General features: G+C 42.9%; 3 protein-coding genes across 3 annotated transcripts; all 3 read right to left on the bottom strand.

Moving 5' to 3' along the window:
• Positions 1 to 2683: 2683 nt before the first annotated feature.
• Positions 2684 to 105770, bottom strand: hlcs (holocarboxylase synthetase (biotin-(proprionyl-CoA-carboxylase (ATP-hydrolysing)) ligase)). The gene is made up of 15 exons (XM_080748903.1): positions 105442 to 105770; positions 94811 to 94942; positions 93474 to 93636; positions 88398 to 88614; positions 83346 to 83604; positions 82202 to 82435; positions 78992 to 79153; positions 78072 to 78245; positions 77059 to 77238; positions 66443 to 66741; positions 28247 to 28314; positions 18530 to 18690; positions 11944 to 12058; positions 7277 to 7490; positions 2684 to 5078 (listed from the first exon to the last, which is right to left on the bottom strand). Exons 1-15 carry the CDS (start codon positions 105691 to 105693, stop codon positions 4901 to 4903), a joined length of 2808 nt encoding a protein of 935 aa, XP_080605029.1. The 5' UTR covers positions 105694 to 105770; the 3' UTR covers positions 2684 to 4900.
• Positions 102940 to 103266, bottom strand: LOC308304109 (thioredoxin-like; the record flags this gene model as incomplete). Its single annotated transcript, XM_080748668.1, has 1 exon — positions 102940 to 103266. One exon carries the CDS (start codon positions 103264 to 103266, stop codon positions 102940 to 102942), a length of 327 nt encoding a protein of 108 aa, XP_080604794.1.
• A 2219-nt stretch (positions 105771 to 107989) lies between the features above and the next one.
• ccnb2 (cyclin B2) lies at positions 107990 to 111823 on the bottom strand (the record flags this gene model as incomplete). The annotated part of the gene is made up of 8 exons (XM_080749548.1): positions 107990 to 108100; positions 108797 to 108907; positions 109155 to 109295; positions 109571 to 109807; positions 109886 to 110044; positions 110520 to 110813; positions 111085 to 111198; positions 111794 to 111823. The coding sequence occupies 8 exons, from the start codon at positions 111821 to 111823 to the stop codon at positions 107990 to 107992; spliced, it is 1197 nt and encodes a 398-aa protein (XP_080605674.1).
• Positions 111824 to 113968: the final 2145 nt, after the last annotated feature.

The raw sequence follows: 113968 nt of genomic DNA, 5'->3' as shown, positions 1-113968 counted from the left end.
AGCAATCATTAGAGTGTCAGTTCAGTAACAGGGATCTCCCCGCTCTTTAGTAAACCGGAAATGCCATTTTCAGGACCAGATTACAATTTCATCCAAGCCCGAGAGATGACTCCCACACAGGATACAGGAAGAACAAGTGAAAATGGAAGTGATGAAAGAAAAACAAAAATGAGCAAAAAAATAAAATTGGAAGTGGAACACTGAAACTGAAGCTGATAAATGGGATCTCTCTCTCTCTCTCTCTCTCTCTCTCTCTCCTGATGGGATGGAATTGGTAATCCTTGTGGAAATGTATTTTCTGTGGACTGGAGAGATTGGGACTGAGAGGCCCGTTACTGAACACACTATAGCAATGATTATCACAACAGATGTCATTAACTTCAGTTTTGTTTGCCTTAACCAAACATCAGTTACAGTTAAGCCCTTTGCACACAGGCGCGCTTATCCGCACGGATAAAACAGACAATTTCATTTTTTTTAAAGAAAACAATTTTTCTCTATGACCTCATGCACACCGGATCCGAATTAGCCGTGCGACGAGTGGCTGCGGCCGTGCGTTTTTCTCTCGATCGAAACCAGTTCGATTCGTGCGTCTTGTCGCATGCGGTAAAAAACTCATCACTCCTTTTATGACTCCTTTTGGGATCCGCAGCGCAGATTCCACACAGCATTGCACACCAAATCCAATGCGTTTTATTCATACAGCAAACGGAAGAAACGCAACTGTCCTGTGTGCAGAGGGCTTTACACTATGTTTAACTCCTCAGGTCCTCACTACGGCATGTACTGTACTTATGTACAAAACACTTTCAAAATAAATAAAAATGTTTTGTGAACTGACTGACCTGGCATAGAGACAAGGAACACATGCAAACGAATGTTATTAAAATAATACTTTATTTATACATGTGAAATGGATTGCTGTTAGCGGCCTATTATAATCCAACAGCTCAGTGGAAAAAAAAACGACCAACATCATCAACATCCAAAGCTGACGTGGAAGTGATCCGCGATGTCACATGTTACACTGAAGTCATACCAGCACAGACACACACACACACACACACACACACACACACACACACACACACACACACACACACACACACACACACACACAGACCCACTAATACACACGTGTTCAGTGTGGTCTTACACTTTCCAACACATTCTCACTCTCGTCTCTTGGGTTTGAGAATGCCACTTCTGCACTTAACTTCAGAGTGGGAAGGATTTTTGGGACATTGTAAAATGACACGACGGCAGCCCCGTTAACTCATTTGCTGCCATTTAACAATACCTTCGTACTCTCATTATGCCCCTGTCTCCATAGACTTCCATGTAATTCATAGTGCACGGATCATGCACACCCATGCCTAGATAATGCACCACGTGTGTCCACATTGCTCACAGCTTTCAAACAAAAAAATCCGAATGGAAATCCGTTCAGGCATTCATGAGATAGAAGCCATTATGTTTTCCTAAAATGTAAACAAAGATGGCTGCCATGTTTGAAAGATGGGGTTGCTATGGGGGTTAAACATGCAATTTCACGATTGCTATCATGCCTACTACATTTTTTGGGGTCAAAACATGTTTTTTATTTTTATTTATTTATTTATTTTTAAACGGGAAAATTCCGGGTTCTAAGGGCATGGCAGGGCGGTACAACGGGATTTTTTCGGGATTTTCGGCCATAGCAGCAAATGAGTTAAGTCAAACGTTTGCATTTTGGTCACTTCTTGTCCCATGCCGGATGGGACAAGACATATAGGATGGCAGAATTATGTTTGAGAGTAAGAATATGTTGTACTTTACTTTAAGCCCCATTTATACTGGGCTGCGTGCCAGTGTCGCACACCGGAAGCAGCCAGTGAACAAGCCCACGTGTCGCACTGCTGCAGCGCCTCGCGAGCTTGCATAAATTCAGATAAAACACAAAGGAATCTCTCCAACACAACTACATACATACATGCATAATTAAAGGTCCCAAATTACAGTTAAAACTGGTATACCCTGTCAACACATTAGATTATACGGTAGAAATGTGAGAAGGTTCCTGGAATACAGGCTCTGGAAGCAACACGGCTGTTTTTAGCTGCCCTTAACCCATTTAGGCCTAGAATTATTGAATGCTTTAACCAGTGAAAAATAGCAGATATACAAGCTCACAGCGCGGCACCGAGTGCCGCGCTGCGAGCTTGTAGATCTGCTATTTTTGAAAAAAGTCGTGAAAATGTGTGCAAATCTTTGAATATATGTATTTTCAAAGCGAATGTTTGTAACTCAAATTTTGCTTCTGGGTGGTCCCTGGAACTAGATATTTTGAAATGGGGGTCCGTGGCCAAATAAATATCATTTTGGGGGTCCTTCACATGAAAAGGTTTGAGAACCACCACTGACATAGTAGTCTCTCAAGAACAGACTAACTGAGCTCCAGTTACAGTAAGTGAAAAGGACCTTTTCTTTGACGATGGCTGGCCAGATTGCTGACATAGAAACATAGGTTTTTTTTCCAAAAATCTTAGAAGGATTCAAAAGACACTTCGGGGTCAAAATTCAAATTTTCAAGATTTTTCAAAAATAGCAGATCTACAAGCTCGCAGCGCGGCACTCGGTGCCGCGCTGTGAGCTTGTATATCTGCTATTTTTTTATATTTAAAGCATAACATATTGCGTCATAATGTGTTCAGGCCTAAATGGGTTGAAACCAAACAGCCATTGTACGCACTAGATGTTGGAACAGGGAAACGAGAAAGAATTGGAATAGCATTTATGGGGGAGAGAAGAAAAAGCAACAGAATACCGTAGTTATAGAGTTTTAGCCAAAACAATTTATGGTCACTGTCGATACAGCAAACTTGTATCTTCTCCATATTTCCTCTTGCCGTGTGACATTATCGCACAAAAGCAGCGGAAATAGCCAATCTACAGGCTCACAAAGCGTCACGGTGGGCCACGTTGTGAGCTTGTAGCCTGAAAATAGGGAGGCTCAGGTTGAAGTGTGTGTGTTTTTTTTTATTCACATTGAACCGATGAACAGTATTTAAACAGGCGGTTGTGATGAGACAACTACTGTATACTGCTGCAGAATACTGCTGAAGTCCCCCCCAGTCTGACAAACGGAGTCTTCTCTGGGGGAGCTTCAACTTGGTCTCGGTCTCTGCTTGGCAGCTGGAGTCCATGTACAAATGTCCCTGTACACAAATGAGGAACTCCCTACCACCATTTGCTAAACTTTGAGAATAGCCATCCTCTTTCAAAACCATCCTAAGAGAGAACCTTGTCACAAAGTGCAACTGCTTGCTGATGGTACAGAGAGTAACGTCAGCAAGTTGAAGGTGTTCTGTGAATATCCCTCTTATTGCTCCTGGTATTGCTGATGATTTGTATCTTATGCCTTGTATGTCCTGATTATGAATTAAATACATGGACCACAATGGAAACAACCCTCTGGGCATATTTTGTTATCATATTAGCATTGCTTGCATAAATGCACTTGTTCTACGATTTGCAATTTGTTCAAACGAATAAAAAAACTGCTTATTTCCCCCCCCAATTTCCTGAACGGTAACGGTTTTAGACATGCAAGGTTTTCACGCGACAGCAACACCATCAATTAAATATATAAGTAGCATTGAGGGCAAAGGATGCTCACTGGCATAGAAGTCAATCATTTAGCGGTCAAAAATAATTTAATACATTTACGCAAAGTTGGTTGAATTGATCGACTCGGCTCTAACATCAGCTCCGTCTCCAGACACGTCATTACTTCATCTGCAGTGTTGGAGAGGCTGGTCCTCAGAGCTCTGAGAACGTTCTCAGAGGACCACTTAAACCACGTTCAATGTCATCTTCGTAGAACTTCTCCTCGCTAACGCTCATCACGAGACGCCACCATTTCTGTCTACTCAGTCTGTTTCTCAGAGGAGGGCCGTGAACAGTTCAGAAACCTGCCTACCAGTGACATCATCAGTATTTTGGTAACCTTTTTTTTTAAAGAGAAAGTCTTGGAATCCCCATTGATTATGCCATTGGTGGGCAGGTTTCTGAACAGTCCACAGCCCACCAATGAGACGCAGAGTGAGTAGAGGGAAATGGGGCCATGGACCAATGAAAATGGCCGGAAGTTCCCCCCCTTCCCTACACCAAATGCCTTCGCCACAAATAGATCTACAAGCAGATCTATAAGAGCAGTTAGCAGATCTGTGAGTCTCGCAACGGGTCGCGTTGCAGCGCACCGTGGGCTTGTAGATCTGCGATGTTATTGGCTAATGTTCCCCTACGTAAATTGGGGTTGTAAGTAAGTTTAAGTTTATTTGATCATCACAGCATAAATAAAAAATGGTTCAAATTGTTACTGGTTATAATGTGAGGAGGTCCAGTCATGTGGTCCTGGGGGTCTAGTAAGAAGGTTAGGTGGTGGTGCAGTGGTCAGGTGGTCCTGGGCAGAGGCGTCAATAAAGTAATCATCATGCCTGTTGTTAAGGTATGGCATCATGACTGGTGTCTTGCACGCGCGCAAGACACCAGTCATGTTGCCATACCTTAGCTTTTGCTGAACTGACGCCACTGGTCCTGGGGGTCTGTGAGAAGGTTGTGGTGGTGGTACAGTGGTCAGGTGGTCCTGGGGGCCTAGTAAGAGGGTCAGGTGGTGGTGCAGTGGTCAGGTGGTCCTAGGGGTCTGTGAGAAGGTCAAGGTGGTGGTGCAGTGGTCAGAAGGTGGTGCAGTAGTCAGGTGGTGGTGCAGTGGTCAGGTGGTCCTGGGGGTCTGGTAAGAGGATCAGGAGGTGGTGCAGTAGTCAGGTGGTGGTGCAGTGGTCAAGTTGTCCTAGGGGTCTCGTAAGAGGGTCAGGAGGTGGTGCAGAGGTCAGGTGGTGGTGCAGTGGTCGTGCAGTGGTCAGGCGGTCCTCTTGCTGACCAGCAGGTTCATCAGCATGTCGAAGGAGTTCCCGTCGGGCTCCACAGACACCACCTCCCGCTGCTCCCTGCAGTAGACCTGCAGGAAGCCGCTGTCGTCCAGGCCCACCACCTCCGCCTCCGGCCCGTCCTCGCTCCACAGGCGCACCCGAGTCCCACTGGAGAGAGCACACACACACACACACACACACACACACACACACACACACACACACACACACACACACACACACACACACACACACACACACACACACACACACACAACACAACCAGGAGTTGACTACTTAAATCCTAGGGTACTGATTCTGGGGAGAACATTCGACCCCCCCCCCCCCACCAAAAAAAAAGGTATATGCGCTTTTTGCAAATCAATCAATCAATCAATCAATCAATCCCCAATTAAAACCTTAAATATACATTTTTTAATTGATAAGACGTTTTTTTCTTCACTTTTTGACTAAACATGTATGAAGTGTAACAGTACCATCTCTTATAGTAGAGACAGTACAGTACCTGTGCAGCCATCTCTTATAGTAGAGCGTCATCTCTTATAGTAGAGATAAAACAGTACCTGTGCAGCCATCTCTTAGAGTAGAGATAGAACAGTGTTAACAGGCTGGGTGGTTGGTACAGTACTGTACCTGTGCAGCCATCTCTTATAGTAGAGACAGTACAGTACCTGTGCAGCCATCTCTTATAGTAGAGATAGTACAGTACCTGTGCAGCCATCTCTTATAGTAGAGACAGTACAGTACCTGTGCAGCCATCTCTTATAGTAGAGATAGTACTGTACCTGTGCAGCCATCTCTTATAGTAGAGACAGTACAGTACCTGTGCAGCCATCTCTTATAGTAGAGATAGTACTGTACCTGTGCAGCCATCTCTTATAGTAGAGACAGTACAGTACCTGTGCAGCCATCTCTTATAGTAGAGACAGTACAGTACCTGTGCAGCCATCTCTTATAGTAGAGATAGTACAGTACCTGTGCAGCCATCTCTTATAGTAGAGATAGAACAGTACCTGTGCAGCCATCTCTTATAGTAGAGACAGTACAGTACCTGTGCAGCCATCTCTTATAGTAGAGATAGTACAGTACCTGTGCAGCCATCTCTTATAGTAGAGATAGTACAGTACCTGTGCAGCCATCTCTTATAGTAGAGACAGTACAGTACCTGTGCAGCCATCTCTTATAGTAGAGATAGTACAGTACCTGTGCAGCCATCTCTTACAGTAGAGATAGTACAGTACCTGTGCAGCCATCTCTTATAGTAGAGATAGTACAGTACAGCTGTGCAGCCATCTCTTATAGTAGAGACAGTACAGTACCTGTGCAGCCATCTCTTATAGTAGAGATAGTACAGTACCTGTGCAGCCATCTCTTATAGTAGAGATAGAACAGTACCTGTGCAGCCATCTCTTATAGTAGAGATAGAACAGTACCTGTGCAGCCATCTCTTATAGTAGAGATAGTACAGTACCTGTGCAGCCATCTCTTATAGTAGAGACAGTACAGTACCTGTGCAGCCATCTCTTATAGTAGAGATAGTACAGTACCTGTGCAGCCATCTCTTATAGTAGAGATAGTACAGTACCTGTGCAGCCATCTCTTATAGTAGAGATAGAACAGTACCTGTGCAGCCATCTCTTATAGTAGAGATAGTACAGTACCTGTGCAGCCATCTCTTATAGTAGAGATAGTACAGTACATGTGCAGCCATCTCTTATAGTAGAGATAGAACAGTACCTGTGCAGCCATCTCTTATAGTAGAGATAGTACAGTACCTGTGCAGCCATCTCTTATAGTAGAGATAGTACAGTACCTGTGCAGCCATCTCTTATAGTAGAGATAGAACAGTACCTGTGCAGCCATCTCTTATAGTAGAGATAGTACAGTACCTGTGCAGCCATCTCTTATAGTAGAGATAGTACAGTACCTGTGCAGCCATCTCTTATAGTAGAGATAGTACAGTACCTGTGCAGCCATCTCTTATAGTAGAGATAGTACAGTACCTGTGCAGCCATCTCTTATAGTAGAGATAGTACAGTACCTGTGCAGCCATCTCTTATAGTAGAGATAGTACAGTACCTGTGCAGCCATCTCTTATAGTAGAGATAGAACAGTACCTGTGCAGCCATCTCTTATAGTAGAGATAGTACAGTACCTGTGCAGCCATCTCTTATAGTAGAGATAGTACAGTACCTGTGCAGCCATCTCTTATAGTAGAGATAGAACAGTACCTGTGCAGCCATCTCTTATAGTAGAGATAGTACAGTACCTGTGCAGCCATCTCTTATAGTAGAGATAGTACAGTACCTGTGCAGCCATCTCTTATAGTAGAGATAGAACAGTACCTGTGCAGCCATCTCTTATAGTAGAGCGGCAGGACAGCGTCAGGGCCGTGCTGCTGGAAGGCAGCGACGAGGCCCTCCAGGGCCGTGACGGTGCGGGCGATGAGCTGGCTGGGGCTCAGGGCCTCCAGCTGGGTGTGGTTCTGTCTGTTGTGCTGCTGCACCAGGTCATTGATGCAGATGGTGGGGTTGCTGTTGCTGACGTTGAAGCCACAGCCTGGAGGAGAAAAACACAGTCGTTTAACAACCCATTTAGGCCTGAACACATTATGACGCAATATTTTATGCCTTTAAATATAAAAAAAAAAGCAGATATACAAGCTCACAGCGTGGCACCGAGTGCCGCGCTGCGAGCTTGTAGATCTGCTATTTTTGAAAAATCGTGAAAATTAGAATTTTGACCCCGATTCTATAAGTGTCTTTTGAATCCTTCTAATATTTTTGGAAAAAACCTATGTTTCTATGTCAGCAATCTGGCCAGCCATCGTCAAAGAAAAGGTCCTTTTCACTTAAACTGGAGCTCAGTTAGTCTGTTCTTGAGAGACTACTATGTCAGTGGTTCTCAAACATTTTCATGTGAAGGACCCTCAAAATGATATTTATTTGGCCAAGGACCCCCATTTCAAAATATTTAGTTCCAGGGACCACCCAGAAGCAAAATTTGACTTACAAAACGTTCGCTTTGAAAATACATAATATTCAAAGATTTGCACACATTTTCACGACTTTTTCAAAAATAGCAGATCTACAAGCTCGCAGCGCGGCACTCGGTGCCGCCCTGTGAGCTTGTATATCTGCTATTTTTCACTGGTTAAAGCATTCAATAATTCTAGGCCTAAATGGGTTAAATGTGGAAATGCTGTTGGAATGTTTTGTGTCCTCTCTGGACTGCACGTAGGGCTGTCACGATTATGACATTTTACATGACGATTAATTGTCACTCAAATAACTGAAATTAACGATTTAATTGTGTTTTTGTCGTTGACAATTGCATTTGGCTTTTAGGATTTGAATTTGCACATGGCAATTATGACATATAACTTAAATATACAAAGAAATTACTGACATAATTTGACAACTTTATACTTAAAAAGAACATTGATAGTTTGCGACGCGTTGTGAGCTTGTAGATCTGCTATTTCCATTACTTTTTTTTAAAGTGTTTGAAACTATATTAACATTTCTCAACATGGAAACGATTATAATGATTAAGCAAAAATAATTGCTATTACCTAAAATAATTGCGATTAGACGATTATGTAATAATTGTGACAGCTCTAACTGCATGTGTTGTATGATGATATTGCTGGTGAAATGGTATGGATTGAGATATTGTACAAAAACATTAATTTATAATATGTGAGGCTTTGGAAAGAAAATGGGGAAAAGCAAAAAGAGAGACAAAAAGAAAGAAAGAACGAAAGGAAGGAAGAGAGAGAAAGAAATAAAGAAAGGTTCAGTAACACCATGTTGGTTCTATTTTAACCATAAAGTAAAGAGTGATAAACTGTAAGGTACAGTATGCTGGTGCCTGGTGTCCCACACAGCAACGAGTACACATACAAGTAGGGCTGTCACGATTATGACATTTTACATGACGATTAATTTTCTCTCAAATAATTGCGATTAACGATTTAATTGTGTTTTTGTCGTTGACAATTACATTTTTGTTTGGCTTTTAGGCTTTGAAGTTGCACATGGTAGGTATGACACATAACCTAAATATACAAAGAAATTACTGACATATTTGACAACTTTATACAACATTGATAGTGGAAATAGCCGATCTACAAGCTCACAACGCGTCGCGATGCGACGCGTTGTGAGCTTGTAGATCTGCTATTTACACTATTTTTTACTTTTTAAAAAAAATATATGAACATTTTTCAACATGGAAACGATTATGACGATTTTGAAAAATAATCACGATTAGACGATTATGTAATAATTGTGACAGCCCTACATACAAGTAGAACGGCTGTCTTTGTCATGAAACACAGTATAAATGAAGCATAACTCCTCCATTAAAACCATTCAAATCTTGTTAGATATTTGGTGAAAATATTCAGTGTAGTGCGAAAACAGGAGGGGGATAGTATAGAGCCCCCAGTCCAGAAGCGTCAATTGGGTATGGCAAGCTATGGCAGCTGCCATACCCTTGGCTACAGGGGAAAATAAGAAAATGTACTGTAATCGTGCCTGTTGCTAAGGTATGGCAACATGACTGGTGTCATGTCACCTTTCTGTCAAGACACCAGTCATGTTGCCATACCTTAGCCTTTTCTGAACTGACGCCGCTGCCCCAGTCAACTTAAGTATAGGGTTTAAGTCAGAGGTGGGCTACAGTACATTCATTTCCAGAGGGCCATATGGACCTCGATAAAATGAGTGAAGGGCCACACTTTGTACAGTTGAATTGAAACACAAAACACATAATAATGATGTTAAAACTGCATGCATTTGTTAGACATGACACACTACTTTACAATGAGGTCCGTTCACAACAAGACAGCTGGCTGGTGTACTCTGGCCTACAATAAAAAATATTACAGTTATAATGAGCCTATACATTTATACTGCATCTTATCTGATATATCTGCTGTCGGGCCAAAACCTCCTAACTCCAAAATGTTCTTTTTCAGGGAAAGTGGGCTCAAGTGGAGTTAGGAGGTTTTGACCGAAGGGCTTTTTACTGTTTTTCATTTGTTCAATATTATTTTAACCAACACACAGACGTAAAGGGTGTTCAATAGCACATATTTATGAAAAAAAAAGAGAGGGCCAATCAGGTGGAGTTAGCTGGTTTGGCATAAAGTGTGGAGTTAGGAGGTTTTGTCCCAAGCACTTTTTACTACTTTCCATTGGTTCAATATTATTTTAACCAACACTCAGATGTAAAGGGTGTTCAATAGCCCTGATTTATGCCAAAAAAAAATCTAAAACCTCAAAAATGGAGTTAAGTGCTTTTGGCCAGACAGTGACGACATGCACCTCTCCATAGGTCACTGATAAAACACATTGCATTATGATATTAATATGGACTCAAGATTGACTGTTTCACTGTTACTCTTGGTGCATTAAAAACATAAAATATGTGAGTACATAAGGAGGTATGCAGGTATGTACTCAAATGGTAAATAGTAAAAATATGAATTACTATTAATTGGAGTTAAGTTAAACCAATGTTTCAAAACTGTTCACGTATAGCAACCATTTTCTTTTTTTCTTTGAGGGCTTCGAGGGCCTGATTGAGATGGTCAAAGGGCTGGGTCCGGCCCCCAGGCCGCATGTCGCCCATGTGTGGTTTAAAGTGGATGAATGCGTCGCTTAACACCTCAGCCTTGTATTTAACATAACCAAGAATGGTCACATATCCATCATGCAGAGCGGTAGCCTGGCGAGTGCCGGCCTGGAGGAATGCAGCTGTCGTTGTTGTATACGTTTTAACGTCGTGATTTGTTGTTGTCAGATGGGATTAGTGGCAGCCAGGAATGACAGAAAGCGTCACTGTCACTCCGCTCGCGTAAGTGACACTCCGCTCGCGTCAGTGACAGGCGTCACGGCGGGCCGCTTCTTCACCATAATTGCACCACGGTCATTAATGACGCGAACCGCACCGACCCAGTTGGAACAAGGGACATACACACACACACACACACACACGCACTACTTCTCTTTGGGCTATGGCCCATGGAAAAAAATTAAATAACAGTATTTTCCTCAGAGTAAAAATAATAGCTTCATTGAAATGGCACTCACATTGGCACTAAATAACAATTGCTGTTATTTGACTGAAATCAATAAATGTTGAAATATGGACGGAGATAAAAGGTTTGTACCCGTCAGTGACCACATACACGTTGTGTTTTGGTGATCTGTGCTAGTGTTGCCAGACTTTGCGGGAGAAACCAGCAACCAGAGAGACTCAGTCTAACCACTTAGACACTTTTTAACCCTAACCCTAACTATATACCCAAAAAAGCTAATATTTGGACAATTCTGAAACATTTGAAATACACAAATCTTATATGAGGGTCCCTGGCACAAAATATTTTCAGATGGGGGTTTGCGTACAAATACATGATTTTTTTTTTGATAACCACTGGTTGTCAAACAATAAAACAATATTATTTGGTAGCCCACACGCGCACACACACACACACACACACACACACACACACACACACACACACACACACACACACACACACACACACACACACACACACACACACACAGGCAGGGACACGCAGAGAATGTTAGAGAGGAAGGGGCTGACATTTCTAAAAGGGCCTTTTGGTGGAAATATTGAAAATAGCAGACCTCCAAGCTCACAACGCGTCGCAGCGCGACACGTTGTGAGCTTGGAGGTCGGCTATTTTCGGTGCGTGGTACCACACTGAACTAAACATAATCAAGCCAAAAACTGGAGAGAGGGCAATTCTTTCAACATAAGATGCTGCATTCAAGTTCAGGAGAGTTTGGTCAAGGCAATTCTCTTGAACGCTGCCTTCAGGTATGGCAAGGAAAAGGGGGCATTTTCATTTCTTTCACCATAGTAAAAACTGCATTCATGGTCTGGAGAGGGCACTTTTTACAGACAGGTAAAAGGGTCAGAGGCTCAAGCCCCCCGTGATGTCTATGTGTGCACTGCACACAGGTATTCTCACCAATCAGCAGGTGGAAGGTTGGTCCCATGACGGTGGAGGTCACCAGCACCCCCCCCAGCTTCATCAGGTCGCTGTAGTAAATGTCGTTTGGCCACTTCAACCTCAGGTCAAGGTCCTAGAAGGAGAGGTACATTAAGCTGGGAATCGGCCTTGTTTTTGACAGCAAATTTTGATTTCGTTTTAGTCATAAGCAGTGGCGTCAGTTCAGAAAAAGCTAAGGTATGGCGAAGGCGCGCGTGCAAGACACCAGTCATGTTGCCATACCTTAGCAACAGGCATGAAACATTTATTTTAAGAAGTACATTTTATTTTTTCCCCCCGTTTCTACGGTTTCTTGGGCTGGATATGGCAGCCTGGAACGGTTGTTCAAGTGCAACTAAACTTGGCATGTTACTAAACGTGCCACAATTAACAATAATGCATTGCACCTGTGCAGCTGACCTGCGGAACCTGGGAATATACCTTTCTGTCAAGATGAGGAGAATACAAGTGTGGAGAATATAATTATAATACCTTGTTAAAGTGACCATCCTATATTACATTCTAGAACTGACAGAGCGGTGCATTCTACAGAGCGGTGCATTCTATCGATCGACGACCCAAAGCAGTCCAATTGGCTAGGACTGATCACGTGGCACACGTGCCGACTTCCTCACGTCACACCAGCGCCATACGTGCTGACGTAGAGTCAACACCAGGCTAACAGTTAGCTAAACAAATGATGTACTCATGTTTGCATAGTCAATAGCACTACTGTCCACATTCCAGTACATTCCATCACTTAGGCACGAGTCCCGATCACATTAACATAATCTTCATGTATGTACATCCCATTACAGCAACGTAACGTTACTCTTTTTAATTCACGGAGTTCTTCACCGGAAGTGCGTCCGGCCGTCAAATATGTCCGACCGGAAACGTGCTGCGGCACAATAGTTCCGCCACAATAGTTCCCCCCCCCCCAAAAAACTTTTTTTTTTTCAAAAACATTTTTTTTTTTCAAGAAACTTTTTTTAGCCATATGAGCTTTTCACGTTAACAACGAGGCGAGGGGCGTAGATGTGAGCGGCGCGTAGCGCCGCGAACCTCTAGTTTGTTACATTTTGCATTTGTAGTTATTTTACTGTAATTTAACAACATAATAACCAGCACAGATAGACAAAGAGACATTCATGGATTCATATTTAGAAGTAACTTTTATTTTCCCCCCTGGACCCAGGGTATGGCAGCTGTACCCCTTCCATACCCAATTGACGCCCCTGGTCATAAGGGCTCTTCAGATGAGCAGCGGTTGCCGTAGGGACTTCCACTAGGTCTCAGTGGCGGCCGCGCCGCGGTGAGACACAAACACACTTTGCCCGCTCGCCTCGCCGCCTCTAAACTTCTCAGCGCGGCCGAAATAGCCGCCGCCCGTCTCCCATTGAAAATGAATTATGAGGAGGCGGTGACCGCGTACCGTCACTGTAGCCTGCTATTAATTCAATTGTCACAATGCTGACGTTTGAGGCTTCTGTGCAGATTTATTGGCATGGCTTTGGTGGAACCCTTACATCATTTATGTTGGAGGACTGAGGTTATCAGCACCACAGCACTACTAGCAGAGACCCTCCACCACACCAAACATGCTAACTGTGTTTGTTTGTTTGTTTGTTTGTGTGTGTGTGTGTGTGTGTGTGTGTGTGTGTGTGTGTGGTGATAATCATCATCAGGGCAGGGTGTCACACCAAATTCTGGGCCCTGGGTACAAGGATTCACTCACATTTTGTGCTTTAACTATTGAAAAAATAGCAGATTTACAAGCTCACAGTGCGGCACTGAGTGCCGCGCTGCGATCTTGTAGTTCTGCTATTTTTGGAAAATCATGAAAATTCATGAGGAAAACTCTTTGAAGATTTCAAATCCTTCTAAGGTTTTTTGAAAACCCTATGTTTCTATGCTCAAACGTTTTAATGCGAAGGACCCCCAAGATGATATGTATTTGGCCACGGACCCCAATCTCAAAATATTTCGTTCCAGGGACCCCCCAGAAGCAAAATTTGAGTTACAAATGTTCGCTTAAAAAATATATATATTCAAAGATTTGACTTAAAAAAAAATAGCAGATCTACAAGCTAAAGTATAACATAATTAAGGCCCCTCCACCTTGGGCCCTAGAGTAACTCAGTCCCCCCCTTGTGACGCCCCTGATCATGGTTGTTTTACGTCTGAAGACTCCCCGTCCAGGACAGCCTTCAGACGGGCTTCCTCAGGAGACTTGGCTCAGATCTGAAAAGCCATCTGGTAGAGATGGACGGATTGCAAAATTGGTCCATGGCCGATACCGATCCACCGGTTTTATGAGGGTCTGACCTGCCTAAACCGATTTTTCCGATACCGATTTCTTTAGCTAAGAACTAGAAAAAAGGGTTGCTCCAATAACCTTTTTTTCAGGCCAAGTAGGCCTACAAGACATACTTCAATTTGAGCACCAATAAGCTAGAAGAACACTAATGCCAAATCAATCATAATAGTACAATATCCAAAATCACAGACAATATCCAGTCTAATATGACCGTCTGGACTAGGCAGGAGGAAAGCAGGTGACAAATGCTTTTTTCCCCCCTTCTTTTTGGAGACGACATTGACACAGGATTATGGAATATGTCCTTACATTGCAAAGGTAACCAGCACCATCTGTATTCTGTAGGCTGCCACTAAGTAGACTGGCTGCTACTTGCTAATGTTTACTTTAGTCACAGGACCAGAGCATCATGCTGTGCAGTGCCATAGACACAATTGGCATAAAACCGGTATTGCAGTGACCTGTCGGTCACCGATTCGGCCGGTTTGATATCATACCTGCCGATTTTTTATATTGGCCGATTTCTGATTTCCATCCCTACCATCTGGTCATGGCGCTGTTAACCCGCTGCGACCGCGGGCCCTTTGCTGACGGCCACCCCGGGCAGGGTTCGATCCCTCCACCATCCGTACTAAAGGTTCTATGCGCTACAGCACTGTTTCCCAAATAGTGGGTCGGGACCAATTTATGGGACACGGAACGATGTTTAGGGGTCAAGACTCGAGTAAAAATCCCATTTGCTTTTCCTACATTAATGAATCTGTTGAAATTCTTTCCCACGTTTCTTCTTTCTTTTTTTTAACTAATTTGGTGCGAGTACCGACAGTAACGAGACCTTTTAACGTGGTCGCGAGAATATCCGTGTGCACGATCGGACTCCAAACAATGAATCGTGCGTGTTTACACAGCTTAAAAAAAAAAAAAAAAAAGAAAGATTGAAAAACCGACCATCTGTTCAAGAACTAGCTCTTGTGTTGTATAAACAGTGAGTGAATGGAACCATCCAATGGCTCAGACAGATGGCTGCTTCCGGTTGCCGGTTGCCATGGTAATGGTGCAGCGATCAAATGGGTCCTGAAGAAATTTTTATCTCACGATTTTGTAACCCATTTTTTCACCCAGTGTCAATTGCCTAAAAAGCCCTAAGCTGTAATCCTGATGGGCTCTGCTCTCCCTCTGCCAACCTGGGGAGGGCCCCGAACTGAGCTCATGCTGACCTTCAGTGCATGAGGAGTGAGCACGCCGCTTCTTATCACCTGAAAGGGGGGAGCTTCCCCAGTTGGACTTAGCGTGTGGAAGGAACACGTTATTCCAACCAGTTCCTTTCCCCTCCATCAGGCGCCCCGGCTGGCCAGGGGGAGGCAGTATAGTGACCAGGATTACTGCATGTTTTTGTGAGGGTGTCTACCCTAGGAGACACGGGGAGAACATGCAAACTCCACACAGAAAGGCCCTTTTGCCAACCCCACCTAGGGTGTGAGTGTTGCGTAGGAGAGAACACGCTCCCAGCGCCCACAGCTAAAAATAAATAAATAAATGTTTTAAACAAGTTTTAAAAAAATAGTGATGCAACGTTTGTATAAATACATTAATTAAATATACTGTATGGCCTGTTTTGGCCAAAGTACATTTATTTTTGATTGGTACTGGTGCTGGTCAGTTTCAGTCATTTCTTTGTATATTTACGTGATTTGTCATATCTGCCCTGCGCAATTTCGCTCTACGCAGCCCAAAGGGCAAATACAAATGTGACTATTTATATGTTCCAATGTTCAATGCCAAAGACACAATTAAAAACATCACCATCATTTGCGGCAATTAATCATCAACTAGAAACGTCCCGATGGCGACAGCCCTGACGACAAGCAGTGGTTCTTTTGACACACAGCTGCGCACGGACTGACGCACACTCACACCGAGGGAGACCGCCAGACAGCAAACTACCACACAGACTCTGTCAGACGGGGTTATTATGGGATGGTCCTGGCAGCGACGTGCGCTCTGCTCGGTCTGCGGAGTGCAGACCTGAGCGCTGCACAGTGTTGTTTTTGACAGCAACATTTTGATTTAGTTTTAGTCATAGTCTTTTGAATAAAATCTCATTTAGTTTTAGTCATAATTTAGTCACCTGAAAAGTATTAGTTTCAGTCTAATTTTAGTCGACTAAATATCATAAGATTTTAGGCGACTAAATCTACAGTTGATTTAGTCAACTGAAATGTATTTTGGCAGGCCTTGATGGCATCGTAATGATTTGACACTTGGTTGTGTGCTGAAAATAGCTGATCTACAAGCTCACAACGTGTCGCAGCACGACGCGTTGTAGATCGGCTTGTAGATCGGCTATTTTCAGCACGCAACACCTGAGAGCAACCAAACATAAAATTACTATCTTCTCCACTAGTCCCTCCCTAACGTTTTAGTCTAGTTTTTATTTTGTTGACGAAATTGTCAATATATTTAGTCTTAGTTTTAGTCACCACAGCTTAGTTTTTATTTTGCTTTTATTTAGTTTTCGTCAGTGAAAAAAAAACACAGTCGACAAACATTTTTCATCATAGTTTTAGTCGACAAAATCAACACTGGTATCGCAGCAGCAGCAGCAGTAGTAGTAGTAGTAGTAGTTGCGACCGTAGGTCGCAGTTAACTATTAAAAAAACGGCATATCTTGTCAATATGTCCTTCCTTCTGAAATGCCTCAACTGTTGACATTGTGACATCACGCCGCTGTGACATCACCTCATCAAAGATCAAACCCTGGATATCCATACATGGAGACGACTGGATCATCACCTAGATCTCCATATATGGAGCTGACCTCTACATGTGATTCCCAGATGATGCCCTGTTAGGGCAACCACCCTAATAGAATCCCTTTTATGCCCATCAATCTTAAGTCCATATCTGGGAATGTCCATACAATAGCTGCTGACCTGTTTCTTGACATTGTGACATCACATTGTTGTGACATCACCTCAAAGATCTACATCTGATTCCCATCTGAACCACACTAATAGAATTTGTGTCCATCAATATTAAGCCCATATCTGGGAATGCCCATATATGGATATAATGTGTCAGTTTAACCAGTGTGGGCGAGGTCGCTTTTCGCCCTTAGGCGTCTAATTGGTAGTAGAAGTAGTAGTAGTAGTGTTAACCCTTAAGTTCTATTCAGATTCACTACACCTTGGTTCTGTTCGAGGGTCATTCTGACCCGGGGGATATTTGGTTTAAAAAACAACACTAATATAAATTTTAACTTAACAAATCATCATCATACATTTACTTTGTCTCAATTCCAAACAATTCATATGCTATATATGGTAAATGTTGGCATTTATGCTTTGTTATATCACATCAGACACTGAAAGAGCTAGGTGTTTTTACTTATAGATGAAATTCAGCTATAAGTAAAAACACTTGTACGTATAGAACTTATACCTTTGTCTTTCAAATGAAAATGTAAAACGGGTCAAAATGACCCAAACAGAACATAGGAGTTAAAGCTATACTGTGTAAGTTCAACTAGTGGTCAGTAGCGGTATTGCTTTTTTCGGCCGTTTTTCGGCCGGAGTCGTCGCGGACCACCGCCGCGGACCACCGGAGCGGCGCCGCAAACCACCGCGACCGATAGTAATCCGTGGAGGGGTAGAACGCATGGTAGAACGTAATTTTCTGGCCAGGATTTGTGGATTAAGAGGTTAAAATCCTTCACCATGGTAAACACTGTAGCCAAGCGGAGGCGCTTCCTGGAGACCAGAGCAGATAAGCTGTGATTGGCCGGTAGTGTACCATGTGTGCATGATCGGCGATGTGATTGGGCAACGTATACACAACGTATACAGATGATGCAGATTACGTCATTTTGGCGCGAAATCCGGTCCACGGCCAGGATCATAGAAAACATATAAAGAGAAGGCTTCAGAAGCTGAAAATAACGGAGTGGGTGTTCTAAAACTTTAGCGATTTAACAGTTAGGACAATTTTAAGATTTGTTTTATAAAAAAAGTTACATGGTACAACTTTAATAATAGTAATACAGTATATCCCACCTGGTATCCAGGTAAGGTAATGCCTCTACTGTAGTACTAGCAGTATTAGTAGTAGTATCCCACCTGGTATCCAGGTAAGGTGCATACTGCCTCTACTGTAGTAGTAGTAGTAGTAGTAGTAGTAGTAGTAGTAGTAGTAGTAGTAGCAGTAGTAGTAGTAATAGTAGCAGTAGCAGTAGTAATAGTATCCCACCTGGTATCCAGGTAAGGTGCGTACTGCCTCTACCACGGCCAGTGCAGCCAGGTGTTGGAGGAATGGTATACTCTGTCCCAGCCTGGACCTCAGATCCACCCGGACGTTAAGAGTGAAGGAGACGCTGCCCACAGGACTCAGCCAGGCGTTCCCTCCACGACCTGATGAGAAACCATACTAAACATTAACCTACTGAATACTAACGATATGTTAAGTGTATACTAACAGCTCAGCAGCGGGAGCGGTATTGCAGTTATTGAATCGCGCGGAGCCAGAAGGCAAAGCTCTCTGTCTACCGAGCAATCTTTGTTCCGACTCTCAACTATGGTCATGAAGTGTGGGGTCATGACTGAAAGAATAAGGTGACGCACAGCGCACACTGTGCTTCAGGCACCAAAAAAAAGAACCCCAAAAAAGCCAAGCTGATCATCATCATAATAACTAATATGTATTTGCTGCGCCTAAATAATCACTGCATGCATGCCTGATGCGTCCTCAATTTGCGTGCCAATGTTGTATCATTTTTATCACAGGTGCCCTGCTCACTGTGCAGAAGCGGTACAGAGCTGAAGCGGCCCCCCGCCCTCTCCCCTGCGACCCCGTCTGGCAGTGAGTGTGAGCAACCTACGTGGTTGCTGTTACAGCGTGCAGAAGCAATCTGCAATCTTTGTTTAATATTGTTAAACTGAGTTAGAATCGTGCAAAGACAACCGACCCAACCAGAAAACCCTGAAAAAAATGACACAAGAGGCCGAAATGAGTGTTTTCAGACAGCCGAGACTGGTGGCCTCAGAGTTCAGTCACCCAAGAGAGACTTGGAGTAGAACCGCTGCTCCTACGCTTGGAAAGAAGTCAGCTTATATATTAGGTGTTTCGGGCATCTAGTACGGATGCCTCCCGAGCATCTCCCTAGGGAGGTCTTCTATGCACGTCCCACTGGGACCTAAAGGCCAGATGGAGGGATTACATCTCCACACTGGCCTGGGAACGCCTGGGGATCATCCCCAAAGGGGGAAGTGGATGATGTTGCTCAGGAGAGGGAACACTGTTGGAACTGTTCCCCCCCCCAGTGAAGATGGATGCATATGGATAACGAGGGGCGTCACACCAAATTCTGGGCCCTGGGTACAAGGATTCACTGCGGGCCCCCCATGAATGTTAACTATTGAAAAATAGCAGATATACAAGCTCACAGCGCGGCACCGAGTGCCGCGCTGTGAGCTTGTATATCTGCTATTTTTGAAAAATCGTGAAAATGTGTGCAAGAAACCTATGTCAAGGACCCCCAAGATGATATGTATTTGGCCACGGACCCCAATCTCAAAATATTTAGGTCCAGGGACCCCCAGAAGCAAAATTTGAGTTAGAAATGTTCGCTTAAAAAATACATATATTCAAAGATTTTCACACATTTTCACAACTTTTCAAAAATAGCAGATCTACAAGCTCACAGCGCGGCACTCGGTGCCGCGCTGTGAGCTTGTATATCTGCTATTTTTCAATAGATAAAGTTATTAGGGCCCCTCCACCTTGGGCCCCAGTAACTCAGTCCCACTTTCCTACCCCTTGTGACGCCCCTGTGGATAACAGGCCAGAGGACTCTCCTGTCAGCCCGCTCAGGGCACAAGCCTCCCCTGCCCCATTTAGCGGGGCAGGTAAATGCATTTTTGCACTAAAATACTTCACAAGTGGAAAGAAACCTAAAACTTTTCACAAGTACTCCTTAGGGGTTGTTCCTATGATAAAACACGTTAGACACTGAAAAATCAAAATGGCTGCCATGTTTCCAAGATGGCTGCCTCTGAACAGTACGCCAGCCAGTTAATGTCCGATTTTCATAATATTAGAGTTGTTTTGTAGGTTTTAAAACATCGTGAGTTCATTTATTACTCTTTTAAAGCAGCCAGAATAACTTTTCTGACTTTTGGTTGGGGTCTTTCCTCACCTGGGACCCCCCAAACAGACCCCTGAGCTTATCTGAGTAGTCGCTTTGCTCCTGCTCCAGAGCAATGTTAAATTAGATCATAACTGAAGCATTAAAGTTGTTGTAACTGGGCTCTGAAAGCAAAAATGAGTAGTAGCAAATACCCAGGGGTCTTCCACAGGGGTCCCGGACCCCTAGGGGGTCCTCAGAGTTACTACAGGAGGCCTGCCGAATCTTGATGGGGAAGTTCCTTTTTTTTATATGTATATATATTTTTACATTTGAAACTGTTTTTATTAGTATTCTCAGTATTATTTATAACATGTGTGTGTTAGACAGACAGGTTCACAGGTATTGCAAGAATTAAGGTATTGCAACTTCTCACTTTGGGCGCACAGTCTAACATGTCCATTTATTGCATTGCACTAACACTGACAACACAACACACACACCTCTTTGTTATCGTCACCCCAAAACCCGCACCCTATCCTCTTAAAGAGCTCACGGTCAATTGTACCCAAAGAAATTCACTACTATACATGTCCTCCCTAATAATGTTGACAGTTTCCACTATATCATTTGCAGGGAGGAGAGTGCAAGGCAGGTTATTGTTTGAGCAGCTGCACCGTCCCTTGTAACCTGCTTTGCAAACACATTTGATGAGCTTTGCCTTTGCAGCAGGGATGGCAAGAAACCTGACTGGAACATACCCTCCACTCTCTGAATTCCATCTATTTTTTCAATTGATGGAAGCTCAGGGCAATTTGTCAGGTATGACGAAGTAGGCATCATAATACGATACCTTCATCAAGGGACATGATTTTGAGGAAGTGCAAACACATGAAGAGGCTGATACCCCGATTCCTTATCAAGTCCTTGCCTCCGGTACAAAAAAAGGAAATTGATATATTCGAGTGAGTTCAAGTTGATGTTACAAATGTCAAGGGTTCCTTTGCGTTTTTCAGGTGTTGACTGGGGAAGAACATTTGTTGGAATCACCAAAAAGACATGGGTCAATGCCTACTTGATGATGATGATGATGATGATGATGACCAAGCCACTAACCGCTTCAAGGACCTTGGCAAGGTCATTGGCCATTCCTCCTGAGCTTATAAATTGTGAGCTTCCATCAACATTGCAGTCCGAACATTTTGCATGCCATGTTTACAGTTCAAAAGGTCCAACAACCCTGGGATTACTCAGATGGGAACTATTTCTGTCAAATAACTTGGAGGGTGAGATGCTACCTCCAACTCGTGCTGCACTGCTACCACATTACCTCCGTGCCAACTCCGTCACAATGCAGGATAAATCATACCTGACAAATTTCCCTGTGCTTCCACCAATCGAAGAAAATAGATGGAATTCAGAGAGTGGAGGGTATATTCCAGGTTTCAGTTTTCTTGCTCTCCCTGCTCCAAAGGCAGTACTTGAGCCCATCAAATGTGTCTGCAAAGCAGGTTGTAAGGGACGGTGCAGCTGCTCAAATAACCTGCCTTTCACTCTATGCTATGGTGGAGACTGTGTCAACACTATTAGGTTGGACATTGAAGATGATGATGATGATGAAGACGAATATATCCTGCATGTCTGAAATTACTGTAGTGTAGTGAATCTCTTTGGGCGTAATTAACCATGGGCTCTATAAGAGGATAAGGTGAGGGTTTTGGGGTGACAATAACAAAGAGGTGTGTGTGTGTGTGTGTGTGTGTGTGTGTGTGTGTGTGTGTGTGTGTGTGTGTGTGTGTGTGTGTGTACAAACATTCCCGTGTCATTCCATCCATGTTTCATCTCTGTGATAACTTGGAAATGTTTGCATCTTTGACAGCTAATACACCAGATGTTGTTGTGGTTGATGAAGAGTCCAGGGAAGTGTCTGTATTGGAGATGGCCTGCACCTTTGACCCTAGCCTAGAGGAAGCTTTCATGACCAAGGTCATTAAATACCAACCTCTCCTAAATACGATCTCAGAGCTGGGGTACAGGTGCAGACTATTTGTTTTCATATTTGGCAGCCTAGGACATACCCACAGGCTGGTTGTTAGAGGGTTTCAACAACTTGGAGTGCCTAAAAAAGAGGCAAAAAGGCTGGCAAAGTATTGTTCCGTCTCCGCTATAATCGGCAGCCGCCACATATGGCGGAGACGCTGTTACTTATACCCGTAGAGTACCAAGTGCCTTGCTATTGTATCATGAAGACATAATGCCATGATTTTGTAAATGTTACTCTACTGCACCTATACTATTTGTGTCCTTGTATGCATCTCCTTTGTGTGGACATAAATAAATGGTTAAAATGTGTGTGTGTGTGTGTGTGTGTGTGTGTGTGTGTGTGTGTGTGTGTGTGTGTGTGTGTGTGTGTGTGTGTGTGTGTGTGTTGTCAGTGTGAGTGCAGTGCAATAAATGGAAATGTTGTTCTGCACCCAAAGTGAAAAGTTGCAATACCTTCATTATTGCAATCCATGCAGTAACAGCTGTCAACCATAACTGTTTTAACACAAAAAACATTATAAATAATACTGAGAATACTAATAAACCATCAAAGTACAATACATAAAACCAGGATACATAAAAACATTCAAAGTTTCAAATGTAAAAAAAAAAAGAAAAAAAAAAGATCTCATCGAGATTTGGCAGGCCCCCTGTAATAGCTCTGAGGACCCCCCCAGGGGTCCCGGACCCCCCGTGGAAGACCTCTGTTATTTGCTACAAGTCATTTTTTATTTCAGAGCATATTTCAGATCTAATTTAACATTGTTCTGGTGCAGGAGCAGAGCGATTACTGAAATAGGCTCAGGGGTCTGTCTGGGGGGTCCCAGGTGAGGAAAGACCCCAACCAAAAGTCAGAAATGTTATTCTGGCTGCTTTAAAAGTGTAATAAATGAACTCAGGATGTTTTAAAACCTACAAAACAACTCTAATATTATGAAAATTCGATATTAACTGGCTGGCGTACTGTAAAACATATCCGAAAAGGCGGCCATCTTTAAAACTGGCGGACATTTTGAAAATTAAGTGTCTAATGTGATTTTTCTAAAGAATGACCCAAGAGGTACACTCTGTAAAATTGTGGTGCTTCTTTCCAGAACTGAAGTATTGTTCTCCTTAACAGCCCCGCTAATTCTCAGACAGACAGTTCTTATACTCCATTCTAACAGAGATGCTATTCTAACATGGTCTTATAAGGACATGGTCTTCTAAAGATAAGGGCAACATTCAAACAGTTACAGAAATATAGGTTCGCTGGCAAAGTGAAGTACGGTAAGCTGTGAGTTGAATTAGCATGTGCACTGTGATGAGTTTGAATGGAGGCCCAAGCGTATATTTGGCGATCTACAGTAAACATTTCTGCCACCACAGTATATTTGGATGTGTACTGTTAGTATATTTGGATGTGTACTGGTGGTATATTTGGATGTGTACTGTTAGTATATTTGGATGTGTACTGGTGGTATATTTGGATGTGTACTGGTGGTATATTTGGATGTGTACTGGTGGTATATTTGGATGTGTACTGTTAGTATATTTGGATGTGTACTGGTGGTATATTTGGATGTGTACTGGTGGTATATTTGGATGTGTACTGTTAGTATATTTGGATGTGTACTGGTGGCATATTTGGATGTGTACTGGTGGTATATTTGGATGTGTACTGTTAGTATATTTGGATGTGTACTGGTGGTATATTTGGATGTGTACTGGTGGTATATTTGGATGTGTACTGGTGGTATATTTGGATGTGTACTGTTAGTATATTTGGATGTGTACTGGTGGTATATTTGGATGTGTACTGTTAGTATATTTGGATGTGTACTGTTAGTATATTTGGATGTGTACTGGTGGTATATTTGGATGTGTACTGTTAGTATATTTGGATGTGTACTGGTGGTATATTTGGATGTGTACTGTTAGTATATTTGGATGTGTACTGGTGGTATATTTGGATGTGTACTGTTAGTATATTTGGATGTGTACTGGTGGTATATTTGGATGTGTACTGTTAGTATATTTGGATGTGTACTGGTGGTATATTTGGATGTGTACTGTTAGTATATTTGGATGTGTACTGGTGGTATATTTGGATGTGTACTGTTAGTATATTTGGATGTGTACTGGTGGTATATTTGGACGTGTACTGTTAGTATATTTGGATGTGTACTGGTGGTATATTTGGATGTGTACTGTTAGTATATTTGGATGTGTACTGGTGGTATATTTGGATGTGTACTGTTAGTATATTTGGATGTGTATTGGTGGTATATTTGGATGTGTACTGTTAGTATATTTGGATGTGTACTGGTGGTATATTTGGATGTGTACTGTTAGTATATTTGGATGTGTACTGGTGGTATATTTGGATGTGTACTGTTAGTATATTTGGATGTGTACTGGTGGTATATTTGGATGTGTACTGTTAGTATATTTGGATGTGTACTGGTGGTATATTTGGATGTGTACTGTTAGTATATTTGGATGTGTACTGGTGGCATATTTGGATGTGTACTGGTGGTATATTTGGATGTGTACTGGTGGCATATTTGGATGTGTACTGTGGTATATTTGGATGTGTACTGGTGGTATATTTGGATGTGTACTGTTGGTATATTTGGATGTGTACTGGTGGTATATTTGGATGTGTACTGGTGGTATATTTGGATGTGTACTGTTAGTATATTTGGATGTGTACTGGTGGTATATTTGGATGTGTACTGTTAGTATATTTGGATGTGTACTGTTAGTATATTTGGATGTGTACTGGTGGTATATTTGGATGTGTACTGTTAGTATATTTGGATGTGTACTGGTGGTATATTTGGATGTGTACTGTTAGTATATTTGGATGTGTACTGGTGGTATATTTGGATGTGTACTGTTAGTATATTTGGATGTGTACTGGTGGTATATTTGGATGTGTACTGTTAGTATATTTGGATGTGTACTGGTGGTATATTTGGATGTGTACTGTTAGTATATTTGGATGTGTACTGGTGGTATATTTGGATGTCTACTGTTAGTATATTTGGATGTGTACTGGTGGTATATTTGGATGTGTACTGTTAGTATATTTGGATGTGTACTGGTGGTATATTTGGATGTGTACTGTTAGTATATTTGGATGTGTACTGGTGGTATATTTGGATGTGTACTGTTAGTATATTTGGATGTGTACTGGTGGTATATTTGGATGTGTACTGTTAGTATATTTGGATGTGTACTGTTAGTATATTTGGATGTGTACTGGTGGTATATTTGGATGTGTACTGTTAGTATATTTGGATGTGTACTGGTGGTATATTTGGATGTGTACTGGTGGTATATTTGGATGTGTACTGTTAGTATATTTGGATGTGTACTGGTGGTATATTTGGATGTGTACTGTTAGTATATTTGGATGTGTACTGGTGGTATATTTGGATGTGTACTGGTGGTATATTTGGATGTGTACTGTTAGTATATTTGGATGTGTACTGGTGGTATATTTGGATGTGTACTGTTAGTATATTTGGATGTGTACTGGTGGTATATTTGGATGTGTACTGGTGGTATATTTGGATGTGTACTGTTAGTATATTTGGATGTGTACTGGTGGTATAATTAGATGTGTACTGGTGGTATATTTAGATGTGTACTGGTGGTATATTTAGATGTGTACTGGTGGTATAATTAGATGTGTACTGGTGGTATATTTGGATGTGTACTGGTGGTATATTTAGATGTGTACTGGTGGTATATTTGGATGTGTACTGGTGGTATATTTGGATGTGTACTGGTGGTATAATTAGATGTGTACTGGTGGTATATTTAGATGTGTACTGGTGGTATATTTAGATGTGTACTGGTGGTATAATTAGATGTTTACTGGTGGTATATTTAGATGTGTACTGGTGGTATATTTAGATGTGTACTGGTGGTATATTTAGATGTGTACTGGTGGTATATTTGGATGTGTACTGGTGGTATATTTAGATGTGTACTGGTGGTATATTTGGATGTGTACTGGTGGTATAATTAGATGTGTACTGGTGGTATATTTAGATGTGTACTGGTGGTATATTTGGATGTGTACTGGTGGTATAATTAGATGTGTACTGGTGGTATATTTAGATGTGTACTGGTGGTATATTTAGATGTGTACAGGTGGTATATTTGGATGTGTACTGGTGGTATATTTGGATGTGTACTGTTAGTATATTTGGATGTGTACTGGTGGTATATTTGGATGTGTACTGTTAGTATATTTGGATGTGTACTGGTGGTATATTTGGATGTGTACTGTTAGTATATTTGGATGTGTACTGTTAGTATATTTGGATGTGTACTGGTGGTATATTTGGATGTGTACTGTTAGTATATTTGGATGTGTACTGGTGGTATATTTGGATGTGTACTGGTGGTATATTTGGATGTGTACTGTTAGTATATTTGGATGTGTACTGGTGGTATATTTGGATGTGTACTGTTAGTATATTTGGATGTGTACTGGTGGTATATTTGGATGTGTACTGGTGGTATATTTGGATGTGTACTGTTAGTATATTTGGATGTGTACTGGTGGTATATTTGGATGTGTACTGTTAGTATATTTGGATGTGTACTGGTGGTATATTTGGATGTGTACTGGTGGTATATTTGGATGTGTACTGTTAGTATATTTGGATGTGTACTGGTGGTATAATTAGATGTGTACTGGTGGTATATTTAGATGTGTACTGGTGGTATATTTAGATGTGTACTGGTGGTATAATTAGATGTGTACTGGTGGTATATTTGGATGTGTACTGGTGGTATATTTAGATGTGTACTGGTGGTATATTTGGATGTGTACTGGTGGTATATTTGGATGTGTACTGGTGGTATAATTAGATGTGTACTGGTGGTATATTTAGATGTGTACTGGTGGTATATTTAGATGTGTACTGGTGGTATAATTAGATGTTTACTGGTGGTATATTTAGATGTGTACTGGTGGTATATTTAGATGTGTACTGGTGGTATATTTAGATGTGTACTGGTGGTATATTTGGATGTGTACTGGTGGTATATTTAGATGTGTACTGGTGGTATATTTGGATGTGTACTGGTGGTATAATTAGATGTGTACTGGTGGTATATTTAGATGTGTACTGGTGGTATATTTGGATGTGTACTGGTGGTATAATTAGATGTGTACTGGTGGTATATTTAGATGTGTACTGGTGGTATATTTAGATGTGTACAGGTGGTATATTTGGATGTGTACTGGTGGTATATTTGGATGTGTACTGGTGGTATATTTAGATGTGTACTGGTGGTATATTTAGATGTGTACTGGTGGTGTATTTGGATGTGTACTGGTGGTATATTTGGATGTGTACTGGTGGTATATTTGGATGTGTACTGGTGGTATATTTGGATGTGTACTGGTGGTATATTTGGATGTGTACTGGTGGTATATTTGGATGTGTACTGGTGGTATATTTGGATGTGTACTGGTGGTATATTTAGATGTGTACTGGTGGTATAATTAGATGTGTACTGGTGGTATATTTGGATGTGTACTGGTGGTATATTTGGATGTGTACTGGTGGTATATTTGGATGTGTAATGGTGGCATATTTGGATGTGTACTGGTGGTATATTTAGATGTGTACTGGTGGTATATTTAGATGTGTACTGGTGGTATAATTAGATGTGTACTGGTGGTATATTTGGATGTGTACTGGTGGTATATTTGGATGTGTACTGGTGGTATATTTGGATGTGTAATGGTGGCATATTTGGATGTGTACTGGTGGTATATTTAGGTTGTTTACCTCGGCCTTGACTCTGTCGAGCAGCGATGGCGATCAGGCCTGTATCTTCAGGTACATGCATCGCCAGCCTGGGGAGGAGAGTAAAGGCAGATTAACGCTTTGCTGCCGTCCCATGAATAACAATACTGGAGAGCTCACGATAAGTCATGAAACCTACCGAGTGTGGATTTAATGCTCAAGTTCCATACAGTGTATGAACAGTATACTGTAGTGCTAGACATGGCAATAAACTTCATCTCCCTTTCTTTTATTCTCCTAAAGTCGGTTTTCAACTGTATTGCATGTTCCATAACCAAGGAGCTCAGTTGTGGAACACGTGCATGATCAATTCATACCACACATCTCTAAGCCTGTTTGATTTTTTTCCACTCATGGTTTTGTGTAGTTTTTTCTCTAATGTTATAGTTTCTCGCTGTTGATTGATACAATTATAAGCCTAGTTGGGTTTCTTTTCCACTCCCTGACGATAATTATTTTACGTTTTGCTGTCTGTTGATTCTATATTTCCCCCTCCTCATGTGCAAAGAATAAAATAGAAAATGAAACCAATAAAGTAGGTTTCAATAGGCCTATATGCCACGAGCATGACAAACAAACTGATGTGCCTGGTAGCCTTTCTTCTGGGTCTTATTGAAAAGTCCACATGCGCAACGCAAACTCACACAAACTCCATGACTTAAGCCACATTTATTCGCCGTAGTGCGATGGTGTCGTTTGCAGATCTACAAGCTGTCAAGGCGTCCCTTTGTGATGCCTGGAGAGCTTGTAGATCTGCTCTTTTTCCCTGCCCTCCCGCGATGGAGTACACTATTAAATTAAGCTCTAAGCTAAAAGAAGTACCCTAGCATCTACGACCCACTTCAAGACTGTTGAAAGTGAGCGAGGAGAGGAGGGGATTGGGGAACCATTATAATGCAAAGAGACTAATCATTGCCAAATCAGCTTATGCCGAGGCCCCCGGCTTTAATCTGTGCAAACTCGTCTTGACCAAACAGTGGTTTGTAGGCTTTTGGTTTAAAGCGGCGCGGCTCAACAAAGACTAGCTGACAAAGGCGAGCGGGACGGCTCAATCCAGCCTCTTGAGGGATGCCGAGGGAATTCTGATGGGACCGACGCTCTGGCACATTTACTCTGTAATATACACTAGCGTACGGGAGGGTAACCGCCTGTGTTAGCACTGTATATATATATATGTATAACCTTATATTGCACAACGCATCTCTCTATTGATCATGCTCACACAATACAAGCACACAGAGGACATACTTAATTATGAAGATATGGCACCAGTAAGCACAACGAGTAGCAAAGGCAGAAATGCATTAAAACATATTTCCCCCACTAAAGTCATCATAGATAACTGTACAGTTATCTGCATAGTGTATAATCTGTAGTGTATAATCTATATAGTGATAAAACACTACTTGAAATTATGCAGAATTGGAATTGGTAAAATGTAATGGCGCACATGCACACGCTCTCGCACACACACACACACACACACACACACACACACACACACACACACACACACACACACACACACACACACACACACACACACACACACACACACACACACACACACACACACACACACACACACACACACACACACACACACTCTAACTCCACAATAGCAAGATTTGTGACCCTCTTGACGCATACAGTAGATTAATTCTATTAAAGAGGTAAGATGCTCAACCTTCCGCATTCAATATGTTGATTAATATTATTATTATTATCGTAATCTAGTAGCCACCATAACGAACAAAAGAAAAACATATCAACAATATAGCCTTTGTTTGCATGTCTGTATTCTTTTTTCTTTTATGTATGTATGTACGTACGTTAGGGTGCATCAAATTTCAATGCAAAATATTTAAGGTCAAAATTTCATTTCATTCCATCTAGAACTTTGTTCCACTGTCTATACAAATGATTTTAGCAACGTTTGGGCAAAATTAATTCATAGTTAGAGGTGCAACGCAGCATGTCAAATTTAGGGAAAAGTGATATTTCGGCTACTTTTAGAGCTTTCATTTCTTGATAACATGACATGGCAATTTCTCCAAAATACAACAAATAGTTTGTGAGAAGGTGTTTCTGACAAGAGAAAAGGTGTTTAATCAAGAAGAAACATTTGAATTTTCATTAAAAGTCACTGAATTTTTTTTGAAAATATTGAAATATTGTCCTAGTTAAGTGAAATTTCGGCTGCTTTTAGAACTCATTTCTTGATAACATGACATGGCAATTTCGAAAAAAAATACAACAAATAGTTTGTGAGGAGGTGTTTCTGCCAAGAGACAAGGTGTTTAATCAAGAAGAAACATTTACATTTTCATTGAAAAATGTTTAAAAATATTGAAATATTGTCCTAGTCATTCACTGTGTTCAGCTTGCGCTTGTAGGAGCGAAGATTGGGCTGTTCACGGCGGTCATGCTCAACTAAATGCAGCACATTCTGAAGGTGTTGCTCACTTGGCTGCTGCCACAAAGTATGATGTGAGTTTGACCCCTCGCTCGGCACAGTCATTCACAACATTGATGGCACGCACATTCACCACACCTGCCTGGAATGATGCACTGGTACCCCAATCCTCTACATTGAGTGGAAGAAATGCTGTATCGATTTGCAACTGGTGCATACCAAACCAGCAGTCTGGGTTGGCAAGGTCGGCTAACCAGGTGGCCGGTGAGGGGACTGGAAACTTTGGCTTACCGAAACCAGTGCCAAAGTGCTACTGTGGGGCTCGCATGGGGAGGTTAACTGGTTTGTGCTCCAAGATGGCATCCGCAAGTGCATGCTGCTGATTAGCTGGTGCTGAGGAGTGCCAGGTGCAGCATCTAGTGTGCCCCATCCACAAAGGGGAAAGACAAGGCGTGCGGAGAGATGATCACCTGGCTGACATGCAAACTACTACAGGGCTGGTGCTGTGCCGACCAGGTTGTCAATATGGTATTCGACACCACTTCATCAAACACAGGCAATCTCACAGCAGCCTGCATTGCCATCCAGCTCTCACTTGGTAGACCACTGCTCTTGTCCGGGAGCTGGCATCACATTGGTGAGGTGCTCCTCAGCCACATCTTCACTGACCTCACCCTCACCAGAGGTTGTTTAAGTGTCTAAAGGACAACTGGAGCTTGCTGCTGCACAACTACAGTGGCCCATTGTTCCTGGGCAAGTTAAGTGCTGAATTCACCATGTGTGCTGCAGCAGTGATAGACTACAGACGAGGTGAGTTCTACCATGACTTTGTGCAGCTGTGTCTTCTCTGGGTGCAGATGATGTAGACTCCAGTAAACTTCCAACGGCCTGGACTGTGCACAAGGCGCGCTGGATGGGCAAGCTCCTCTACACTCTCTATCTGGCTTTGATGGAACAGCACATCTTGCATCCCCATGGCACCATCACCAAACGGCAGCAGGTGCCAAAGATTCTGGCATTTGCCAACTTCATTACGCACATCTACGCAACATGGTGGCTGACCTGTAACAGCAGTAGATGCCGCACGGAATTACCTCAAACAACTGAGTACGTCTGTTGACGAGGGCATTGCAACATCAGCCATGAAAGCGCAGGAAGCACCACTAGATGCTGCCCCTGGCACTCCTCAGCACCAAGATGCCAGCTGATCAGCAGCATTGGAGCACAAATAACCTCCCCATGCGAGCCCCACAGTAGCACTTTGGCACTCGTTTCGGTAAGCCAAAGTTTCCAGTCCTCTCACCGGCCACCAGGTTAGCCAACCCAGACTGCTGGTTTGGTATGCACCAGTTGCAAATCGATACAGCATTTCTTCCACTCAATGTAGAGGATTGGGGTACCAGTGCATCATTCCAGGCAGGTGTGGTGAATGTGCGTGCCATCAATGTTGTGAATGACTGTGCCGAGTGAGGGGTCAAACTCACATCAGACTTTGTGGCAGCAGCCAAGTGAGCAACACCTTCAGAATGTGCTGCCATCAGTTGAGCATGACCGCCGTGAACAGCCCAATATTCGCTCCTATAAGTGCAAGCTGAACACAGTGAATGACTAGGACAATATTTAAATATTTTTCAGTGACTTTCAATGAAAATGTAAATGTTTCTTCTTGATTAAACACCTTTTCTCTTGGCAGAAACACCTCCTCACAAACTATTTGTTGTATTTTTGAGAAATTGCCATGTCATGTTATCAAAAAATGAGAGTTCTAAAAGCAGCCGAAATGTCACTTAACTAGGACCATATTTAAATATTTTCAATACTTTTTCAGTGACTTTCAATGAAAATGTAAATGTTTCTTCTTGATTAAACATGCTTTCTCTTGTCAAAAACACCTTCTCACAAACTATTTGTTGTATTTTTGAGTAATTGTCATGTCATGTTATCAAGAAATGAAAGCTCTGAAAGCAGCCGAAATGTCACTTTTTTTTTTTGACATGCTGCGTTGCACCTCTAACTATAAATGAATTTCCCCCAAACTTTGCTAAAATCATTTGTATTGACAGTGGAACAAAGTTCTAGATGGAATGAGATGATTTATTTTTGCATTGAATTTTGATGCACCCTAACGTACGTACCGTAATTGCTGGACTATAAGTCGCAACTGAATATAAGCTGCACCCGCAAAATTTTGAACAAAAAACAAACGTTTTGTATGTACGTATGTATGTGAATGCATGTGTAAGAATGCATGTGTAAGGGTGGGGGGCGGGGGGTGAGATTGTGTTTTGTGTGGTAACTGTGAACCATTGATTTCTGATGTTGCCAATTGTGTAACTATGTGTAAAAACCTTTATAAAACTATTAAACAGATTATACTGTATATATTTAAAACAAAATTAACAGCAGATTAAAAACATGGCAGGTTGCAGAAGACTGACCTAATCAAGTAACAGATGTGATAGATTTACACACCTACATCTTACACCTACTAAAAAAAAAAAAAGAGATAGATGCCAGGGTTAAAGTGGTAAGGGGGAATTGTAGTGTATTCAGTCCTTTTTACAAACAAAAAAAAAAAAGGAAAGAAAGAAAGAAAGAAAAAAAAAAGAAAGAAAAAAATCACTGCAGTCATACTTAGTTTCCCAGCACCTTCAGGACCTGGACCAATCAGTGACGTCTCGATTGGCTCCAGATCACAGCCCATATGGGGATGATCTTAACGTCATTACCAGGACGTCATATGGACTTTTTGGTTTGACAGGATTATTGTTATTGTTTGTAATGTTAGTTGAAATATGAGCATATAAGGTTATATTCTGGGACATATCTAACTAGTTATGATATTGATCTGGCCTAGAATATCACCTGATTTCAACCAACATAAATCTTGTCAAACAAAAAGTCCATATGACGTCCTGGTAATGACGTCAAGATCATCCCCATATGGGCTGTGATCTGTCCCCAATCGAGATGTCACTGATTGGTCCAGGCCCTGACCGTGCTTGCTGGTTTTTTTTCATGCACAGTGCTAGAAATGTAACTCGCCCCACGCTCCAAACGCGACCAAACCATCACACCATCCAATGAAAGACAGTCTGGACAACATTACAGCTGGCCTAATTTAACAACACAGTGTGTGAAATGCATTAACTAGACGGCATTTATGCATTCTTTTCATATCTACACGTCTAGTCTACTGAGACAATATACACAGACTTTATTCTACAGAAGCTGGCTTCCCAGACAGCACTGTGAAGGTAACTTGTCACCTTTCCAAAGATACACATTCTATTCGCAGTTATATGATTAGCTGTTATTCTGTACAAGTATTAGTTCTGCATCACTAGATTCCGTAAAAAGTAATGGAGATAGCATGTTATTTAGAATGATGCTAGGTTGTACAGATTATTGTTTTGATAGTATATTGTTTAGACTGATGCAAGGTTCTTGGACCTATGACCCTAGCTTACTGAGGTCATACACTGTTGCAATGTTTCCTTGCTTATTAGAAGTCACCCTGGATAAAGACCGTCTGCTTAAAACATTGTAAATTGTAGTTCAGTATCAATAGTTTAGCACTAGTAAGACGCCTCAGGGCGACAAGCGACATCGCCCTAAAGGGCGAGGTTGCGCTATGTCTTGGCCATCTGGCCAGTGATGTATATCGGACCAGTTACCCACATATGGAGACCCCTGGTACCCATATATGGAGATCCATGTACTGTATATGGAGATATGCTGTGAGAGCCCAAACATGCTTACTCAGTTATTCGTTATGTGAAAGTCCTATTACGTCTGACATCTGACATGCCATCTGACAAACCCTTTTATGCCCATACATGGAGATCCCTGTCTGTAGAACCAGCCACGAAGATATGGGCTGTCTTGGCCATATATGGATTCTGTTAGTGTGGTATGTGGCCGATGTGGCCTCCATATATGGGCATTCCCATATGAAGTCCTGTTAGTTAATATTGATGACATCAGGGAACTCCATAACTCCATAACTCCCTCCATGACATCACAGCGATGTCAGAGCACAAACCCATAGACTGTAAAAAAGTGTACGCGTCCAGACAGATGGAGTCAGGATGAACCATTTCACATACTAAACTGCAACCTTCGGTCGCAATCGCTACACACATTTCGTCGTTGTCGGGTGGAAACCTCGTATCTCCAAGTTTCAAATGTGTACGTTATTTCGCAAAGTAAAGCCCTGCTTCATCATACAAAGCCGTCGCACAAAAGTAGTGAAAACAGCCGATCTACAAGCACACAATGCCTCGCACCGTGAGGCATTGTGTGCTTGTAGATCTGCTGTTTACCGTAAATCCTGATAAATGCAAAACGAACGGTTTTGGACATATTTTCATCGGACAACGACGATTTGCCCAGTATCAATAGTAGTGTCACTAGTACAGTATCATTGATATCATTTTAATATCACTAGCTATAGTTTTGCGGTTTTAATTCAACGTCACTAGTATTAGTTCAGCCTCAGTGTATGAATCTCCCAGCATGCCAGAGGGGAGACAGTGGGCTCAATGTGGTGGTTATGTAATAGTGTGTTATTAAACCCATTCAGAACGGGTACACATTATTGTGTATCATTATTTTATGCTTTAACTATTGAAAAATAGCAGCTATACAAGCTCAGAGCGCGGCACTAAATTAGAATTTTGAACCGATTCTATAAGTGTCTTTTGAATCCTTCGAAGTTTTTTTTTTGAAAAACCTGTGTTTCTATGTCAGCAATCTGGCCAGCCATCGTCAAAGAAAAGGTCCTTTTCGCTTAAATGGAGCTCAGTTAGTCTGTTCTTGAGAGACTACAATGTCAGTGGTTCTCAAACCTTTTCATGTGAAGGACCCCCAAAATGATATTTATTTGCCCACGGACCCCCATCTCAAAATATCTAGTTCCAGGGACCACCCAGAAGCAAAATGTGAGTTACAAACATTCACTTTGAAAATACATATATTCAAAGATTTGCACACATTTTCACGACTTTTTTCAAAAATAGCAGATCTACAAGCTCGCAGCGCGGCACTCGGTGCCGCGCTGTGAGCTTGTATATCTGCTATTTTTCACTGGTTAAGGCATTTAATAATTCTAGGCCTAAATGGGTTAAGGGGGCCTGCATATCAGACCCAATGAGGCTCTGTGGGAGGAAAGACAAAATGGCGGAGCGGTTGGTTGGGACATTTGCCATCTCCATGAGCTCTGTTTGACTCGGTGATTTGTCATAGCCCTGATTTATTACGTGCTTTCATATCAGTTCCTATTGGCTTATGAGCGCTTCGTTGTCTTCCAGGGTTTTGGCTTTGCAGTAGGCTTGTCATTTTATTAAATAAAGTCCTGGCCTTACGTAGGCTTACATGTGTGGAGTGTGTAGCTTTACACTGTACACTTAACACTGCTAATCTCTGTCTTAAACATTGAGTATAACATTGCTTATTTAAATCAGTGCTTCTCAACCGGTGTGTCAGGACCCCCAAGGGGGTCCCCAAATTATTTTGGGGGGGTCCCCAGAGGATTAACTTGATGTGCAACATTGTTTTCTCACTCAACAGTAAACAAACCAACATAAGGTTTAAGCGTATAGAGGGTTTATGCATGTTTCTAAAGGACTTTTTAATACCTAAAATGACAAATTAAACACTGGCCAAATTGTCAAATATTAGAGGCAGAAATTGTGAAAATAGCCGAACTATATGCTCACAACGCAGAGGCGTTGTGAACATGTAGATCTGCTATTTTCACATTAGAACCGTGTTGTTGTACAAAATGTAATGCCTCAACTGTAAGTGCTCGTCAGGCAGTGGGGTCCCCTGTTCAAATATGATTATTTTGGGGGTCACGGCCTGAAAAGGTTGAGAATCACTGATTTAAACAGCCACAACCATGATGACTATGCAACTTAATAAATCAACTTTTTGGCAAGGTACCCCTTTAACGCTATAGTGCATTTCAAAATCATGAACAACAATGACACTGCATTTTAGAACCTTCTACAGTATAATCCTTACATTCGTCCAAACGTGGAGGAAGCCGAAAGGGAAAAGTAGCTCCTCAAAATAGCCAAAAAACCTGATTTAACAGACAGAGGAATTTGTCCGCGTAAAGCTGCAAGCTACACTCCGTCGTACGACAATCTCGCGCTCGCGAAAACAGCAGATCTACAAGCTCATCGCCCGTTGCATTCACTCCACGCCACCAGCTTGTAGATCTGCTATATTCTCAGTCTTTTTTTTTTTTTTAACCCATTTAGGCCTAGAATTATTGAATGCTTTAACCAGTGAAAAATTGCAGATATACAAGCTCACAGCGCGGCACTGAGTGCCGCGCTGCGAGCTTGTAGATCTGCTATTTTTGAAAAAGTCGTGAAAATGTGTGCAAATCTTATATGAATATATGTATTTTCAAAGCGAACGTTTGTAACTCAAATTTTGCTTCTGGGTGGTCCCTGGAACTAGATATTTTGAAATGGGGGTCCGTGGCCAAATAAATATCATTTTGGGGGTCCTTCACATGAAAAGGTTTGAGCACCACTGACATAGTAGTCTCTTCAAGAACAGACTAACTGAGCTCCAGTTGAAGTGAAAAGGACCTTTTCTTTGACGATGGCTGGCCAGATTGCTGACATAGAAACCTAGGTTTTTTCCAAAAATCTTAGGATTCAAAAGACACTTTCGAATTCGAATTTTCACGATTTTTCAAAAATAGCAGATCTACAAGCTCGCAGCTTGTAGATCTTGTATATATTTGCTATTTTTTTTACAATAGTTAAAGCATAAAATAATGATACACAATATAGTGTACCCGTTCTGAATGGGTTAACTGGGGCTTAGCGGACGGTAATTGCAGTGGACAGCTTGTAGAGCAGGCTCTGTGGTCCGCTGCAGCTCTCCACACACTGCAACACTAATCAAAACATCGCCCTGGGCGGCTGCGGGCCGGCTGCCTGTCGGAAAGCCTCGACAGGGAGAGAAAACACACGCTGAATAAAGTTGAATATTAATGTGGTATATCGCTTGAAACATTAATACTAGGTGAAAAAAAATGGGAACACGTTTTAACAATGAAAGTCTGCACTCGTTTTCGTTTGATATGACAGGAAAAAAAAGGATCCAATGTTGTTAACATTTGAAGGATTGAATGTCATTACTAGGTGAAAAAAATGGAGAATGTTTTTCGAGAGTATTTTTTAAACAATGAGTTTTATTAAGAACTGAACTGCACTTCATTTGGTTTGGTTTTAGTTCAAATAAAAATAAAAAATCTAATGTTTACCGATCACGTGAAGGATTGAATGTTAAAGCTATTTGGATAGCATGTTGTTTGGACAGATGCTAGCCTAGGTTTATGTTGACCTGGTATCCCGTGTAACTTTGTACAACTAAAGTGTTTTTCTTTGCACTCCATGTATGTGACCACTGAACCTGTTGTTTGTTGACTAGAGTTGCGGCCATTTGCTCTGACCTTAGTATCTTACACTCATAAGTAGGGATGGAGCCCTAAACAAGGGTGGCTCGATAACCTCAATAACAGATTTATTGAGTACCCGGTATCAATAAGCTTTGGGCTTATCAAGCGTGTTATCGAGCATAGCGGCCCATGGCGTCATGTTTAGACAATCAAGACAAGAGGCGATCAACAAAGTATTACAGTACTATCCATAACATAAAGCTATTTAACACTAATGAATGATTGTTTTAATGTTATTAGTGATATGTGTTACTTTTGTCAATTGTCATCTTCATAGATGGTGGTCAGAAACAAACTCAGTCGCAACAACTGGCCAATAAAAAAGATAGCAGTAATGTTCTGAATTTGTAGTCTCATATCTTTCCACAAAATATTAGAAAACACTCAATAGTGGGCTCAATACAAGCCTGGCTCAATAAGCAGGATCGATAAGGTGCTCATTATCAATAAAAAATTAACGAGCTCCATCGCTACTCATAAGTCACTCTGGACAAGAAGAGACCTTTCAAATGTGTGCTAATAATATTCATTTGAGCTGCCCTGACACAAATCTACACATGGAAAGACAATCAAACCCTAGCCTGTACATGTTCTGTTTGCGACGTGGGTAGGTGTGTGAACACAGGCATGCACACACTGTACTATACTTTTGAGGATGGTGATTTTATGAATAACCTTTTATTGCCACACTAAAAGACACTAAAAATGCACCGCCCTCTAATATTCTCTGTGCACAACATCACCGGGCAAGGAAAAAAAATCAGCTATAACTCCATACCGTAACCCCTAAATCTATCCCTACATCCTATAAATCTACCCCTAAATGTCTGAAATCTGAATGCAACCCCAAACTGAATCTTTCCCAAATCGTAAGCCCAACTCTTAACATAAAAAAAACAACAACACCCATTTATCTTGTGAGGAGGACCAGGTTTCTCAAATCCTACAATCACGCACGCACACGTACGCACACGTACGTACGCGTACGCACACGCACACACACACACACACACACACACACACACACACACACACACACACACACACACACACACACACACACACACAGGCAGGGGGTACATGTTGGTGTGTGACCTGGGTGCGTCCAGTGGTGGTTAGGGAGGGCCAGTTGCAGAGGGGGACGTTAATTGGGTGCAGGGTGTTCGTGGCAGGACCACCGGAGCACGCCGCCGCCTGCTCCGTGACCAGCGCCGCCCCGGTGACAATCAAGTCTCCATGGCGATGGGGGACCGGGGGAGGTGGGGGGGGGGGGGGGGGCACAGCTGCATCGCTGCAGCCGACTCCCCCTTCACTCCTGTCAGGAAGGAGACTTCAAACCACTTCAACTGCTCTAACGCACTGGTTCTCAACCTTTTCAGGCCGCGACCCCCAAAATAATCATATTTTAAATGACAAGCAAGAGTTGACGCGTTACGTTTTGTATAACACGGTTCTATTGTGAAAATAGCTGATCTACATGCTATTTTCTCGCGTTGCGAGGCGTTGTGAGCACGTAGATCAGCTATTTTCACAATTTCTGCCCCTAATATTTGACAATTTGGCCGATGTTTCATTTGTCATTTTTGAAGTATTAAAAAGCCCTTAAATTGTCACTTTGGAAATGTGCACGTACCCTCTATACACTTAGACTTTATGTTGGTCTGTTTACTGTTGAGCGAGAAAACAATGATGCACATTAAGTTAATCATCCCCAAAATCATTTGGGGACCCCCCTGGGGGTCCCGCCCCACAGGTTGAGAACCACTGGTCTAGCGTCCCTGAGGCCACCAGTGGTGGGAGAAGAACTACATTTTTTAACTTAACCCGATGCTACAAAATGTCGTCAAAATGGTTGAAAAACTCACGTTTCTATGTCATTGGTTCTCAAACCTTTTCATGTCAAGGACCCCCAAAATGATATGTATTTTGCCGCTGGTTGGAACCCGCTAAAGGACACCTGGGGGACCCCCAGAGGCCCGGACGCCATATATTTTAGAGATACCGTTTCAAAGAACCGCAATGGAAAAAAAGCAACTATCTTTATTGCGTTTTATCCTCTATGGTGGGCAACTAGATTTTCAGGGCCCTGGTGGGAGTATTGTCATGGCAGGCGCCATAAACACTGTTTGTGCCAGGTTTTGTGCGGATTGGAGCAACGGAGTGCCTGTGGCCACCGGGGACCCCCAAAAAGGCCCCTGGGGACCCCCAACGTGTCCCCTGGTATGACTAATCTGATGGCAGAGCCCTGACCACTAGTGTTTGTGCCATGTTTGGTGCTGATGGGAGCGATGGCGGGCCTCAGAGGTCCGGATGTTAGGTTTGTGACCGCATGTTTCTGCTGTGGAGATACACCGTATATCTCACTCTGTGTGTCAAATGTATGCGTGTAGAATGCATACTGTTCATTGCATTAAGGCAGGGGTCTTCAACGTTTTCAGGCCAAGGACCCCATAGTTGAGAGAGAGATGAAGCAGGGACCCCCACAACCTGTTCATAGATTCCAATTAGTTTCATCATTTGACGGCACAATCATCAGTGTATCTTGGATTCATGTCAGTTTGTGTTTTCAGATATTTAACCAGTTGAACCATCAATACCTAATACACTTGACCTTTTTACTTAATCTGCTCTTTTTCCCCCTCTACACCAAACCTCTTTGCCGAAAATAGCCGATCTACAAGCTCACAGCGCCTCGCAGCGTGAGGCGGTGTGAGCTTGTAGGTCTGCTATTTTTGGCTAAAGTTCTCAAAATGTGGACGCCAGGGTTCAAGTGGGTAGTATAAAAACTGAGAAAAAAAGTTTCTATCACTCAAAGACTTGGAGGATCCCCTGTAGTAACTCTGAGGACCCCCTAGGTGTCCCGGACCCCCTGTTGAAGACCCCTGGCATAAGGGAAAGGTAGTGTGTGTGTGTGTGTGTGTGTTTGCGCGCGCGTGCGTGCGTGCGTGTGTGTGTGTACAGCACACACCTTAAAAATGATGGAATACATTTTTTACATTCCAAAGTTGCAGTGTTTTGTGCATTAAAGAATCCATTCTATTGCATTAATATCATCATTACTGCAGTCTAACAGTCCTGAGAGGACACACACATAAGAGGTTAACGTTTGAAATGTTTGCATTACAGGTTGTTTTTTGCAACGCATATATGCACACACACGCAAGCACGTACGCAAATACACAAAAGAAAAAAAGTGTGGAATGGGACATTCTGAGTACTTTTACCTTTGGTACCGTAAGTATACTTTGATGCCAACACTTTTGTACTTCTAATAAAGTAACATTTCGAATACAGTACAGTTGCTTTTAACAGTTGCGGTATTAAGTCAAACTAATCGGCGTACTTCTTCCATCACTGCTCCTTACCATGATGTCCACCGCAGCTCAACATGCAAAAGAAACGTCAAATTAATTAGCGCCATGCCTTGCGAGTCGCTCACGCCGTGTCTGTAGTGTAAACACATTAATGCTCTCATACACTCTAAACAGAGGCTGTCAATAAAGCAGGGGGCCGGCGTTGGCTAATGCATTCCTCCAGAAAACGCTAATCTCATTGTGGAGAAAGCACATCCCAGCCGGTGTCACTGAGGTCAGCCGGCCCGGAGGAGAGCCTAAATGTATTAACCCATTCAGAACGGGTACACATATGGTGTATTATTATTATTTCATGCTTTAACTAATGAAAAATAGCAGATATACAAGCTCACAGCGCTGTGAGCTTGTAGAACTGCTATTTTTAAAAAATCATGAAAATTTGAATTTTGACCCGATTCTATAAGTGTCTTTTGAATCCTTCTAAGGTTTTTTTTTTTTTTTTAAACCTATGTTTCTATGTCAGCAATCTGGCCAGCCATCGTCAAAGAAAAGGTCCTTTTCACTTAACTGGAGCTCAGTTAGTCTGTTCTTGACAGACTACTATGTCAGTGGTTCTCAAACCTTGTCATGTGAAGGACCCCCAAAATGATATGTATTTGGCCACGGACCCCATCTCAAAATATTTAGTCCCAGGGACCACCCAGAAGCAAAATTTGAGTTACAAACATTCGCTTTAAAAATACACATATTCAAAGATTTGCACACATTTTCACGACTTTTTCAAAAAATAGCAGATCTACAAGCTCGCAGCGCGGTGAGCTTGTATTATCTGCTATTTTTCACTGGTTAAAGCATTCAATAATCCTCGGCCTAAATGGGTTAAAAACTAAAGAATATACAGAGAATATCAATAAAGAAGGCCCGCGCTGCAATTACACCTGGACTGAAATCAGCGGAGGAAATCCCATTACGCCTCCAACCCAACGCTGGAGATTTACCTTGATGAAGAGGAGCTGCAACGTCAGCGAGTGGCCGTGTTTCGTTTCGGTGGTTTTTAGACTGATGAGCACCTGTCAGCGGTCCAGTGGACGGCATGGTCTCTACCCCAGGGTTTATTCAACCCATTTATGCTTTAACCAGTGAAAAATAGCAGATATAGAAGCTCACAGCGCGGCACCGAGTGCCGTGCTGCGAGCTTGTAGATCTGCTATTTTTGAAAAAGTCGTGAAAATTTGTGCAACATATTTGAATATATGTATTTTTCAAAGCGAACGTTTGTTACTCAAATTTTGCTTCTGGGTGGTCCCTGGAACTAAATATTTTGAGATGGGGGTCGGTGGCCAAATACATAATCATTTTGGGGGTCCTTCACATGAAAAGGTTTGAGAACCACTGACATAGTAGTCTCTCACATAGTGGTCTCTCAAGAACAGACTAACTGAGCTCCATTTAAGTGAAAAGGACCTTTTCTTTGACGATGGCTGGCCAGATTGCTGACATAGAAACACAGGTTTTAAAAAAAAAACCTTTGAAGGATTCAAAAGACACTTATAGAATCAGGTAAAAATTCTAATTTTCACGATTTTTCAAAAATAGCAGATCTACAAGCTCACATCGCGGCACTCGGTGCCGCGCTGTGAGCTTGTATATCTGCTATTTTTCAATAGTTAAAGCATAAAATAATGATACACAATGTGTACCCGTTCTGAATGGGTTAAAGTGTTCTCAACGTGGCGTCCGTGGACCCCCTGGAGGTCCTTGATGAGAGGAGTTACGGGTCTGTAGCTCTGAGAGTGTTTTACGAATGGAACGGAATGGACCCGTTATTTGGTTCCATTTGGTTCCACTGTGTTGCTCAGCAGCCAGCAGAAGCCCTAGAAGGATACCATACTTTTAATTGGACCATCATTTACAAAAAACTCTAAAACTAGCGACTGAAAGCATGAAGCATTTATGTTATGACAATGTTGCCCATAGCCATTGCTTTTAATGCCATGGGAAGTGTTCTGCAAACAGCAGGGAGGGAAATAGCGACACCTTGTGGCAGCACTTCCTTATCGGCTTCAATTCCAGAGGAGAGCGCTTGTCTCCTGGTTTCATCAGAGGAAATGTCAAAATGACAAGAAAGAAAGACGGAGAGAGAGAGAGAGAGAGTGTCTGATTCAGCCGTGCGATTCAGGCCTTGTTTAAACTGCGTTTTTGCAACAAGAATTCCGCAAAATGAAAAGTCAGATATGCCTTACGTTCACGGCATTTTTCGGGGTTAAAACGGAACTGGAATTTTGGGTGGGAAAGCTGACTCCCCTTCACCGTGTGAACAACAGAAACGCAAGAAACGACAACACATGTGGGCAGGGCATGCCACACCCTGCCAGCATGTGATTGGCTGAAAGACTTGCATGCAGAAGTCCAACGCATTGAGCCGCATTCGGACGCAGAAGCAGTCCCCTGGTCAAAATGTACTATTCTGTCCATAACGGCACATAACTCGGTAGCGCCGCTGAGTCGGCTCATGCGCCGGTCGCACTCTGAATCGGCTCATCTGCGCCTGAGACGGCGCGCGCCTCGCAAAAAAAAAGATTGTCCGCGGTGGTGAAAAAAAGTGGCATGAGTGGGATGCGAACCCGTGGTGCATGGATTGGAAACGCAGTGACTAGTCCAGTAGGCCACTGAGGCCAGTGCTGAGAATGGGATTCAGTCTGTATTAGTAGGAGAGGAAAAGCCTTCGCCAACAACGAGGTAGAATAGTCTATCCGTGCGCCACCGCCACCTAGCAAAATTACATGGACACTAAAAAGCAAAACGCAACGGCGATGTCCCGGGACCTCGCCGTTTTCTCTACAGAGCGTTGCCGTCTAAACGGGACCTCGGTCACTGGGATCATTCTAGAACAGTCACAAACAAAAGGACCACAAAGTCGCAAATGTGACAGACCAAAGATGACCGCGCACTCTGCCTCATTATTAAGATTTGTTTTTTTTTGGGCTTTTTATGCCTTTATTGATAGGACAGTAGACTGACAGGAAATGGGGAGAGAGATGGGGAATGACATGTGGCAAAGGTCGTCCGGATCGGGAATCGAACCGGCGACGCCAGCAGGCATCATAGCCTAGTATGTGGTATGCGCCTTGACCACTAGGCCAGCGGGCGCCCCACTCTGCCTCATTATTGCCAGTTATTTGTGTGATAGCCTTGTGGTCCGCAGGTTGAGAATCAGACTTAAAGCCTTGTGAGACACCCACCCCGCCCGTTCGTTATTTGGGGGGGTGTGAGGGGGGAGTCTGAGCTCTGAGCCACAGGGGTCAAAGGTCACTGGGGTCAGGAGGATAAACGGTCAGCAGCCAGGTCAACAGAGACAGAAGAACCTCACCTTGCAGCCACAACAAACAAACCCCCCGTAAAGCGCTGTTCCTTCTTAACTAAAGAGGTCTGACACCATTATTACATTATCGTCTGATCACAACTATCTCAGTTAATCATTCTTATTAGTGCATAATTGTTGGAATCGTTACCATTCATATACAGTATATAGAAACAGCTGGATGAAAACTCATAACCATTTTCAATCTAGCCTCCGTATTTTGGAAATACGTTTTAATAGTGTTGAAACGTGTTTTCCAAATCTTCAAAAACAGCCCATCTACAAGCTCAGTGTAGTGTCGCGATGTGATGCACTAACATGCACTGTGAGCTTGCACTGTACATTTTTTAAAATGTTAGTATAACATGATTAAGTATAAGAACTTAACCTATGCTGTACAACTGTAAGAGCATATTTGTTGTTCAATGCCAAAAACAATTAATCACAATTGTTTGTATGACAATAAATTGTCAACTAAAATGTCATAATCGTGACTGCCTCAACGAATAGACCGGATACATATATTTCCTAACTGCACACACCGTACACTAGTTGTTGTCGTTTGCCAAAAATAACAGATTTTCAAGATAACAAGCTTGAAGATTGAATATAAATTAAGCTGCAGATATACACAAATAAAAGCAAGCAAAACGTCACCACATTTGACTGGGTTGCTTTATAAATTCACGGTGGCGACGCAAAGGGATCATTTCTCTAAAAGCCGCTTGTCCACAAAGTCATCTCATCCCAAAGATCCTCTTCGCTTTCAATTCCAATTAAACCAACAGGATCAAAAACGTCTCAAATTAAAAGATTAATTCTGCCCTTCGACGTTCATTTTCAAAAGGGGGATTTGCCGTTGCATAAGTGTGTTTGCATTGATCATTCCGGGTGGCGTCAGAAGCGTGATCAATAGGAAAGCGACAAACCAATCTGTAAAAGTGATTAATTGAGCTAATCCTGTTTCCCGGAGAGGAGTGAAAAATTATCATTTCCAAATAGCCCCTCAATGGAAGTGATCAATGAGACGCGCTATTGGTCAATTACCCAGGCACAGATGAGACACATGGCCAAGGGTGCGACTGAACCAGTAGGCCCAGTTTGGGATGGGACCATATATGAACATGTCATATCACCATTACCCCCCGGCTCCACCGAGCGCGTCGAGCGTCGCGTCAACGTCAACGCAGGGAACGCTCCCGTTTTAATCAATGAAGGGTGCTCCACTGCCGACGTCAACGTCCGCGTCGGACGCTCAAATTCGCCCCGGTTCATTTTTTGACGGCGTCCGACGCCGGCACGACGCCGTCATTTTGGTGGAGCCCTAGCCTTAGGGCTGTCACGATATGACATTTTACATGACGATTAATTGTCACTCAAATAATTGCGATTAACGATTTAATTGTGTTTTTGTCGTTGATAATTACATTTCTGTTCAGCTTTTAGGCTTTGAAGTTGCACATGGCAGATATGACACATAGCCTAAATATACAAAGAAATTACTCACATATTTGACAACTTTCTACTTAAAAAAATAACATTGGTAGTGGAAATAGCCGATCTACAAGCTCACAACGCGTCGCATCGCGACGCGTTGTGAGCTTGTAGATCTGCTATTTCCACTATTTCTGAAAAGGTTTATCAATGTATGAACATTTTTCAACATTCACGATTATGACGATTATGAACAAATATTTGCGATTGTGTCAAATAGTTACGATTAGACGATTATGTAATAATTGTGACAGCCCTAATCACCATGATTGTGACAAAAGAAATTGGGATTTAAGATATTATCACGATAATCAAAATCCATTATCCTGGGGCGGAACATTTGCCAAAAAATAGCAGATCTACAAGCTTGCGACGCGACACGTTGTGAGCTTGTAGATCGGCTATTTTTTGCAAAAGACATTTGATAAGAGTGAGAAAAAGACTATCAGTATAAGTACTTTTTACCAATTCTAGAGGGTTTAAGTTGTACTGGATATGCAGCTCGGCAAAAAAAAGGTGAATTGATACCAGTGGATGACGGAGGACGATATCACAATGAATTAAATCTCCACGATACGATTATGTAGTGTTTTTGATCACGATAAACGATAATATCGCTTATCGTCTCATCCTTATGCCCCATATCACCCAGTTCTCAAACGTTCTCATGTCCAAGGACCCCCCCCAAGGACCCCCATCTTAACCCATTAAGGCTGGGAACGCATGATTACTTTTAACCATTATTTGATGCTTTAACACTTGGGATGCCATTATTTTGGTAATTATTTGGCTACAGAGCGCCGCCATTCACTTGAGCTTTATTTTGAAGAGCCTCGGAAGCCACAATCGAGTCCATGTTGTGGAAATTGACGGTCTGTAATGGCGGCCGAGTGTGTTTATTTTCACACGGAAATGAAAAATCCTAACTGCGTCTCCTAAATCCTCCTAAGGGTTTTTGAAAAACGCATCATGTTTCTACATCAGTGAATCTCAAACTATTTCATGTCAAGGACCCCTAGAATTATGGATGTATTTGGCCCGCCGACCCTCGTCTCAAAATATTACGTATCAGGGACCCCCAACTTGCAAATATTTGAGTTACAAACGTTCACAAATATACATTCAAAGATTTGTACACATTTTCATGATTTTTCAAAAATAGCAGATCTACAAGCTCACAGCGCGGCTCTCAGCATGTGTTTGTTCAGTAATGGGTATGCCTGTTTCTCCAGCGCTCTGATAAACAGAAAATACGTTTTTGGGGTCAGGATACCAATTTCATCCAATCAGGAGAGAGATCTGGAACAATATAACATTTAAAGGAGTAGTACCAAAATGCATTTTTTTCTATTGATTGCTCATGCATGGATACTTGAGTTCAATCATATTTTTAGTTTTTTGTTGCATTCCTAAGACAATAATTTGATCACAATAAATGTACCCCCATTGATTCCGGATGGGGACCCGAATCCATTTGGGTCCCCATCCGCAATCAATGGGGGTAAATTTACTATAATCAATTTTTTGTCTAAGGAATGAGACAAATACAAAAAAATATTATTGAACTCAAGTCTCCATGGCCTGAATAATCAACAGAAAAACTGTCATTTTGGGGGGGAACTAACCACTCCTTTAAGCTGATAAGTGGGTACTCTCTCGATTGATTGAAAACCTGCAACCCATCTGAAAGGATATTTTCTGTTCATTAAAAAGCTGGAGATATGGGAAGACCCCTGTTACTGAACAAACACTCTATCACAATGATTACTATCACAACATAACGTTTTAAACATTTAACAAACTCACCGTAACTTTAATCAACGAATTGCCCCTAGCAAAGGGGTTTTTCAAAGTGGGTGACGGGGCACCCTGGGGTGCCGCGAGATAATGTGATAATATTTGAAATTCATCAATATCTCTACATCAATATCACTTCACTATGCTTAGTAAAACAGACCTGATTTGCACTGTACGCGAGTTCTTTTCCCATCTACGACAACTCTCCTCGCCAAAAATAGCAGATCTACAAGCTCACAACGCTTCACAACATGACACGTTGTGAGCTTGTAGATCGGCTATTTTTGGTGAACCTTCCCCCCAGAATAGGCATGCTGGAGTTCAAGTGGTTAAACGTCAAGTATAAGGTTATTTTCAGTCAGTTCTGATGGAAACGGATATTTCTCCAATAGGATGTAAGATTCTAAACATGAACAGTGTAACTCAGGGGTGGTGCCGTGGATGAAAGGGTTATTTACAGGGGTGACCCGAGTCAGAAACGTTTGAAAACCCCTGTCCTAGTGGGATTAATACAGTTATATTGCGGGACTGACTGAGAATAACTCACAGCAGATACCCATGTACCTGGCAAAATACTTTATAAACGTTAAGGATGTCCACAATTACAACACCAGAGGCAGCGCCACAGATCACGTTCAACCCAGAGTAAACTCAAACAAAGGGTCAAACTCGTTCTTCTGCTATACAACAAAAATGTGGAATGCCCTACCGAAGGTCTTAAAGGAGTGTGGATCACTAGCATCCTTTAAAATCGCCCTGAAAAACCACTTACAGGCAGCAGCCGTTCGCAACTGGTAAAACAAATCTAGCCCAGCCCTACCCTCCCCTGCCCCTTCTTTGTATATACTTAATGTTTGTAAAAACGTACTGTTTTTTTTGTTCTTTCTTTTTTTTACTGAATATATCTACTGCATAGTACTGCGTTCTATTCGTCTGTGATTCAATGTTATATGAGATACTTAAATGGTTTCCTGTGGAAATAAGCTTAGTCTTTTCTAGGATCTCCTTTAAGTAGACCTTGTACCAGTGAACTGTACCGTCATGAAACTGTACCTTTTCCTATGCAAACTTCTAATAAAGTCTTCAATCAATTCAAAGGACCATAAAAGCCTAAACGCACTTGAAGCAAACCTAACTTCAATGCAAAATACCAGCTTCCACTTTGAAACTAATCATATTACCGCCTAACCGTCTGGGCCGGATGCAGAGGAGAAGCCAAGAAGTTTCTTTCCCTGGCGCGGATGGGATGTAAAATTAAGCGCCGCTTCATTTTAGAAACCCAATTCTTTCACAGCCGATGACCTGATCTCTCAAATTCTGCTACTGCTGTTTCACGTTCTACTCAAAAGCCCTTATTGTAAAAAGAAAAAAAGCTCACGTTTCTTTGCTATGAAACGTGGTTAAAGGTATATTCAGTGATTGTATTTCATTCAAATAAAAATATAATTGGTACATTTTCCATTCATTCTCCTCACTAGAATGTGTGCTGACCATATAAGGACTTCCACCATGGCCCGTGTTACGAGCATAGCTAGATTCGGTTTTCAGAGGTGGGCAGCCAGTCCTCGACCAATCAGGGTAGAGTATGGGCGTAGTTGTGTTATGATGGTCAAAATAAAAGTTTTGAGAACCACAGTCGCTCTGAATTAAGAATGTCTGCTAAATGCCTAGATTGTAAACTAATGAACACCTAAAATGCCAGTCTTGTAGTAAATCAGTATCATACATATGCTGAAGCTGGAGACGTAGGCCTACCGATATTCAGTGATTGGGTCTAATGATCAAAACGAGAACATTATAATGGTGTAAAAACTCAACATTTCCACGCTGTAAGGCCAGTAGGGGACAAGATGACCCCCGGCCACTTTCATTATCACTGAATACACCTTTAAATATGGTGCGCTCTCAAAGGGACTGCCACCGGTCAATGCTGTGTGCAGGGCCCTGGTCAGAGCCAAGGCCAGGGGCGTCACAAGGGGAGGGGGGGGATTGGGACTGAGTTACTAGGGCCCAAGGTATAATTATTTTATACTATAACATTATTTTATACATATGATATTTTATACTATACTTATTTTATACCGAGTGCACGGCACTCGGTGCCGCACTGCGAGCTTGTAGATCTGCTATTTTTGAAAAGTCGTGAAAATGTGTGCAAATCTTTGAATATATGTATTTTTTAAGCGAACATTTGTAACTCAAGTTTTGCACCTGGGAGGTCCCTGGAACTAAATATTTTGAGAAGGGGGTCCGTGGCCAAATACATATCATTTTGGGGGTCCTTCACATGAAAAGGTTTGAGAACCACTGACATAGAAACATAGGTTTTTAAAAAAAACGTAGAGGATTTGAAATATTCAAAGAGTTGCGCAAATTTTCACGATTTTTCAAAAACACCATAGCTACAAGCTCGCAGCGGGGCACGAGTGCCGCGCTGTGAGCTTGTATATCTACTATTTTTCATTGGTTAAAGCAGTGGTTCTCAACCTTTTTAAGCCGTGATTTTAACTGGGGACCCCCACCCTGACAAGCACTAAGAGTTGAGGCATTGCATTTTGTATAACACAGTTCTATTGTGAAAATAGCAGATCTACATGCTCACAACGCCTCGCGTTGTGAGGCGTTGTGAGCATGTAGATCAGCTAATTTCACAATTTCTGTCTCAAAATATTTAAATTTTTTATTTTAACATATTTGACATTTTAGAGGTATTAAAAGGTCCGTAAATTGTCACTTTAGAAATGTGCAGATACCCTCTATACAGTACACTTAAACGTTATGTTAATGTGTTTACTGTAAAGTGAGAAAAAAATGTTGCACATTAAGCTATTCATGTGGGGACCCCCCAACATAACCCACAGGTTGAGAACCACTGGGTTTAAGTACCCAGGGCCCAGAATTTGGTGCGTCACCCCTGGTCAAGGCTACATTATATTAGCATTATAGCTTTCACTGGACGTCCTGAGCATAAAGCTCCCCACGCACTGATGGAAAGAAACCAACAACACTTTACTCAACTACCGTAGTTCAGCAGATTATTGAGGTACTTTTACTGTAACGCAGCAAGCCCTGAAACCAATTCTACAAATGTCAAATAATGGTTTTCTGAAAAAAACGTGTTTCTATATCAGCGATGCTCAGACTGTTTAATGTCAAGGACCCCTTGAAATATATGGCCACGGACACCCATCTCAAAATATTTTGGTCCAGGGATCCCAGAGAAAGAAAGACTTGTTACAAATATTCACGTTCAAAAAATATTTGCACACATTTTCATGATTGTTTTAAAATCGCAGATTTACAAGCTTGTAAATCTGCGATTGTTTTAAAAGCTTAACATAATGGTATAACATAATGGTTGAAGTGGTTTAAGATGTAAAGCGACACAGTTCCACCTGAGGCTGATTCTACCAAAGCCTTCTAAACCAGCCTCACACAAGAATATAGCAGCACGGCAACAAGAGACACGATGTGAGCTTGTAAGAAAACTAATCTAAAACTACACAGATGCTTTCCTGGTTTACATGTCATGGGTCAACTGAGTGTTTAAAAATGTCAATACTTTATACTTCAAGTCACTAAATGTCAGAGGCAATTGTACTTTTTACTCCACTACAACTATTTGTCATTTGTAGTTACTTCGTAGATTTAGATGTAATAGGCCTATGGATATTATAATAATAAATAATACATAAAACATGCATACATTAACTTTATACTTCTACTATTAAAGGTGATACACCATGCATTTCTGGACAGCCTGTTTTGAGAACCCGTGGGATGCTTTTAACCTTCGCCTTCCAAAAACCAGAGAAAGACACAACGGTCAGAAATGGGACTTTGTGAGGATAGAAGGTGCTAGTGGGACCCCAAAAAAAGGTTTTAAAATAGGAAAAGTGAAATTTCATGGTGTATCACCTTTAAGGAATGCCTCACAACGCGTCACATATAAGCTTGTATATCTGCTATCATAGAGGTAGTAGTGTTTTGCCACTCAGTAGGCGTTCCTGCATAACTTAGTTATGATGATAACGTCACGTGCATACCCTCTATTGAGATAGTTTGACAATAAAAAAAGGTTTTAGCACTTTTATTTCAGCATAGCCCTAAGTATTCAATACAATCATTATATCAGACCCAATAAAATCACAATAAAATACACTACATATGCATGTATTGCTTATTGTAATATCGTATCGCAGTGGTTCTCAAAGTAGATTCCAGGGACTCTGTGGGTTCCTTTAGGGGGGTGTCTAAATGGACAGATACAAGTGTGTAACTCTGACAGTGTACAAATGGACCCAAATGAACCCTAACGGGTCCATTTGGTTCCATTTGTACACTGTCAGAGTTAAGGGGAGAGCTTGAAAATTAAACGTTTGAGAAACACTGTTGTATTGTATTGCTAAATGCCTAAATTGTAAATTCTAAGTATGTTTTCATGCCAATACTTTTGTACTTTTCCTCAAGTCACATTCTTAACACAGCCCTTTTTCCGGCAACAAATATATTTTTTAAATTGTGTCCGTTTTTTTTTTACTTGAGTAAAATAAAAAGGAAAAGTAAACAGAGTACTTGTCTCCCCACTGACCGTGCGTTCCGTTCCCCCAGCTCGGCATACGACCGTACTGACCGTGCGTTCCGTTCCCCCAGCTCGGCATACGAAATAAGTCGGTCTTAAGCATCTGCTTACAATCTGAAATAATTGCAAGGTGGGAGCATGCAAGGTCAATTGGACCAATTTGATTTTTCATGCACAAAAACCTGCTGGGGCCGTTTCTTGGGGGCGACCCCCCCACACCCACCCACACACACACACACACACACACACACACACACACACACACACACACACACACACACACACACACACACACACACACACACACACACACACACACACACACACACACACACACACACACACACACACACACACACACACATACACACACACACACACACACACACACACACACACACACACACACAGGGGCGTCACTAGGGGTAGGAAAGTGGGACTGAGTTACTAGGGCCCAAGGTGGTGGAGGGGCCTTAGTTATTTTATACTTTAGCTATTGAAAAATAGCAGATATACAAGCTCACAGCGCGGCACCGAGTGCCGCGCTGCGAGCTTGTAGATCTGCTATTTTTGAAAAGTCGTGAAAATGTGTGCAAATCTTTGAATATATGTATTTTTTAAGCAAACATTTGTAACTCAAATTTTGCTTCTGGGTGGGTCCCTGGAACTCAATATTTTGAGATGGGGTTCCGTGCCAAATTCATACCATTTTGGGGGTCCTTTACATGAAAAGGTTTGAGCTCCACTGACATAGAAACACAGGTTTTTTTTTTAAAAACCTCAGAAGGATTTGAAATATTCAAAGCGCGGCACTCGGTGCCGCGCTGTGAGCTTGTATATCTGCTATTTTTCAATAGTTAATGCACAGGGGCCCGCAGTGAATCCTTGTACCCAGGGCCCAGAATGTGGTGCAACACCCCTGCACACACACACACACACACACACCGTTTTCTCTCTCCCCCCTCTCTGAAGCCAGCAGATCCTTTTCCCTGGTACAAGGGGTTTGTATTTTTCACAGGAAACAGGACCCTAATTCCATACAGTGTCAGTTTGGATTTTGGATTCGCTGTCAAAACAAACAGTGATTGCCAGGTCCGTCGTGTCGTGCCCCCCCCCCCCCTCCCGACAACTGCAACAGGTTCCACTTATAGAAGAGAAGCCTTGTTCCCCCCAGTGTTTATCTTCATCCCCACTTCCAGCCCCGAGGAAGGTGTTAACACCATTAAGCCCCCACTGCAAGTGTTCTGTTTACGCACCCGGCCGGCGTCTCCCAAACGCCATGCTGTTTTCACAGAAAGGAACGGAAAATGGGAAAAAAATTGCCATTTTATAATTATGAAAATCAGGCACACTTTGGAGAAAAAAAATTTAAGAAAAAAAAAAAAGGCCCTTGGAAAGACGGCCGGGAGAGAGAGAGAGAAAAAAAAAAAAGAAGTTCTTCCCCAAAGCCATGGAATTAAACGTGGTAACGCAATTTTGTTATTCATTCGAAATATGGATTAAAAATGTCCATATAACATAACCATAACGGTTTCTGCACTGTAGTGCAATCTGGGTTTTTTTGCACCCCTTTTTGAGGGGGTGTGGGGGGGAAGGGTGGGGAAAATTTAAGAAAAAATAAAGGCCCTTGGAAAGACGGTTGGGGAGAAAATTAAAAAAAAAAAAAGTTCTTCCCCAAAGCGATGGAATTAAATGTGCAACGCAATTTTGTTATTCATTCGAAATATGGATTACAAATGTCCATAACAGGGGTCCATAACGGTTTCTGCACTATAGTGCAATCTGGGTTTTTTTGTACCCCTTTTTGAAGGGGGTGGGGGGGGTGGGCGGGGGGATGGTGGGGGTTGGGGGGGGGGATAAAGAAAAGAAGGAGGATATGAAAATGAAAGTGGACCCTTGGGTTGTTGGGTTGGAACCCGCGGCTCTTATGGAGACTGAAACCCCACAAGTAGGAAGTGCCTCGCTCCAGGCGCCAGAGCAGGAAACGCGCTATTATAGCTCTCAGGTGGTGTGTGCGTGTGTGTGTGTGTGTGTGTGTGTGTGTGTGTGTGTGTGTGTGTGCGCGCGCGCGCGCGTGCGTGCGTGCGTGTGTGTGTGTGTGTGTGCGTGTGCGTGTGTGTGTGGAGCCGAGTGGTGTTAAGGGAGAACGCCAGAGCCTCTTCTCCCCGTGTCGGTTCACAAATAAACACTTCCACCCATGCTGCTGCTAGCGCTAGCGTTGCAGCCTAGCAACACCGATCGTCCTCCATGAAAAACATGCAGCGCAGGGATGTGTGGCGGACACGACGCCACCTGCACGCCGACGACACCTCACTGTTAATTTCACTCAAGATTGACTCGATTGACTCTCGGCGAGGGAATTAAGGCTCAGTTTTTACTGTCTTAATTTCACTCAAGAGGAGTTCGATTGACTCTCGTCAAGGGAGTTAAGGCTAGGTTTTTACTGTGTTAAGAGAAAGGGCTGCTGATTCTAGTGTTTTGACGGCAAAGCTAGCGTATGCGTTTACTTATCCGAGGTGAATAGGTGGAATGTATTCCCACATGGACGCTGTGAACCTCAGTGTTAATTTAAACTGGAGAATGCAAATGAGTTTATACTCTTTGGAGTAAAATTAACACTAGATTTTACTGTTAGAAAGGGTTACTTATTTTATTTTTGTGGTATCATTTAGTGAAAAGATGTTTGCCAATTACACACACACACCCGTGCACGCACACGCACACACACACACACACACACACACACACACACACACACACACACACACACACACACACCATTTCATATTTTCCAATTCATTGTGGAAATATATTTTGACAGCCAGCTTAGTTGTGTTAGGTAAATAAAATAAAATAAACATACAAGTTACTACTGTGCTCGATGTAAAAATGTTGTGCTAATGTTGTTTGCATTACAGACGTAAGATGAGATACTGTATGACAAGAGCATTTTAAAAGCCAATCACAGAAAAAAACTATTCATAAAATGCATTAAGTGGACAATTATTCATTATCCTATAATTAATTCCGTCCAATGCGGCCGAGTTAGTATTCCAGACTCGCTCCGGCGGACGGCATTGGGAATCCAGGTCGGCTGTGTGACCTTGTGCGAAGGCTGCGCTCTCCCCTTACAGACCGTACGGCGTACACCCTAAAACTCTGACACAGAGAGTGCTCTCTCCTTACCGACCGTACGGCGTACACCCTAAAACTATAACACAGAGAGTGCGTGGGTCCCTAACGGAGTGTACAAATGCAACCAAATGGGCCCTCACAAGTCAAGTCACATTTATTTATATGGCACATTTAATATGGAAAGCGCAGACTCGCTTGTGCTTAATGTGCAGATCTAGAACTCTGAGAGAGTACAAATACAACCAAATGGACCCTTATGGGTCTGGGTCAATTGAGGCGTTTAGCAGCCGTTGTTTAACCAGAGAGACCAACAGTAAGTGAACCCATACATCACATGCAGAGAAACAGTGTTAGTGCCTCAGTAAATTAGGATCATAAATAAACCAGGAACCTAGCGTTTGTCTAAACAATAAAATATCAAAACATAATAACGTGTACTATAGGACAGTGGTTGTCAACCTTCTCAGGCCGCGACCCCCAAAATAATCATATTTTAACTGGGGACCCCCCCCCCCCCCCCCCCCCCCCACCACCCTACAAGCATTAAGAGTTGAGGCATTACATTTTATATAACACAGTTCCATTGTGAAAATAGCCGATCTACATGCAGCGCGAGGCGTTGTGAGCATGTAGATCGGCTATTTTCTCAATGTTTGCCTCTAATATTTGACAACAATGTTTAATTTGACATTTTAGTGGTATAAAAAAGTCCTTAAATTGTCACTGTAGAAATGTGCAGATACCCTCTATAAACTTAAACTTTATGTTGGTTTGTTTACTGTTGAGTGAGAAAACAATGTTGCACATTTAAGTTAATCATCTGGGGACCCCCCAAAATAATTTGTGGACCCCCACCTGGGGGGTCGGGACCCCCAGGTTGAGAACCACTGCTAGTGCTATAGGATGTCAGGTATGGGTCTGTAACTCTCAGAGTGTACAAACGGAACCAAATGGACCCTATTCTTGGGGTCCATTTGGTTCCATTTCGTACGCTCTCAAGAGCTCAATTCAAACAGAGGATTTGCGTGGGTGCGGTAGCCGGTAGCTGGACTCACGACAGACAAGAATTGAGATTCCAGTTTGGTGGTGACCTTGTGAGAGCCTTTTATTAGTGGCTGCTTTGCCAAACACGCTGCTAAGACCCTGAGCAAACACCCAGCCTTCCAGGACGCTAAGCCCCCCCTCCCCCCCCCCCCTACCATCCAGGGACGTGCTGGCCATTGGGAAAAGCGGGACAACTCCCGAACGGCCGGTTCATTCCCGGCCGGTCCAAGCCGGCCATTAGGAAAAATAAATAAAAATAAAATGTCGGCCTTCCTTCCATTTTGGGGGCTGGACGGCCAACAAAGTAAATCGTCACTGTCGGGCAGAAACCTCGTATCTCCAAGTTTCAAATTCGTAATTTTTTTCGCAAAGCAAAGCCCTGCTTCATCATACAAGGTAGTGCAAAGGTAGTACAAAGTAGTGAAAACAGAAGATCTACAAGCACACAACGCCTCGCGGTGCGAGGCGTTGTGTGCTTGTAGATCCGATCGGCTGTTTTCACTAGTTTAAATCATTTTTAAAATGATAAATACAAAACGAACGGTTTCCACCCGACAACGACGAAATATAACTCATGTAATTGGCCCACTGGCTTGTCACTTGTCATGATCTGAAATGGCAAATCTTTGAGTTGCAGCAGCACTACAGAGAGAGATCTCTCTCTATAGCGCGCAATGAGGGCCTCTGCAACTCTTTTTCCCGGGCTGAATCAGGGGCCCAGTACGTCCCTGCTACTATCAATACCAACCCCCCCCCCCCCTCGCCGTTAGTAAGCCACCGCTTAAAGACAGCCTTTGTCGCTGCCCATTCAACACTTTAATTACTAATTAAAGCTTTCATTCCAGACTTGTTTGAGGAAGATGTTGAGGTTGAAGAAGAATTCTATTGTTTGGTTGTTGTTTTTGTCTCCTTTTTTCCTCTCTCTCTCCAAGAGGGTCTCGTCTGTTAAGATCTTTAGGAATTTAATTAGTCGGGCTTATTAACATGAAATGAGCACCCGAGACGTGAGTGATAAGTGCGATGACCGAATATGGCTAGTGCGAAAACAGACGTTTAATTAAACTCTTAAAATGATGACCAAGAAATGGAGTAAAAGGTTAAGATGTATATTTTACTTTATATTATTACTACATACAGTATGGACTTTTTATTATAACTAACATAATTTGCACTGCAAATATTCAAGCTATACTAACTTATTGAAACTGGGAAAGCATCCATGTCATTTTAGATTTTAACGCTATCTACAAGTTCACTGTGAGTCACTTTGGAAGTGTTAGAAATATTCTGACCCAAAATATTTTCAGGCTAAATACATTCTCCATTTTTAACAAAAGAAAAAGATTGATAACTACTGATATAGGAGGCATATTTACTGTGGAATTGGCCTATGGAACCGTGATGACATGATAATCATAAATAATACACTGAGTGTTATTTTGACTCAGAGTGTGAACACTGTGGATTTTAAAGTCTGTAAAATCAAGTAGTCAGTACTTTTTTTCTTTCCTTTCTAGATAGCCGTCTCCTTAGGAATGCTGTTCTCACCAGTTCCTTCATTATTATCATATATTATCATATCAAACGGGAATCATTCTTGTGGTTCTAATTGCAAACCCAACTTATGGCCAGTCTGAGGTTTTTGCCTCTTGAATTTGAAATGTGTTGGTACTTATATTATGTTACCAATAAATGATTCATTCTGTTAGGGTATATTATCCCTGTGTGCTAAAACAATACAGACACCATAGACATCAAAGGGGGCTTGAGCCCCTGCCCTTTTATCCATCTGTAAAAAGCGTGCCCTCTCCAGACCATGAATGCAGTTTTTACTATGGTGAAAGAAAGGCAAATGCCCCCTTTCCATGCCATACCTGAAGGCAGCGTTCAAGAGAATTGCCTTGTCCAAACTCTCCTGAACCTGAATGCAACATCTTATGTTGAAAGAATTGCCCTGTCTGTGTAAAAATCAAGCATCTAAAATAGCCCAGTTCAAATGTGATTATTTTGGGGGGTCACGGCCTGAAGAGGTTGAGAACCACTGCTCTGTAGCACTAAAAGAACAAAGACATTTAACCCTTATAACAGCTCCACGTGGCCACCTGAGCAGCCTTCTGCTGGGTGACGCTTAGGGCTGTCACGATATGACATTTTACATGACGATAAATTGTCACTCAAATAATTGGCGATTAACGATTTAATTGTGTTTTTGTCGTTGACAATTACATTTCTGTTTGGCTTTTAGGCTTTGAAGTTGCACATGGCAGATATGACACATAACCTAAATATACAAAGAAATTACTGACATATTTGACAACTTACTACTTAAAAAATTACTTTGATAGTGGAAATAGCCGATCTACAAGCTCACAACGCGTCGCGATGCGACGCGTTGTGAGCTTGTAGATCTGCTATTTCCACTATTTCGGACATTTTTCAACATTCACGATTATGACGATTATGACAAAATAATTGCGATAATGTCAAATAATCACGATTAGACGATTATGTAATAATTGTGACAGCCCTAGTGATGCTGAAACTGAATGTAAAAAAAAAAGAAAAAGAAAAAAATCTGTTACAAACGTTCACTTGTATATATTCAAAGACTTACTCAAATTGTCACCACCTCAAAGCAGATCTACAAGCTCACAGCGCGGCATGATATCTGCTATTTTCCAATTGTTAAAGCATGAAATAGTGTTTAAAGCGGTTAAAATGTAGAGTTACACGGATGCGTTCCAGGTCTTAATGGGATCAATGAGGTCTACATTATCTTCATGTGAAGATGCCATATGGCAGCCGTGTCAGATGGTGTCATGTTGGAGAATAGCTCTGGTCCAGAGCGTCAGCTGCACTGACATTCTGGACCAGAGACAGTTGGAGAACAACATGGAGGAGCTCAACAGCTTCTTCGTACCACAGGGGTGCAAAATATCACCTCAACACTCACAAGAAACAAGAAACACTGAAGAAACTAGACATTTGTGTGTGTAGTGTAAAATTGCGGTTTGCTGCGAAAATATATTTCACAAAGTCACTAGTACGAATATCTCTCAAAAAATAAAGTGATTTGTTTCTTGAATTTTAAATGTGTCAGGCAGTGAGTCACGCAGTCAGTCCCCCCAACAAGCACATGGAAGGAGTAGGACATGCCACTGCAGATGTTCAGTACTAGTTTCAGCATTGTATTAGCCTACTCTGTTTAATTCGTTAAAATAAGTTGCAGGGTTGTACAGTGTCAAGCAGCCATACATGAACCGCCACCTGTGTGTGCACTACAGTGCTTTTTTTTTTTTTACGGCTATAGCAGTGATTCTCAACCAAGGACCCCCGGTTTGATCTCTGGGACCCCTCATCTACACTGTAGATGAGGACTGTATCAGCGCTGATCTAACTCTGAGTGTACAAATGTACAGTTCAATTCAATGTTATATGAGATACTTAAATGGTTTCCTGTGGAAATAAGCTTAGTCTTTTCTAGGATCTCCTTTTAGTAGACCTTGTGCCAGTGAACTGTACTGTCATGAAACTGTACCTTTTCCTATGCAAACTTCTAATAAAGTCTTCAATCAATCAAAAAAAAAAAAACAGTCACAGATACTTTTTTTAATATTTTTTTTCCCCACGATTTTGTAACCCACTTTTTCACCCAGTGCCAATTGCTTCCGCTGTAATCCTGGGCTCTGCTCTCCCTCTAAATGAGTTGAACAAATGCAGACACAATGCTTGTACACAAATGCAGCATGAAGTACAGTATTATAAATGTGTAATGTTATGGGTGTATTTGCCAAGCATTGATAGGAGCTATTGTACTTGCATTAAATAGATGGAATAGAACGGATAATGCAGCAATATTTATCCAGTTCTCTTATATGTATTATTAAAATGACACTTTGTGGAAAGAGAGCGCAGACTAGCAGTTCATTTCTGGCAGCGCTCAGAAGTCAACGCCGTCGCTGAAAACCACCGCGCAGAAGAATCCACTCTCAGGAGTTTCATTAACAGTGAGGATTGTACAACAGTGTGCACACGGATCTAATTAACCCATTTAGGCCTAGGATTATTGACTGCTTTAACTATTGAAAAACTGCGAGCTTGTAGATCTGCTATTTTTGAAAAAAAAAAATCATGATTTTTCTTTGCAAGTCTTTGAATATATCTATTTAAAAGCGAACATTTGTAACTCAAATATTTGCTTCTGGGGGGTCCCTGGAACAACATATTTTGAGATGGGGGTCCGTGGCTAAATACCTGTAATTTTGGGGGTCCTTGACATGAAAAAGTTTGAGAACCACTGATTTAGAGGAAGGATTTAGTAGTCGGGTCAAAGATCGGGTCAAAGATATTCATATTTCACGATTTTTCAAAAATAGCAGATCTACAAGCTCGCAGTGCGGCACTCGGTGCCGCGCTGTGAGCTTGTATATCTGCTATTTTTCTAAGGTTAAAGCATACAATAATGGTTAAAGTGGTTAAAATCTAACGCGCCCCGGGCACGTTCCAGGTATTTGAGAGTTAATCGCGGCTTGTATTTGCTTGATTCACCTGTCTGCTCCTATCCTGCCACAGTGAAATGAAGTCTAAATTCAAAACACATTTCAGAGGCAAACGTGATTCCGTTGCATTAACGTTCCACTCAATTCATTCTGTCCACGCGGAATTCCTCATTGCTCCAAAGAAGATGGAACCAATTTGTAAGCCCAGTTTGCTTCTAAACCTTTTAAAGGAAGGTCTGAGCGGCGCGTCGATAATTGTTATTAGCTCAACAACCACCCACGATCAAACCTCCATTTCCTATGTCGTGTGTGAGATGTGATTTAAAGCGGCAGGTTCTCACTCCCCACCGGGGGTCCTTGAGGGGGTTCCAGGGGGTCCCCAGCAAGGCCAGTTAAAGGAGTAGTTCACCCCGACAATTAGATTTCTTTGCGACATTGTTTTTGACTTAACAGTTCTACTGCCAGATGTATTATTTATTTATTGGGGCTGGTGCCAGCAAAAAGCAGCTTACCTTTGCGATGTTATAGAAAAAGATCTATTGAATATTTCCAAAAGATTTTTTTTTATTGGATCTATTATATGTGTACTTTAGCCAAGCTGGCAACAGAGGGCAGCCTTATGCAAAGAATGAATGTGAATTGGGCCGCTCCGCTTGCCGTCCATTCAGAGCATAGAAATGCATTTTCTAGAACAGATTCACAGAAAACAGCAAGGAAGTGATTTGGGACTCCATTATTGTTTACGGGCGGTGGAAATTTTAGAGCAGCGTTACGGGAGATGTTTTTACTGTACACGGCGGCGCGACCAGTTATCAACTTACAGTCACCAAAGTAAGTAAAAGAACAAGCATTCGAATTGGCAACGAGCTAGGGTCAAAATTGGGGCGAACAGGAACGTCCGAAGCAGTAAAAGAGTTAATATACTCATCAAAACATATCAAAATCAGATTAACCGGTGCGACCCTACGCTAATATATCGACACGTTGTGAGCTTGTAGATAATTTTTAAAAACACGCACGTACATGTACGAGGGTCCACTCCCTGGCACAAACATATTTTCCGTGGCCAAATACATATTCATTTGGGGGGGAGGGGGGGGGGGGGGTCCTTGACATGAAACGTTTGGAAACCACCACAACCCTACCAGCACAGAATCCAGGACAAGAAACTAATCCAGAAGAGGGCTTCCTTAAGAATAATATCGTGTAATCAAGCCTGTGCCGGACATCTGGAAATGTAAAAAAAAAAAAAAGAAAAAAGAAAGAAAAAAATTAAGAGTGAAATCAAACTGGAGACAGGTTTTTTTTTCACCATTCACCCTACTTTTGTTCCCTTTACAACCTTAATGACAACACTGTCACGTCCAATCAACTCAGCGCCGCTCCACAATCCATTTTTCAAACTTTATGACAGCTGTAATCGCTCCCACCTGTTGCCACCATCCTGCTTCATGAATGGCAACTTCCCAGTGCTCTCTCTCTCTCTCTGTGTGTGTGTGTGTGTGTGTGTGTGTGTGTGTGTGTGTGTGTGTGTGTGTGTGTGTGTGTGTGTGTGTGTGTGTGTGTGTGTGTGCGTGTGTGTGCAGGGGCGTCACTGGCGGTGGGGGGGGGAGTGGGTTACTAGGGCCCAAGGTGGAGGGGCCTTTATTATTTTATACTTTAGCTATTGAAAAATAGCAGATATACAAGCTTGTATATCTGCTATTTTTGAAAATTTGTGTGTGCAATGTGTGCAAATCTTTGAATTATGTATTTTTTAAGCAAACATTTTGTAACTCAAATTTAGCTTCTGGGGGGGTCCCTGGAACTAAATGTTTTGAGATGGGGGGTCCGTGGCCAAATACATATCATGGTGGGGGTCCTTCACATGAAAAGGTTTGACCAACATTGACATAGAAAAATAGAATAATAAAAAAAAATAAAAAAACCTTAGAAGGATTGAAGTATTCAAAGACTTGCACAAATTTTCATGATTTTTCAAAAAATAGCAGATCTACAAGCTCGCAGTGAGCTTGTAGATCTGCTATTTTTCAATAGCTAAAGCACAAAATAATTGTGCGGGGGCCCGCAGTGAATCCTTGTACCCAGGGCCCATAATTTGGTGCGACACCCCTGTGCGTGTGTGTGTGTGTGTGTGTGTGTGTGTGTGTGTGTGTGTGTGTGTGCGTGCGTGCGTGCGTGCGTGCGTGCGTGCGTGCGTGCGTGCGTGCGTGCGTGTGTGTGTAACGGAGAGACAAAGGCCTCTATTAGCTGTAGTTGCAGTGAGGTCACTCAGGCATTAAATTAGTTCCAGCCCCGCTACCCCTCCCACCACCCAGCGTGCACACGCACGCACGCACGCACGCACGCACGCACGCACGCACGCACACGCACGCACGCACGCACGCACGCGCGCACGCACGCAGGCACGCACGCACACGCAAATTACTACATTTGTGAGGACATTGACTTTTTTTCGTTGCCATTTTTAACCACTACGCTAAACTGAAAATAGTCCCGTACAAACACAAACAGCTGGAGGTTGTAGATGTGCTATTTTCGGTGTGTGACGCATCGGTACGCGACTCAAGCATAAATGGCGCGTATACTGTAACTCCAAACTCTAAAACTTAAGCTCTTGTCTAATTCTAACCCCAACCTGAATGTCCTCCTAATTAATTCTAACTCTTAAAACATCTTTTCAAACTATAAAACAATTATAAAACAACCATTCCTCTCCTGAGAGGACCAGAAAAATGGTCCTCATATTCTCATATTTCTTTTTACATTTCGCCCTCATAAGTATAGGAACACAAGTACACACATGCCCGCGCACGCTTGCTCAATGAATTGAGTACCTGAGACGAATAACAAGTCCATATTTTTTTTTATATATATATATTTTTTTTTTTTTGATTTACCAGACTGTAAACCACAAACTAGTCATTTTTAATCTGTTAAATTGTTAATGCACTCCCCCCTCATTGTGTTCAACAGTCTGTTTCAATGTTATCTGCTCCCTTTGTCTGCTGAATATTGCTTGTACAGACTTATACTGTTGTTCCACAAACTGTTGGAGATATGCTGTTTTTCCACTTTCCATAAGTATTATGTCTTATAATTCCTAATATATATGAGGTAAGTAAACAAATCTAATTCAACAAAATGAGTTTTTTGTCTCAGGTACTCAATTGCTAACGCACAGTTCTTCTCAGGGGCGTCAATTGGGTATGGAAAGGTATGGCAGCTGCCATACCTTGGCTACAGGGGGGAAAATTTAAATGTACTTCTTAAAATAAATTCATCATGCCTGTTGCTAAGGTATGGCAACATGACTGGTGTCTTGCAAGACACCAGTCATGTTGCCATGCCTTAGCTTTTGCTGAAGCCGAAACCACTGTTTTTTTCTCTCCAGCCTCCTCTCTCTGCCTCTCTCTCTCTCTCTCTCTCTCCTAGTCTAGTGTTTTCTGCTCTGGTGGAGTGGGTGCCACGGTGTTATTTTCATTCACGTGCCCCACGCTGCCTCCGTAGGGCCACTCAGCGCCACTTATGTCATCACTGTGTCACTTTGCATTCCCAGCCTCTTCAGCGCTCAGCGCGCCGACCGGACCTCCCGCCTGCGCGGCCGCTGCTCCCAGTCTTGCGTAGCCACACAACCGTTACCACGACCTCCCTCGAATGAATGCCATTACACAGTCTCTGGAAGCAACACGTCCCCACATCCCAGACGCAGGGGCGTCAATTGGGTATGGCAGGGGTATGCAGCTGCCATACCCTGGGTCCAGGGGGTAAAATAAAAGTTACTTTTAAATATAAATCCATGAATGTCCCTTTATCTATCTGTGCTGGTTATTAACAAAATAGTCACGTTAACAAGGTATTATAATTATATTCTTCCCATCTTGACAGAACGGTATATTCCCAGGTTCCGCAGGTCAGCTGCACAGATGCAATGCATTATTGTTAATTATTGTGGCACGTTTACTAAACATGCCAAGTTTAGCTGCACTTGAACAACCGTTCCAGGCTGCCATATCCAGCCCAAGAAACCATAGAAACAGGGGGTAAAAAATAAAATGTACTTCTTAAAATAAATGTATCATGACTGTTGCTAAGGTATGGCAACATGACTGGTGTCTTGCACGCGCTCTTTTGCGCGCGTGCAAGACACCAATAATGTTGCCATACCTTAGCTTTTTCTGAACTGACGCCACTGCCCAGACGGGAAGAGATGTCATCTGTTCCTCATTTCCGTTTCACGAAAATATATTTAAAGATATCTTTAAAAGGTATTTTTGAATGACCATTTCTGCTAAGCAGCGAGCTACATATGATTCGATTTATAATCAGGACAAAGATTTCAGTGACCGTAAAGAGCAGGGCGTCATATCCACTTCATCCCTAGATCAGGGGTCTTCAACAGGGGGTCTGGGACCCCTAGGGGCTCCTCAGAGTTACTACAGGGGGGCCGCCAAAACCTTGTGTGATAGGATAATTATTTTTAATCAACAACTTGAACCCTCGCATACACTTGAGGACAACTTTAGACAAAAATAGCAGATCTTCAAGCGCTGCAAGGCGTTGAGAGCTTGTAGATCAGCTATTTTTGGCTAATAGGTTTGGTGTAGAGGTAAAAAAAAAGAGCAGACAAAGTACAGAGTGAAAGGTCAAGTTCACTAAGTATCGACGGTTTAAGATTTTAAGTCGTTAAGTGTCAAACAAGTCTATGAATCTATCTATGAAATCGATGAGAATCTCCATCACACATTTATACAATATGTAGAGGGGAGGGGGTCCCTGTGTCATCTCTCTCTCTGCTAAGGGGTCCTTGGCCTGAAAACGTTGAAGACCCCTGGTCTAATTTTTATTTATTTTTTTCGAGAAGGATCTGTCGGCTATTCTTTGGCTTTAGGCTTACGGTAAAAAAAGAAAATACTAAAATGTATGTCCTAAAAGGTTGATGTCCTCAGCAGTACAGTCATACAAACAAAAGTGTGTGTGTGTGTGTGTGTGCGTGGTTGTGTGTGTGTGTGTGTGTGTGTGTGTGCGTGCGTGCGCGTGCGTGCCTCACCCTTCCAGCAGGTCCATGGTGGTGGGTGTGACGTGTGCGTAGAGCAGCGTGCGTCCCAGCGTGCGTGTGTGCAGGTGCTCTCGGTACTCGTCCACGCTGAACTGCTGCGACCGGGCGCAGCAGCCCTCCGGAGGCTCCGTGACCAGGGACAGCGTCCCCTCCGGACAGCCGGGCGGAGGGAGGTCCCCGCCGTGGGGATCGGGCGACGCCACCAGCCTCAGGGGGGCCTTGGAGGAGCGGATCACACCATGGGGGTCTGCGCGAGCCCGCAGCCACGTCAGGAAGCGGGCCTTGTTCTCCTGTGTGGGGGAAAGGACCATATCACTGTCACTGTCTGGTCAAACCCTCTCAACTCCATTTTTGAGGTTTTTGATTTTTTGGCATAAATCAGGGCTATTGAACACCCTTTACATCTGTGTGTTGGTTAAAATAATATTGAACCAATGGAAAGTAGTAAAAAGCCCTTCGGTCAAAACCTCCCAACTCCACTTGAGCCCACTTTCCCGAAAATGAACATTTTGTAGTTAGGAGGTTTTGGCCCGACAGCAGAGATATTTTATAAAGTCTTCAACAGGGGGTACAGGGAGTTCTCCAAATCTTTATCATAGAAGCTTTTTTTTCCTCCTTATTTTATATTAACTCACTTGAATATGGTTGTTGTCTACCTGTCCACTTATTCTGAGAACTTTAGCCAAAAATAGCAGATCTACAAGGCAAGCTCACACCGGCTCGCACTGCGAGGCATTGTGAGCCTTTAGATCGGCAGTCCATGTACAAAGCCAGCTCAGGTCCAGTTTACTCAGTCTAGAGAGTTTAAGTGCACCAATTACAATCAAATTAGTCCTTTGCCAAGCCCTTCTTGACCAGTGGTTCTCAAAACGTTTTTGTCTCGTGAGTCGTGGAACCCCTGTAAGTAACATTATCAATCCCCGACACCACTTAAAACCTTATATGTATGTCGTATTAGGGCACAGTATCTAAATATATAAATCTTTCCCTCCTAAGATTACACCACGACGCGAGGAGTACATGAGAGAATCTCTGTTTCCATTAGGACAGATTGAAAATAACTATTTATAACCACCCCTCCCCATTCCGGTGGGTATATTCACCTAATATAGCAGATCTACAAGCTCACAACGTTGTGAGCTTGTAGATTGTTTTTAGACCTTCGGGTCAAAATTTGTGTCAAACCATGAACAGGATGGTTTCCAACCTAGACACAGGATATAAATGTCTCGATAGACGTGCAGGGAGACCAAATAGAACCACCCTAATTGTTGACCGTTAGGTCGCAGTTACTATGAAAACCTCCACCGGCTGTCTGCCAGTCTGTCCGTCACGTCACACTTTTCCCCTACTCATATCTCCGCCACCGTTGCCCCGATTCATGCCAAACTTTGCACACACACTCCTTGCCTGCCAAACCACAACCTAATTTCTCACATGGCCCTCTTCTAGCGCCACCATGAGGCTGATTCTTGCAAAACACATTTTTGGACGCTGCGCCTACAGATTTTGCCCTAAAATCACGCTAAACGGTACACAGTATCTCTAAAGTCAACTCATCAACATGGATCTGTCCCATTTCCCATATTCCCTCCTGATTGCCTACCATTGCCTTCTAAAGTTTGTGTATGCGACCTGACGGTCGCTTATCTCCCGATTAGGGAGTCTTACTGGTATAACTCATACTGTATTAACATACTCGGATACAGATTGGACAAAATAATGTGTTATTCATGACATAGAAGTTGCGTAATACTGTGTTAATTCATCCAATTCTAACTGAGTGTGTATACATGTAATCTAACTGGCGTATAACTGCAACCACTTGGTTGCATTTATACGCTAGTTAAATTAACACTGTGGCTTTTGACTGTGGTTTAATCAAGGCGGGAGGGTTGTTAATTAACCCCTCTCTGCCGCCTGTCACTTCTCATTAATCAGCCGGGCTCGCAGAGCCGCTGTGCGTCCGTGGAGTCCACCTAAACGCTCCACACGTGCGGCAGAACTTGACTCTTTGTATACGTTACACCGCGGGACCCTCTAAATGATGTTTAAAATCTATCGGTCACAGCCGCCCTCGTCGCACCCTGCCAGGGGAAGCGTCTAAAGTGAGTCGTATTGTCGCTGCCGGGCAGAAACTCTGTCTCTGTGTTTCACATTGCTTCCTTCCTGGAAATTACTCACATACCGACTCTTTTTAACACATTAAGGGATAGTCTCAAAAATGAAATCTAGGCACGATTATGACAATTTACATGACGATTAATTGTCACTCAAATAATTGCGATTAACGATTTAATTGTGTTTTTTGGCGTTGACAATTACATTTCTGTTTGGCTTGTAGGCTTTGAAGTTGCACATGATAGATATGACCCAAAACTTAAGAAATTACTGACATATTTGACAACTTTACACTTTAAAAAAGAACATTGATAGTGGAAATAGCCGATCTACAAGCTCACAACGCGTCACATCGCGTTGTGAGCTTGTAGATCTGCTATTTAGAAAATAGCAGATATACAAGCTTGTATATCTGCTATTTTTCAATAGCTTAACTCATTTAGTGCCTTTCCCGAGATGTCTCGCGAAATTCCCTTTGATGTCCGCAGTGCCGATCGCGAGATGTCTCGCGAAAAGTAATATATTACTGTAACGTCGGTTATCCTACCGGGTACATGCACGGAAGGTCCCGAGACGATCTCCCTCGCTGATTTATCATCATCACGGATCCACGAGCACAAAATAGTAATCCCATAACATTGAGGCAGACGGGGAATCTCATCTTTAATGTCCATTATCTCCAAACAACACTTTCAAAGCGAGGATGGCAGTAGATGCTCGCTTATATAACACATGTTGAAAAGCTCCGTTCCGCCATTACACAACACCATGTGGACGATGACCGCTTCCTGTGAATGACGCGATGACGTCAAACCGGAAGTGTTTAAGCTATGGACTTCTGGCCTTCAAAATAAGAGACTGGCCGTTTATGGAGCCAGCGAGAGGCACTCTGGACATTTTAATCCGTTAATTTCTGGGGCACAAAATGAGTTAAGTATAAAATAATTCCAGGCCCCTCCACCTTGGACCCTGGTAACTAAGTCCCACTTTTCCCCCCCTTGTGACGCCCCTGCACCCATCTGTTCTACTGTATTTACTTTGCTCACAGTCACACACATACGCGCGCAAATGCACACACAGGAGTGATTACAGTACCGTGCCACACGGTGAAAAGTAATGCTCACTTCTTAACCTGTCTGCTACCAGACAGGGTAGGACAGACGATGAAATCTAGAAATCCCTTCTGTTATCATTCTGTTGAACTCTTAACTCCCCCAGGACACATGAACTCATACACTGACCTTGACTGTTTTTATTGATACCTGTGTTGCTACTTTTCACATTGGATTGGTGCCATCAAGTCAATTTCGTTGTGCACTTGTGTAACTTGTGTGCAATGACAAAATAAAATCCATAAAAAAAAGTGTTTCAATGGAAGGAGCTTCTAAGCCGATATAACAACATAACATATCATCACTGTCGGGGGGAAATCTCATATCTCCATAAATGTTTTAATTGATGTTTTGCTTTGTTTTTTTTCGTAATTGAATGCCCTACTTGTAGTGTCCTACCACAGTGTCACACACAAAGTAGCAAAAATAGACGATCTACAAGCTCAAAACGCGTTGCATCGTGGGTTGTGGGTCATGTTGCACACCGTTGCTGTCGGGTGGGAACCACATATGTCCAAAACTGTTACTCTGCAGCCGAATTACAAGCAAGCTAGTCTCGCGTGGCCAGACTGTTGACTCCGCGATTTGGGAAATGCTCCCGTCAACAGTCTGAGGCACGGAAATAGAAACGATGAGTGCGAGAAAAAGCGGATGTGACGCAACCGCTCCCTTGGTGCAGTAGCAATAACATGTCCTACTGGAAGCGTTAAGTCTCCTTTCAATATTTCTGGGGGCGTTATTTCGTCTTTCTCTGGTGTTATTGGTGTTACCTCCATGATGTTTTCAAACGTTTTCTTAAACTATACACCCATAACAAGAATAGGCCGCTCGAATGACTTTGTCTGAGCTATTGTGTTTCTGTTATGTTTCCAGTGGGACTACAGTTCAGTGCAGCAGTGGTTACTTCCGATACTCGCCGTTCGGGAGCTGCCGTTCCAGACTCTATATAGCATTCGGATATTGTGGAATAGTTGTCTGGCTACGCGAAACTACAAGCTAGCTAATAACTCCAACGTGGTGTGAGCTTGCATATCGGCTATTTTTGGCAGAGACATTGGGTGTAAATAGGGACCTACTGTAGTGCAGAGCCTGGGGGCATTCGGGTCAACTTCAGTATAGTGGGTTTAAGTGTTTAACAGAGAATTTGATCACCAACCGAACAAGTATGTTTAAAACAAGCAAGGTTTTAATTCAGTAATTGAGCACAATTCAACTAATGAGCCATTTAACGCGAGTCCAACGACGCAGAGAACTGACAGGCTCCTCATAGCGTGGGCTTCTCCAAGCAAAGGAAGGATATCGCCTTCCTTCTCCACAAGTCCTTGTTTGTTTGACGCACGGGACGTGCACGCGTACAGGACGTGCACGCGTACAGGACGTGCATGTGTACAGGACGTGCACGCGTACAGGACGTGCAAGTGTACAGGACGAGCTCTGCGGCGAGCCTGGCTTTACCCACAAACCCCTTCTCTGCACCCCTATACGCCCAAGGCCTTTTACGTGCGTCTTCGCAGAGCCGTGTCCGAGGCCCGATTCATACCGACGAAAATAGACGACCTGCAAGCCCACAACGTTGTATGCTCGACAGGGACGTGCAGAGAATGTTAGAGAGGCAGGGAAAGCATCCGTGTCGTTTCAGATTTTAACGTTGGCTATTCAAAATAGCAGATCTACAAGCTGAGAGCACATCACTTCCTGCTGCACTATTTTTTTTTGTAAAACATTTTTTAAATCTTGTACAGCGTTGAAAATGAAAGGGGATATTTTAGAATATTTTAGAATTTTTTTAACACAAATCTTCTCTTCTAGGGGTCCCCCCCAAGGCAGAAAAACCTTTTTAGATGGGGGGTCCGCGGCCAAACACATTTCATTTTTGGGGGTCAAAAAGGCATTTGTAGAATCGGCCTTGGGTCTTAACAGGCAAAGCATGGACCTCTGACACTACACAGTAATCTGGTTCACATAATCTCTTCCCATCAGCCTCAAACTGGGAACGGGATGTTGCGGGGGTCACAGTGAGAATCCATATTCATGGTATAAATGCCCGGATCATCTGCTTTGTGGCATTCAGAGTAGAGCAGTGGAGGAGCACCCCCAAACTGAACCACATATATATATGACAAGGACCACCATAAGAGAAGATTTGTGTTGTAAAGAAATCTTTCAAAAATGATTCCAAGATTACTTTGTCAAGATTATTATAAAAACAAATTTCAAAAATAGCCGAGCTAGAAGAGAAAATAGCTACAAGCTCACAACGTGACGTGAGCTTGTAGCTGGGCGATTTTTGAATATCTAGGTTTAAAGTGGTTAAACTAAGATTTAATATAATAAATAATGATAATATGCTACAGTGATGTTACTAGGTTTTCAATGTAATGGGTCCCGGGACCCACAGGTGGTCATTCAAATGGGTCCCAGAAAAGTTTTATGAGTCCTCAATACAATGTTTTCGAGCGCTGTGAGCTTGTAGATCGGCTATTTTCAAAATGTTTGCCTATTTCTTATATTTATTTTACAATTTGGCTAATGTTTGAACTTAGAACTACTAAAACTACTAAAACATGTGCCCCTAATGAAGTCGGGCGCCAAAATGGCGTCGGACGTCGGTGGAATCAAAACATTGACGTTTCTATCGCCTGTTTAAGACTTTCTACGTGGATTTTATTTGTGTTAACGTACGGTAAAGTAGGATGCTTTCACCCATGAACAATGGTGGTGTCTGTGGAATTTTTAAATGTTTTTCTTTTACCGCGACCCGGTAAATTATTTTAACATGGACTCCAATGGAGGCGCATCCCCGGGACCCCAGGACCATGACATGAATGAGTCCCTGGGCGACTTGAATGAGTTTTTGATGCGGGATGCGCACGTAATGACATCACTGGCTGCTATACTGTATATTGACTCACAGACTTCTGGGGGTCCCCTGAGAACCACTGGGGTAGAGGGGTTGTCCCTGTGGAAAGGGGGGGGGGGGCTCTTTGAAGTTCACTGACTGCAAGCTGCTGTCCTGTATCCACACTGGATGTTGGCATTATGAAACCTTTCTTCACATGGGGACGCAGGGATGGTATAATGTAACCCTAACCCTAACCCTTTTGGGGGTCCTTTTTCCTGCATAGTAAGTGAATGGGTAAGCTGGGTAACCCAGCTGAGTGCTGCCCAAAAAGGGGGAGCAGTCAGGGGTTAAGAGTCTTGCTCAGGGACACATCCACACATTGCTGAGAGCTGGAATCGTACCCGGCACCTCCGGAGTCACCAACCATTCAGCTATGGCCGCCACCTAATATTGTAGCATTCTATTGCTTATTGCAGTGTTTCTCCAACGTTCACATTTCAAGGTCTCCCCTTAACTCTGACAGTGTACAGATGGAACCAAATGGACCCGTTCCATTTGTACACTGTCAGAGTTACAGACTTGTATGGGTCAATTTAGGCCCCCATAAAGCAATCCCTGGAATCCACTTTGAGAACCATTGCTTTATTGTATGCTGGTTAGGTATTCCGTCCGTTATAAATCATCGTTAATCTTATCCTTATAAACTAACGATCAATTAATTGAAAACGAGTTACGATTCAAAGATGAAACACACACGGGGCATCCCGACTGAGAGAGCGTGACCGTGTATAATTTGCAGACAGAACGGGCGAGTACTGAAGGTGGAACAGGTCTGCAGCTGTCTGCTCTCCCGTGTACCTTATAGGAGGGGGGGGGAGAAAAAAAAAGAACCTGCAATCTGGAAGCAATCGCTGGCTTTCCTTTTCATCAGCCTGGTGTTTGTTAACAGAAAGTGTAGGGGGCAGCCGGGGGCACAGGTCACAGCCCTATCCAAACACGCCCAACAATCATAATAATAATCACAATTTGGTACAGTTTTTACTTTCTTTTTTTCCCCCCGCTTTTTTCTAAGCGAAACCTTAGCTCTGATATTCAGCAGAGATGCCAAAACGAGGGCCCCCGAAAACCTCGTTTGGTCACACTTTTCACCCTCTCCACGTGATTTATGAGCACCGGGCTTTAACCCACTTAGGCCTAGAATTATTGAATGCTTTAACTATTGAAAAATAGCAGATATACAAGCTCACAGCGTGGCACCGAGTGCCACCCTGCAAGCTTGTAGATCTGCTATTTTCTCTTTTGCAAGTCTTTGAATATATCTATTTAAAAGCGAGTCTTTAAATATATCTACCTGTATTTAAAAGTGAGTCTTTAAATATATCTATTTAAAAGCGAACATTTGTAACTCAAATATTTGCTTCTGGGGTGGTCCCTGGAACAACATATTTTGAGATGTGAGTCCGCGGACAAATACCTGTAATTCTGGGTGTCCTTGACAAGAAAAGGTTTGGGAACCACTGATTAAGAGGAAGGATTTAGAAGCCGGGCCAAAGATCGAGTCACGGATATTCAAAGACTTTTTTCACAATTTAAAAAAATATATATATATACATATTTATTTATGTATTTAACATGGACAGAGCAAATTAATCAACATGTCAGCTTTCACATCAATGTAAATATGCCAGAATTAGCCATAAGCTAATTTTCATCTGTAGTCCCAGCAAATAGCAGATAGTGCTGCGCTGTGAGCTTGTAAAGTGTTTCAAATTAAATGCGAAGCGGGCACGTTCCCGGTTTGAACGGGTTAACCGATAGCATGGGTTTAGCTACGGGGACAAGCAGAATACACATGTAATGCCCGTGGTGTTTAAGGGTAAGTGGCAGTGGGGCTTTGTTATGTCCATTAACTTAAGGGGACTCTCTTCCACTTTGTCAGAAGAGAGATTGAAAACACATTTCAGGGACAAAGTCAGAGCAACATAACATCTGACTCAGTGCTTTTAGCCTGCTCACCTAAACACTGCAGCTCTGCTGCCTCCTGGTGGAAGCTCTGCAAACTGCAACCATGAAACATTCCCTCTCATAGACTTGACAGGCCAAGGAGTTTATAGTTCACCCTCTAAATTACTTTTTCTAGTTTCCATGGCATGAGTATAGTGCGTGGCCTTAAGGGGAGCAAATGCTAATTTCGTGCAAATCAGTCTAAAAGCGCCAAATTCTGCACAAATGTAGCCCAGGGCTTTTATTTGCTCACAACGCGTCCCCCATCATGTCCCCCTGGACATGATACTAGTATGTCACAGGGATTTACCCCCAATCCTTTCCCTTGATGCTGAGTGCCAAGCAGGAAGGCACTGGGTTCCATTTTTAAAGTCTATGGTATAGGGATGAGACAATCTGAAAATGTCACATCACGATTATTGCAAAAACAAATTGCGACTTACGATATTATCGGTTTATCGCGATAATCAAAGTATCCCCAACATCCATTATCCTGGGGTGGAACGTTTGCCAAAAAAATGCTGATCTACAAGCTCACAACGTGTCGCAACACAACGCGCTGTGAGCAAATAAAAGGTGAATTGATTCCAGTGCACGACGGAGGACGATTTCACGATAAAGGACAGCTTAGTTTTATTTACAACAAGGGTTCACATTTTAGATTGTAATTAGAGAAAAGAAAAGATGAGTGTTAAAATGTTTTCATTTACTTCTTTCAATCGTTTTAGTCCATTTAGCAAGTTTGATTTCAGTGGTTGGGGACATGCGTACAAGTGGCCAAGTGTCTTTTTAGACACAATAAGCCCATCCCCTTCCTTTCATGGTTAGGTGTGACTTATGGGGGCTAGTAGTGTTGCTGTAAATGATAAAGAATTTGTCGGGCTCATTGTGTGTAAAAAGACACATTTAGCCACTTGCACGCATGCCCCCAACTACTGAAATCAAACTCTCTAAAATGGATAAACCGATCTACAAGCTCGTAGCTTGTAGATCTGCTATTTCCGGTTAATGATCCCCATCAAACAAAGATTAGGCAGGGGTCCTGTTCAAGACCCTTGATTACGGCTACAGGTTAAATAAATATTTTACCAATAAAAAGTATTAAAAGAGGCAAAAAAATTACTATGGATTCATTGGGACACAAGCTATTGTTTTGCTTCCATTGTCTGTTTTGGACATACAGTACAAGGTTTCTACTTGACAGCCACAATATTCATACTGTTACTGTAGCATAACTCCAGCATAAACTCACAGACAGACAGACAGTGCCCTCTACTGGTAATAGCTGTCCACAGTACACAACCGCCACAAGCCATCATCACATCCCTTGCCTGGAAAAGAGCAACTAGAGCTCTGTTGTGTGTCTGTCTGGTTGTTTACCAGCCGTAGTGGAAGATTCCCTTTTCCTCAACTCAGGGGTCTTCAACGTTTTCAGGCCAAGGACCCTTTAGTTGAGAGAGAGATGAAGCAGGGACCCCCACAACCTGTTCATAGATTCCATATAGTTTCATCGTTTGACAACACAATCATCAGTGTATTTTGGATTCATGTCAATGTGTGTTTTCAGATATTTAACCACTTGAACTGTCATTACCTAATACACTTGACCTTTTACTCTTTTGCTGTTTTTCCCCTCTACACCAAACCTCTTAGCCGAAAATAGCCGATCTACAAGCTCAAGGTGAGCTCGTTGCGAGGCGTTGTGAGCATGTAGATCGGCATGTAGAGCTATTTTCACAATGGATTAGATCGAGTCAAACTAAATGTAATGCCAACTCCTACAATTCCAAGTGCTTGTGCAGGATGGGGGTCCACAGATCAAATGTGATTATTTTGGGGGTTGCGTACCGAAAAGGTTGAGAACTACTGCTGCAGAGGACAGTCAAAGATTTTTAATTATGAAGATGGTGCAACCTCATTGGATCCACTAGAGTGCAACATTGTACACAAAGCCTACAAAAAGCCTCCTAAGTGGGCGCCGGCTCTGATGGCAAATCTCGCGCACGTCCTGTTTACTGGTGCTATAGATCCCGCAAGAGTGTGTTTACTGGTGCTATAGATCCCGCAAGAGTGTGTTTACTGGTGCTATAGATCCCGCAAGAGTGTGTTTACTTGTGCTATAGATCCCGCAAGAGTGTGTTTACTTGTGCTATAGATCCCGCAAGAGTGTGTTTACTTGTGCTATAGATCCCGCAAGAGTGTGTTTACTTGTGCTATAGATCCCGCAAGAGTGTGTTTACTTGTGCTATAGATCCCGCAAGAGTGTGTTGCTGGGACAGATACAGGGCGATAATAAAGTTGATTTTCTCCTTTTTCTTGTAGCTGATAAAAGCCACTTTAGTATTACAATTTTGTAAATTTTATGTGGCTTGTGAAGATCGGGTCCAATATTTAGTTCAGTGACCATGGAGAAAAATAATAGTTCAGAAACGGGTCTGTTCCGCCCTCTTGCTATCGCCCTCTTGCTATCGCCCTCTTGCTATCGCCCTCTTGGGGACAGTGACACAGTGACAGAGCATGGCTCCTACCTGGCAGGTGGAGAACAGGTAGACAGGGGAGGGAGGTGGCGTCTGGCTGAGCTCACAGCTCAGCCCCAGGGAGCTCAGGATCTCCGTGAGGACCTCGTAGCGCCGCGCGTTGCTGGACTTGAGCTGGTCAAAGCCTTCTGTCGTCACCTCCTTGGACTCGGGGGACATCTCCAGGTGAACCTGTAGTCCAAGCCAGGAGAATATCGTTATTTTAGAAAGCAGCTTGCTTTGTGGCTCGGCACAAGCTAGTGTTGATTTTGACAGCAGATGTTGATTTGAGTTTTTAGTCATGGTCTTTTGAATAAAATTCTGTTTAGTTTTAATCATATTTTAGTCATCTGAAATGTAGGGTTAAGGTTTTAGTCGAGTAATTCGACTAAATCTACACTGCCCTACAAAGGTAGAGTGCAGTAACTACGTACACGAATTTCACTGAAAAAAGGGTTTAAAAGTGTTACAGCTGATCAGCCAAGAGAGATAAAGGCATTTAAGTGATATTACACTGATTGCATATCTGTTCTTGAGCTAATTGTTCATCCCCCAATATCATGAAGGCTAATTTGACCTTTGGGCGACACAAATACAGTATGTTCGTGTGTCCGAAAACGTAGTTACTGCACTCTGCCTTTGTAGGACAGTACAGTTGATTTTGGCAAAGCTTGTAGAGGTGACTGAATTTCCGGTTGGGTTTTGGGATTTATAGTCCTGGGACCAGTCACGGGTGTAGGACAATGCAGTCTCGGGTAAACCATACATAATTATCCATTTGCATGCGTGCCCCCAAACTGTGGGCATGCATGTATCATCATTAATTTGTTAAAATCACAAAAACGATAGAAAGAAGTAAATGAAAACATTTAACACTCATCTGTTCTCTAAAATATGAACCCTTGTTGTAAAAAAACAAAGTTGTCCTTATAGTTGTTCTTGGCGGTGAACCGTCAGATTTTGAAAGACGTCTTTGGAGGTGAATGTGTTCAAATTAAATCATTCAATAAATCCTTCCACCGTACCTGACAGAGGACGGCCTCTCCTCCGTCCTCTCCGTGGGTCAGCCTGACGATGACCATGTCCTTCTGCCCGTGGGGGACGTCCCCCTGGTCCCCCGTCATCTCCCCCCACAGCTCCACCTCCCCCCCTCCCAGGGGGTCCCTGATGAACACCTGGCCGCTGGCCCGCACGCTGAGCTGCACAGAGAAGCACAATGACAATCATCTTTTTACTGAACCACTTCATCTCTCTGTTCCTAGTAAAACTGAACTGAGTTACAACTGCACTATTTTTCCGACAACACCATATCTCTTCAACAAAAAAAAAAAGGCAATCTAAAAAAGGCGATCTATAAGCTCACGTGTCGCAACGAGACACATCGTAGGCTTGTCGATGTAGATCATATCACCCAGCTCTTAGCGTGAGCGGACCGCTGTTAATGAGTCATGAAACCCAAAATCACTTTTTCTACAAATATATATTATATCAATGAGTCACTTGTGATAAGGAGCAATGCTATGGTTCAATTTGCCCATAGGCTTGTGGATTCAGAGCTTTCTGCTGTCTCTGTAGCTATTTCTGTGATCTTCCAGTTTGTGTAGAAAATAAATATTTGGCGCCACTCATTACATATTTGCTCACTGCGTACCATTAGTTCAGCAGATCTACAAGTTCAGCAGATCTACCAGCTCGCAGCGCTGCACTCGGTGCCGCGCTGTGAGCTTGTATATCTGCTATTTTTCAATAGTTAAAGCATTCAATAATTAAATGACGTGGGAGTGCATTAACAATTTAACAGATAAAAAATTACTAGTTTGTGGCTTACAGTTTAGTAAATCAAAAAATATATATATTCTAAAAAATTCAAATATAGACTTAAGACTGTTATTCGTCTCAGGTACTCAATTCTAGACCTAAATGGGTTAAGGGTGTGTGTACGGACCTGCATCTCGGTGGCGTCCTCCCTGGTGAAGGTCAGCGTGCCGATGCGGTGTCTCCTGGTCTCCCTGGCCTCCAGGCTCAGCCCAGACGGGCACAGAGTGGACGCCAGGCCCAGCACCCTGCCGCCCACCACACCCAGGTAGTGCAGGAAGCGGCTCTGCAGCTAGGGGGAGCACAACAACGTAGGGTGGTCACCATTAGGACATTTTACATGACGATTGATTGTCACTCAAATAATTGCGATTAATGATTCAATTGTGTTTTTGTCGTTGACAATTACATTTCTGTCCGGGTTTTAGGCTTTGAGGTTGCACATGGCAGATATGACACATAAATATACAAAGAAATTACTGACATATTTGACAACTTTAAAAGAAAATTGTTGGATCAAATTTGCTACCTAGATCAATCAAATTAAACTATACTGAAATTGGAAAATACAACGTCAAAACAAAATGAAAGTAAACCCCTAGGGCTCAACTGCAGCCACCGGGCGTCATGCCGGCGTCCAAAAACTGAAACGGGGCGAATTTGGTCACCAAACGCAGCGCAACGTCCATTGCTTAAAAAGGGAACATTCCCTGCATTGACGATGCCGCGAAGCCCGATGGCTGCAGTGGAGCCCTGGCGTAATGAGAACTCCCAACCTCTACCACAGAGGTTTTCAAAGTGGGTGACGGGGTACCCTGTGGTGCCGTGGCGGCAGTCCAGGGGTGCCGCAAGATAATTTGATAATATTTGGAATTTATTTGGACACTTGAAGAAAAATGTTGTATCATTTTAAACTTAGTACAAAGTTATTTTCAGTCAGTTCTAACAAAAATGGCTATTATCTCAACGTTTTTCTCGCAACATAATCACTAAAATATCATTACTGTCAGGCAGAAACCTCTGTCTCACAAAACTAGTGAAAACAGCCGATCTGCTGTTTTCACTGTTTAGTACATTTTATAGATGATAAATACAAAAAGAACGGTTTTGGACATACACGGTTTCCACCCGACAACGACGATATTCCAGGACCTTCCAGGACCATTGATCAATTCCAAAACTTTTCCAGCACTGGAAAAATATTTTTCTAATTTCAAACTATTTCCAGGAATTTCATGACCGTGGGAACCCTGCCTCTACCAACCTGTGGCATAGTTCCGCCGATTTAAAATGATTCCAATACCGAACTAAAACTTCCTATGGTTGGCCGCTAGTTGTGCTGTTTTCCCACCCGGCCGGTCACAAAAAGAATTGTTCTCCATTGGACCCCATTAATTTTCCCCTTTCGTTTTCTAACCTTAATTAACATTTTCATAAATACTTTATGGTTCCTATCGCTAGTTAAAAATTGCCTTTCAATCACCATGATATGCGTTTTGTGAAAATAAGGTCCCATTTATGTTAAAATTTATGATTAAGTTGCGAGGGGCGTGGCCAACTAAACCGATACCAGCCGGCTGTGTTCTTCTTCGTGTGCTGTATTTCGGGAGGCTCCGACCACATTCTCCCATGTATCCCTGCGGTTGCACGTGACCGTTGGCAGCCAATAGCATCCTCTGGTGCTTTCACAATCTATGATGGCGACACCCATGCCAAGGACCCAAAATGCGTCATTTGCGCTGCATAGAAACCAATGGCTTTGCTTTGTCCATATCTTTTTTTACAGTCTATGCTACCAACCTGTGGTGTGAGGGGCTCCAGTTCAGCCTCTACAGGGTTCCCACACATCTTTACCAATTAATTTCCAAAACTTTTCCAGAATATTTAAACCAATGTCCAGGACTATATAACAATAATTCAGCTCAATAACGAGTCGTTTACTCCTATGCGCAATGCCCAGAGACAGGTAGTGTATGCCAGTGGTTCTCAACCTTTTCAGGCCGTGACCCCAGAAATAATCATGTTTTAACTGGGGACCCCGGCACCCTGACGAGCACTAAGAGTTGAGGAATTTTGTATAACAACGCCTAACAACGCGTTGCGAGGCGTTGTGAGCATGTAGATCTGCTATTTTCACAATTTCTGACTCTAATATTTGACAATTTGGCCAATGTTGAATTTGTCATGTCAGAGGTATTAACAAAATCAATAACCAAAGACAATTCATAGATATTTTCTCCAGGACCTTCCAGGACCCTTGATCAATTCCAAAACTTTTCCAGTACTGGAAAATTACTCTTCTAATTTCAAAATATTTCCAGGAATTTCATGACCGTGGGAACCCTGAACCTCTACCAACCTGTGGTGTGAGGGGCTCCAGCTCTACCAACCTGTGGTGTGAGGGGCTCCAGCTCTACCAACCTGTGGTGTGAGGGGGGCTACAGCTCTACCAACCTGTGGTGTGAGGGGCTCCAGCTCTACCAACCTGTGGTGTGAGGGGCTCCAGCTCTACCAACCTGTGGTGTGAGGGGCTCCAGCTCTACCAACCTGTGGTGTGAGTGGCTACAGCTCTACCAACCTGTGGTGTGAGGGGCTACAGCTCTACCAACCTGTGGTGTGAGGGGCTCCAGCTCTACCAACCTGTGGTGTGAGGGGGGCTCCAGCTCTACCAACCTGTGGTGTGAGGGGCTCCAGCTCTACCAACCTGTGGTGTGAGGGGCTACAGCTCTACCAACCTGTGGTGTGAGGGGCTACAGCTCTACCAACCTGTGGTGTGAGGGGCTACAGCTCTACCAACCTGTGGTGTGAGGGGGGCTCCAGCTCTACCAACCTGTGGTGTGAGGGGCTCCAGCTCTACCAACCTGTGGTGTGAGGGGGGCTACAGCTCTACCAACCTGTGGTGTGAGGGGCTACAGCTCTACCAACCTGTGGTGTGAGGGGGGCTCCAGCTCTACCAACCTGTGGTGTGAGGGGCTCCAGCTCTACCAACCTGTGGTGTGAGGGGGGCTACAGCTCTACCAACCTGTGGTGTGAGGGGCTACAGCTCTACCAACCTGTGGTGTGAGGGGGGCTACAGCTCTACCAACCTGTGGTGTGAGGGGCTCCAGCTCTACCAACCTGTGGTGTGAGGGGGGCTACAGCTCTACCAACCTGTGGTGTGAGGGGCTCCAGCTCTACCAACCTGTGGTGTGAGGGGCTCCAGCTCTACCAACCTGTGGTGTGAGGGGGGCTACAGCTCTACCAACCTGTGGTGTGAGGGGCTCCAGCTCTACCAACCTGTGGTGTGAGGGGGGCTACAGCTCTACCAACCTGTGGTGTGAGGGGCTACAGCTCTACCAACCTGTGGTGTGAGGGGCTCCAGCTCGGCCAGCACCAGCAGCGTGGTGCAGTGGATCCAGGGGTGTGTGAGCACGTGGCTGGGCTGCAGGTGGTAGATGATGTAGCGCTCCGTGTCGATGCACTCCGCCAGCAGGGAGCGGATCTGCTGGAAGCGCTCCTCGCTGCCGCCCGTGTACACCAGCACGTTGGGCGGCTTGCCCGTCCCCTCCGGACCGGCCAAGCCCTTAGCGTCGTCCTGAAATGAAAAGGTGCAACGACGGATGCTATTAAGGCATTATATCAGGGGTAAAAGCTTACAGAGAGATGAAGCAGGGACCCCCAGATTCCATATAGTTTCATAGTTTGTCTTTATCGTTGTGGTGTGGATACTGCCAATTAAGAACTTTTATCTTTATCGCGCCCAGTAGGAATGGACCTTAAAGCTGATGAATGCAAGCTGACAGGCTTTCCTATGCCCTATCCTAGGGCAGAGGATCAGGCGGCAGCACGTTGTGAGATCTTGTAGATCTGTTCTTTTGTCCGGTACAAATTAGGCTACAATCACGCAGCCCGTTCGGCAAAAGAAAAAAGAAACTTGTGTTACATATTTTGTGTAATGTTATACATGTTTTGGAAAATGTGTTTTTATTAACAAAATCAATAGCCAAAAACAATGCATATCCAACTATTTTAGGGTCCAGGACCATTGATACATTCCAAAAATGTACAGTAATGGAGATAGGGCTGTCATGATTATGACATTTTACACAATGATTCATTTCACTCAAATAATTGCGATTAACGATTTAATTGAGTTTTTGTTGTTGACAATTACATTTCTGTTTGGCAGATATGACCTAAATATACAAAGAAATTACTGATATATTTGACAACTTTATACTCGATACATCAATAGTGGAAATAGCCGATCTACAAGCTCACAACTCGTCGCGATCTGCTATTTCCACTATTTTTGAAAATGTTTGAAAATAAAGGAACATTTTTCAACGTGGAAATGATTGCCAATTGTGACAAAATAATTGCGATTATGTCAAATAATTGCAATTAGACGATCATGTAATAATTGTGACAGGCCTAACTGGAGAAGTTTTTTTTTTCTTCTAATTTCCAAATATTTCCAGGAATGTCATGACTGCCATCGGTACCTGTAAGTGGTCCATCTCCTCGTCGTCGCTGCTGTTGGGTACGGTGGCGTCGGCGGCGTCGTGCGGCAGCTCGGGGATGTTCTCGGCCGAGGCGTACTTCACAGACAGGATGGTGCTGTTCTCCAGCTCCAGGCACTCGTGGCAGTTGGACAGGTGCAGGTGGGTGTGGCTGTGGGCCGACGTGTGGTTCATCTCAGAGCCGACGCCCACGTCCTGGCTGCTGCTGCACAGCGGCTCCGAGCCTCGACGCTCCTCCAGCCTGGAGGAAATAAATTACGTTTTTTTTTTAGGTTTGTTGGTCGATTAACCCATGTCTTCTAAATCAGGGGTCTTCAACAGAGGGTCCTCAGAGTTACTACAGGGGGTCCTCCAAATCTTTGAGTGATAGAAACTTTTTTCTCCTTTTTTATATTAACCACTTGAACCCTAAGCGTCCATAATATATTCTGAGAACTTTAGCCAAAAATAGCAGATCTATAAGCTCACAATGCCTCACGCTGCAAGGCGTTATGAGTTTGTAGATCAGCTATTTTTGGCAAAGTGGTTTGGTGTAGAGGGGAAAAATATACTTTTTTATTAAGTATGGATGGTTCAAGTAGTTAAATATCTGAAAAATACAAATTGACATGAATCCAAAATACACTGATGATCGTGCTGTCAAACGATTAAACTATGGAATTTATGAAGAGGTTGTGGGGGTCCCTGCTTCATCTCTCTCTCGGCTAAGGGGTCCTTGGCTTGAAAACGTTGAAGACCTCTGATGCTGATCTAAATCCTAATCAGTTTTCTGGAAAACGTATGTTTCTTTAACTGTGAGTTTTTAATGGCAAGGACCAGATCTCAAAATATTTTGTCCCTCCCCCCCCCCCCCCCCCCCCCCCCCCCACCCCCCACGAAGCAAAGATTTGAGTTAAAAATGTTCGCCTTAAAAGAATATATATTCTAAGAATCGCACAAATGTTCAAGTTTTTTCAAGAATAGCAGATCTACAAGCTCATAGCGTAGCACTCAGTGCCACACTATGTGCTTGTATATCTGCTATTTTTGAATAGCCAAAGTATAAAATAAAATGGAAAAAGGCAGTTAAAATCTAAAGTGACACAGATGCACAGATGGGTTAATATGTCATATAAATAACTGTGTGTGTAAGGATTTAATTTGTATTTATTTTTTATCCCATGATTTTGTAACCCATTTTTCACCCAGTGCCAATTGCCTAAACTGTAATCCTTGGCTCTGCTCTCCCTCTGCCAACCTGGGGAGCAGTGGTGAAAGTGAGCCGGAACGGCCGGAACCCCCGTTCCGTTAAAACATTTGGAGCCGGAACGGAGTTCCGTTAAGAAAGGGAGAAGCCAGCTGTCAAAAATCCCATGTTAAAAATAACCTGCCACAAACGCACGTCCAGGAAGAAAACAATAGCCTATACCAGGGGTCTTCAACAGGGGGTCCGCGACCCCTAGGGGGTCCGCGGAGGTACTGCAGGGGGTCCGCGAAATTATTGCTTAAAAAAAAATATATATATATATATTTCAAAAAAAGTTTTTTTTCATTTTTCGCATTTATGTTAAAAAATAAATCATGATTCTATCCATTTTGAATAGCTTGAATACATGATTACTATGCAATTGACAGATTGTTGATATTATTGACATTGGTTCTCAGTTAATAAGTAGTATATTTAGAAATGGTAGTGGTACGGCCCACCCTGCTCGCTGTAACTTGTACATGTTTAAAATAAAAAATGTCGTAGCCCCCACCCCCCCACCCTACGATATGTCGTAGCCCCCACCCCCCCACCCTACGAGGTGGTAGGGGGTCCCTGCTCCATCTCTCCATCAGTTTGGGGGTCCCCGGCCTGAAAACGTTGAAGACCCCTGGCCTATACTAAAGTCAGATTAACATACAGTAGGCTACACAAGTGTTACTAGTTAGACTATATTTTCTGAAAAAGTGCTTCTAAATTATTCCCGTGGGTTTGTGTAGGTCAGTGTAATCGATTCGGTTTGTTTCAGTGTTTGACACGGAGCGGGTAGAGGTGGGACGTTCGTGAACGAACCGAGTCGTTTGAACGGCTCTTTGAAATGAACGATATAGGATTCGGTTCACAGTAGGGAGCCGTTCCTTCGAATGAGCCAGTCTTTTGAACGGCTCTTTGAAAGGAACGGATCCTAGAGATCCGGCTCACTTCAAAGAGCCATAAATCCCATCTCTAGGAGAGATTCGTCGTGTCTGTGGCACTCTGCCTGCCATGCTGCCTGCATGCGATGCAGCCTTAAGCTGCAGAATAGACCAAAATGATTCTATTCTGCATCTTTGGAAATACCCCAGTAAATTATAGGCTATACTTAAAACCTGTACTTAAATACAGTACTTTACTAGACTACTTAGTTACTTTAGATAACTGGTTATAATAATATTAATAATAATATATTATATTATCTGGAATGTATATAGAGCTTTCAAACATGCTTTACATGTGTGTGGGGGCCTGGGGAGACAACAAATAAGAGAGCAGGATATGGTGACAGGATAGAATAATGTTGCTCTATCAGCATTTCTTTCTTTGTTGATGCTGCTACTGTATGTGTTTATGTGGATATACTAAACAAAATGTTGTTGTACAGTGACCATAAACATCTCATCTTATCTTAGGTGATTCTGCTAGCCCTACTGCTTACCCTTCTGTATGGAACAAATGAACAATATGAAGAGTCTTATTATAGATAGGCCTATTTCCTTTAGGATTTCAATCATGTTTCATGTTACAGTTAGTGTAATGCCGTTGCCTTTCAGGTGTAGGACCTGTAGTGTTTTTATTGTGTGTATAACTATGCCAAAATGCAGTTTTCTATGCATTTCAGGGGTTTTGGGGGGTTAGAGCCTCTCATTTTTTTTCCGGCCGCGCAGCTTCGCCGCGCGGCCAATTTTGGGACAGTTCCGGCAAGAATTTCAAACCACTTTCACCACTGCTGGGGAGAGCCCCGAACTGAGCTCATGCTTCCTTCAGTGCATGAGGAGTGAGCAGGCAGCTTCTTATCACCTGACAGGAGGGACCTTCCCCAGTTGGACGTAGCGTGTGGAAGGAACCTGTTATTCCGACCAGTGGGGGAGGCATTATGTGTAAGGATTTAATAGTGTTTTTGGAATCGAGAGTTGGAGCAAAGGAATACAAAATATAGTTCTCTTTGCCTTTTAGGCTTTGTCAACATGACTTGCCTGGGGGCAGATATGACAAATAACTTAACTATATAAAGAAATGACAGATAATGGCCGGTACCAATAATACAAATAAATAACCTACTGTGGCCAAAACATGGACATATTCTTAATAACTGTATACCTTCCAAAATTGTCAAACAAAGAGGAAAACTATGCTCTATAAGCTTGTAGATTTGCCATTTCTGTTTTGGGTATTTCAAAGGATTGCAAAAAAAAAAGAAAAATTACAATTTGTCAGTTTTTTTGCAAAGGAACTTTGAAAAAAACAAAAGAAAAAGAAGAAAAAAACAAAATGTAAGCCCATTAAAAAGAAAATGTTGAAATAAATCAGATTTAGTGATCATATCTGATCTACAACATGCTCACAACAGCACAACAACATGCTGTGAGCCTGCACATAGACATAGAAAGGTAGACGCCTCCTTTGGCTCTGGGGCGTTGGTAAAAGAGGACTGGCAAGCTTCCAGGAATGCTGAAGGACGCTTCCTTGTGGGTCACAGAATGGGATAGTCGATAGGCCAATTATTAAGCCCCTTTTCCACAGGCCCGACACCACACCACTCCACACCACACCGCCCACTTGTGACAGGTTTTCCACTACATGAACTGGGTAGAGTGGTGTGAAGGTGGTACTAAACGTGGTACTAAAAAGTATCCACTCTAGAGTAGGTCTGAGCTAGGCCAAACGGGGCCAAACACTTCATAATGACTGATCACTCACTAACTTTTCATTTAGACCACCAGGATATAGTTGTAATACATGATAATAGGTTCTATTGAGTTGTGATCACTATTATAATCTATTATAGTGAATTATAATTATCATAGTAATACATTAATACTTGAAAGTGTATTATAATCACAGTTATAATCCATTATAGTGTATTATAATTTAGGATAGTTGTAATACAAATTTATATTGTATTATAATCACAGTTAAAAGGGTCAATTTGTTTCTTACCGATAGGGGTACTTTTGTGTAATGGAAAATGTAGATATTTTTATGTGGTGTGGTGTGGTGTGGTGTAGTGTGGTGTGGTGCTAAAGCTGCAGTCGAAAAGGGGCTTTAGATGCGGGGGCAGAGTGCCTTCCACAGTTCCGCGCTTCCGCCAGTCCTGTTTTACCAGTCGCGCCAATGAACTGCAGCGGCGGAGGAGGAGGAGGAGGAGGAGGAGGAGGAGGAGGAGGAGGAGGAGGAGGAGGAGGAGGAGGAGGAGGAGGAGGAGGAGGAGGAGGAGGAGGAGGAGGAGGTATCAGGCTTTTTATATCTGTGAGCCTGCAGATGGTCCATTTTCACAAGCTAGGCTCCCAGGGAGACATGACTTCCTGTAAAGCAGTGTTTCTCAACCACTGTGCCTGGGGGCCTTTGGTGTGCCCCTGAGAAGGGTCAAGTTCTTCAAAACAAAAACTAATTTTACTCTTATGTACCTGTACAAAAGACGTAACAATAAAGTACAACTTTGAAGGGTGCCCCTTGAAACTGCTTGAAAGCCAGTATTGTATTTATCATTTTAAAAATGATTTACCGGTAAACTAGTGAAACCTCGCACCGCGAGGCGTTGTGTGCTTGTAGATCGGCTGTTTTCACTACTGTTGTTGGACAGCCTTGTATGATGAAGCAGGGCTTTACTTTGCCAAGAAACGTACACATTTTTGAAAGTTGGAGATACAAGGTTTCTTCCCGACAGTGACGATGTTTACACCCCTGTATCATGTTGGTGTGCCCATGGATTCTTGGGACATGAAAAGTGTGCCCATGCAGAAAAAAGGTTGAGAACCACTGCTGTACAGGTTTATATTATATAATTATTATTATTATTATTCTATTAGAACCTCTTCCTGGTGTCAGGCGGTAGCAGCAGGCTGCCCTTCCTGCAGGGTGTGTGTTGAGGGTCCAGGTCTTCTCTCTCTCTCCTGTCACAGGGCGACGGCACGGAGAACACGATCTCCGTCTGCGTGTCGTCCAGAGCGAGGGAAGACCGCTCGTCTGGGTTCTCCGCCCGCGGCTTCTCCAAAAGTTCTCTGAGGGACGACTCCTGGAGCAAAACGGCTTGGGGGAAAATTAGGAAAAGGTATTATAATTAGTAATTACTGCAAAATGTACTGTACCTCCTGTTAGCATCGGTATTTGCAATTATGTAGTTAATTTGCAGCGATTTTTAACCTCTTTCAACCAGCCGTCCCTATTTTGGGGGGAACATTTTCAAAGGTTTTCAAAGATTTCCAAAAATGGCAGACCAGATACATTAGACAGAGTTCAGTTCATGTGTGGGTTTTATATTTAAAGCAGCACTATGTAGCTTCTATCCTTCTACCCCAGAGTTGAACCTGGTTTCCAGTAGGGTTGCAACAGTACTCGGTGTTACTTTACTTGTACATCGATAACACCTTTAAATAAAAAGAAAACGCATCCGCTGCTCTGCTCTGCTCTGCCCCGAGGAGCGCAGTAGAGATGTGACGTTCACCAACGATTCCACTCTTTTGAACAGCTCTTTTATCATCCACAGGGCGAGGCACAGCCCATCAGACTGCATGATGTCTCGTCCCCACTCGCAGGGCACGTTCCAGGAGACTAGTTGTGGCTTTGTAATGTCACAGCGCGCAGTAGGCGGAAAAACAACAATTAGCCAAACAAGAAAACGCAGGGCTGTTGTAACACTAACAGTGTTGTTGCTTTTTTACAAAGCTGAATTTTTAATATGGTCGGTCCAGGTCGGATGGTTGTTGTTGTTGTAACTTGAGGTAGCATTGGCTGCTGCTACTGAGTGCTCACAAAACGAAGACACGCAATGGTGGTTGAAACGGTGTTACCGATAACCGCGGTGTTGACACGGACGATATTTTCGGTGTCAAAAATCTCATACCGTTGGAACCCTAGTTTCCAGCTCAAATGATGACATTTTCACCACTGAGCTAATAGAGACCAGCAGGTCAACATTTGTGTCAGAACCTGTGTCGAGGTGAGACCTGATCTAAATACGGTAGAAGAACAGGGGGACAAAATACAACATCAACTGTATATATTGTATTTTAACATACTCGACTACGCAGATTGGACAACATTTTATTCATAAAGAAAAGAGACCTAGTGAGGCTGTAATGTTCATTGTTGTGTGATTAAAGTAAAATGTTCTTTTCATACGTTGATTTGAAAAATGTGTTTGCTTATAAGCGAGGGTCATAGAAACTTTAATCAAATCCATGTTTTTTTTAAATTGATTAGATTTATATATAAAATATGGGTCCAAAGAATATTTGTAGTCAGTCAGTGGTCTAGGACTCTCTGAAATCAGGATTGGACCGGAAGAATTTGGCAATAACACTACATTTTCATTTCATTCAACCATCAAAACAAATTGTGTACAGCATAAAACATGAAGGGAACAAACAACAAGGATCAGTGTATTTCGGGAGGGGGAACCTCGTAAGTCCACTACTGTTACTTTCCATGATTCAAGTGATAAATAGCAAAAGTAACAGATCAACAAGCTTGTAGATCTGCTACTTTTGATGCTTTTGCGTGAGGCTGTTACAGCCCTACAAAGGCAGAGTGCAGTAACTACGTTTTCGGACACACCAACCTATTTGTGTCGCCCAAAGGTCAAATTAGCCTTCATGATATTGGGGGATGAACAATCAGCTCAAGAACAAATATATGTGGCGGAGAGAGTCGCAGCCCCAGCCTGAAGCCTCAAAAGTCTAGTATCTGCTCTCGTTCCATAGGGATGTCCCTTTGGAGTGATGGTTAAGATATTGGACTTTCATGCGGGAGACCCGGGTTCGAAGCCGGGTGGGGAGGTTCGGATCACCTCCGTTACATTGGTGCCGTGACCCGGATCCGGGCTTCCCCGTAGGAGGAGGTCAAAGGGGGGTGAGTGTGGCGGAGAGAGTCGCTTGGGGTGATGGTTAAGATATTGGACTTTCACGCGGGAGAGGTTCGGATCACCTCCGTTACATATACAATCAGTGTAATATCACTTGTATGTCTATATCTCATTTGGCTGATCAGCTCTAACACTTTTAAACCCATTTGTCAGTGAAATTCGTGAACATAGTTACAGCACTCTGCCTTTGTAGTAATGGGAGGTTTCCGCTAGGTTCGGTCACAATTATAACATAATAATCGTCTGATCGCAATTATTTGAGATAATCGCAATAATTTAGCAAAATCGTTTTCATGTTGAAAAATTTGAAAAATAGCTTACAACGCGTCACGCTGTAAAGCGTAAACGCGTTGTAAGATTGTAGATCAGCTATTTCTGCATATAATAAAATTATTAAAGATGTCAGTAATCTGCCCTGTGCAGTTTGTGATTATAAAGCCTAAATGGCAAACAGAAATGAAGTTTGTATTCATATGTTCCAGGCTCCAATGCCAAAAAACACGATTAAATCGTTAATCACAATTATTTGAGTGACAATTAATCGTCAATTTAAGCTTGCAATGGTGACAGCAGGGCCAGCGATGGCAGAGAGAACTCACAGACTATCTTGGAAGGCACCAGTCCTATACTATAAGATGAAACACAGAACTCACAGACTATCTTGGAAGGCACCAGTCCTATACTATAAGATGGAGCAGAGAACTCACAGACTATCTTAGAAGGCACCAGTCCTATACTATAAGATGGAACAGAGAACTCACAGACTATCTTGGAAGGCACCAGTCCTATACTACCAGTAAGACTCCCTAATCGGGAGATAAGCGACCGTTGGTCGCTTATCTCCTGTCACACTGCTGACATCAGTATGACACCACACCGTACACAAATGACCCTTATATAAGACCGGCATTATCTACCGACAGATTAGTAACAAGATGTCAAAATCGTTGAAGGTTGAATCTCCAGATATGGAGATAACCAACACATCACTCCATATATGGAGATAACCGACGAATCTCACTAAGTCTGACCTCACAAGCCCCATATTTGGACACGAACAACATATAACTCCATATATAGAGACATAGCTGCTGACATCAGTATGACATCACACTGCTGACATCAGTATGACATCACACCGTACACAAATGACCCTTATATAAGACCGGCATTATCTACCGACAGATTAGATGCAAGCAGGATCTCGACTCTGACACAACTCATCGGCTCATAAGCTGGTTCTCCCTCCATATATGGAGATAACCGACGAATCTCACTAAGTCTGACCCCATCTTATTGCGACCGTCAGGTCGCAGTTTAGTATCAAAACCTGCACCGGCCGTCCGTCCGTCCGTCCGTCCGTCTGTCCGTCGGTCACACGTCACACCTTTGCCCTGCTCATATCTCCGCATCAGTATGACATCACACTGCTTGGTGTGTGCCGTCAGGGTCATTTGTGTTACGGTGTGATGTCATACTGATGTCAGCAGTGTGATGTCATACTGATGTCAGCAGCTTTGTCTCTATATATGGAGTTATATGTTGTTCGTGTCCAAATATGGGGCTTGTGGAACTCACAGACTATCTTGGAAGGCACCAGTCCTATACTATAAGATGGAACAGAGAACTCACAGACTATCTTAGAAGGCACCAGTCCTATACTATAAGATGGAACAGAGAACTCACAGACTATCTTAGAAGGCACCAGTCCTATACTATAAGATGAACAGAGAACTCACAGACTATCTTAGAAGGCACCAGTCCTATACTATAAGATGAACAGAGAACTCACAGACTATCTTAGAAGGCACCAGTCCTATACTATAAGATGAACAGAGAACTCACAGACTATCTTGGAAGGCACCAGTCCTATACTATAAGATGAACAGAGAACTCACAGACTATCTTGGAAGGCACCAGTCCTATACTATAAGATGGAACAGAGAACTCACAGACTATCTTAGAAGGCACCAGTCCTATACTATAAGATGAACAGAGAACTCACAGACTATCTTGGAAGGCACCAGTCCTACACTATAAGATGGAACAGAGAACTCACAGACTATCTTAGAAGGCACCAGTCCTATACTATAAGATGGAACAGAGAACTCACAGACTATCTTAGAAGGCACCAGTCCTATACTATAAGATGAACAGAGAACTCACAGACTATCTTGGAAGGCACCAGTCCTATACTATAAGATGAACAGAGAACTCACAGACTATCTTAGAAGGCACCAGTCCTATACTATAAGATGGAACAGAGAACTCACAGACTATCTTGGAAGGCACCAGTCCTATACTATAAGATGAACAGAGAACTCACAGACTATCTTAGAAGGCACCAGTCCTATACTATAAGATGGAACAGAGAACTCACAGACTATCTTGGAAGGCACCAGTCCTATACTATAAGATGGAACAGAGAACTCACAGACTATCTTGGAAGGCACCAGTCCTATACTATAAGATGGAACAGAGAACTCACAGACTATCTTAGAAGGCACCAGTCCTATACTATAAGATGGAACAGAGAACTCACAGACTATCTTGGAAGGCACCAGTCCTATACTATAAGATGAACAGAGAACTCACAGACTATCTTAGAAGGCACCAGTCCTATACTATAAGATGGAACAGAGAACTCACAGACTATCTTAGAAGGCACCAGTCCTATACTATAAGATGGAACAGAGAACTCACAGACTATCTTAGAAGGCACCAGTCCTATACTATAAGATGAACAGAGAACTCACAGACTATCTTGGAAGGCACCAGTCCTATACTATAAGATGAACAGAGAACTCACAGACTATCTTAGAAGGCACCAGTCCTATACTATAAGATGGAACAGAGAACTCACAGACTATCTTGGAAGGCACCAGTCCTACACTATAAGATGGAACAGAGAACTCACAGACTATCTTAGAAGGCACCAGTCCTATACTATAAGATGGAACAGAGAACTCACAGACTATCTTGGAAGGCACCAGTCCTATACTATAAGATGGAACAGAGAACTCACAGACTATCTTGGAAGGCACCAGTCCATGGTCCAGCTCCAGACGGTCCTCTATGAAGGCCACGCCCAGCCGGCTGAAGTCGTCCCGGCTGGCCTGACACACGGCCCTGAAGGGCTGGCCGGGCCGGTAGGCCAGAGGGACGCAGCACTCTGACCAGCTCACCACCTGCAACACAGCAACACACAACATGTCACACAGGCAGGGGTGTCACACCAACTTCTGGTTAAAGCTCTTAATTCTGATAGCAATTGTTATAGAGTAGTTTGTTTAGTACGATATCCGCATCTTTTTAGTAAACAGAAAACATATATTCAGGGGTTCAATTTTAGAGTAGACTCCACAGACGCATGCACAGTAACATGCGGGCCGCATTGGACCTCTTCGCGGGCCGCAAAATGCCCGCGAAATGGCAGTTTGACACCCCTGCACTAAAAGGTCATAATAAGAGGTGGTTTGAGTTAGTTAGCCATGGATAATAACGATAGAAGCGGAATGTTGGGTGAACGCAACAGTAAACAAATGTGCAAGAATAATATTGAACTCGTTTCTGTTCCTACATACAGTATTTAGATATCGTATGTCGGGTGGAAACCTAATACGTCCAAAACTGATATCTTCCAGGATTCAAATTCGGAAAGTAGCAGATCTACAAGCCCACAAAGTGTCACTTCACACCACGATTCGAGCTTGTAGATCTGCTACGTTTCATCCTTCTGTGTGACGCTGTAGTATGGTCAAGCATGGCGTTGATTTATGAAAAAAACACAACAAGGTTTCTGCCCGACAGCGAGGATAAGTGCAGTGTGATAATGCTAGGATAGGGCTGGGTGGTATGGTGATAAATATCACTGAGACCATACAGTGTCTCCACCATATGCCTTTTCAAAGATATATCGTATATATATATTGTGATACAATGAGGGAGCCTTATAGACAATCCTGTTGAATTGTTAATACAGAGATTTTTTGAACTGCAGAATTCATTTAAACCTGCATTTTGGTCTAAATCAGTAGTTCTCAAACTTAAAAATGTCAAGGTCTCCCCTTAACTCTGACAGTATACAAATGGACCCATAAGGGTCCATTTGGTTCCATTTGTATACTGTCAGAGTTACATACTTGTAAGGGTCAATTTTAGACCTCCCAAAAGGAACCCAGAGAGTCCGTGAGGACCACTGCTTTTCTTTTAGTGTTTGTTGTACTGTTAAGTAACTTGAAAAATAACCATAAAAACCAAACATGAAAAAGAATCGTGATAAGATTGTGTATCGTGATACAGCTTGGAAGAATATCGCGATATTATATTTTTCCATATCGCCCACCCCTAAATAATGCCTACTTTATTAGTGCGTGTGGCGTCGGCGTGATGCCGCGTGGCTTCTATGATGAAGCAAACATTGTCTGGCCGGGGACCAGCAGACACTGAGGAGGACGCTGACAACACGGTCCAACTGCTGAGGTCCTCGCACGCCTATGGAGACGACACACACACACACACACACACACACACACACACACACACACACACACACGTCTACATGTTAGTAGAGACATCGGTTAGGATGCATCATTAGGTGTATAACCCCCGGCTCCACCGGGCGCGTCGAGCGTCGAGTCAACATCAACGCTGGGAACGCTCCCGTTTTAATCAATGAAGGGTGCTCCACTGCCGACGTCAACGTCAGCGTCGGACGCTCAAATTCGCCCCTGTTCATTTTTTTTACGCCGTCTGACGCCGGCACGACGCCGTCCTTTTGGTGGAACCCTGGCCTTAGGGTTGAGATCCAGAACCCGGGGGTACCGGGTCCAACGTTGAGGAACCAGGAATGGGTTCCATCACATTCAGCCAAAATAATTTGGGGACCCCCCCTGGGGGTCCTCCTGACCCACAGGTTGAGAACCACTAGTCTATAAGAATACAAATGGCCGGTGCCCGGCGGAGGGAAGCCGGGCAGGGAGGGTGATCGTTGTCACTGCACATAATCATGGCGCCTTTCAAGTGTTGATTTTGTCGAAAACTATGACGAAAAATGTTGGTCGACTGCGTTTTTTTCACTGACGAAAACTAAATAAAAACCATGCTGTGATGACTAAAACTAAGACTAAATATATTGACAATTTTGTCAACAAAATAAAAACCAGACTAAAATGTTAGGGAGGGACTAGTGGAGAACTGAGAGAGTCATTTTATGTTTGGTTTCTCTCAGGTGTTGTGTACTGAAAATAGCCGATCTTGTAGATCTGCTATTTTCAGCACACAAAAAAGTAAGTAAAATCAGTCATTAGGATGCCATCAAGGCCTGCCAAAATACATTTTAGTCGACTAAATCAACTGTAGATTTAGTCGCCTAAAATCTTATATTTAGTCGACTAAAATTAGACTAAAACTAAAACTTTTCAGGTGACTAAATTATGACTAAAACTAAAAGCCATTTTATTCAAAAGACTATGACTAAAACTAAATCAAAATTTGCTGTCAAAAACAACTCTGCGCCTGTCAGGCGCCTGTCACCAGGGAGTGTTGGGCGGGAGGAGTAGGACGAAGGCTAGCTCTGGTCCATAGCGGTGGAGGAAATGAAATGAAAAATAATCCACCGGATGGAGACACTGTTCCTGTTTGTTTTTTTTATACTTTATTGAGTCAGTCAACATGATAATTTCATTGTCCTTGTTCATATATATATATATATATATATTCTTTTTACATTTCATGTCCCCTTGTAGACATTTTGACCTATTTATTTATTTTTTTAACACGTGTACAAAAACCCGTCCACTGTTCCTGGTTGAAGACTGTTTTTACGAAACAGTGCTTTCAATGTCGCGGAGCTGAACAACACCCAAAGGGACTAATGTTCCATTAATGTGGTCCTCTGACCTGCGTGGCAGTAGTGAGTTGGCACCATCATGGCGAGGACAAAGTAAAAAAATAGAAGAAATGGAGTCTCCATCCGGTGGATTATTTTTTGTTTCGCCCTATAAATGTATTTTAGGTGTATGGTGGGGGGTCCAGGGTGCGTCCACTAAGTAGAGTAAGCTTTCAGCTCGCCACAAATACCTTTGTTTTGGTGAGTAGCTAAATAGTTTTTGTTACTTTTGGACCAGACGAGAGGGTTTTCCGGCTTTGCCGAGCCGGAGCGGAGGTAGAGGAACATAGCGTTGAGGAGAACTCCTCTAACGCTATGGACCAGAGCTAGACGAAGGCTCTACGTCCTCTTGGTGGGGACTCCTCACTGGCAGGTGAGTCGGTAGGATACAAACAGCAGTGACAACACAGCAGTGTGTGCGGCACTGGGGAGGAATCAATTGGCTTAAGGACTAAATTGGGGAGAAAAAGGGGACCCATGGGTTAATAAGTTAGACCACACAACACATCTAAGTCGACAGCAGAAGGAAACATTTCGGGGAAATGTAAGACAGCAAGCTGCTACGGTAGGCACTGCCAGAAACAGCAGCTTCAACTAAAAAGGTAGAATGTTAGATCAGGGCTTCCCAAACTTTGACTCATCTCCAGACCCAAAAGAGAAACATTTGGTCCCTCTCTGAGGCCCAAACTAACAACAGATCTAAAGCTCACATGTCCACACATTGAGTCTTGTAGATCACATAGTCTAGGGGCCTAGACAAACGTAAAGATATCATTTATTTGAAGACATAACCCTTTTTTGTGGGCTCCCTCCTCATGTGTTTCTACACTGGAAGAAAGAAAGAAAGTTTGGAGGATTTGGGTGATTTTTTTTTTTATCATTTAAGTTTTTATTTAATCTTTTTGACATAAAATCAACCCCCCCAAAATCAGCCCAGCCAATAGGAAGACAGAGGTTGCTATGGTAAACAGTTGGTTGCTAGGGTAAAAAAACATGGTTGCTATGGTAAACAGTTGGTTGCTAGGGTAAACAGTTGGTTGCTAGGGTAAAAAAACATGGTTGCTATGGTAAACAGTTGGTTGCTATGGTAAACAGTTGGTTGTTAAAGGGCCTACACCATGCTTTTAAAACTATATTTTTTGTATAAATATATGCTCAAAATTGAGTCTGACAGGTTTTAACCCTCAACAAACACTCTGACCATTCTTTTTGTTTGTTCTAGCTCTACTATAATGAGGCTCTCCAGCTGCAATACCAAAACGGCCTCTGTTTGCTCAGGGGCGCATCTAGTGGGGTTTTTCCACCCCTCCCCGGACCCCACGTTGACAACAAAAATAAAAAATAAAAAAAAATCAAAACATTATTTTTTTCAAAAACCTTTTTTTCAAAAACCTTTTTTTCAAAAAACATTTTTTCAAAAAACATTTTTTCAATTTTTTTTTCAAAAAACTTTTTTTCAAAAAACTTTTTTTTCAAAAACTTTTTTTTCAAAAAACTTTTTTTAACTAAAACTTAAAAAAAAAAATTGAAAAAAAAAAAAAAAAAACGGGAATCCGTGTGACGTCACACGGATCAACTCTCAGAACAGCACTGTTCTGAGAACCCGTGGAAAGCTTTTCATCTCTGTCTTCCCAAAACCAGAGAAAGACACAATGGTCAGAAATAGGACTTTGTGAGGATAGAAGGTGCCAGTGGGACCCCAAAAAAAGGTTTTAAAATAGAAAAAGTGAAAATTCATGGTGTAGGTCCTTTAAGGTAAAAAGAAACATGGTTGCTATGGTAAACAGTTGGTTGCTAGGGTAAACAGTTGGTTGCTAGGGTAAAAAGAAACATGGTTGCTATGGTAAACAGTTGGTTGCTAGGGTAAAACCATGGTTGCTAGGGTGGTTGCTAACGTACACAAACAGACCAGCAACAGTCAACAGACTGTTGCCACAGCAACGTACACAAAGGTTTGTGTACACATGGGCGGAGCCTGTACACAAGCTGTGCTATAAAAGGAGGCTGAGAGTGTGTTGAGGACTCATTAACTTTAATAACTATTGTTATTACAACTACTGACATTACTACTACTACTAATAACTTATCTATTATAGTTATCATCATAACTACAGCAGGTGTGTTTCAGACCATGGTTTCCAGCAGCATGCAGAACTCCATGACTCCACCCAACATGCAGAACTCCATGACTCCACCCAACATGCAGAACTCCATGACTCCACCCAACATGCAGAACTCCATGACTCCACCCAACAACGGTGTCAGAGTCATGATGCCAGAAGCCCCACGGAAGAGACGCCTTCAACGTCTCTACGGTCCGGACGTTCGCTGCCACTTGGACTTTTCTGAAGCATCTCGGATGGTTCTGGAGACTCCTGAGAACCAACGACTGCTCCCCCCACTGCTTAACGCCCCCAAGAGAAGACGTCTGTCACTACGCTCGCTGCTCTTTGGGCCAGACGTTAGCTGCCACTTTTCTGAAGCTTGTAGGGAGCATCAGAGCATGGTTCTGAAGACCCCAGAGAATCAACGCCCGGTCCCCCCACTGCCAAACGCTCCAAAGAGACGCCCCAGACGTCTGTCGCTGCGCTCGCCACTATTTGGGCCAGACATTCGGTGCCGTTTGGACTTTTCTGAAGCATCTCAGATGGTTCTGACCCCCAGAGAACCAACAACTGCTCCCCCCACTGCTCAACGCCCCCAAGAGAAGACGTCTGCTGCTGCGCTCACCACTCTTTGGGTCAGACGTTAAACAGCGCTTGGACTTTTCTGAAGCATCTCAGATGGTTCTGGAGACGCCAGAGAACCAGCGACTGATCCCCCCCACTGCCAAACGCCCCCAGGAGACGCCTCAGGCGTCTGTCGCTGCGCTCGCTCTGCGAGACCCGCCCACAAGTTCACAGGAGGTTGGACTATTCTGAAGTGACTGACCAGTCCGAGTCGCTCCACCAATCAACATGCTCCCTGGATGTGACATCATCACCCTGGATGTGACATCATCATGATCAAACAAGAGGAGAGTCTAGGGACGCTGCAGCTCCTCTGGTGACATTGAGACATTACAGACATTACAGACATCGTTCCCAACGATGATGCTTTCTAAATGTTATATAATGAACTTTTATTAAATGTTCCAAACATTTATATGTATTATATTGTAAATTATGTTTCAATCATATAATTACAATCTGTGTGGCTTTAACATTTCAATAAATCCTATGAAAAATCTAAGTATTGTTTCCAGTTCAATATTGTGCTAGTCAGGCTTTTGAATTTAATGTATTGCCTCCTGTTTAGATGTGTACTCTAGTCGTCCAGTGTTTCTCAACCTTTTTTCTGCATGGCCACACTTTTCATGTCCCAAGAATCCATGGGCACACCAACATAATACGGGGGTGTAAATATCGTCACTGTCGGGAAGAAACTTCTTCTTCGCAAAGTAAAGCCCTGCTTCATCATACAAGGCTGTCGCACAACAGTAGTGAAAACAGCCGATCTACAAGCACACAATGCCTCGCACCGCAAGGTGTGTGGCCAAGTAGTCTGCCTGTTTAAAGCCATCTGTGTGTTTAAGTGCCTAGTCTCAGTCTAAGCACTTAAACACAAAAAAAATAAAAATGTTAGACAAACGTAAAGATATCATTTATTTGAAGACATAACCCTTTTTTGTGGGCTCCCTCCTCATGTGTTTCTACACTGGAAGAAAGAAAGGTTGGAGGATTTGGGTGAATATATACAGTATTATATATTTAAAAAAATCACACCCAATGTGAAGTGAGCGGTGGTCGTGCTTGCATAACGTCTTCAGACTAGGATTTGAGTCTAGGATGTACTATGGCTATGGCAAAACGCTGAGGAAAAAGGCTACAGACACACGACATATGACATCACTAGACAAACACGATGCTACGTACACACATTTTGCTATGGCAAAACGCTGAGGAAAAAGGCTACAGACACACGCACAGCCACGTATAGGAGCGGTCTACCACCGCTCAAAAAAAAAAAAAGAATCACACCCAGAGTGAAATGAGCAGTGCCACTTATATAAGTTAATTTCCTTCCAACAGACAAAGCCAGATGTAGGAGTGGTTAGCAGCACAGCTCAAAAATCACACCCAGTGTGAAGTGAGCAGTGCCTTTTATATGAGTTAATTGTGGGCTTGCTTAATCAAGCACACTTAGTTGTCCTTTCCAAATTTTTAGTGCACATTTTTGAAGCGGTGAAAGCCGCTTCCAATGAGTGGCTTTGTGTGTCCATACATGGTCATTTCTGTCCAAAATAAACAGGTTTTTTCAAAAACAAAATGTCTGTCACCTCATATCCATATATGGTAATTTCAGTCCAGAATAAACAGGTTTTATCTGTCCCGTACGTCCAGAATGAATAGGTTTCTTCAAAAACAAAATGTGTGTCCCATGTCCATATATGGTAATTTCAGTCCAGAATGAACAGGTTTTATCTGTCCTGTACGTCCAGAATATGTGTGTAGTGTCCGTCCCGGTCTGATGATTGGATACTTTGAGGATTGGTCAAGCTTCACATGACAATTCGGCCCTCCAGATAAAATCATTCATTCATTCAGAATATAAATAATGTACAGATCACAGAGTTCCTAACTCTAGAACACATAGAATAACAGTTCACCGCTTCACTTCGAACCAAGTTTTTTTTTTTTTTTTTTGCAACAAATTTCTTTCAAACTTCAACTTGTTCAGCTTTGCACACTCTTTTGAAGAAAAAAAAGATAAAATATATAAAATATTATTGCTTGGGCTTGAGCTGAGTCTGTCTGAGGAGGGATTTCCTACTCTACATAATATACTACTTCACAATCTTTGTGCTAGAAATTCTTGTATTTAAGACATGGCAGAGGTTATTACACCTCCACCTATCTGATTACAGTACATTTCATTATAATGTGAGCCCATTGTTCTAGAGCACGTTGTCTTCTTGAATTTTGATTTGTGTACTCAGACTAACATTAGGATGAGCTATAAATGTTGAAGTCCACTCTGTGTTCCTACTGCCATAACTCACGGCACGGGCGCACATACACACAAAGCCAGATAGATGTAGGAGCAGTTAGCACCACTCAACAAAAATATAAATCATATTTAGGAAATGTACTGCTGGTGCAGGCCCGGTTTGGGCTGTTTGGGAAACAGCAAAACAGTTCCAGACTCAGCTGGAGTGAACCAAGATATGGAGCTCAACACCTCCCCACTGAGAGTAACAACAGTACAGTGACAGAGATTGCCCTTCCCAGCTGGCATCTCACACAGCCAGTTAGTTGTGTCCATATTAGCCTCATTTACCAGCCTTTTGTTTTGTAACGTGTATACAGCCAAAACGGGTGCACAGCGGAAGATTCCTCTTGTGTTCGTATAGACACTCGACAGAGCCGGATGCACTGCGGAGGGTCTGAACGCCCAGACTCCCGTTCTTTGGCAGGCACTGCACCACCCGAGCACCTGTGTGTAATCATAATCCATACCGTTTGCCAGTAACTTGCCAAATAACAGCACTTATCACAAATTAGAAATCACATTTTGAGGGGACCTCTACATATAGTGTACCTCCAACACCGCGTTCACTTCTGCCCATAGGGGACACCACGAACACGAACAGTTGCAGCATTGTCTTTCACCCCGTAGCTTCCTCATGTCCTGACAGCTGCAGTCCATGACTGACACATCCCTTTTGTAGTAGTTAACCGTCAGGTCAGTTATTTCCTAAAAAGTGGCAGAGAGCGACCGGGGTGACATGCAATGTGGAACCGGGGAACGCTGTGGGGACGTCTGGGGACGTCACTCACGACCATGTCCACCCTCCCAATAGGACTAGAAATGGCGCTTGATTCCGGTGCATACACAGAACACCAAGAATCCATAGAAATATGTAAGAGATCGTCATGGGGTTGGCCAGAGGGAAATCTGTCTAGCCATCGTCATCTGTTTCTTGAGAGATTAGTCAGAGGGTAACCGCAGTGGAATCTCTCCAGGGGTTGCAATGCAGGAACGGTTATTTGCTCCCGCTCTTTTGTGCTCTCGTTGGGAACAGGACGTGCACACAGGCATCAAAGAGGGCTTGAGCCCCTGCCCTTGTATCTGTCTGTAAAAAGCGCCCTCTCCAGACCATGAATGAAGTTTTTACTATGATGAAAGACATGCAAATGCCCTCCTTTCCATGCCATACCTGAAGGCAGCATTCAAGAGAATTGCCTTTTCCAAACTCTCCTGAACTTGAATGCAGCATCTTATGTTGAAAGAATTACCCTCTGTGTAGAAATCCATGCTGTTGCACCACATCTCCAGTATTCACTTGATTATGCTTAGTAAAGTGTAGTATCAAGCACCAAAAATAGCCGACCTCCAAGCTCACGTGTCGCAGCACGACGCATTGTGAGCTTGGAGGTCTGCTATTATCGATATTTCACCAAAAGGCCCTTTTAGAAATGTCAGTCCCTCCCTCTCTAACATTCAATGCACGTCCCTGGTTGGGAATGGAGGCGCCTCTTCCTCTCAGGAGTGCAGAGTGACGACTATCCCCAGCAGCTTGTGGTAGTTGGCCCCGATCAGCTGCTCCACCATCTTCCTCTCAGGAGCGCAGAGCGACGACTATCCCTAGCAGCTTGTCGTAGTTGGCCCCGGTCAGCTGCTCCACCACCTTCCCGTTCTTGTAGAAGTTGAAGGTGGGCATGCAGGCGATCTTGCACTCGGCGGCCACGTCTGCCGCCTCGTCCACGTCCACCTTCAGGAAGATGACGTTCTTGTTCTCCCCGCTCTCCGACAGCTCCTTGAAGCGGGGGGCGATCTGCTGGCAGGGCCCGCACCACGTGGCCGTGAAGTCCACCACCACCAGCTTGTCCCCGGCCGTCTCCAGGATGGCACGGAACGAGTCCAGGTCTTCTACGAGTTGAACCATGGCGACGATACCAATAGAGATGCTTTGTTGTGTGATCCTATGACCGTCCCGTCCGTCTGTCGGGTGCCTTTTATGAGCCCTCCGTCTTGTGGAAACACGACATATCGATGACGTCGCTCTTGCCCGAATATGGATGGATGGACGGACAGACACGAGAGGACATAGGACCTAACTAGACCAGAGGTTCTCAAACTGTGGCAAATGATTGTTGGGGGGTTGCCACTTGCCAGATGTTTATCTTAATATGCAACATTGTTTTCTCACTCAACAGTGAACAAACCAGAAGAAACCAACATACAGTATTAGTGTACACAGGCGAGGGTATCAGCACATTTCTAAAGTGAAAAGTTAAGGGCTAGGGTACTCGCTGCATCAAAAGTAATCAAAGAACTATACAATAAACAAGTGACTATTTTCACAATATTTACCTGTGGAACCGAGTCAATTACAATTGCTTGTCGGGGTGGGGGGTCCCCAGTTCAAATATGATTATTACGAAGGTTTGAGAACAGCAGCACTAGACGCCAGGTGTTGCAATATGTAGGAAAAACAAGCTATTGCACATCATTTCAGTGAAGCCAGAGACATTCTATGACAGAAGGGGATGTTTAATTGTCTACTGTACAGATGCCATGTATGGATGTTATTTAGACACACGCCATAGTAAGTTTGATGTCCTTCCCTGCTGAAATAATTTAAGACAGAACAAAAGCATGAGCTGTCTTTTTTCTTCAGCAAGCTACTAAATGTAGTATGTAGTTATATCGTAGAACATCCTGGTTCTCTTTTCTTTACACTATTTCAGTAAATGGTGCGTTCATAGAAGGCCTTTGTCCAGACTCCAGAGTGCTTTACAATGTGCATTACATTCACGCATTCGCACAAGGTGGCAGACGCAATCATGCAAACCAATTAGGGGTTCAGTCAGTGTCTCGCTCACGGACACTAATCTTAAGGCTGATCGTCCAAAACTATGGAACAGCCTTCCACTTTCAGTCACATCTGCCCCTTGCCCCCTTCCCATGGCACTTTTAAAACACACCTTTTCTCCCAAGCCTTTTTGAACCAATTTAAACTCCATTCCCTCCTGTTTTTACCTACTGCCTGTGTTCTGTTCTAACATTCTCTTGATTTATCTGGTGTAAATTCAGTTTACGATCCGTTACAAAACATTCATACTGTTTTACTAATGATAGTCAACCTTAGTTCAATGGTCACAGAATCACTTCAGATGATACACTTGAGGTGGTGACAATGAGAATTCCTGTAACCTGATTTTCTAAAATGATGTACACTACTACTTTATAGACAAGTGGTTCTCAACGTCTTCTGTCCCTCACATGAACAGTTTGGATCTGTCACCCTACATCGAGGTGCCCAGATGTCCCTAGCTAGTGCCCACTGCCCACATATCCTGCTGCTTGCTATACCTTTGAGAATCCATTCATTACAGTTAACATACCGGTAGTCTGTTAAAATAACATGATAAATATCCCCTAGGCTACAGCAGGTCAATAACAAAATGATAGGCTAGTAATAGTGTCACACCACTCGCCTATCTGGTGTGAATATGATATCAAAGCATTTAATGCCAACTTAAGTAATAAATTGCTATTAACCACCCGTCCCACAAAAGCAGTACTTCTGTCCCCTCACATGAACAGTTTGGATCTGGTCACCCTACATCGAGGTGCCCAGATGTCCCTAGCTAGTGCCCACTGCCCACATATCCTGCTGCTTTGGACCTTTGAGAATCCATTCATTACAGTTAACATAGATCAGTGGTGGTCCCCAGATGATTAGCTTAATGTTAACATTGTTTTGTCACTCAACAGTAAACAGAACATACAGTGTAACTGTATACAGGGTATCTGCAGATTTCTAAAGTGACAAATGAAGGACTTTAAAGACCTTTTAAGTCACTCTGGTCAAACATTGACCAAATGTATATTAAGAGAGGCTGAAATTGTGAAAATAGCAGATCTACATGCTCACAACGCCTCGCAATTTTCACAATAGAACCGATGGAGTAAAACTAATGCCAACTCCTACAATTCCAAGAGCTTAGTTGTCAGGGTAGGGGTGAGGGGGTCCCCAGTTAAAATATGATTAATTTGGGGGGGTCGCAGCCTGAAAAAGGTTGAGGACCACCACCACTGACATATTATGGATCACCTGAGGTTCCGTGATGAACACAGCCTTGTCCCCCACAGTGAGCAGCACAGAGCCGGGCTGCTCCTCCAGGTCGTGTCCTCTAGAAGCAGCAGCAGCAGCAGGAGGAGGAGGACACCTCCTCTCAGGGCGCAGCGTGCAGAAGGTGAAGCCGCATCTGGAGCTGCTGCTGCGGCGCACGGCGCTCCGGAGCACCGCGGGGTAGCAGCGGGTGTAGCGCAGCCACAGGTAGACGTAGCATAGGGTTAGGAACATGGCAGTGGACCGGGGCTGTGTGTATTATTAGTCTTCATCTTCTGGTGCTGCTGGTGGTTGTGTTGTCCTCCTGAATGACAGCCTTCATGTTGTTTGTTGTTCTGCTTGGCTTCTTCTGCTGGTTCCGTGTGGACGGATGGATGGTGGGTCACATCCGTGTTGCGTCGTGTTACAGCGCGCTCTAGTGTCTTGGCCTCGAAATGCAGCGCAGGGCCTACTACAACCAGTGGTTCAGCCAGGGGTCCTTGAGGGAGTTCTAGGGGGGTCCCCAGCTAAATGATGGTTGGGAACCAGATGGACCCTTATGGGTCTGTAACTCAGTGTTCCATTTGTACACGCTCAGAGTTAAATTAACATTGATTTTACATTTATAAATTGGGGTCTCAGAGATAGAAATGGGGATCTGTAGCCTAATGCATGCCAAACTGGGGTTCCTTGAAATTAAAACGGTTGAGAATCACTGCTAAACCTGTGGGGGTCCTTGGCATATCTTATCAAATAGGGGCCCGCGGGCTGTGTCAATTTGGGAGTCCTTGACATGAACGTTAGAGAACTACAGTAGTACAAGGTCACACACATGGTGTACAAATGTTTAATTTCAAGTAGTCTACCCCCAGTTTGACATCATTTTTAAATGTCTGGGACCCCTGATAATTTCACTGGGACCCCTCTGATAATTTCACTCTTGAGTGTACACATGGAAGAGTGCGTGTGTCCAGATTACTAAACTGATGACAAAATAGGGTGGCCAGGTGTAGTGTTTGAGAGAATGGAAGGAATAATATGACATCTGATTTCATCCAGCAGTTTTAAATACAGGTGAAGGGAAACCAAAACCATTCTAACGGTTATGCAATCAGTGCAGTCAGTCAGTCAGTCATGCCAGTCAATGGGGATGGGATCTGTCTAATCGGGCTTAATCTTTGACCAAAATTAGAGTCATAAGTCACATAGATGACATGAAGTCTGTTGTAGACAGTACATGAGTCCGAATTTTCATTCATTTTACCCAGTCTTGCCTCCATCTCTTCCCCCACCGAATCAAGTCACTGCATTACATTGTATTATGTGGAGCCCATCTGGCTAATGACAGGCTAGTTGAAAGACCCTTACTCAGACCAGTAAGGGTAAAATTTGACACCTGGGGGGCCATAAATTCAAAGTTATGAACGAGTGGACTGTATTCACCTCAAGGGCGGATGGGTCCGATTCCAGGTATACAATAGCCGATGTACAAGCTCACGTTAATGAGAGCTTGTAGATTGTTGGGAAGTGGAAAAATATTCCTATAATACATGCCTAAATAATGACGCCACATCTTTGGTGTGTAGAATATGCACTAATCAGATTAGTGCTCGATTGTTACGATACCATGGCAGATTTAGGAACACATTATACCAGTCGTCATAGCAGACTAGACGAATGGAAATAAAATGTACATTAACCAGTGGAGGTTACATGAGAATGTTGCACATCAATATTACAGTAAGATGATTAGACCTGGCTCAAATTCAATTCTCGGGTTCAAATGGCTCATACTAATTGCACAGGTGATTTACAGTTAAGACGTTTTAGGGTTCTGAAGTGATTGTGCCATTGAATAATAAACAGATGGAATAGTTTTGCAATTTTCATTTATTCAAATACTATTGCTGTACATTGTACTTCAGACATTAAAAAACAAACAAGGCATCAAAAGCCAAGTATCAGATTAAACTTGGCTAAAAGGCATGCATATCCAACAAGTCATTCATACAACATTCCTGAAGCAAACTAAAGTAAAATATATTGTGGACCCTTCACAGGAGGGGAATTATGAATATTTACATAAGGCCTTCTTACAGAGTGTCACAGGTAACAGTTTCCTTGTGAATGATTAAAATAAAATGCATCTCTGGCAACAGTTGCCTTGTGATTAAAATCAATGCATTTATCCAAATTCAAAACACTTAAAACATCAAAACAAAAAACTCAAGTGATCGTCAGTAAAATTAGCTTGAGGCCAATACTTACAAGCCAACACATTTTTGATTAAAACAAATGCCAACATTTTTGATTAAAACAAATGCCCTATGGCATGCTAGCTCACTTTCCCAAATGAACAAACAATGCCTTATGGCACGCTAGCTTCTTTCCACAATGGAAGGCAAATGAAAATAAAATCAGAGTCAACCGTTCCAAAATAGTCACACCTCATTAAACAATTGTCAGAAGGCTCAAGAAAAAAAAAAGTTGGTCACTAGTAAGGTGCAAGTAAGAAACGGACCAAAAATAAAATTCAAAATAAAATTCAACCTCAGAGATTTTCCATCAGGGGAGCAGCCAGGCTCTTAACCATAGAAGACTGCAGTTGAGGCAGTAGGGCGATCTTCATCAGCTTGCTCCCTGAATATTTGCTCTTGACGGCCTAGGGGAGAGGAAAGGTTAGTAGAGTATTCAACCACCTGTGGGCCATGAGGCTATTGCAAGTGAGCCCCCAAATGCAAGATTTTGATCATTACTACATTCATATTAATGTTCAATTATGGTCAAACATATTTGCTTTGAAGTTGACATTAGCAATAAGTATACCATTTAAGCCAGGACAATATAAACTGTTCTGGAAAATGGATGTGGCCCAACCTGACCACCCAATAGGGCTGTCACAATTATGACATTTTACATGACGATTATTTGTCACTCAAATAATTGTGATTAATGATTTATTTGGGTTTGTCGTCAACAGTTACATTTGTTTGGCTTTTAGGCTTTGAAGTTGCACATGGCAGATATGACACAACCTAAATATACAAAGAAATTACTGACATTTGACAACTTTACTTATTCCAGTAAAGAACTAGCCTGGGTACCAGCTTGCTATGTTGAGTGGATTGTTTTGTCACTTCTCAGTCTGGCCCATATCCAAGGCCCATATCCAAGGGAGGTGGGACATAGAACACACGTGGAAATCGCTCTGACTTCTGATTGGTCGGGTGCAGGGCAGGACAAATGCAGACTGAGAACCCTAAGTGACAAAACCAACCCGCTGAACATAGCGTAGCAGGCTGGTACACCGTCTAGTTCAGATCCGCTAATCGATTTAAACACCAAACTACCAACTCACTTGGAACTTAGTTTTGCCTTCGTTGATGACGACTACATTCTTGGCAATGCGTTGCATGATGGGCTTGAGGTGAGCCTCATCATATGTGGCGTAGTGCTCCTGTGTAGGATTCTGCAACAGATAAGGAAAAGAACTTTAGAACCTGATAAAATGTCACGCTGGCCATATGTACTAAGACATGGGCGATATAACATTATTGCAAACATTAGCCTTGATTTAGATTAATGAGAAAATTGAAGCTCACAATGCAATTGTGGGGCCACGCTTTTAGATATGTTTCACCATGATTGTACAACAAACACAGTAGTTAAGCAGACTCATTTGTTTGACGTGTCGATGAATTTAAAACTGAACTCACCCATGGCAGGTTTTCCAGCAGCAGCTGGGAGAGGTACAGGGAAGCAGCAGCAATCTCTGAGGGCCGGTAGTGAACCATCTCGTAGTCAAGGAGTGTCAATTCCATGAGATACTTGGCCAGCGTGTGTCTCTCCACAGTAGACTAGAACAAAAAGAATTACACACCCTTACATTACTCTGCATGCATATAAAATTACAAATGCGCTGCCATTCTTTTATTTTAAAACCATTTGAACAGTTAGCACAGTATGTCAAAAATAGCCATCTGCAAGCTTATAGGTTGCACTGCAAAGAGGTTTTGCGCTAGTAGATCTGCCACTTAGGGATTTGAATATACAAAGCCACACACATGCAAAACAGTGCTGATCACTACACCTCCCAAGTTATGTTAGTGAACCATGTGAACTGAAGACTCACACTTGCAGCCTTGGACGCCCTCCTGAGGAAGTGGAGGGGCAGCGGACGACCCAGCTCAAAGTTGAGGCGCCTCAGCACCACCTGCTCCATCTCTCTGATCTGAATAGGTGTGAAGGCGTTGTCCGTGATATAGGCAAAGTCGTTGACCTCTGGGGCAAACATCTCCTCGTACTTTGAGGCTAGCAGCATGGCAGTGACCCCGACGAGCTGGAGCTTCTTCCGTGAAACTGGCTGAATCTGTAATACAGCAGAACTTTAAAAACAGAGCACATCAGAGCAGATTAAATTGCAAACAAATTTGCAATTTGCCCTTACCTGCAGGAAACGGTCCAAGATGGCGACGGTGAGATAGAGAGTCTCCTGCAGCAGCTGGAATCTAGAGTGAACCTGGATCAGCCAGTCGATCAGAAGTGCTCGCATGCGTGGTGTTATGTCGTAGCCGGTCAAGTACCCAGGCTGCACCGACTGCTGTACCTGTAAAAAATAACACGTTTCATTACACTGCTGCAAGACACCAGGTCACATAATTTAGTAAAACAATGGATTGAAGCAATACAACATTACTTAAAGGCCATGTCCTAAAATGCGATTTGTGAGACAGAATTATATTGTTGTTTGAACACTTCAAATTATTTAATCTCAAATAGGCCACAACTAATAACTGAAAACAGGCCATCAATCCACTCTGCGACTTGTTTTAAGCTTGTAGATCGGCCATTTCAGAGCACTTATGGAAACCAAATGAGTTGTGGTGACTGAGGACTTTAATCCATGTGAACACAAACACTCCAATCCTTAAATTAGCCAATTAAAAATAACTAAAAGAGAGCACTTGTAGATCAATGCACAACATGCTTCCATACAAGACATGCAGGCTTCTGGAAACCAAATGACTGAGGGCATGGCGAAAACGTCAGTCCATTAAAGCATGGCATCTGGCATCACATACCTCTAGATCCATCAGATATGCGTAGATGTCTTTAACATATTCGGAGCACAGCTGGGGCATGTCAGAGTCCTCTGCGTCGATGTCCTCTACCGTGAGGAGCGTGTCCGAGAAGGCCTGGCACAGCTCTTCTTCCTCCTTCATGGAAACGTCCGCTGGTTCTTCAGGAACAATGGCAGGAACAGCTTCAAGGGGTGCCTCAACTCTGGCCGCCTTAGATGGGTGAATGATGGCTACTTTGGCTTTCTGGGTCACAGTGGTTTTGGTCAAAGGTTTGACCGCTCCGGTCTTCTGAGACTAGGAAGAAAAACATTAACACTCAGGGTTGCACTACTAGGTAATTTGTCATCATCCATTGCCCAAAATTACTTTTCCCATTGATTACTCACTCCATGGACAGTTCAATAATGTTTAGTTGCATTCCTAAGCCAATTAATAATTGATCATTTACTCAATCAATTGTGAATGGACACAAATGCATCGTCTCAATCCATGAATGAACCATTCCTTGGTGTCCAAGATTATTTTAAACTGGAACCGTTAAGAATAATCGTTTTAAATAGATTACCTTGGTGTTGGCCACCTTGCTGTTAAAGTTGGAATTAAGCTCTCCCAGTGCAGGCCTCTTTGGACCAGCGATGATGGCCTTCCCCATGGGTGCAGGGTTTTCCACGTTCCTCCACTGTTCAAGAAAGCGTTCAGAAATTAGAAGTTGAGAAAATGGACCTTAAAAACAGTTTAAAAGCCGTTGAGACGTTTTTAACCACAACCACGATATAAACAAACGAGCAAAATTTGAACAAACGGCAGCCAAACCGTGACACAAACGTAAAAATAATTGAAACCACAAACTCAACTAAATCTAAAAGCAAGTAGTTTTGTCAACCAGAAAGGTTATTCATGCCAAAGCGTCGAGGTGTTGCGCTTGGAAGACAATGAGGCACCACCAACTGTTAACGTTTAGCTGGTATGCTAACTTAACCCACCATGCTAACGGTAGAACCTTAGAGTTATAAGGGTAAAAACACGACGCTGAAATCTAACAAGAACACGGTGGAAACGTTATAAAAAACGAACTTTATATAACGCTAAAAGAAAAACAGACCCAAACGTTACAAACACCGAGTGACGCGTTTTTAGCTGCGGTGGTGCAATTTCCTACTGTTTACCTAAACGAAGCCAGCATGCTAACGCAACGGCTAACGGCCAAAAAAAAACAAGAGAAACTCTACTCAATATACTCGTTAATTTAACACTTTTAAACTGATCGTACTCACCGCGGTGCTGCTGAATTCCATCGAGGACATGTTGGTTTCACAGAGTAGCACAAACAGAGCAGTTAGAAGCAGAAAGAGCGGTGGTTTGGCTGTAGTTTGACGGAGTGTTGTTCAGTTGCAGAGCAGCAGAGTGTAGAATGAAGCTCACTGGGCTGCGTTCATAAACCGCTCCCTCTCCTCTCATTGGCCAACGGCCCGCCGAACGCGCGCCGCTCATTGGCTGCAGCAGGAAACAATCTGGTCGTGACGCCACGACGCAAGGATTTGCGTGCGTCAGGGGCCTCTGGTCAGGGGTTTTTGCTTCGCCGCCGTGCCGTGCCGTGCCGTGGCGTGCGTTGCAGATCTACAAGCTCACAACGCGACGTTTTCGCGACTCGTTGTGAGCTTGTAGATCTCCAATCCCCCCCCCCCCCGCAGGTTATATCAATTTTCAATTCAAAGGAGCTTTATTGGCATGAGAAAAGGTTTTACGTTTACATTGCCAAAGCAAGTGTTACAAATAAAATAAAAACAGTTGAAAATGGGGAACATAGCCTACAGTTGGAGGGGGTACAGCATTGTGTAAACAGAGCTATGTTGCATTGCGACATTAAATATACACGTGGTACACTTTTGGAACATTACAGCATTATTTTTTCTCAAAATGCATTTAAAGGTAGCAGCTGAATTTCCTCCTTGGGATAATAAAGGTATCTATCTATCTATCATGTGACACACCGTCCTCAATGATAGGCCGGCGTTTAGACGTTTTTGATTGAATATTTTATTGGACAAAAATGAAGAACAGTAGGCCTGCGTTTTAACTTGCTGTACTATAGTTGTAACATTACTTTTAATAGGCCATTAAACACATTGTATTTAGATATTTAATTGCATATGGGCTGTATATCCACCAAAAACATGATATTGTGTGTGTGTGTGTGTGTGTGTGTGTGTGTGTGTGTGTGTGTGTGTGTGTGTGTGTGTGTCTTAACCCCCAGTGGGACTGAGTGGGACTGAGGCCCAAGGAGGGAGGGGCCTTAACAAGCAGATCAAGCAGAAAATGTGTGCAACTCTTTGAATAAATCTATTTTTTTAAACAAACATTTGTAACTCAAATTTTGCTTCTGGGGGGTCCCTGGAAATACATATTTTGAGATAGGGGTCTGTGGCCAAATACATATAATTTTGGGGGTCCTTCACATGAAAACGTTTGAGCACCACTGACAGAAACATTTGAAATATTCAAAGATATTTTCACGATTTTTCAAAAATAGCAGATCTACAAGCTTGCAGCATGGTGCTGTGAGCTTGTAGATCTGCTATTTTTCAATAGTTAAAGCGGAAAATAATGCATTACAAGTCTAAATGGGTTAAACCCCCTTCTACCCCCATAAAGAACATTCAGGGGGGCCCGCAGTGAATCCTTGTACCCAGGGCCCAGAATTTGGTGGGACGCACGCCCCTGGTTCTATGGGTTTGTCGCTCTGACATCATGTGGACGGACAGGGGGCAAAACATAGTCTCCCCATACCTTCGGTCTGGCAGAGACAACAAATAAAATCTGGAATAAAATCTTTGAAATAAAGCTTTGTCTGTTTGATACATTATTTTTAAGCTCATTTGATACTGTCATATTGAATATTGTTCTGCTCTTAAAGTCACTTATCAGGGGCAGTTAACCAAAGGTTTTAATTTGTTTTTCTTTCTATTTTGATCATGTGATAGAAAAATATTAATATCCAGTCAGGGTGAAGTCAAATTTATTGAAGAAGATTCAGCAACCGAGAAACAGCATTCACAAAGACAGAGCTCTGACCTCCATGGCCAGAGCTTGGGCCCCGTGGGGCAGAAGCCTCCTTTGCCCCATTCTCATACACCTCTTATATAGTCCATTCTGACAGTGATGCTATTCTAACACGGTAACATGGTCTTATAAGGATATGTTCTAAACACAGCAACATAGAAACAGTTACAGAAATAAGGATTTGCTGACAGACTAAGAAGTAAGCTTGGGGGAGACAGCTCAGCTGTTAGATTGACAGCTATAGTTGAGTTGAATTAGCATGTGCACTTTGAAGGCTGGTTGACCATTCATTCAAAGAGATTGAATGGAAGGAATAAAGTATATAATATACACATTTGTTGCTCTATAAATATTTCTACCACAATCATCATTGATATTCCTTCACAACT

This window comes from Nannobrachium achirus (genome assembly GCF_963921795.1).
Source record: "Nannobrachium achirus genome assembly, chromosome: 19".
Taxonomy (NCBI): domain Eukaryota; kingdom Metazoa; phylum Chordata; class Actinopteri; order Myctophiformes; family Myctophidae; genus Nannobrachium; species Nannobrachium achirus.
The sequence above is the reverse complement of the archived record's forward strand: the minus strand, read 5'-3'. Positions and strand labels throughout refer to the sequence as shown.

What these genes read in the sequence shown, in the direction of transcription:
- hlcs (XM_080748903.1), bottom strand. Translation starts at nt 105,693, where the DNA reads ATGTTCCTAACCCTATGCTACGTCTACCTGTGGCTGCGCTACACCCGC. An exon ending in TGTTCATCACGGAACCTCAG is followed by an intron (nt 94,943 to 105,441) that starts GTGATCCATAAT and finishes TCGTCTCCATAG; the next exon opens with GCGTGCGAGGACCTCAGCAG. An exon ending in GGTGCCTTCCAAGATAGTCT is followed by an intron (nt 88,615 to 93,473) that starts GTGAGTTCTCTG and finishes TTTTCCCCCAAG; the next exon opens with CCGTTTTGCTCCAGGAGTCG.